General features: G+C 37.1%; 3 protein-coding genes and 1 long non-coding RNA gene across 6 annotated transcripts; 1 reads left to right on the plus strand and 3 right to left on the minus strand.

Annotated features, from left to right (window-relative positions):
* Positions 1-13,257: 13,257 nt before the first annotated feature.
* Rga (Regena) lies at positions 13,258-82,192 on the plus strand. Of its 3 annotated transcripts, none has more exons than XM_065238736.1 (8): positions 13,258-13,378; positions 23,077-23,680; positions 61,247-61,777; positions 77,049-77,271; positions 81,008-81,307; positions 81,383-81,587; positions 81,657-81,821; positions 81,883-82,192. In XM_065238736.1, exons 3-8 carry the CDS (start codon positions 61,250-61,252, stop codon positions 82,106-82,108), a joined length of 1,647 nt encoding a protein of 548 aa, XP_065094808.1. In that variant the 5' UTR covers positions 13,258-13,378; positions 23,077-23,680; positions 61,247-61,249; the 3' UTR covers positions 82,109-82,192. The 3 variants fall into 3 exon arrangements, with proteins under 3 accessions (XP_065094808.1, XP_065094810.1, XP_065094807.1); XM_065238735.1 differs by having other exon boundaries at positions 13,274-13,408; XM_065238738.1 differs by lacking the exon at positions 81,008-81,307 and having other exon boundaries at positions 13,272-13,408.
* On the minus strand, positions 53,088-60,278 carry LOC135715470 (uncharacterized). Its single transcript, XM_065238741.1, has 2 exons — positions 60,185-60,278; positions 53,088-60,129 (listed from the first exon to the last, which is right to left on the minus strand). Exon 2 carries the CDS (start codon positions 59,763-59,765, stop codon positions 53,088-53,090), a length of 6,678 nt encoding a protein of 2,225 aa, XP_065094813.1. The 5' UTR covers positions 59,766-60,129; positions 60,185-60,278.
* On the minus strand, positions 82,071-82,684 carry LOC135715467 (uncharacterized). Its single transcript, XR_010519077.1, has 2 exons — positions 82,442-82,684; positions 82,071-82,378 (listed from the first exon to the last, which is right to left on the minus strand). It is a non-coding gene; the product is annotated as an uncharacterized LOC135715467 (long non-coding RNA).
* Positions 82,685-88,474: 5,790 nt separating this feature from the next.
* On the minus strand, positions 88,475-106,896 carry asl (asterless). Its single transcript, XM_065238742.1, has 6 exons — positions 106,886-106,896; positions 96,466-96,982; positions 95,591-96,397; positions 94,553-95,522; positions 89,141-90,052; positions 88,475-89,082 (listed from the first exon to the last, which is right to left on the minus strand). The coding sequence occupies exons 2-6, from the start codon at positions 96,729-96,731 to the stop codon at positions 88,885-88,887; spliced, it is 3,153 nt and encodes a 1,050-aa protein (XP_065094814.1). The 5' UTR covers positions 96,732-96,982; positions 106,886-106,896; the 3' UTR covers positions 88,475-88,884.
* Positions 106,897-108,922: the final 2,026 nt, after the last annotated feature.

Raw genomic sequence — 108,922 nt, forward strand, 5'->3', positions numbered from 1 at the left:
ATACCCTAATAAAAATTGTATGGTTAATTTGTTTAACGACGTGTTCTGGGTATCATCCAAACCATTTGTGGAATAGTTCAATGATTTGGGTTATCGTTCGTTTATGGTTATTTTTTATTAGGGTATGCATATGGTACGCAGGTGTGGAAGCTGCCTTCCTGCACATTCGACTGCCGTCAATGGATGGCAATCGATGTCCGTCGCTGATTGGCACTAGATTGCGGAACAGAGACCGACGTTAAATCTAGACCAACAATTGAAATAGGCGGAACAACCAAACGTAAACAATGGCTTTAAACACAAAATTCTCGAGAATCAAAACACTCCCACGTACTAACAAGACCATTCGATAAAGGAAGTTTGCTCTATCAGATGATGGCTAGGGGCAAGACAGCTTTCAATCATGAGCAATTTTTTAGCAAATATTGAGTAACTCTGAGTTACTCGCGGTGCTCAATAATGAATACCATTGTCAAAATGAAAATTTGTATCGCAGCAACTCAGTTGAACAGGTTTCTCTCCGTATTTACATATTTGTGGTTCTGCTAAAGCAAAAATAATCAACAGAATAGTTCTGGATGATCTAGGAAGAAAAATACGGGTTTTAATGCGGGTTCAACTTATTGAAGATATAAGTTATAACACTCTTATCACAAACGAAGTGACAGACGGAGCGGCTCGAAATTTGATTTGACGCACTTACATTTGAAATTTTCGAGTGTACCTCACGGCAACACTATCTACTCATACGTACTAGCTTAAAGTAGTTGATGATATTGATTGTACCCACCTGTTATCTCTTTTTCTCTAACGAAAATTGAAAGGGAGAGTCTGTTGTCAGACAGCATGACATTATGTTGCTTTCGTTGTTATCTGGGCCAACATTATCAGGGGTGAATACTTCGGGTTAACATTTGCTTATAAGTAAACGCAACATCGTAAACTTATAAGTAAACGCAACATCGTAAACTTATAAGTAAACGCAACGCAGTCAATGACTCGCGCTTGTTGGCGGCAATTGTTGCTACAGATTTCATCAGTCCGTGCTTCTAACCAAAGCCACAGTCATCCGCGACCGAGAAGACATCGACGATTATTTCAAAAGAAAAATAGGGGAATTTACGTATTCTCGTCAATCTAAGCAGCTTCTGCACTTCTACTAGCATTTTCTCCGCGTCACGCACATATATGATGTGTCTGTTTGCTTACATTCATCTGCTGCTTGCTTTTCTATCCATTCCAATCGACAGAATTTTTCAAAACGTTTTGAAAGCGTTTTTACAACGCTCCAAACTTCTCAGGTGAGTGTGACTATTGTCGGCAGCCTCTTTTTCTTCGGCAACCTTCCCATTAGAACTGCGTGTTAACCAGCTGTTCTATTATCGGCAACTCGAAATCAACCCCATTTTGTAGTGCGTATGCTTTATTTGAAGAAAAATGTAGCATTACTGGATTGCTCGATCGTTCAAATATAATCAGATTGAAGCTGAAAGGCTAAACAATCGTTTGGACACATTCAGGGAAGTGCGTTGATGGGAAAACATAGTGAAATTAACGTTTAAATTTTGGTTGCCGAAAACAGACAATGGGTGCCGAAGCCAACATTTACCCTAGTTAGCTTGCTATTAATTTTTGAAATTTAAATTTCTTTTGTTTTATTTATTTTATTCGACACACTGTTCTTTCCGTCGCGTAGTTCTATTTTAATGCTACTGTAATGTAATCCATCAGGGCTATCGAGCAGCTAAATGTGTTCCAACATGTCGCTCCAGTTGATGATACTGAAGTCATCCAGAGGACGGCGCGTGGTGGCGTGACACTTTAGCAACTCCGTATAATCGCATTTGGAAACGCCTTTTCCGGATCCCGTAAAATAGGCCTATCCAAGCGACAATTCTTGGCATCGATGCGAATTATGTATTTTAGGTAAACCACACAGCTTCTTCTTCATCGCTTCCCTTCTGGCATAAAGGGAGGATCTCATGGATCAGCATTGGGTCATAAGCAGGTCTTTGTGGGGAATGGTATTTGATGCCTTATGGGGAAATTTATTCGATCGCTTCGAAAGTTATTCATGGCACCTGGGAAACCTTGAGTCAATAAAGCGCTTGGTACGGTATTTTATTTAAAAAGATATTGAAACAAGTAAATAAGTATGTGTGATATGAATGTTTATACCCGCTATTCTCAAAAACAAAAGCGCTCTGGTGGAATCCATTTTTTTCTTTATTCGATAGGCCAAAGTGCAGCGCCATTGAATATAAATGCGTTCAGAAGCAGTGTTAGATTTTAAAAATATCTCAACAATTTGCTAATCTTTTGCCAATCTACCATTACTAAATTTAAAAGTGATCTTCGATACAAACATTCTATTATTTGTTAAAACACGTTCGTAAAAGAGAGGTTAAGAGTGGGTTGCGCTTAGTATAACGGAAATGTGATATTTAACACTTGAATAAATTATATTTTAATATTTGCTGGGAAATCCATTCCAAAAAATGTGAAAATATGATCATCTACATAGAAATGTCCAGACTTCCCGCATATGTCGAACATTTTCAAAATGGCTGAAAGTTATATGTTTAACTCTCCGAGCCCCACACCTATATCATACTTTTCACTATTTGTGTAATATCTTCGGTAAATTTTATTGTATTTTTTATGTTGTTATCTTGTTGGAAAGGGTATATTTATGTTACGTTTTGATAGTTTGATTGAGCATAGCACAATTTTTTTGGTTTTTCAGTTTTTGTCGAGTCGGTAGACATGTCGTTTCAGCAAGTTGAAGTTGATCGGTTTCTCAATGTGATTGGTGAGGCGGGAGGAAACAAGTCATCTCTTTAACTATCACGACGTTCTTATGTATAATCTATTGTGACGTAACGTTGGACCATGCGTAACAACACCGTGAGAACGAAAGAGTCGACTACATTCCTTCTGCCGCACCTAAAGTAACGCACACGGTTCCCGCGCTGACTGTTCCTTACTTTCTCACTCTAATCAAAATTTCCTTCAATGAGTGAGAAAACAGCACTCCGTCAACACGGGCAAGAACTCGAGTTGCCAGATCATTGCACACAAAAGCAACTTGAATTAATTCAAAACGAAAATACTAGCGAACCTGGCGGTGAGGGGTGGAAGGTGGACTAAAATTCTATTACAGATAACCACATTATTTTAATTCATTTCTTCGGAGTAAGTCGTCTGTCACTTCGTTTGTGGTGAAAGAAGACACTAAAATAAAAAGTTTTTCTTCCGACAGTTTCATCTTAGTATTCATCTTTGCAAATACCTTCACGAAACGAAAATCAATTATTTTTTTCATGTGTTTCACTTATACATTTTTGCCAAAACATCAGCCTTATACATTCCATAAGACAAACTACATAGGTCCTATAAGAATGCATAAAAGGTATGTGTGACCGCTTATACATTTCATTTGACACATGATCTTCATTAAATTTTTGCAAGACGTCTGTTTATTAGTTGACTTATACATTATAAGCAATGTATAATCAGCAATAGAAATTTGCCAAAAGGTATAAGGAAATTTCTATCCTTGTATGTATACGGCGGTGGATGAAAGGGACTGTGAAGACACTAAAATAGAAAGTTTTTTTCTCCCGACTGTTTCATCTTAGCATTCTTTTTTGGAATAAGTGCACTGAAGACTTGATCCACACGAAACGAAAATCAATTATTTTATTCATGTGCCTTATACATTCCATAATATTATTACATCAGCCTTATACATTCCATAATACAAACCACATAGGTCATATAAGAATGCATAAAAGGTATGTGTGAACGATTATACATTTCATTTGACACATGATCTTCATTAGCTTTTTGCACGGCGTCTGCTTATTAGTTGACTTATACATTTGATGAATAATCAGCAATAGAAATTTGCCAAAAGGTATAAGGAGATTTCTATCCGTGCAGGCTATTGGCGTCTTGCAGTGAAACTTTTACAAGCTTTCGCCACCTACATTTCGAAGTGAGAACTACTAGAAGGAGGATAGTTTCCAAATTCTCCAAGTAAAATAGACAATTTTTGGGGCAAATCGGTACATAAAGAAATGCTAATAATTTCCGGTGGAAACTTTTGCTTGAACCGTGTAAGAAAACGTGTTTGCAAACTAACTGTTATTATTTCGGTATGGATCGGAGATGTTTTCATGGAAAATTATGCATAACAAGTTTGCACCCACAGGTAGAGGTTACCTCCTGGGCAGCTGCATTTTTCGGAAAATGGTGAATATGGATGAAAGTGGAAATTAAGTGAATTTACTTAGGAAAGATTGGGCTGTATGAATAAAAAGAGTTTACTTTACTTTCCCGTGCTTTTCTTACGGAAAAAGTAAAGTAAACGCTTTTATTCATACGACCTATTGTATCATGCTGGAGATAATGGAGAAATGGTTGTATAGGAAGCCAATATTCAATAAATGTTCATTTTAGCCTTTCTTACACACAAAAAATAATCGTTGCTAAAATTAAAAAATCCGTTGGTAGAATTAAAAGTTTGCGTTGGTTCTTTTTGGTAGAAAGCGGTTAGCTTTCAAACCAAAAGTCAGCAAGCTGTCAAATCAAAAGTAGTCACCTCACTACTTTTAAAAGTTTAAACTTTCAAAATGAATTGTACTACTGTCAAATGAAAAGCATGACAGTGTTGAAATAAAATTGGATTATTGTTGTTTCGAAACAAGCTTTTGTCAAGAAACTTTAGTATAGTTAAAATGAAATGAGCTATTATTATCGATCCAAATAAAATCATTTTCAACATAACAATATTATTTTTATTTTTATTGGAACATAGCGAAAGGTTTCCGTTCGGCTTCCACATTACGTTTAGCTATAGGCAAATCCGGTCTGTTCGTTTGTTAAAACAGCTCCTTCCTTTGATCCGGACACTGAAGACGCGATCGCGGATGGGATTTTCATCTCGTCTATAGGGATAATTTCACCTGGAGGAAAAACATCGTTTAGCTATTTGGTACCGGATTTGCTAGTCATAAATACTAACCTTTCATAGCTGATTTAATACTCGATTCGCCTTCGCGGTTTTACATTCTCTCTGTCATGCAAATGGCTTGTTTAACTCCGATGGTGGCTAGAAGTAGCATAGGGAGAAAACAAACTCCGTTGCGGTGTAGTCATCCAAACCACCAAATAGCAACTATGCGGACTATGTAGATCGCGATCCTGGCCGGAGGAGAACTCCCTTCAACCTGACGACCGACTCGACATTTAGATAGGAGATCCGGATTAACGTTTGGCGAATGGAATTTATGGAAGAGGTATAATCATAACCTGAAATCGGGCAGAACAAGAATATAATAAAATTTATTCATTTGGATAACAAACATCTCACTAAAATTTTACTTACCTGCCTTAAGGTAAACAGGAACAATAACAATCTGTAGTTATTGTATTGAAACATTACCAACATTGGAAATGGTAACAAAAATGCGAGATTTTTGGGGTTTATTATTTAATTTCCACTAGCGGTCAGATTGGCATAAAGACTGTAAATGAGTCGGCTCAGTTCAGTGCTGCCAGTAAGTCGCTACGAAGAGGTATTTTTGACAGTTTAACAAATTTTCTTTTAAAAAGTGTACTTTTAACATTAACAAGTTGAAGGCGAAAGAAACACTTTTAAATCAAAAGCATTACTTTGGTTTTTAATGTTTTCGTAGTTGAAATTACGAATTTTGGGAAACTTTCAATTTAAGAATGCATTATTTTTATTAAAACTATATTTGTTCTTTGTGTGAAACATATTGATACTGACAATTTTCGACGGAAAACGCAACGAAACTTGATTTACTCAACACTCACCATACTATAAAATTGTGCTCGATGGTTTATAAAGTGATAACAAGATGACAAATCATCTTTATTTTGAGTAATTGAGCAATTTACTTTTGTTTACATCATATTTACGATGCAGCATTGATGGAGCTGTGAAATGAAATGAATATTATCTTATAAAAGTTCATCTGGAAAAGTCAAAGATGCACATCAGTCTGATCGTGAAAACATTTTCTTCTTCAATTCGATTGCTATATTGGAACGATTTTACGCAGGCTTGATGATTTAATGCTAATTTTCATGAATTTTATATGGGATGGTCCATTAATTATGTCACGCAAATTTGGCCCATTTTCAACCCCCCTCCCCCCTTCACGCAGAAAAAAACATAGTTCAACCAAACAAAATTCGTATCATTTTTAACAAAATTTTGAATAGAATATGGATCAATAAAATTGATGGAGTAATTCAACAAAAACATTGAGTTGAAATAATACTTCTATGTTTATTGAATGGAACATCGGTTTTTATTGATTCGAAAAAATGTTTGCTTACATCAACTTGAAGCATTATTTAAAGTAATTAAAGTTTTAAGTTGTCTTGAAACGTATTTTTTATTGTTTCAGAATCAATTTTTTTTTACATCCCCAGGTTAGTTTAGCTTGTTTTTAATGAAAAACCAACCAAAATTTTTAATTCTGGTTACAAACAAGTTGCTTACTGAGCCACTGTTTATTTATTTATTTATTCACCAATTTGACTATTGCGTTGCACCATTTGCTGCGTGAATGAGTGGTAGAACGTGTTGTCCTTGAGTGCCTTGATGTGCACCATGATATCGATTTGTTATTGTTGGTGATAATTTTGAAGCGATTTTGCTGCTACCTCGACTTCCACTGAGCTGCTGATGGTGACTATGCTGCTTCAACAAGGGTTTGTTCTGTTGAATCCCGGAACCAGAAGTAGGTTGAAGTTGGTTAGATTTTGTCCCTCGAAGTTCGGTGAGACACAGGGGTACTGCATATGCAGTTCCAAAGAACGAATTCGTCGATGATCAATAGTGTAGCCTTATTTCGCCCTATCGCAAGTCAGCACTGAAATTTCAAATGCAAGTTAATAGATTGCTTGCCGAGAAACTATATTAATCGACATAATTTTTAAAACTAAAACTTACTTTTGAACATCAAAGTTTAAAGGCAGCTTTTCCATAAGGAGGCACTTTTTAATTATAAATAGCAACGATGTCTATACAAGCTGACAGTTGGAAACGTGCACTTAAAAATTATTTAGTTAAAACAATTAAAACAGTTTTAAACAATTTTATTTATTTGATTTAAATGAACTTCTGCATTCATTTGAATCTTTTTAGTGAACTGAAACAAATAGAAATTTCGTATTAAATGATAACAAAATATTTTGTTAATTTACGCCTCAGTGTTTTTTCTGCGTGTTTGTCACATTTTTTGTATGAACCTTAATTTTTTTGTATGGCTCGTCACAGTTCGCAAACACCCCCCCCCCTCCACACTAAATGTGTGACATAATTAATGGACGACCCCTATGCAGTCTGTCAACATTATCATCATCATGCAGTGGCGACATCTGCGTCGAGCTTTTACGGCAATCTCCCAATAGACGTTAAACATCACTAATCCAAGGTGACATACAAATAGGTGTTCTAATGTATCAAATTCATGATTCAGCCATGTTTGATTTTTGTATGGGACAGCGACCGAGTTTGTTTACAATTTGCTCTAAAACCGTACTCCCCCCCCCCCGCGACCTCCTCGCCTATATAGTGACAAAGCTGTATCACCATGTATATAGACGAGTGCACGGATGGATTTGAGTTCACTCACTCGACAAAAAGTGACACAACAGCGGGGCCCTGTTTACTAAAAATGAACACATGAATAATACTCACGTAACATTTGAAATTTTTAGTAAACAGGGCCCCGCTGTTGTTTCAAAAAAAATTCAGTAGATGAGCTAAAGTTCACCCGTGCAGGTCCACACAGAAAAAAAAAGTTGTTGAATATTACATCCAAACTGCTGCAACCAGGTCAATCCATCGGTTGTGTAATATAACGTTGTACGATGTACATCGATTTTGCGAACAATATTACATCCATTGATGTAATATTGTATCTGCTTTTTGCTATTACATCATTATTTCATACATCAGCTTGAATTACATTGATCGATATTACTTTTTTTTTGCTGTGTATGCACTAATCTCTTTCGGACCGTTCTGAAACCTCCAGTTCACTGAATTTATTTTCACTGGGGTTCTGTAGTGCATTTTCTCTCCGAGCTCAACTGCTCTCACTGCTCTCCCTTTTGCTGGCGGTGCTTTTGATTTTGACAGCTCTCGAGCTTCGCCGGTTTCCCCGCCTGACGGCTTCGGACGGCGATATACTTTCACAGGTAACGGACAGAACAGACAAAGGATCAAATATTGAAAATTTCAATTATATTTATCAATTATATTTCCATTTTTATTATATTAAATAACATCTTTATTCATGAAGAGCTTTGAGTGTGTTGGTTTATTTCCTTTAAATTCCGTTATAATTGCTTATCTTTTGACAGATACGCGTATTTCGTCCACTACTTGCAGACACCACCAGTGGTGTTGAGTACTTGGCAATCAAAAAAAAATTTTTCGACTTCCCTGGGCATAGAAGTATGATTGGACTTGCCACACAATTATACCAATGCAAAAATGGTACAGGCATCGAAAGCTCTCAATTAATAACTGTGGAAGTGCATTTAGAACACTAACTTGAGAGTACGCAATAAGCTAATATGCAGGGGGAACAACACTTCAGGATTATCCCATTTTTACCAAAACCTTTCATAAAATTTTTACGTTAAATTTCAATCCATCCTATCTATTCTTTCTATTTCCAACTTATCCCTTCTGCATGCACACAAATTGTCAAGCAAGCCGTGCAGTTTCTCGAAGTTTTCAGGTCGACCACGAAGCACTCTGCCATACTCACTGTAGGATGCCAGTGGACTGTATGCTCATAAACTTTCCTCGGGTGGTGATTTTTCGGATAGGTGCCCGCTCCCCCTGTGGGATTGGGCCACGGATGGACAACGCCGATGGTTGCCTTCTCGGTGGAGGCAGGTCTGGTGACTGGCTGCCTCGGAAGCTTCACGCTTCCTCTCTGGGATGCCTCGCAAGGCGGAACGATGGATCTCCAAGATGGCCACGGTTGGCCGGAAAATTCAAAACATAAACTCTTATTGGCTCTGAAAAGAGCCGGTTGGTTGTGGTCGTGGTAAATGGAAAGGGAGCAAGTATCGGAGCAGAACACATAGGCACACACACTTCTTTACTTGTTCATGTTGTTGTTATTTCACTTTTTCTTCTACATTGATTTCTCTTCGTTTCTACACACTAACACTAGTACGCCGTCCGGGAATCGGGCCCTGCCGATTGGAACCGAACGACGATGACTGCTGCTGCTATTGTTGCTATTTGCTGCGCCGCGCCAAGCTGTCGCCGACCGACTGCTACTGCTTGGGTCAGGTCGATCTCGCGGCCGACTGCTGCTGCTGCTGCTGGCGATTCGTTTTCTTCTTCGGGTTGTCTCTTCGGCTCGATGTTTACTCTTTCGTGACTTGCGTAAAACTGTGTCCTGAGCGCACAGCAGCGCGTGTTTTTATATCTGCGTTGGTTCGGCTGCTGCGCTCTGATTGGTGGTCTTCGTGGCTGTCGCAAATTCCTCCTCTTCTTCAAATTTCAGCCCGCTGCCGGTGCACGGACTGAACACTCACTGTCAGTTTTCAACAATCTCCACAACAAACACCATGTATGTCATAGCCAGCGGGTTAAAAATCGGTGCGAAAGCTTAAAAAAAGATGACGAACCACTCGTCTGAAATCGGTCGCGGGACAACATCAAGTGCATCACGGAGAAGACGACAACGCACATCCATTTCCCGGACTCAAACCGCCCGAAAAAAATAACAAAAATACATTAAAAAACAATGTAACAATAAGACGAAAATTATTGTCTTAACAATGATTTATATTGTTACGTCTACAATAAATTTACCTTGATTTATGTTGTACTAAACAGTAAATTTCATGGTAAATGGAAAATTTACAATAAAAAAGGGGGGTTGTTAAGTATCTTAACAATGAATTTTTCGAGATATCCCCATATAATTTTTTTTCAATAACAGTATATATTATTGTTATTTTACTGTTGGTTGGCGGATTTATTGATTAAAAAATAACAGTGTACTTTAGAGTGTATGTGTTGGCTGGACATATCTACTTTATCGACTTTATCAAAAAATCGAAAAAAATAAAACATCGCCCCGGGAAGGGAAGGGAGTAGTATCATAGAGGTAACTCTAAGACCACTGGGTCCCGAAGAAAATCATTATTATTTTTGGCTCACTCAGTACCAGAACAACGGTCCCAAGCAGACCCAAGCTATTTCACTCACCCCTGCATGTTCTGCATGAATCCACACACCCCTGATGTTATCTGTCAAACTTTCATAGCGAATCAAAACAAACATAGTGTAGTAATAGAATTTCAACTAGAATAGGGTACGTTAATCGTTTGCTTGGGACCAATAGGCTACTAAAGTGGTGAGCCAATTTAAAATCGTTAGTTTCGTATTGATTGTTGGTAGTATGTCTGTTACGGGTGAGTCATTTTTTTACTGGTTTTGGATTGAGATTCGATCCGGAACTTGTGAGAAATTCAGGCCAACTCCCCTGCACTCGATCTCCCTAGGTCACGCCTCCTTGGTGGTTGAGCGTCGTTGATAAGTTAATACATTCGACTAGAGAGAATCGCCCATGAAGTATGCTTCCACCTGAGAATTCCTTCCTGACATCTTCAAGTGGTGGATTTTTTTTAATTTTTATTGTATGATTATTGACTGCACGGAAAAGGTCTGCATTAAGCGGGATTTAGATGAGGCAGGTGAGTTGAATTCAACTCAACCCGATCTGGTCGTTGACTTGGTAACGAATAGAGCAAGTCCGATATCGGTCAGCCAAACGAACTGTCAAAGCCAGAACCATACGGGCAGCGCCTATCTTGATTACATTGGCAGTGTTGCTGACCCTCTCATAGTCTGCATGCTTCAATTAGATTTATTTTTATTGTTCGTGACGTAACCTACAATGAAAACACATCGATATTTAATGTAACAACAATTTTTATTGTAATAGAGTTGTTCATTATTGTTCATGATCGAATCATGTTAACAATAAAATAAATGAAAAATACGATAAAAATCATTGTAACAACATTTTATTATGTACCTTCATTGTACATCTAGGTAACACTTTTGCCGTTTTTGGAAGGATGCAACATTATAATAATCATTTCTATTGTCGATTATAAATATTAATGTTAGAGCATTGTTTCCACTGAAAATTTCACTGTAATTTTTTTTTTCGGGCGACCGACTTCGACGGATAAGAGCCCAGTTGTCTGTGTGTTGTAGCATGGAAGTAACGACAAGCAGGTGGAAAAGGAATTCAGGTCATTTTTTCCACTCAGTCCAATTTTTACTCGTTGCTGCTGCTGGTCAAGGATTCGGAGAAGAAATAGCTAATGGCAAAGAAAGACACCCACCGGCTGATGGAGTTTCTGTGCGAGAATATAGTGAATCAAATTCCCGTCCAAATACAGCTGGGAATATTAACCGGAACCTAGTGATCTATCGCCACCACCCGTTTCTCCTACTGTGCAGTTTCGACCTATTTGGTACGGAACCGTTTTCTGCACTTGAGCTGATGTGATCTTTGGTTAACATTATTGGGCGGTGTCCATTAATTACGTTACGCTAAAAATCAATATTTTCGACCCCCCTCCCCTTTAGAACAAAATGTTACACTGAAAATGATCCCCCTCTATTTATTTCGTAACGCTCTAAAATACAATCTTATTTCATTAATTTTTGATCCCGGTATGTCTTTTTTATTTTAGGTAACTGTATTATTAATATTAGAAAAAAAAACAAAAGATCAGCGTACCATCAACAATCAAAACGAAACTAACGATTTTAAATTGGCTCACTACTTGACTAGCCTATTGGTCCCAAGCAAATCGATTAACAATCTAGTATAAATTCCAGTACTACACTATGTTTGTTTTGATTCGCTATGAAAGTTTTACAAATAAAATTAGGGGTTCGTGGATTTTCCTATGTTTCCAGAGGTGCATCGGTTAGCTTGGGACCGAAGATAGTACCAAAGCAAAGCCAAACTTTACATCAAGAAATAAAAAAAAAAAAACAAAATGTTCTCGTTGTTACGTAACCGAAAGCTTTACTCCTCCTCCCCTATGTAATAACTCGTAACGATATAGGTGACCCTCCCTCCCCCTATAAGCGTCACCTATCCTCTTCGCGTTCGGACTTGTATTCCTCTGAAACTTTTTAACACCCCTCACATCACATTCATTCCCTGATCTATCCGAGGGGGGCGACTCTATCTACGATGCAGGAAAAATTGTGTTTTGCTGTGGTTAGCTGCATGCACACTGAGTAGATAGAAAAAAGATTGATGACGATTCTGAAGATTTCCTGCAAAAAGATGATGTGCGATGCAAGTAGATGGAAGAAATGATTGAAGATTTTTCGAAGATTGATTCGCTAGTGTGAGATTTGTTGAGCATCTAGAATTGAGATTTAGATGTGTCGCCCCCCTCGAATCTATCCCATCTATTTTTTCTATCCGTGCTCTATTTTCGTCAACACGACATACTCCAAAAAAATCCCTATGTTTTTCCCCGAAAACTCCAAGTAATTACTAGAATGAAAAAATACATCCAAACGAGTGACGTTCCCCCTGCTAATATGCGATATGCAATAAGCTTGAAATGCGAAGAAGAAGAAGAAGTGTATTGATCTGTTGGCAATGATATTCAGTACATATATAGCATCGTGAATTATCCAAACCATTTGTGGAATAGTTCTATCATTTGGTTTATCGTTCGGGTAGGGTATTTTTTATTAGGGAAAGTGAACTGCCAAAATTTCCCGGTAAACACAAAATTCAGCTGAAAAAAATCATTAGGCATCCATAAGACAGCTGCGTTTTCTGGATACCCTAATAAAAAAATAACCATAAACGAATGATAACCCAAATCATTGAACTATTCCACAAATGGTTTGGATGATACCCAGAACACGTCGTTAAGCAAATTAACCATACAATTTTTATTATGGTAGCCGTATCCAACTTTTTTTTGCTGTGTGTTTTTATTTTATTGTGATAAGATTTGATCTGATATCAAATTTTGTCTTTCTTTTTACTTATCTGTGCCGTTTTCGTCGTGCTGCCATTTTGATCTGGCGAATTCGCTCGCTCGTGACGCGCTCCGCAAGCGTTCCCCGCTCGACATTCGCCCGCTCTCGTTCACGCAACAAAAAAAATTGCCTCTCACGGTTCCGTATCTCGCACATATTCCAATATGTCAGCCATTGTTTGAAATTGAACTCCCTTTTGCAAGAGCAATTGTTCGCAATTTTCGATCAGTTTTTCGCGTTTTTCTTGTGAAAAGTTGAACCATTTCGGTGCGGCAGTGGTACAGTGTGGAATCTACGGTAAAAACGGGTTGATTCCGGTTCGGAATCGGTTCAAACGGGGTGCATCATTTTTGTTCCTCTATTTTTCGTGTGTGTGTGTTGCTGCGCTGCTTGCCCCTGTCGTGTGTGGTGAGGGATTCCCTTTCCCATCGAGTAAGACTGGCACGGTTCTCGAAAAGTGGTCCCAAAAGTTCACGTTTCGCTATTTGGCAGGACAGGACAATCCCAAAAGCAGAAGAAGCAATAGTGGTAGTGGCAGAAGCAAGGAAAAGTAAAAAGTGGATTGAGGTTTTTTTTTTCTCGCTTTTATGCTGGAGGAAAACCCAGCGAAGAGGAGCTAATCGATTGACGGACGGAGCAGCGCGAAGAAAAAAGGAAAAACGGTTCCAGCACAGAGACGTGGAACTGGCTGAAGTGTGTGTGGCAAGTGCCTGTGTGCGCGGAAAATCACAGTCAGGACGATTGGTGATTGCAGATTTGGTGGGATTTTGGTTTCCGGAACGGCCGATGATTTCTTGTACGCTGGTTGAGACGCTTAGGAAGAAGCTGCTCCTGTATTGCAAAGAGAAATGAAAAAGTGGTGCTGTTGGATGGGAGGAAGCGTAGCCTCATAGCCTAAACATATTAGGTGTAGGGGGATTATTTATGTGAGAATCTTTCGGAGGACGTCAATGTTTTTGGGAGAATCCGTGAGAAGAACGAGAGGAGGAACATGGGCTACTAACTTGTTCGTAGTTACCAATGTGTCAGTGACGATACGGGGAAGTGATAGTTTTTGACGTTTACGGGTGACGTTTGAGTGCGTCTCTATACGGTGTCTACAAGAGACAGAGAGTGAAGCAGGGAAGCGCAGTGTACTTATAGGGTAAGATTCTGTGTAGTGGATACGATTTGGGTTTGCATAAGATGAAAATAGGGTGCCTTAATTGCAGAATCTTGAAATACGTTTGTGATGGCCAAACAGGACGCGATGGTTACAGTTAATGAAATAAACTGGATTACCCGAACATTTAGGCGGCGGTCAGGATATCTGTGTTTTGATCGCCGGATTCCTATAATTTGTTGAAGGATTAAAGTTTTGTTCGAAATCTGCAGTTGTGCATTACATATTTTATTTTAGATTCATGGGGTGTACCTCGAACAAATTTTGTCAACACTAAGTCGAAAAAAAAATCATACCAGTTTTAGGTCGCGCGTCGCGTTACGAACTGTTTTACTTCTAGTTTAAATTGCATATTGTAATTGATATATTCAGAACTATTAATTGACAAAATTAATTAATGGAATTATGTCTACTTTCTATTGGTACACATAACATTGTATTATTTTTAAGTTTGCTATAAGTTTCAAACGAAAATAGTAAACAAAAGTTGACAATCTCCATGACCTGAGTACAAGGAATGGTCAAAATCTGATTTTTTAAATAAACCTACTACCATGCTTGGCATGCACACTGCTCATTTATTAATAACTTTTCACTCAGCTATTGAAAAATTGATTTTCTTTAAAGTAATTGATAGATCAGGATCATAGCTTACTATAGATATGCAATCCCCGTTACGTGAGTAGATCACCTTTTCGTGGTACGTTACAGGATGTAAGATCTACCACCGATTCCTAGTCCTGACTACTTCATACTAGGGGAACAGGATTTTTCAGTAATCCAAGGAACACATCTTAGTCCTTGTTACTTTTTATGCCTTTTTGATAGTGACAAGAATCGGCTTTGTCTACCGAGGACGATCTTGAAACAAGAAAAAAAAATGAGTAGTTGTCTTCATCTATGTGATTCCTAATCTTCTATTCGTTGTTCCCTAGTTTGAAGTAGTTAAGACTAGGGTTCTGATGCATGGTCATTATCGGTGTCATACCTTAATTTTGTTGCTAAGGAATCCAATTTTGACTGACAAAGGGGCGCGTCTTTGGAGGATGTTTCAACACTCCGAAGGGTATAAATAGCGGGACTTTTCAATTAGTCGCATCCTTGCGATAAATGGCAACTGTAAAAAAATCGAATACTACATCATTTCTCAATAGTGATGGAGTAATACGACATGCACTAAACTAAGGACACGGGATATACTACAATAGATCAATTTACTGGTCGCAATAGTGTTTGGTCCCGAACAGAGGAAAAAAATAGATATGCAAAGTATAGGCACAGACAAACAGACATAAAACTCACAATCACATTCATCGTAATTAATGTTTTAGTTGGGAATGTGCTTGCATTTGTCATGGTGGCGCCACTGAAGCATTGAGCAAGCCACCACATTTCGAACCAGTGGCGTCGCCCTAACCTCAATCTACCTGTTCAACAACTCACAAAACGTAAACAAATAAAACAATATTGATTCCAATGGATACAAATCAGTGAAACTAGAAGATCTTGTGCCTTTTGAAACTGATTTGAATGTAAGCATGCCCCTAAATAACGTTTTCAAAGTTGTTGAACAGGTAAAAAGTGAGGTTACGCGACGCCACTGTTTCGAACTTATCAGTGATGCCAGTTCTTTTTCACGTCTAGTTAGTAGATGTCAGCTCTTGAAAATGATAAGTGGTCACTGGAGGCACATACCACATCTGACGAATACAAAAAAAAGTAGTTGAATATTACATCAAATCTGCTGCACATTAGTCATTCCGTTCCTAATATTACGTTTTACGATATAGACAGAATTCGAGAACAAATCATGTTGATGACTGTAATATTCTATGAACTTTTACCAGTTATTGATGTTCAATACTTCACCATGAATATCATTGATTGATACATATTACAATGATACATCTTTATTTAGAAAGGGCACTAATAAGTGATACATTACCTCGTTTAAAAACTTATTTCTAGCAAAAGAAAAAGCACAATAAACAAACAAAACAAATCCCTAAAAAAGAAGTCTCAGCTTCTGTGAATTTTTCCTACGGATCCGTATTTCTGCAGAATTAAATCAGTTCTATAGATCTACGGACAATTTCGTAGAACCGACATCACTGACTTCCATCTGTTTTGTTTTTATTCAACACGGCTGACGCGTTGACAGAACGTGGGAAAAGCAACTAGTGAAAAAATTGCATGAACGAGGGATGCTCCGGTTGCAAAACAATGCTTGGGAATGTGGATGGATAGATGGCTAGTGCGCATGCAAAATACGCTTGACGATATTTTTCGAAGAATTTTCTTCTAAGAGTTATGTTTGTTTGTCTGTGGTATAGGTAAACCTTAAAATTTGAATCAACACCAATGAATTTTTACAATTGAAGTCCGAGATGTGCAGCGAGCATTTCTCTCTTGATTTTTACAACGCAAAAACAAATACAGTTTATTACTAGAATTAAAATCTACTTTTTCTTACGTACCTATTACAAGCTTAAACTTTATTCTATCTACTGCTTCAAACAGAACTATGTTTTGTCAACTGTGTGCCAAGTTATTAGCAAATGAGCAGTTCGTGACCAAAACTGTGTATGCCAAGCATGCCTACTACATCTCGGAAAATTTTCTTATTTATAAGAAATCAGTAACGCTGGTAGATACCCTTTTCGTGGTGCGTTAATGACATAAGATCTAGCGCCTAACCATAGTCCTGGCAAATTTAAAATTAATATGAAAATTTATTGAAAGAAGTGATACATTTGGATAAGCTTCACTGGGCAAATTTCTCAGCGCTTATCTACTATAGTGCAAGGTAAAAGTGGTTGTTGCCGATATTTCTGAATGAACTCAGCGGCAAGTTGCGTATCAAATGGATTTGTGCCTAATCGTATTTTTTAAAATGCTATGTACGCGACCGGGAATAAAAAGAAAAGTTGCTTCATAAATTAAATGCTTATAGAAAATTTCGCTGTTTATAATGTTGTAATGATGGAGTTTTCATGGTGATGGGTTTTGCTTTAGGGAGAGTGTCCGGAGAACTTCGAGATTAGGGCGTAATTGCTTTTGTAAACAAACACGTCATTTCAGTGCCAACATTTCAAAGGGGCGTAATTGCTTTTGTAAACAATGGCTTTAGACGTCGATTTCTCGCAAATGAAAACCCACCCCTCCAAATTACAAATGCTAGCTGATACAGGAAACATACCTCTGCATGCTGGTGTCATTCATTTTCATGAGTGAGCTTTCGCAGCACGACTAAAGCCATTGTTTACAAATGCAATTACGCCCCTTTGAAATGTTGGCACTGATTTGACGATTTCTTGCGAATTAATGCTCAATCTAAAAAACTAACAACGCAAACAGGTAGATGAATGGTTTCTCCATCATTTTATGTAGTTTGTTCGCGAGATTGTTCTTTTATTCGCGTGAAAAGCAATTACGCCCAAATCTCATAGTTCTCCAGGTGTCATGTTGACTGTTAATGTGTTTTCATGTGGTTGTGTATATTTTCCATTTCGAAATTTTCCAAAATTTGTTTAAGGTTGTGTTGGTCCTGCCATGGCTATTGTATTCGACATGCTCCAGTTAAAAAGAATCCTTTTGTTTCCTGCCGGGATAACCTCGATCGTGATATAAAAAAGCGATACTTTCGATAAGGTGTGCACCCGAGTGCAAGAAAATAGTTGAGTCAATGACGGATTCGTGAAGCCGTCATTTTCCAGGATGCTTTCAAAGTATTGGCTGCGTTAGTGTGAGATTAGATTAGATTAGATTAAATAAGTAATCAATATGTTATTATAACTATGGAAGGAAAACAAAAAAAAAATTAAAATAAACTAAATTGATATCATGATATCAAATTTAATAATCTGAATGTTTTGAAATCTATTGGTTGATATCAAAACCGATTTGTACCTTCCTTAAAAGTTGTCCTAGCTCGCTATTCTAATATCTATATGCAATCTTTACACTGCGTACTCTAACGGAACTATCAACTCTATGCTTTCATCTACTCCATCTATCGTATAAAAATTACCACTACAGTCTGTTATTTGAAATTAGCATCTTCAACTATGTTAATAATGAGTTTTTATTTATTCAAAATAAAAACAAACCTTTTTTCGATATCTATTATATATCGATGTAAATTAAATTCGCAGGTAGATTAATATCAATAAATGTGGTAAACTATAACTGTAAAAATCATAATTGTCTTTGTGATGTTCATAAAGAAAACTGCAAGCATGCTGATTGACTCTTAAGAGATTTCTAACGATAAATGTGGATGCTCTTTTCATAAAATATCAAATTTAGTTTTTTTTTCAGAAATATCAAAATATGAATTCAACTAAAATTAAAAGGTAGTATATCAAAATATGTGATCAATATGATTTCAAAAACATAATTTGATATTATTTTGATATCCAACTTTGCTCGGGCATCGCCTCCGCGTGAAATATCCATGTCCCCAAATCGCTCATGCAGAATGTAGTTTGTTTCGCTAGCTGTGTGGCACGTTGCCTTGTCCCAAATTCGACAATTGTACTTGTCCACATACCCGTTCATCCAGAAAAGGGCGAAGATTTATCGGGCAAAATCGAGGTCTATTTCCAATTGCTCCCCCAATCAGCGAACACACGGCGCTATCTATGATCGTTAAGCTTAGCTCCTGGGTCAATTGGATCTTATATGGGTGCAGACCCAAGTCTCGACGCAGAATTCGCCAAGTTGAAGCCTGCGAGAGGCCCAATTCTTGTGCGTGGCGCGGAATCGACTGCCGCGGGTTCTCCTGCACACTTTTGCGTACAGGGGCGATATTCTCGGCAGACCTTTGCGTTCCGTTGACGTACGGGTGGTGGTTGAGCGTTCACCGAACCAGTTTCCTCGAATTTTTTCACTACATTGCGAATAGTCCTCTCGGTAGGACGATTATTGCGACTGTAAAGTAGGCGAAGCGCTCGGAACGTTGCTCGCAAAGAACACTTACTTTGATAAAAACAATTTTATCATTTGCACGTGCTGTTGGACGCTATAACTCTCCATGGTTATTTGGCAAGACACACTGAATAAAAAAACTAATTTGACACTTGGAGCTTTAACAATATGGCCACAATGAACTGTTAAAGTTAGGAAATCCCTTTTGGAAAACCCTTTAGTTAAAACAATTTCTTAGGATATTTTTTGTTAAGCGCCATCACACTGACATGGAAGCCTTCGCAAAACTTCATGACTTTTTGGGAACGATTAAAGATGTTTTCCTAATCCCTCCCCATGGACATAGAGGTTGACGGTACTGAAGCAAAGGGTTATGTTTAATTTCTTTATATTTGCAACGATGATGATTTCCTATAGTTTTTTTTTTTTTTTTTGTAGAAAATTGTTTATTTAGGTCTTGCAATAAATAACATATTCAAGATATTTAAAAAATATATCAATCTTCTAGAGTCAAAATGAAATCTAGTTCGTCTACATCGATTCTATTATTAATATTCACATTGACAAAGTTGATGTACTTAATGAACGTTTTTAAAATATAATTTCTTCTCGCTGTTGTCATGTTACCCAAGATTGGCCGTACAAGATCGTCGAAGCTCACCCTCTGCCAGCCGCCGAGCGTCGTCGTCAATTTTCGCTGGATGTGTACCCAAGCTGCACATATCACCTTCATAATGCTTCAGTATGCCTCAAACGATTAATTCTTGGTTGTTAATAGAACTTCCTTGATGAAATCGGCTGCTTCATGCAGACTGAGCAATTCTATATATCTATAGTATCAGCTTTGTTCTGTATACAGAGGAACTGGGAGGGCTTATTAGAAACTTCTCACCAACAAAGTAATGATCTTATAGTAAATTTTGCATATAATTTTATTAATATTTTATTTTATTTAGTCAATTAGCATTAGCATACGATACAAGAGATTTAATATTACTTGCTCGTTTTTGCGTAAAATAATCAATATTTATTTTACTTGTAATTACCTTTGAAAGCTTTTTTCAATTTTTTTTTGTGATCTGAAAATTTTCCCAGTTTGGTTAGAAGTTTCGAAGCTAACGCATGTCCACAGGCCTAATAGAAAGATAGGCAGGAAAAGTGTATCATGAAGAATGGTTGCATGCAGTGCTGCTTCCACTCACTTGTTATAGATGAGTGATTTTCTGAGTTTTATTCGTTAAATGTCTTCTTCTTACCCAATGTAAATGTAGGTAAATGTAGTGGAGGTTTGTATTGTTGGATGCGGGAGGAGATTTGAAGGCGGGTGTTTGACGCAAAGAGCCTGTCAATTTCGCTTTCAGAGTGTCGCAGTCAGCGGTTTTATGATTCGTGAGCGCTCGCGATTCGTAGAATCGTTGATTGTGACTGCAAGTGGATTTGGCGGGTTTTGTGTGTCGGACGCTTGCTTTTTGGCCTCTTCTTGTGTCTAACATGTGCAGAGTATCATTATAGCGTCTAATGGTTTTGAGATTCCTGGTTGTGGATTATGAGATGCTCGATGACCCTGGAGGGATCGATTTTGCTTACTGAGCAGAAAATCATGGATTTAACCCCAAGCTCTTCCACAGCACAATAAATCGAAACCATCATTTGTATATTTGATATTGAACATTAACCTCGGAAACTATTTGCATATCAAGCGAAAACGTAGTCCTGTATTGTCGCGAAGCGTTATGGTTATCGTTTTTGCTTACTGAGCAGAAAATCATGGGTTTAATCCCAAGATCTCCAGAAAAAAAAACTCTTAAAATTTATGATCACTAAACAAAATGAATATGTTCTTTCGATAGCCGGCTATCGAGAGATTAAATAAACAATACATACTTTTGGTTGCATCGCCAACTTGAGGTGAATCCTAACCGAATACCCTACCGAACCCTCCAACTCCGTAGCACTTATGAGGGTGTCGCTAAGTCGGTGGCCTCTCATTAAGAAAGTACTACATCAACATTTCCTTCCCTATCCCTAGTTATGGTAAAGATGGGCGTGACCGGGAATAGCGACAGTCATGCTTCTGTTACTCTTGTTTAGATTGGAACCAATGTTTACTCCCCAGCATTATTCTTGAAAGTAGTCTAACTGAGAATTTCAGAAGAGACGTGAGTGTCGCTAGTATCCAATCTACGAAGTATATCATAACAACGCTAACGCTAACGATTAAAGATGTTTTCCTAATAAGATCACGCAATCGAAAAGTATGCCCAGATACCTCAGAACATCTAACGTTTCAAAAATATCCCTGTAGGTCATTTATGGTGCATGCAAACTTCTGGAACTCACTGGAAAACTCCGATGCTCTTTGAATTTCTCTGATGTTTTCTGAACAACTCTGAACTTCGCAGATCCTCATTTCCGATGTCCTCTGAACCTAACATGTCTGTAGTTCACCGCAGTTGATATTAACAAAACAGCTTTCGTCACTATCGTGAAATGAATAGAGCTTTTTGAGGTTTAATCTCAAAAAGTTAGCAATATCGCTGAATTTTGAAAAATTGTTCTACCCCAAGATCAAAATTTCGTAAATGATTCTAACCTTAAAAATCCTAAGTATCAGACACTTTGTATTTGTCAAGTCCGGATTTTCAAATATTTATGTTAGTCTTAGAACCTTATAAACTTTGTATGTCACAGAATCCAGGAAATGTCTGCATTAACGAGCTATTTGAATTTTGTTTTATTTATTTTTTCGAGTAGGTATCAAAATTTCTAGAAGAAAAAAAAATCCATAGAATCTTAAAAAAACAAATAATTTTAGAAATTTTGTTGTGAGCATGAGATCTCTTTTGGAAGTCTCAGAATATTTTTTTTCTTTCTGTATCTTGAATCCGGGATCTTAAAACATTTTAATGCCTAAATAAAGTAGATAATTATTTACAGATCTTCTAGGTCTGTACTGCCTAGCTTATCATTTCCATATGAATTTTATTCAATTTTGAGATAACAACGCTATGCACTATCAATTGGCATATACTTTTATATGATGTAATAAAACTGCGGACTTTGATCGTGAAAAATGTGAAAAGAACACGAAGTCAGTTTTTCCCATCAAGCAAAGTAAGCACATATCAGTCGCATATTTTGCTTTTTTAATTTCCATATTTTTCTTTGATATAATAAAACATGCAATCTTCATTGCAACTGATTATAACTCGAAAAAAATATCAATAAGTTTGCTATCATCTTTTAAGCATGTACTTGGAAATTGAACTTCATGCCTTCTTTGCGGCTATCTTTTTTTTGCGTAGTCAAATTTTATATTTCGTACACGTAAAATTCGACGTATATGTTTGTAGTTCTGTCGCGAAAATGTCAGCTCAATGTCAATATCAACCATAACCCATGACCCTAACCGGTCAAAACAAAGTTGGTCAGTAAGGATCGATCACCGAAATGCAATAAAGTTGTAAGTAACCATACTTCGACGAACCCATCATATTCACTAAACAAGTCAAACCCTTGTACCTACTGCTGTAACCTGCAGCACTACCTTACTCATGTGGGAAAACGTTTTACCGTAAAGCAGCAGAACCTTGCACAGCTTGCAAGAATGCTCTTCATCAGCTATTGTTTCGCTTAATCGTCATTTTTTAATTCAAAACCGCTTCCACACTGACAGATAAGTAGCACTGTGCTGTGCTCGTTATTGATGTTGTTTGTGTTCTAAAGTGGAACCTCGCTGGGAAACCGTCAAGCTTTTCCGTGATCTTCTGCCACACCACGAGCTGCAGCTGGTTGTGTTTTTTCGTCGACGATTGGTGTCTTGTATCTTTACGTACGATTTTCATTTCTGACATGCTCTCTGTGTTCCATTCAGGTCTCCGTTTTTTGGTGTGTTTCTGAGAAGTGCAGTGCAGGCGAAGCAAGGGGAAAAACAAGAAGAAGAGAAGCTGGAAGTAACCCGAAGAAAGTAGTGCACAAGTGAGTGGCTATCACCAACACGAGCGCGCGCGCCTCCGGAGTGCAAGTTAAACCTGAATATTTGATCAGAGCAACATAAAAAAAAAGAAGTAGTAAGAAGAAATTGTGTGATCTTCTGACCGAGCTGGTTGAGTTTGAGTGAGGAGCAAAAAAGCGTGAGCGAAAACAAAGAAAAGCAAGAGTGCCAGTGTGTGAGTCCGACGAAGAAAATAAAAGGAAGAGAGTGTCCGGATTATGATTGTTTGGTCGTGATATCGGATTTCTTCAACCAGGCATAGCGAGGAAATCAGTTATTGCAGGAAACGACGCGCTCTGGATTAATCCAGTTTACTTCCTAAGTCCCGCACATCAATAAGCAACTGTCATCAGCAAACAACACCGTCGTCACCGCTGCCAGCAAATCACCAGCGAACCGGCACCCGGTTTGAGTTGGTTGCTTTTCGTCGATTATAGAGGATCCTAAGGATACAGTTTTTATGAATCATTTCCCATTAAGTTAGGTGAGTAAGATTTTGTTTTCTATGTTGGATGTACAAAAGTCATAAGATTGGTGCTATTGCAGCGCAAAAAATGTGAGACTAGTAAAAAATACATTTGCGAACATAGAAGTATGTATGGTCGTCATTCGCATAGTGCCCCATAGTCGCATAGATTTTAGTTTTGCTTGATTTCTTATTCATATAGGATAGCTATGCGATTATGGGTAGCGTAGCAGTCCCAGTAGTACAAGAAACTGCTAAGCGAATAGCAGTTTTTATGACCTTTCAGGCAATTGGGTACTTCGCATTGTCTCTGACAGCGCGCATCATCGGCGTACCGCCTTCGAATGTACACTTCCAATGAGAGTCACTCAATAACTGAGTCGAATTCGACTCAAAATTAGCTGAAAGTGTCGTAAAAACTGCTTGAATGTTAGGAAAACCGACGAAATTTTTTCTCAGCCTAGACTACTAATAGATCCTAATAGACTTAGCGATTTATCCTTCAATTTTCCTCATTTCTAGCACACGGCCAATCATAACGACTCAGCGATTGAATTCAATTAACTCAGAGCATTTTCTTTCCATACGAAATTTACTCATATTTGGGAAAACTTGCAGGAACTCATAGCTAATGAGTAACTGCAGGTTTCCCCAAATATGAGTAAATTTCGTATGGAAAGAAAATGCTCTGAGTCAATTGAATCGCTGAGTCGTTCTGATTGGCCACGCAGTTTTTCTGGAAAATCGAGAAAAAATTCACTCACTCACTCAAGTTTAGGCTGCTCGCATTGGCCGTGTATGGGCTGGTGGGAAGTCGTAAAATCGAGTTGGAAATGTTACATACTTAGAGGATGGCTATAAACTTCGTAAACACTTTTTTTTTCTTTTTTTTTTTAGATTTTGTCCTGTGTAGACATTTGCTCATGCACATACGAACCGAAGACACTCGCCCCTACCCTTAACTGTCACATAGCTTAAGTACAAACTCTTAAACCCTGAACCTTCGTAGTCTTTGTTTTGCTACAGAGGAAACAGCCATATTGCTGCGGTACGTTAGAAGCGTTAGAAAACTATTGTTTTGTATGTACACGGAGAAAAAATACTACCCAACATTTGAGTTCTTTTTACTTTATTTTGAGTTGAGCCTCTCACTTGCACTCGTTATTGTTGGCAAAAAAAGAACGAGAGATTCGCCCAACGATATAGTTCAGCCCAATAAGTTACTTTTGAGTAAATTGCATATTCTCAAATTTACGTGAATTAAACGTAGTTTTGGGTAGAATATACTTAAGAGTAAGTATTTTTTGCTGGTGTTAAATGGAAACTACTATATGCGATTTACTCAAATTTCGGTTATTGGGTTGAACCCGGGAATTGAGGGAAAAGTATTTAATTGTGGGTAGTTTTTCATCTCCGTGTAGTTTGGAAAGTTTTGCCATCTACGTGTTAGCAATAACAACAGAAGATTTGTTACGCTATACTGGCTATACTAGACGCTATTCATAACCAAACGTGTCCCAGACAAATATATGTAGATTTTGCAATGTCTCACCGCATGAAAAGATTCTGTAATGTGGTCCTTCCGACGATTTTTATATAATTTTTATATTTTCATGTAAGTTAATTTTTCGAACAAAGTTTGGTTACCCAAATACACTGCGGCTAGAAAATCATCGCGTGAACGTTTTAAAGTTAAACGAAAATATTTATTTTGGAAAAGCTTGCTTGTACGCTACAGTCCATTGTACGAACTGCGATTGCATTTATTTGTTACTAGCTGAGTGTGCCCGGTCTTGCTCGGAATTCAATATTAGCTTGAGTTTATGCGCCGATTTAAAAAAAGCATGCTATATTGTACGTAGCTCCCCCCACCTATTATCTAAGGGGCTACCCCCTATGATTATCTCCTTATACCCCCACACTCGCCCCCACATGCCTAATTTGGTTCCATTTGCTTGATTAGTTCTCGAGTTAAGCAGAAATTTCTGTTTCATTTGTATGGGAGCCCCCCCTTACAGAAGGGGGAGGCGTCTCGAACCATCATAAGAACCTTCCACGGCCCCAAAAACCCCTGTATACAAATTTTCACGCCAATCGGTTCAGAAGTTTCCGAGTCTATAAGGGTCAGACAGACAGACAGAAATTCATTTTTATATATATAGAAGATAGAAGATTAGAGGATGTTAGAAATCCATCCATACATTTAATGTTTATACTATTTTGCGCGTGGGAAGGCTTCCAGTCCTTTCAGTTTCTGTGGCCAAAGTTCGTGCCCGCTAGCTGAAACACAAGTTACCAAGAAGCATTAAAATCAAGACATTAGCAGCAGTAAATGGTACTTAAAAACCACTGTTGACAAAATATACGGTTGCTTTACTGCTAGGGGATCGTCCATTAATTATGTCACACTTTTAGGGAGGAGGGGGGTTTTGGAAACTGTGACGAGCCTTACAAAAAACAATTAAGGTCCATATAAAAAATGTGACAAAGGGGGGAGGGGGTTGAATATGGGCCAAATTTGCGTGACATGACTCTCAAAACATAAGCAATTATCAAAATATTGCTTGCAATAGTTAGATATTGAGTAAACTAGAAGATTAAGTGTATTTTTCAACCGATTCGAGATGGCATTAACTCTGGTTTTGAAAGTTGGTGAACAGGTAAAAAGTGAGGTTACAGAACTGGTAGCAGTTAATGCTGACAATACGGCATTTTGAGTGCTGGTTTAATTAATTTTCAATAAAGCATCTTGAGTTTATTTTATTATCTCGTTATTATAAAAGCATTGGCAATGCTGATTTGTGACTATTGTGCATTTTAATGGCTGCATTTAAAATCCTCTGAAATTCAAATATGAAATATAAAATGTCTGCTGAGTTATTTTCAGGATTTCCGGATCGCTTCAGAAAAGTCATGTTAATTCCCTCCAAATCTTTAGAAATCAGGGTGGCTACTCAATCGGGAAAACCGGGAGAACCGGGAATCTAAACCAACAGGAGAAAACCAAGAAATTACCGGGAATTTAATTGGATTCTCAAAATATATAGGGGAAACTGCTCTTATGTTGGCCTATGGATCTAAGATTGGACCCATCGCTAAAAATCTGCTATTTATCAATTTTATCTAGATGAACGCGTCATTGGAACGGTACTAATGGATATTTTTGGTCGCTATTGAAAATTTATGTATGGGCCCAAATTTGGGGCATTTAGGCCGACATTACATCCATTTCCCCTATGTATACATTTTGATCGAATTCTTGTTAACTATTTGTAGTTTTTTCCTCTGTTTTATGTACTTTGCTCTAGCTGTCTATGAAAACTGACTTGTATTTTTCAGATACTTCATTTTCTTTAGGATAGAAAAAAAAGTCCTTAGTCTCAGCCATTTCAGCGTCTCATAACACATAACCAATCATACTTACGATAGGTGTACCAGTCATTACGTTTCTGTTATCTTCCCTTTTGAAGAGTTTTCTTAGACGGGGATCTTAAATCTTTGGAGTTGGTTGGAAATGCTAACATGAAGCTTTAGTGTGATAATTTAGAGAATGATCTTTTAGAAGAGAGTAGGTGGATAGTTCCGTTAGAGTACGGCAGTATGAAAATTGAATAGATGTTGAAACTGAGCGAAGGGCCATTAATGCGACAGTTTTCAAAGATAGACGCACATCTTTTGCCTAACCCGTACGATGTACGCGGAGACTTGAAGTATGTCTCCAAGTCTACAGGCAAAAAATGTGCGTCCCTCTTTTGCTCATAAACTGACTGCGGCTGTGGAATAATTCTAGCGACGTTTTTATCACTATCTAAAGCCCCACGTCTAAATCTTTGCAACTGTTCGAGGTCTCAGAATTTTAAGTAAATTATCAAATGTTTCAATGTTTGATTTACCCTGATACGCTCAAGATTTATATATGATGTAATTCTTCATTTGATGTCTATTTAATTTTCTCAAGAATTTCATTATAATCATCCCAAGATGTCTTCAGAGTTGCTTTCAGGATTCCCCAGAATCATCTTATAATTTCTTCTGGCATTCCCTTGAAATTTTCGTCCATAACAACATTAGAAAATCTCTACATACCTCTTTAGGAATCCCCTTTAGGAAATTCTTAGAATTTACTCTACAATCATCTCGGTATTCTAAATAATTAATAATTAAAATGCTCTCCATAGTTACCTCCCTCCCCTTGCCTAGTTTTTGCACCTTTTTGCTGGTGGGCGGGCTTAATTTCATGCTTTATAGTGTTGGAGACGGTAGGTTTATGGCCGGCGTTGCTGGCTCATGCCGCGATAGAATGGCGCCATGGGCAGGCAATGGGGATTACTAAGCTTCCCCTCTCTGATGAACCACTACATGAGAGAGCCAAAGATCTAGTCTAGCAGTTAGAGTATCACCTTTGTTTGAAAGCCGCGTTGTAGTACGCTTACGTATAGGCATTGGGTGCGATACTGGTGGGTTTTTTCCGCAAATCACTCTTATTTTATTTATTTTTACGCAGATAGATTTATGTGGGTTTGCAAGGGAATTACAAATTATATTATTGAAATATTTCAGAAAGTGCCCAACAGTGCTCCTTCTAGCTTCTATTTGCGTGACAAGCTTTCATTGTTGTTTTCATTGAAGTATTACTCAGGGAACAATGTTAAACACAATTTTTGTACATGGTTTTTCATTTTGATTTGGGATAAGTGTTTGAACTATGACTCGGGATTTCCACTGTGGCGTGCTTCTATAGCAACATACCCGATCAAAGTTCAGCATCAAAATGACAGCAAATTGAAATCAAGTTTTGATATCAACATCAAACTGAAATCATAATTTAATTTAAGTTTACGCAGTTGACAAATTTGATACCTAATTTTGTTTTCATTTTGCTGTAAATTTGTTCTTCAAAAATATGTTGTTGCGGGTTTGTTTTCATTGCCTTAGCATAACATCAAATTGAATACTTGTTTTGTTATCAACAGGAAAATGGATATCAAATTTAGTTTTCAGTTTACTCTCACTGATAGCAGAAATAGTTTTCAATGTGATGTCACAGAAATATTTGTTTGCTCTCAATTTTGATATTTTAACCGTTAAAACGACCAAAACGACAGCAACCTGAGTAATCATTATCAGCGAAATCACAAAATCAAATTTAGATTACAATTTGATCTCAGACTTTGCTCGGGTACCCATACGTATTTTTGTGGTGCGACATAGTGGAAGCGTGTGTGCATAGTTGGAGCATATACCCTATATAATTTAAAAATCAGCTAGGACACTAACTTCAAAGTGAAGAATTTTAGTCGTTGAAGGTATCACCTGGGATATAATAATAATAGGTCTAAGTCAAAAGTACTTGAAACACGTTTAATTTTAGATTACAAACAAGTGCAGGTACTTAATAAAGCATGTGTTATGATTGATTAGGTGAATTGAGGTTTCAATTATTTATTAAATTAGACTAATGAGATCATCAAACGAACTTAAATAAGAAAATTCAGAAAGTCTAATAACATTCAATAGATTGACAAAAGAATTAGGATGCGGAGGTCCGCATAAGGAGGCAACTAACCTTTAAGTTGTAGAATAAATCTTCCTATTTAGTTTTGAATCGGAACATTAAGAAGAAAGTGGATCTGATTGGGATAGCAATGATAGCTCGCTAATATCTTCGGTCTTCCTGGGATTCAACGATGAGGAGGATACGTTTGCAGAAGCCGACAGTAATTAAACTTCAATAAGAAAATGCAAGTAGACCAATAGCATTTAGCAGATTAACAAGGAGAGGAATAGTTAAGGAAATAAGTAAAATTAGAGGTATGTGACAATTAATAACTTTTAATATTGTGTAGGCTTTGTTTTCCCCTGAGTTTATTGTACTCGATTACTATATTATTCTCTCAATACGCTGAATCTCTGATATATGCGGTTAAAGCATTTGAGTTAACTTATTTCTTTGTGTTCAAGTACTTACATTTGTAAATAGCAGTTAATGTATTTGAACTAAACCCTACGTGACTGTAAAATCGATCTTTCCTTATGTAGTATTTATGCATGTTTAACTTTCGCGGCTGTCGGAATCAACGCGCCTACGTCCACGAAGCTTAGGCTGAAGTGATTCGCAATTCGGTAGAGCTTGCCAAAAGTTTTTTCAGCTTATGTAGTTCAGAATTTGTTCGGTACGGTCGCGAAATTTTGAAATGATTGATACGTGCGGTAAAATAACTAATTTGAAACAAAGCTCAACAGTAAAATAAGTAGAATATATAGGGAGGAAACCAAAATTAATCAACTTGTCAACATAGGCTATCACATTTATGTTGGTGGCACTCTTTAAATGATAATAAGCCTTTTTTCTCGCTTCGATTGTTTCGCACGGCTTTCGGAATTCGCGCGGTTTTCGCAACTTACATAATTTAGATATTTCGTTCGAAAGGGATTTACTTATTCAATCGGTTTCCTACGAGGATGTATTTACGCGCACACGTCACAGCATTTTTTCCATAACTATCTTGAAACAATGCACACGGAATCCAGTGTTCAAGCTGCCAACATAGGCTAGTCCTTCTGCTGTATTGTCAAAGATAGAAGCAACATTTATTCAAAAGGGTCAAGTCTTGAAAACAAAGCTGTCACTCGTTGGTTTTTACCCATATTTGACATTCTCTATATCGAAATTCTTTAGTAAAATAGCCCCATATGAGGTCTATCGGAAATTGGCGTTGACGCGTCACAACTCCGGACCAGAGTGATTGGTGTTTTGGGCGTGATTGCGTAATTGTAAACAAACCCGTTGATCGTCGATTTCGCACGAATAAAAGCTCAAATAAAAAAGGACAAGCAACTGGAGATGTCCGTTGAAATAAAGTTGACGATTAGGTCCAGCTTCGAACATGGCTTGGCGAGACCATCTATGGATGAAATTGCAAATTTCGTGAATGCGCTGGACGCGGATCCCGTGCAGATGATCGCTACATGTCGCATTGCGGAGGAATTCATCATCAAGTTCAAGTTCAAGTTCAAATTAGAAGATTCCATGCTTCATTGCTCGTTCAACAACCGTGAACAATTAACTTTTCATTATGCCGAGGGGAAGTCAGTCGAGGTACGCATGTCACCTGCATGTGGCACCGTGCAATACGTGAGAGTGTACGATCCGATGTCCCGGATAGCGATCTAGTATTGGTGCTAGGGAAATACGGTGATGTGAAGCGTGTAGTACGGGTGAAATTTACAGTTGCCTTGGGCCTAGATATGCTGACAGATGTACGGTGAATTTAAAAGGACGTGAAAAAGGAGATTCCCAACTCGCTGTATTTCCTCAATCGGAAAGCGAACGTATTCTACCAAGGATGGAGGGGAATCGAATGAATTCCTGCTCCAAGCGGAAGGATCGGAAGCAGCCAAAAGAGAAAGCGGTTGAGGTCCTGGAAGAAGAAGTGGCGGTTATGAATGTGACGTCCCCGAACGCCGAGAAGAATAGTGGAGAGGAAGCAAGCGCTGCTGAGAAACAGCAACCGCCTGTCTTCAAGTGCAAAAATGGTGTGTACTACTACTACAACTTCGGGATAATGGATTATACCGAGAAGGAGCGGATAAAGCACGAAGAGGAGGCCAAGTGGCGGGAGCTGCTGAAGGAAAATCAATTGGAAGAAGCAAGGGAGTTGAGGGCACGGATGAAAGCGATAGCTAAACTCAAGTAGCCTCCAAGGAAGAGTAAGAAGAACTATGTCCTAACTTACTATTTACATGTTCTTATTAAATGATTTAATGGTTCTTGGCTCGGTGGAGTCCTTTTGAAAAAATGAGCCTAACAAATAAAATATTGAAAAAAGTGGTTGTATCGTGAAAATAGCGTTGACGTGTTTGTTTAAAAAAGCAATTACGCCTAAATCTCAAAGTTCTCCGGAAATGTAAGGGTAGATTTCTTGCATACTCTGTATAAAAAAATATAATGGCAACAATGGACTGTAACGTATAAAATCTTTAATACGAAATAATGTTTTACCCGCAGTGCATTTGCTGAAACAAACTATGTTCGCAAATTTAGCTACCATAAAAATTAGAAATTATTTAAAAAAAAAACATCCGACGACAACATTACAGGATCTAGAACAGCTGCAAAACATTACAAATTCGGTATAATTTTTATGCATATCTGTTATACAATCTTACATTTCCCGGTCCGAATGCATTAAAAAAAGAGTTTTTTTTTTCAGTATTTATATTGGAGTTCAATAGTTGAACTATTAGCGTTAGCGTTAGCGTTGTTATGATATACTTCGTAGATTGGATACTAGCGACACTCACGTCTCTTCTGAAATTCTCAGTTAGACTTCTTTCAGGAATAATGCTGAGGAGTAAACATTGGTTCCAATCTAAACAAGAGTAACAGAAGCATGACTGTCGTTATTCCCGGTCACGCCCATCTTTACCATAACTAGGGATAGGGAAGGAAATGTTGATGTAGTACTTACTTAACGAGAGGCCACCGACTTAACGACACCCTCATAAGTGCTACGGAGTTGGAGGGTTGGGTAGGGTATTCGGTTAGGATTCACCTCAAGTTGGCGATGCAACCAAAAGTATGTATTGTTTATTTAATCTCTCGATAGCCGGCTATCGAAAGAACATATTAATTTTGTTTAGTGATAATGAATTTTAAGAGTAATGACGGAGAGCTTGGGATTAAACCCATGATTTTCTGCTCAGTAAGCAAAAACGATTCCTCCAGGGTCATCGAGCATCTCAGAACCATAACGCTTCGCGACAATACAGGACTACGTTTTCGCTTGATATGCAAATAGCTTCCGAGGTTAGTGTTCAATATCAAATATATAAATGATGGTGGCGATTTATTGTGCTGTGGAAGAGCTTGGGGTTAAATCCATGATTTTCTGCTCAGTAAGCAAAATCGATCCCTCGAGGGTCATCGAGCATCTTATAATCCACAGCGCTTCGCGTCAAAGTACGAATATATGGATGAACTATCTATTATTGAATAACTATTATTTACGATAATTACATGAAATAAATAAAATATAAACTACAAACAAAACGTGACTACTAAAATCTCAAAGAGATATTCTCACAAATATATTTCACGCAACCAGGAATTTCAAAACCATTAGACGCTATAATGATAATCTGCACATGTTAGACACAAGAAGAGGCCAAAAAGCAAGCGTCCGGCACACAAAACCCGTTAGATCCACTTGCAGTCACAATCAACGATTCTACGAATCGCGAGCGCTCACGAATCATAAAACCGCTGACTGCGACACTCTGAAAGCAAAATTGACAGGCTCTATGCGTCAAACACCCGCCCTCCAATCTCCCCCCGCATCCAACAACACAAATCTCCATTACAATATCTAACAAATTCAAAACTTCGAAAATCACTCATCTATAGCAAGTGAGTGGAAGCAACCCTGCATGCAACCATTCTTCATGATACACTTTTTCTGTCTATCTTTCTATTAGGCCTGTGGACATGCGTTAGCTTCGAAACTTCTAACCAAACTGGGTAAACTTGAAAAAAAAAACTTTCAAAGGTAATTACAAGTAAAATAAATACGCAAAACCGAGCAAGTAATATTAAATCTCTTGTATCGTATGCTGATGCTAATCGACTGTAACAAAAATAATATGCTTAAATAAAATAAAATATTAATAAAATGATATGCAATATTTACTAGAAGATCATTACTTTATTGGTGAGAAGTTTCTAATAAGCCCTCCCAGTTCCTCTGTATACAGAACAAATCTGATACTACAATCAGAATTGCTCAGTCTGCATGAAGCAGCCGATTTCATCAAGAAAGTTCTATTAACAACCAAGAATTAATCGTTTGAGGCATACTGAAGCATTAAGAAGGTGATATGTGTCACTATAGGAAATCATCATCGTTGCAAATATAAAGAAATTAAACATAACCCTTTGCTTCAGTACCGTCAACCTCCATGTCCATGGGGAGAGAGAGTTCAATAGTTGAACTATTGAAACAAAAATAAGGGAAATGGAGGAGTATAATAAGCACACATACAAGCTTAAATAAATGCTGACAATTTTATGCTGCAATCACAAACTTAAAACGAACCGAAAAGTTGTGGATCATCATGGGAAGAAAAAAGTTAAACTTCAGAAACTGGAAGTTACTCTAACACACATGGGGTATTTTTGCCACGTCTATCCGAGCTTCCTGTATCATCAAGCATTAAAGTTCATGTAAGGTGACAAATCGGGATTCCACATCTAGATTGATCTGGACAATTACTTTCCCGAGCGATGATAGGTTCCATTCTCGATTTTTTCGTCTTGGAAATTCCCTCCTTTCCCCAGGATCATACAACCATGGGCACTTTTGAATCCAAGCAAAAGTTTTGAAGCAGTAAACGAGATCATTGCTCAAAACAATTTTTTTTTTTTTTTCTTTATTTTTTTGTGATTTTTAGCCATAGGCTAGTTCATCACATAAGTAAATAAAATAAAACAAATCTCACCTTATGGTAGGCCCATTTGCCTTAAATAGCAGCATTACGGTACAAGTTGCCGATTGAGTTTTATTGTTGTGTTAGGTGGATGAAAAATACGAAACTAAAGACTGGAGCAGTGGAACGGTTTGATGCGTTGTGCGGGTGCGCACAGGAGAAGACTTCAAAAAGTGGAAGGAAAATCCTTCTCGGTATGATGTAAGAGAGCATGAAGCTGTAAAACAATAGCCGAGAATGTGTGTACGTAAAGAAATATGCAAGAGCACGTAGATTGTATTCTTTTCATTGGTAGGCAATCTGCTAAAGACTAAGCTAAGAAGGAGAAACTTCCCACTCCTCGTTGTAGTATCAGGTTATGCTTTAGAATGTGCAATGATTGCTGCACTGTTGTTAGAGGGTGGCTTGCAAGATTAGCAAATGTGGGTTATTCTATTTGAGTTAGTACCTAGGGTAACGCATTTTGGTTTGAACTCTGGGATTTTAAATCACGGTTTAATTGTTCCAAAAATGTTCCATATTAGTCAAATATATTATTTTGTAAGTTACTAAATAATATTTTTTGTGATTAATCTGTGCAGTATTTAATAAATTATTTTATATAGGTGCTCATATCAAAAATTAATTTCTATCAAGAGAACCAATGTAATATAAAGACATTAATCAAGTACAGCAGTAAGAAAAATATATGTTGGGTAAAAATGGTGTTACCTGAGTACAGCCAAACAATACCTTGAAATATAAGCTTTTTGAATAGGTCGTATGCAGTGGCGTTTCCTTAACCTTAATATACCTGTGCACCAACTCTCAAAACATAAGCAATTATCAAAATTGTGCTTGCAATGGATAGATATCGATTAAACTAGAAAATTAAGTGTATTTTTCAACCGAGTATGAATATGGCATTAATTCTGGTTTTGAAAGTTGGTGCACAGGTAAAAAGTGAGGTTATGGAACGCCACTGGTCGTATGTAACAAACGTAAACAAATTGACATTTTGATGCTACCAGACACTACTCTGCTTCAAGGTTGCAAATACTCATTTCAGCTAAAATAATGTTTTTCGGAATAATAAAACCAAAAGATGGTATGATGGCATGTTTTACTTGTAACTTACAAGAAGAGGTTACAAAGTATGCGTTAGAAGCATAAAACCTGTAAATTTTGCTTTCTATGAGTCACAATCAGCGATTTTCTGATCGCTGAGTGAGTGAGTGAGTGAGTGAGTGAGTTTGTGAAAAATCGCTGATTGTGACTCTCATGAAGTGAAATAAACAGGTTTAATATGTCAAACACATTCTTTGCAACCTCTTCTTGTATCCTACCAATTCAAAATTTGATCATGGCATCTAATTATTTCATAATTTAGAAAAACATTGTTTTAGCTGAAATGAGTATTTGCAACCTTGCTCTGCTTACTCTTCCTTTGGGAACACTACCACATTTCTGTTTTATTTTCTCATAAAATAACTATTTGTCATAGGTGCCAACCGATCAAAACAAAGCTCAATGTTACATACGACACCTAACTTATACGGGAATGTCAATCGTCGTATGTAACTGTTGTTTTTTTAAATCTTTAATGTAAAACAGTTGTGGGTGGTCCATAAAATGGTAACTACGCTTTACGTGAGATATTACTCATAATATTAAATTTTTAAGCCAGCAACATGCACACGGTCGAATGTAACATGCAAAAGGTCGTATAAAGGGTGATACGGTCAAAATTTGGTCAATATCAACTTGACGTATTTCTTTCAATTTTGCATTTAAAAAACCTGAACACCCCTCATTTTGAAGGTGTGTGTGTGTAGAATGTTGCTCCTATTTTGATTTTGGAATTCACTCTTCAGTTGTCAAAATGCCGTCCAAGCAAGAAGAGCAGCGTATCAAAATTTTGCTCGCGCATCGCGAAAATCCGAGCTACTCGCACGCAAAGTTGGCAAAATCGCTAAAAGTTGCCAAACCAACCGTTACAAATGTAATTAAAGTGTTTGGGGAACGTTTGTCGACAGCCAGGAAGTCTGGATCGGGGGGAAATCGAAAACCGGAAGCCGCTGAGACGACAAAGAGAGTTGCCGGTAGTTTCAAGCGAAACCCTAACCTCTCTCTCCGAGATGCCGCAAATAAGCCGGACTATCGACTTACAAGAAGGTAGTGACTCCAAATCGCGATGATAAACAAAATACGACGGTCAAAGCGCGATCCCGGAGGCTGTACACGACGATGCTGACGAAGTTTGACTGCGTGGTAATGGACGACGAAACCTACGTCAAAGCCGACTACAAGCAGCTTCCGGGACAGGAGTTTTATACGGCAAAGGGAAGGGGAAAGGTAGCAGATGTTTTCAAGCACATGAAACTGTCAAAGTTCGCAAAGAAATATCTGGTTTGGCAAGCCATCTGTACCTGTGGCTTGAAAAGCAGCATTTTCATAGCTTCCGGGACTGTCAACCAAGAAATTTACGTGAAAGAGTGTTTGAATAAACGTCTGCTGCCTTTCCTGAAGAAACACGGTTGTTCCGTACTGTTTTGGCCGGATTTGGCATCTTGCCATTACGGTAAAAAGGCCATGGAGTGGTACGCCGCCAACAACGTGCAGGTGGTTCCCAAGGACAAGAACCCTCCCAACACGCCAGAGCTCCGCCCAATTGAGAAATACTGGGCTATTGTCAAGCGGAACCTAAAGAAGAACAAAAAAAATGCTAAGGGCGAGCAGCAGTTCAAGGCAAACTGGCTTTCTGCGGCGAAGAAGGTGGACAAGGTGGCTGTACAAAATCTGATGGCAGGGGTCAAGCGTAAGGCCCGGCAATTTGGATTTGGAAAAGCGGAAGCCTAACTGAATATTTTTCCTGAATTTTATACTAATTGAACTTGAAAAAGAAATTTAATTTGATTTTTTAAATAAACGATTTCACCGATTTACACGCGTTTTCCCTTGACCAAATTTTTAATATTGATTGGTTAAAAAACATTTCTTTTTTAACAAGAACACTATCAATACTTTACTCAGTCGATAGCAGGACTTCTAAGATGTTAGTTTATGGGAATTTTTGAAAGAATTATCTATCTAGTTGAAATAGAACAATCTTTTGTTCACCAGGACAAAACACTGCGTTTCTCTAATTGACAAAAATACATACATACAACCCAATCATTAAGGACTCCAGCTGCGATAGGTGTTGTTATTTTGATTACAAAGTGAAAATTGCTCTACCCAGCACATATCTATAAACTCCTTTATACACGCTGCAATTTGCAGAAGTTTTCTACTGCTGTATTTAGCAAAAACACATTTTTACAAGTTAAAAGGTTTGCAACATAAGTTTGGCTAACACTGAGTTTGATATTTATCCGAGTTACGTTTTCTCGACGTTTTTCAGAGTCAGTAATACATTTCAAAATAACACCATATTTTTTTTTAATTGAATAGAATAGCAACTCCAGTTATCCCGATAGAAAATATGGGCCTAAAATTCGAACTCAATTGTATTGGTTGGGTTGGTTGTCTTCTTAATTAAATTTTCAGCTAGACGCTGGTTCATCTCCGGGCATTGACCAATGAGGAGGATGGTTGGTTAAAAACCTATCAAAGCTTGCTTTTGATTTTGATGTATTTGGTTTGGACGATCCATTATAATGTGGTATACCTATCGTGCACTGTTTTGTCAAAACCTCACCATCTTCATTGATATTTTTGTTTCCTTGATTTGTGTTCCGTCGATCTTGATTTCCGTGCTGAACACCAATGCTACCGACGCCAGGGAGGCAACTCCCACACCAGGACCCTACCTATCGACCCATCAACTCATGAACCGGGGTCCAACGACTTTACTACTGATTAGAGATGTTATGCCTCAGAACATCCCGGCGGCGGGATTGAACCCAGGCCTGCTGGGGTGAGAGGTAATCACGCTTACCACTACACCACCGGCGCCGCTCTTCATTGATCCATTACGTCAACCTAGCTTAGGTTGGCCTCATAAGGAACACGATGGGCAAGAACGGGAGCGTAATCGTACTTAATACAGTGTGACAACCCTAATAAACAAATTCCATACATGAACGATAACTCAAATGGTTGAACTATCCCATAAATGGTTTCAATGATTCCCCGAACACGTCGTTAAGCAAAATAACCATACAAATGTTCAGTGTCGTTTCCTTAACCTCAATCTACCTGTGCACCAACTCTCAAAACATAAACAATTCTCAAAATATTGCTTGCAATGGATCGAGTAAACTAGAAGATTAAGTGTATTTTTCAACAGATTCGAGTATTGCATTAAATCTGGTTTTGAAAGTTGATGCACAGGTAAAAAGTGAGGTTATGGGACGCCACTGAAAATGTTACTTGGGAAGTCATCCACGATCTGGAGAACCTGGAAAAAGTCTGGATTTTATTTTCATCATGATAAACCGGGAAAGAGTAAAAATTTGAATAACCCACCAGGGAAATAATTTTGTTTAAATGATTTCAACAGTTTCTGAATTTTCCTCCCCTTGGCTAGTTTTTGCACCTTGTTGCTGGTTGGCGGGCTTAATTTCATGTTTTTTAGTGGAGTGTTGGAGACGGTAGGTTTATGGCCGGCGTTGCTGGCTCATGCCGCGATAGAATGGCGCCATGGGCAGGCAATGGGGATTACTAAGCTTCCCCTCTCTGATAAACCACTCTTATTTTATTTATTTTTACGCAGATAGATTTATTTGGGTTTGCCAGGGAATTGTACTATTGAAGTATTTCACTAAGTGCCCAACAGTGCTCCTGTTTTATTTACTCAGTTTCAGATATTTATTCACCATTAAATACATCCAATCATCTCTGTTAATGAGTCAAACTTCGCAATTGCTTGTTTTAATAAAATTAAATTCATTGCTAGAGGTAATACATCTGGCAACGCTTTTTCAATGATAGTTTTACGATTGCTGGCAAAGCAGTAAAGTTGAAGTGGTTTTCTTGGTGTTCAATTATGTTCACCAAGAGTTTTGAGAAGCAGTTGTTTTAGGTTTTGTGTATTCAATAGTGTGTTATTGTGCTATGCTTCGAAGAACACAAGTAAGTAAATACAGTGAATATGTTAAGTGTTAAATTTTTGTATTAATATTATGCGAATGTATGTGCAAACCAATGATGATGATTGAAGAATATTTCAAAAGAAGACGAACACAAATTTACTTACCCATTGTAGAACCTTAATTCACAAGACAAAATGAAAAAAATAAGTGACAACAGAAAACAAAACTGGGACAAAAATTAACCTTTAAAAAAACAAGGCTGCGCAATTATATTATCAAAACTATTTGGATCAACACAAAAACAACAGTGACCAAACGGGTACCATAGCCTAGGAACGTCTGTGTGTTGATTTAAAATAGAGGCTCATAGAAGCAAAATTTATCAATAACAGGGGTCCAGTGCAGAGTACCCTCCCCTTGGCTAGTTTTTTAACCTGGACGTTGGTGGGCGGGCCTAATCTTATGCTTCATAGTGGAGCGTTGGAGACGGTTGGTTTAGGTCCGGCATCGTTGGCTCATGCCGTGACAGAATAGCGTCATGAGCATGCGATGACGATTACTGAGCTTCCCCTCTCTGATGAACCAATGCATGAGAGAACCAAAGTTCTAGCCTGAAGTGATAGTATCACACTTGTTACTCCTTTATTTGAAAGCCGCGTTGTAGTACGCTTACGTATAGGCTCTGACGTTGGGTGCGATACTTGCGGGTTTTGCCGCAAATCACTCTTATTTTATTTATTTTTACGCAGATAGATTTATTTGGGTTTGCAAGGGAATTACAAATTATATTATTGAAATATTTCAGAAAGTGCCCAACAGTGCTCCTTCTACTTGCGTGACAAGCTTTCGTTGTTGTTTTCATTGAGGTATTACTCAGGGAACAATGTTAAACACCATTTTTGTACATGGTATTGCAACTAATCTTATATGTGCTTCATTTTGAACTTTTCCCTTGGTGAACTTCATGAAATATCGCGAACTTTTCCAACACTGGGGATAAGTGTTTGAACTATGGCTCGGGATTTTCACTATGGCGTGCTTCTATTGTGACATAACCATACGTATTTTTGTGGTGCGACATAGTGGAATCGTGTGAGCGTAGTTGAATCATATATGCTATGTAATTTAAAAATCAGCTACACAGCAAAAAAATAATTTTGATATCACGTCAAAGTGGATGCACTACAATCATGTCGAAAATATGGTGTAATATTACTTGCTAAAAAGGACAAAATTATCATTAATACAATGCATGAACTAGCATTACGCTGCTTTTACTGCATTTGTTTATTTATGTGGTCATAAAAATTACATGAAATTTTCGACATGATTGTAGTGCATCCACTTTTATGTGATATCAAAATTATTTTTTTGCTGTGTAGTAAACTAACTTCAAAGTGAAGCATTTTAGTCACTTGAAGGTGTCACCTGGGACGAACTAATATATATTAAATATGGGTCAAATTCAAAAACGTGTTTCAAGTTAAATTTTAGATTACATTCACAAGTGCAGGTACTTAATAAAGCATGGTAGGTAGATTAGAGATTTCAATTATTTATTAAATTAGACTAGAGATATTATAATCATCAAACGAACTTAAATAAGAAAATTAAGACAGCCTAGTAGCATTAAGTGGATTAACAGAAGAGTTAGGATGCGGGGGGTCCGCTTAGGGAGTCAACTAGCCTCTTCATGCATTGTCTGTTTATTTTGCCTTGTGCTCCCATTGCCCCACCAAACGCTGCAAAATAAAAAATGAAATAACAGGTGTCCAGTGCAGAGTTTATGCAAGTGTATGCTGCCACTGTGATCACTACAAAAAAAATGATTTCAACAGTTTATGAGTTTGACTTAACTGATATTGGCACAGGGTTTAAAATTAAATATATTATTCCTTTCGCACACGGAGCGCTTGGTGGACCAGCGACTTTGGACGTGAGCCTCGTCCCAGATCACTATGGCAATTCAATAACATATAGTGGACATGAAACCGACCTAAAAAAGGTGGAATCATATTAGAACCAACCAACCAAGGACGATCTACGGAAGGAAACTGCCGGTGAAGCACGGAATGAAATACAAAGCGTTAGAGAAAAACTCCAAGGGATTCCAAAAAAAGCAATTATCGACGGCGGAAGAGCAGATTATGGTGTGAGCTTTCCATTTATTAAAAAAAAAATATCAAAATTAAACCAAATAGGGGAAATGTGTCTGTTGGCCTATGGATCTAAGATTGGGCCCATCGCTAAAAATCTGCTATTTATCAATTTTATCTAGATGAAAGCGTTATTGGGACGTTACTAATGGATATTTTTGTTGCTATTGAAAACTTAGTCGATTGCTGAATTTATGTATGGGCCCAAATTAGGGACACTTAGGCCGACATTACCTGCATTTCCCCTACATGCCAGGTTTGAAAAAAATATTTTCGAACCTGGAAGTTTGTATATATAACCAATATCCATTTGATAACAGTAATGCATACATGCGGAGCTTATTGTGAGTGAAAGTAACCTCGGAATGGGCGTGACTCTCCAGACATTCTGAAATGGGTTACTGGATCTGCAATAGAGCTATCACCTTCTAACTCCCGGACTAAAGCTGTCTACAATGACCATAAATACGGCATTGTAAAGAGAGTTCTTCCATAATAACACTGCCGGCCAGTGGGGGTTAGAGGGAAAACACACACACACACACACACACACACACACACACACACACACACACACACACACACACACACACACACACACACACACACACACACAGGGTTTAAAATTAAATATATTCATAACTTTTTTTTTTTTTTTTTTTTTTTTTTAACTCTTTATTTGTTCCAAATTCAAAATAAATTACATTTCATTTTTAACCTAGGTGCTCCAGTTACTACAGTAACTTACCAGCCTTAATTGTTATGATATATATCTAATTGTTTTTACATTGTTCCTGCCTTAGCAATTCAGTATTTTAAACAGGTTTTTCAAACCTGCATGTCAGTATAACAATTGAAATCTTAAAACTAAAAACTAAAACTAAATCTTATCTAAGTATAAAGGGAATTAATCGTTGCAATTGAGGATTGCAACGATTTTTGCCGGAAATTATTAATTATTTTGTTGGACATTTGTGCTAAAGTCTCAACATTCGAAATTCTATGTACTTCGGTAGTACTGTACCAGGGAGGCAACTTCAAAATCATTTTCAGAACTTTGTTCTGAATCCTTTGAAGTGCTTTTTTCCTGGTAGTGCAACAACAAGACCATATTGGCACAGCGTAAAGCATGGCCGGTCTAAAAACTTGTTTAAATATTAGAAGTTTATTCGTCAGGCAAAGTTTGGATTTCCTGTTTATAAGAGGATACAAACATTTTATATATTTGTTACATTTGGCTTGAATGCCTTCAATGTGATCTTTAAAAGTTAATTTTTGGTCAAGTAGTAATCCAAGATATTTCACTTGGTTTGACCAGGAAATTGGAACTCCGTTCATAGTGACTATGTGACTACTACTAGGTTTCAAAAACGAAGCTCTAGGCTTATGTGGAAATATTATAAGTTGAGTTTTGGAAGCGTTGGGAGAAATCTTCCATTTTTGTAAATAAGAAGAGAAAATATCTAAACTTTTCTGCAGTCTGCTGCAAATAACACGAAGACTTCTTCCTTTAGCGGAAATGCCTGTGTCATCAGCGAACAAAGATTTGTGGCAACCCTGAGGCAAATCAGGGAGGTCCGAAGTGAAAATGTTATACAATATAGGCCCAAGAATGCTACCCTGAGGAACTCCTGCTCTAACAGGTAATCTATTAGATTTGGAATTTTGATAATTTACCTGCAGAGTTCTGTCAGTTAAATAATTTTGAACTAATTTCATAATGTAAAGTGGAAAATTAAACTTTTTCAATTTAGCAATCAAACCTTCATGCCAAACACTGTCGAATGCTTTTTCTATGTCTAGAAGAGCAACTCCAGTTGAGTGGCCTTCAGATTTGTTTGAACGAATTAAATTGGTAACTCTCAAGAGTTGATGAGTAGTTGAATGCCCATGGCGAAATCCAAACTGCTCATCTGCAAAAATTGAGTTCGTATTGATGTGAAGCATCATTCTATTTAAAATTATCTTTTCAAAAAGTTTACTTATTGAAGAAAGCAAACTTATTGGACGGTAGCTAGAAGCTTCAGCTGGATTTTTATCCGGCTTCAAAATTGGAACAACTTTTGCATTTTTCCATTTATCAGGAAAGTATGCCAAATGGAAACATCTGTTAAATAATTTTACCAAGAAGGACAAGGTACTCTCTGGGAGTTTTTTTATGAGGATATATAAAATTCCATCATCACCTGGAGCTTTCATATTTTGAAACTTTTTAGTTAAAGACCTTATTTCGTCCAAATCAGTCCCCCAGGAATCATCAAAAATATTTTCCCGAGAGAAAATATTCAGATAATCCCGAGCAACCTGATTCTCAATAGGACTAGTAAGACCCAAACTGAAATTATGGGAACTCTCGAATTGCTTAGCAAGTTTCTGAGCTTTTTCCAAATTTGTGATCAAAATTTTACCACCTTCTTTAAGCGCTGGAATTGGCTTTTGAGGTTTTTTCAAAATTTTTGTGAGTTTCCAAAAGGGTTTGGAACTCGGGTCTAATTTAGAAACATTATTTTCAAAAGTTTTGTTCCTCAAGGCAGAGAATCGCTTTTTAATTTGTTTTTGCAAATCCCGCCAGATAACTTTCATGGCAGGATCGCGTGTTCTTTGAAATTGTCTCCTACGGACATTTTTAAGACGGATCAAGAGCTGAAGATCATCGTCTATTATAATTGAATCGAATTTAACCTCGCATTTTGGTACTGAGGCAGCTCTTGCTTCAACTATAGAAGTAGTCAGAGATTCAAGAGCATAATTAATTTCATCTTTGGTTTGCAAAGGAATGTTTGGATCGAAGTTATATTCCATAAATGTTCGATATTGCTCCCAATCAGCCCTATGGTAATTGAAAGTAAAGCTGTTGGGATTAGAAATTATTTCTTGGGATATTTCAAAAGTTACTGGAAGGTGATCAGAACCGAAGTCAGCATGGGTAACCAATTGGCTACAAAGATGACATGAATCAGTTAAGATCAAATCAATAGTTGAGGGATTTCTCGCAGAAGAAAAGCATGTTGGGCTGTTTGGATATTGAATAGTGTAATAACCTGCAGAACAATCATCAAACAGAATATTACCATTGGAATTGCTTTGAGCATTATTCCATGAGCGGTGTTTTGCATTAAAATCACCAATAATGAAGAATTTAGACCTATGACGGGTAAGTTTCTGGAGGTCACCCTTGAGAAAATTCTTTTGCTGGCCTACGCATTGGAATGGCAAATAGGCAGCTAAAAACGAAAGTTGTCCAAATTTTGTTTCAACAGAAACTCCCAAAGTTTCAAAACTTTGGTTTCAAATGAAGAAAGAATTTTATGTTTGATTCGTCTATGAATAATGATGGCAACGCCACCACAGGGTCCATCAAGACGATCATTTCTATAAATCAAGTAATTTGCGTCCTTCTTAACCTTATGGTCAGGTTTAAGGAACGTTTCAGTTATAACGGCAATATGCACGTTATGAACTCTCAAAAAATTAAATAGCTCGTCTTCATTATCTTTAAGAGATCGAGCATTCCAATTTAAAATGTTTAATGCTTTAAAATCCATTACTGAATTTTAAAGTCATGACAATATTATTAGCAAATTTTACTCCAGTTTGAATAGCATCAAACATGGAGTTAGATTTAAGCATATCAGAAATCATGTCAATTAATGAATTCTGTAAAAATTCCATTTTAGGGGCAGTAATGCTTCCTAAGTCAAAATTGTCAAAATTTCCGTTAGAACGTTGGTTAATATTTTGATTTCTACCCGCTGCAATAGCAGCATAGGTAGCTCCATTAACTCGCTGAACATTCTTAGCAGCGAGGGGAGTAGGTACAGATGAAACATTTGAAGCAGGGGTGATATTTGTACCTACGGGTACGAATGTAGAATTTGTTCCTCGCTGACCGTTGTTAACAGCAGAGGAATTTGTACCTGGTCGGAAACGTGGAGCGTTTCCTACCTGTCGGTTAGAACGAGATTGTAGGATCGCTTTGCGAGTCTTACATTCCCAAAAATTGGATTTGTGGTTTTCACCACAATTTGAACATTTAAATTTCTTAGGATCTTCCTTCACAGGACAGTCGTCCTTTGCGTGAGAGGAATCACCACAATTCATGCATTTAGCTGGCATGTAGCAATTTTTAGTTCCGTGACCCCATCCCTGGCACTTACGGCACTGAGTGAGGTTTTGGAAATTTCCTCCAGTCTTCCTGAAGTGTTCCCACTTCACTCGGACATGGAGCATAAGGCTAGCTTTTTCTAAGGCCTTAAGGTTGTTTAGTTCACTAGACTTGAAGTGAACTAAATAAAAATCATTAGAAATCCCGTTGCGCGAATCGCCAGGACGGGATTTCATTTTCATTTTGATTACTTGGAGTGGCACAACTCCAAGTAATTTTGCCAGTTCATCTTTGATCTGATCCAGGGATTCACCACTGGGCAGTCCTTTCATGACAACCTTGAACACACGTTCAGTTTTGGTGTCGTAAGTAAAAAATTTGTGCTTCTTCTCAGTAAGATACTTGAGAAGACATTTAAATCCGTCCAAGGTTTCAGCCAATACACGGCATTCACCCCGACGTCCAATTTGTAGTGAAAACTTAACTTTCACGAAATTCAAAAGTTCCATGCGAAGAGCATGGAAATCGGTAGTGGTTATCACAATAGGGGGAATCTTTTCCTTCTTGGCATTAAGCCGGGAAAGTTTACTAGAATTTTTCTTGGATGATGGATCATTCTCATCATCCGTGAGCAAATCAAATTGATTACTCAAATTAATTTCTTCAGAAGGGGGGTTAAGAGTTTGCCCCTTTCTTTTGCGTTTAGGCGCCATGGCGGCAGTAAAATTTTTATCCAAATCGACTTCCAAGCAGATTACTATAAGAATCTGAAGGATCGAAGAGGAATTTTCCAAATCGATATCCAAGAAGGATTACCTCGGGTAGGGTCCAAACAAGGATCGAAGAGGAATAAGAGGAGTTGAACAAGGTAGAAAATTTTTACAGGTTGAGCACTGAAAAGTGCTGTTTAAATTTGTTGTAGCTTTAGGTAGTAGTAACACTTCCTTAAGCAAAAAGCAAATAGATCCGCACGGCAAGAGAGCACGATGCGGACTCGATATATATATTCATAACTAATCATTTCGTTAACCCTGTCCAAGGATGAGGGGCTTGATGATGATTTGTCAAGTGTCGCTATGATTTTTTTTTTACAATTTGTTAAAATTGTAGTTTTTCTCCAGTTCATTGATTTGAATGGTTCAAGCGAGTTAATTTCACGGAGCCGTAAATTGTAGTTTTAACATAATTTTAATATGAGCATAAAATAAAATTGTAATTTTAAATTCGCTTTTGTAATGCTAAGGTAAATAGTTTGCTTTGAGTGTAAAGTTAATTTATAAGAAAGTTCTAACAGTTTTTTTTGCACTTCGAAACTTGACGGGTCATACCTCTAACATAGTAGCAGTGACAGTGTCGCATGTCCTAACAACAACTGCCTGCGACTAGTGCTCGAGGGGCCGACAGGGCTGAATACGGGTCAATACTAACAAAACTATAACACTAACATGACCCCGAAACTAACGTTCATCCATTGCACTAATAGTTATAACGTAGTTGTACTTTCCTAACAACCCATCTATCACAGACAAACAGACATAACACTCGCAGGTTGTTCATCGAACACGCATTTGACGGTCAATTTGAGTGTTTTTGGTTGGTGGTGCCGCCACCTATGGCGCGCACGATCAGTTCCCTTGCGTTTGACGTCTGCACACTAGCGCCATCTGTTCAGCGTACTATCCATCACATGATACTCAACAGATGGCGGTAGTGTTTTAGTGACTATGTTTTGTGGATAAAAATATTAAATGTGTTATTTCTGTTTGTCTGTGCATCTATGTTTCTTTTTCGTTGTGTGTGTGTGTGTGTGAAGGGGGGGGGGAGGGGGTTTAAGGTAACCAATACTAATATCTTTCTCTCTGTTCTTTTATTCGTTTTCTATATCCCTTCACCATCACCCCATATCCCATCATCTTGACGAGAGATGAGTTACTTGTATGGTGCACGCCCAAGTCGTACTACAGAGTAATATGCCGAGCGTGGTTATATCACAAAAACCACGCAGGAACGGAAATCGATGGAGCTGAGGAATAATGAGGTAAATTCTACACAGTATTTTAAAGGAGCCAACTCTAAGCAGGTAATAATAGCAATTAATAATCAAACAACCATGAAAAGGTACGAATGAATTTATTTATTTTAAATACAGTAATGACCCGATTTTGTCAGGCCCTCCGCGCTTCAGACTTTTTTCTTTCAATAATTTCACATACCCATAAATCTAAATTTTTCTCATTCATCGTTAAGAGGGATATTTGAAGTATACTTTGGTGCAATAGGTTCAAGAAGATTACTGAAAAAGGACATGGGTGTTGTAGAACATTGGAAAACATTTTCAAAAAAGGGGACTGACAAAATCGAGACATTACTGTATTCCATTAACATTTACATGATTTATCACATATTTCCGGAGAGCTTCGAGGTTGACGCGTAGTTGCTTTTGTAGATAGGCACGTCATTTGCGTGGCGTCATTTGTTTAGGTTTGTAACGGAATTATGCTACTGAAATATTTCAGAAAGTGCCCAACGGTGTTCCTTCTATTTGCGTGACAAGCTTTCATTGTTGTTTTCATTGAAGTATTACTCAGGGAACGATGTATTTGTTGTACATGGTATTGTAACTAATCTTATATGTGCTTCATTTTGATTTGGGATAAGTGGTTGAACTATGGCTCGGGATTTCCATTGTGGCGTCCTTCTATTGTGACATACCCGTTCGTATTTTTGTGATGCGACATAGTGGAAACGTGTGAGCGTAGTTGGAGCATATACCCTATGTAATTTAAAAACCAGCTAGGAAACTAACTTCAAAGTGAAGCATTTTAGTCACTTGAAGGTATCACCTGGGTCGAACTAAGATATGTATAGTAAATATTGGTCAAAGTCAATAGTAATTGAAACACGTTTAATTTTAGATCACAAGCACAAGTGCAGGTATTTAATTAAGCAAGGGTTATAATTGAGTAGGTGGGTTAGAGATCTCAATTATTTATTAAATTAGACTAATGAGATATCATAATCATCAAATGAACTTAAGTGGATTAACAAAAGAGTTAGGATGCGGGGGTCCGCTTAGGGAGGCAACTAGCCTTTTCATGTGTTGTCTGTTTATTTTGATAGTTGCTTTAAAATATCAATTTGGTATATATGTGAAAGGATGAATCAGAGGGATATGGATTTTCAGTTTCTTTACATTTTGCAGCACAAATCTAGTACTATGTGTCATTTCCTAAAAAAAAACCAATAACCGACATCTCCAATCCCTTCCAATGGCGTCCAAGTGGTCCGCATATACTATTCAGCCATTACCCTTCCTTTATCCTTGGCTTTGGATTGACTTGCTATCCCATTACCCCACCAAACGCTGCAAAATGGAAATGAAAATGAATTAGATTTGATTTAAGATATGTTTGGTAATAAAATTATAATTGTTTATCAATAGCACACTATTGAACAAATATTAAATTCTTGCCTTGACTATCGTGTGTGGATGATAGCGAATCCCTTCTTGCAGAAGCTTCTCTCTGAAAGATTCTTTGTAGAAGATTATCTTCTTCCTAGATTCATTCTGGAAGCTTAATCTAGAAGCTATTTTTCTTGTTTGTAGAATAAGTTATAGAATTGTTTGCTTTTATAAAAAAATACTGCTGTAACAGCTTCTTTCATCGCTCAGAAGCCTCGTTCAGAAGCTTCTGTTCCATTCTTCGAGTATTTTTTTTTTAGAAGCTTGAAAGTATCTAAGTAAAAAATATCTCACTTGAATCGATCTACTTTTTAAAGAAATAATCGATTCACTGATTAAATCGATTTTTTAAATGTCGGAAAAATGTTTCAAATAGAGTAACTTGGTTGTTTGGTGTTCTGCAGTTGTTGCAAACCATGGCAATGACGCTCCATTATTAATTTTTAGTTAGATTATTACCAAGTTCCAGTAGTGTCTCCCTAACCTCAATTAAGCTGTACGCAAAGAGTTTACAAACCTAATAATACTACTTGCAATGGCTAAATATCTGGTTAAGTTAGGTTTCCTTTATTAGGGAGGCTTTCAGCCTGGGGCTGGTTCGCCTCCGAACTAAATATAAGTACAAATAGAAGATTTTGTACATTTTGCAATCAATTTGAATGCAATTATTGTTGGTAAAAAGTGATGTTACGTACGTCACTTCCAAGTTCAGACCATACAGCTAATTTTACGAATCGTTATTGTTTACGTAACAAAAATCTAAGCTTTTGTAAACGAAACAAATAACGTTGCCAAATCACCTGATAATATTACGGCGAATCTCTGTATAAAGGACTACTAGGCGTAACAACAAACAAAAATAATCCTGATGGTGTATTTCCACAGCGTATCACCAGTGTTCAGAGGATGGAAAATCAGGTAGTAACAACATGTAAGAAATTATCAGGGTGTGTGATGTTCTCAATTTCACGTCAAATTTTTTTTTCACGTTTCTAGGGGTGAATGCTCATAGATAACACTATTAACTAAGGGAAATTGATGTAATGTTGGCCTAAGTGCCCCTAATTTGGGCCCATACATAAATTCAGCAATCGACTAAATTTTCAATAGCGACCAAAATTATCCATTAGTACCGTCCCAATGACGCGTTCATCTAGATAAAATTAATAAATAGCAGATTTTTAGCGATGGGTCCAATATTAGATCCATAGGCCAACATTGGAGCCATTTCCCCTATATTTTAAACTTATTAAATTAACCAAAAAATTATAATTCTATAAATGGGGTTTATTTTTTGGTTTTCACTTCGGTGACTTTGGATATCCGCCCTTTTCAAATGTTAGTCTTGAATTATACAGCTGTTGACGTTTAATCGTCTTTCTCTGAATAACACATGGGGATCGATGGATTCATTGTGTTTCATTTCATGGACTTTACAACAATAAGGGTGCGATTACCGTTTATTATTATAAAATATCGCTAATTCGCCTCAATTATTTACATATTACAAGCAATTACTGAGATTATGCCTAGTTGAAGAACAGTGTTGCAACGCCTTCCTTTCGAAAACACCAAGGGTGCGTTGGTCCTCCACTAGCATAGTCCAGGTCTCGTGGCCATAGAGGACCACCGGTTGAATCAGCGTCTTGTAGATAGTCAACTTGTGCAGTGGCGAATTTTATTCGACCGGAGCGTCCTCCGGAGTTCAAAGTAAGCACGATTTTCTTCCATAATGCGTCAATAAATTTCTCTGCTGGTATCATTTTCGGCGGTCACCAGTGAGCCCTAATACACGAACTCGTCGATCACCTCGATTTCGTCACCTTCAATCTGAACACGGGGTGGGAGGCTGACATTGTCTTCCCTAGAACCTCTTCCTCTCATATACTTAGTCTTCGATGCGTTGATGGCAAGTCCAATCCGCTTAGCTTCAGCCTTCAGTCTGATGTACGTTTCTGCCATCGTCTCTAAGTTCCTTGCCATAAACTGTACATCGGGTTTGTCTTCGTCAAAAGTTAGTTTGGGACCTCACATTCCTAAATCGGTTCATTTTAAAATATTCTGTCGGGGAAAATTTGTCATAATTTTCCATACAAATAATAAGTTATGGCTCTGAAGAGCCAAAATCTCCCCAAGCAAAAATGCTCCAAGAATTTCCCCCGACAGAATATTTTAAAACCAACCAATTTAGGGATGCTAGCATCCAAACTAACATTTGGTGAAACAAAATCGGATGTAGGCGTCACGCACACATATGACCTATTTGTTTGTTCACACTTATCTGCTGCTACCTATTTAATCCATTCTAACCGACAGAATTGTCAAAAACGGGTTGAAAACGTTTTTACAACGCTTCAAACTTCTCAGGTGAGTATGATTATTGTCGGCAGCCTCTTTTTCCACGGCAACCTTTCCATTTGAACCAGCTGTTTTATTATCGGCAAGTCGAAATCACTCGTTTGCTCAGTCGTAAAAATGTAATCAGATTGAAATTGAAAGACTAATGAATCGTTTAATTACATTCAGTGAGAAAATACAGCGAAATTAAAGTTTAAATTTTTATTACCGAAAACAGTCAATGTGTGCCGAAGTCATCATTTACCCTACATGAAAGTTAGTTAATTCGCCTCTTCGGACACGGCTTGCAACATTGAATGCCATTATTTTTTCTTCAACCCTCCAGTGCCCATAAAGAAATTGTAAAAGCAAACTCATTTCTATTTATACCTTGCTAGCTGGGGGATTGTTAGGACCACTAAAATGCGTCTTAAGCATAAATAAAAAGAAAATACTTTTGTTTTTTGAACTGGTTTAAATTGGTTACTCAGGTCCAATCCGGTCCACACAAAAATGAAAGTAAATAAATACAATTAATCCATGCCAGATGCATTTTAAATTTGCCCTCATACACCTAAGAAAATGAACAAATATCATCCAGATATTTAAAGCATTAATAAAAAACCTTTTTTCCCTCGAAGTTATAGAAAAGAAAAACAAGCTCAAAATATTGCTTCATAATAGGAAACGTAATTTAAAACTTTTCGAACGATGTGATAAATATTGAAGGTTTATATTTAAATGTGTTGTTGGAAACACAATCATATCGTTCATTTTTTCAACATTTTAGGGGCCTCGATTTTAGTCTTAACAACAGTATCCCTATACCAAAAATAGCTCGTTAATGTGCAGCATAATAACCATAGTGAAGTGTTTCGTTCAGATCACTAACATGGGTCGTTTTCTCAGAGCGAAGAAAAACTCACCTACCCACAGAAATAAGCTTAGTATTAGCAACAGTTTAAACTTTCGAACGGTCTCTAGCAACAATAATTGCATTTGCAGAAAAGGTCACACAATGGATGGTAAAATGTAAACAGCTATTGACAAATCCCTATCCCTGGCCTGGTTGATGGCTTCGGATCGCTGAAGCAGACACCAGCGAGTAAGGTAGATAAATAGACAAACAGACAGACAGCGTGTGAATATACGACTGTGTGCAGAGAATGCTTATAGGGTATGTTGTGCGGTAGCAAGCGAATCGAGATTTTGTCAATTCAATGTATTCAGTTTTATTGAATTACAAAATTCCTAATATAAATGTCATATTTGAAATTATTTGTAATTAGATTGAGTATGAGATCGTTCCTTACTTGTAGTGATTCTATACCGCTCAACGTTTTAGTCTAAATGTTCTGTCCAAGTTGTAGCTGTATTTCCTGTGTCTAATTAGATCATAACTGTAGTTCATAAGCTTAAACCAACATTTTTAGTTTAATTTTCACCTTCACTTGTCGATTTAACGTAGTTTAAGCACCTTTCTCGGTCTTTTCTTAGGCCGTATCGCAATATTCCTAGGTAATTTTATAATTAGTTTAAGATTTAGTTATACCGCTTTACGTTATTAACCTGCAGTAGCAAAAAATATTTTCTGCCCGAACTCAATCGATAATTCACTAGTATAAGATTGTGTATTTTACTTAATTTAAGAATTCACTAGGTATTCAGCACTAGGTAATTTAGTAATAATTATTCGTAAGCCGGTTGAAGTGCACAGAAAAACTTCGAACAATAGCTTCTGTTCTTTTTCTTCTGGTCTTCCCACTGTCCCATAGACAAAACAATCCTCCGTACGTACGATGGGTGTGGATGGATTCGACCATCTACGTCGACTGTGTGGGGCGTGTGGGGCTTAACGGGCTCGTCAACGTAGCGCAACCAACACTCCCCCCGGAATGGGCTTCTGGTCATCCTGATGCGCATTGCTTCCAGCGCCTACGTCGAGCACGGCAAGCTTCACAGTTGGTCGCTCGTAGATGCCACCGAAAGTCTGCACAGTAGCACTTCGCACCTGTCCGTCCGATCCCTGCTTTATCCCAATAACTCGGCCTTTAGGCCAAGTGTTCCGAGGAAGTTTCGGGTCCACGATGACAACGATATCGTTGACTCTGATGGGTTTCACCTCCGTGAGCCATTTCGTCCTTCGAGTGATTGAGGGAAGATAATCCCGAAGCCACTGCTTCCAAAATTGGTTGGCTAAAGTTTGCGAAAGCTTCCAGCAGTTCTTGAGCACTTCAGAGCTGTCGTCAAACGGAACCCAAGGCCTTAGTCCATTGCTTGATCCCAGCAAAAAATGATTGGGAGTTAGCACCGGTGACTGGTCATCGTCGATTGGAATGCTAGTTAGCGGACGAGAGTTGACGATATTCTCTATCTCCGTTAGCATGTTTTCGAGGACTTCATGGGACAGCGTTCTGTTGAGTTTCAGTTTACCAAGGTTCTGTTTGACAGTTCGTACGAGACGTTCCCATGCTCCACCCATATGCGGTGAAGTGGGAGGAATGAAATACCAGGACGTATGGGAGGTGGTGAACTCCGCCGCTAGACGATCTCGATCCAAGTTCTCCATAGCCTCTTGGAGTTCTTTACTGGCTCCCTGGAAATTTGTACCTCTGTCACTATACACGACTGCAGGTACCCCCCTCCTAGCCATGACGTTTCTCAGTGCCATAATACAAGAGTCGGTAGTCATTGTGTGAACGATTTGCAAGTGGATGGCACGAGTGGTAAGGCAAGTGGCGAGAAGTACCCAACGTTTCTCGAGACGTCGTCCAAGGATAATCACAAACGGTCCAAAGTAGTCCACCCCCATGTAAGTGAACGGACGAGCGTAGGCGGCCAAGCGAGGTAAAGGCAAGTCGCTCATAGCCGGTGGTTGCGGTCGTGCACGGTCGTTCTTGCATTGCTGACAGCATTGACGGATCCTGTTGTAGGCAGCCTTCAGACGAGGGATGCTGTATCGCTGCCGCAGCTCGTTGATAACTGTGTTATGGTTTTGATGATGATATTTGCTGTGGTAGTGGGATATGACGAGACGGGTGATGTGGTGGTCTCGTGGAAGAATAACAGGATTCACCGCATCCTGATTAACAAACGGACAACTGATGGTTCTACCACGAACGCGGAGTACATCATGTTCGTCTAGAAACGGACAAAGATGATAGATTGAACTGTTCTTCGGTATCGTTAATGTGAAGTTTTCCGACGCTCGTATGCCCGATAGTACTGCTACCTCATCTGGGTAAGAACTTCCCTGAGCAAGCCGGTACAAATAGTTTTCAGCCGTAGCTAGCTCTGAACTCGTCAACACTCCAATAGTTCTTTCTTCGGGTCTGGATGTCCTCAAGTTCCCGATGAATCGAAACACGTATGCAGTTCGATGGACAAGTGGAGTCCATTTAGAGCAGTTTTGGAGGTCGATGATTGGCTCCGGTAATTTGACGTGAACGAGCAAATGTGGGCGCAGTTCCTCCGTAGTAGGTCCTTCGATGTGTAGTTCCACAGGCCATTCTCCTTCAATGTTCTTGAGAAATTCCGGTCCGTTAAACCATCGGCTAGTTCTAGTCATGTCAGGCACCCGTTTCCACTTCGTGCCATCATCAGCAACGTTCTTTTTAGTTTGGATCCATTGCCACTCGTAAACTTCCGAAGCTTCTAGTATCTCACTCACTCGGAAAGCAACAAATTGGCTATACCGACGATGATCGGATTTGAGCCAGCTGATGACGTCACTGGAATCCGTCCAGAAGTAGCGTCTATTCACCTTGATAGACAGTGACTGTGCTATGCTGTTCGCAAACCTGACTCCGATAACGCAAGCTTGAAGCTCCGAGCGCGGAATCGACAGAAATTTGATTGGTGCAACACGAGTCTTCGATCCAACCAGCGCAGTTTCGATGATGGGCCCCTCCTTGAATCGCAGATACACCACCGCCGCGAAACCCTTCTCGCTAGCATCGACGAAGATGTGCATTTGTACTTCGTTGGAACCTCCAACAGATGTAGCCGTCCTGTAGCACCGCGGGATTTCTACCTTTGCCACTTCAGGAAGGACCTTCAGCCATTGCATCCACATCTCAAACTGTTTTTCTTCGATCGGGTCATCCCATCCGACGGATGTTCTCCAAATTTCCTGCAGTACCACCTTCAGGAACATCAAGAAGTGGCCAATGAGTCCTAAAGGATCGAAGATCATCATCAAGGTTCTGAGCACTTCGCGCTTCGTTGGTGTCCGCTGCCCCGACATTAGCTCAGGATCGTACCGTGGAGAAACCTTGAAGGTGAAACAATCAGTGGACGTATTCCACCACATTCCGAGCACTTTCTCGGTTATCACTCCTTCTGCCATATTAAGGTCCTTCTCTTCCGTATTTCGTTCATGTAACGCCTCCAAAACATCCGGGCTATTTGAGATCCAGTTCCTCATTTCAAAGCCGGCTTCATGGTGAATTTTCTTTACATCCCGTGCGAGGTCCACTGCTTCTTGCTCGCTTTCCACGCTTACAAGCATGTCATCTACGTAATGCTGGTCGACGATAGCTTGAACAGCGGTGGGATGGTCCTTCTCAAACCGTTGGGCGTTGGTGTTTTTGACGTACTGCGCAATGCTTGGAGCACACGACACTCCGAACGGTAACACCAACATGATGTACACCTTAGGATCCGCGTTGCCTTCATCGCCCTTCCAGAAGAAGCACAGTCGAATATCTTGCCTCAGTAGAACCTGCAGATACATCTCCCGGATATCCCCGCAAATTGCGATCCGGAATTCACGAAACTGGACGAGAACTGCAAGTAGCGACGTCAAAAGGTCAGGGCCTTTGAGTAACAGCGAATTGAGTGAAACGCCATAAGCAGGAGCAGCTGCGTCCCAGACTAGCCGTACCTTACCCGGTTTGTTGGGGTTCACAACAGGGAACACGGGTAAGTACCATTCCTTAGACTGATGCATATTGAGTTCATCATCCGACAACTTCCGAACGTAGCGTTTATCCACGTATTCATCCATCTTCGTCGTCACGGTTTTTGCAAACTCCTCATCCCGCTTCATGCGCCGGTCTAAACACTGCCATCTTCTGTAAGCCATTCCTTTGCTACTTGGAAAGCGAACATCATCGTACTTCCAGAGGAGTCCCGTTTCGTACCGCCCTTCTTTTGGGATTGTCAGCTTTTCGAGCATTTCCAAGGCACGTTGTTCTTCCGTTGACCGCAAAATCTTTTCTGGTTTTGCCACTCCAAGGCTATCTAGAGTGAAGTAGTTCTTCATTGCGGTGTGCAGGTTATCGTCGGAATCAAGATTGCACTCACATACTTTAATCGTATGGACATTCACGTAGTTTTGGTTTCGCTGTGTTCGTGAACAACTCCCGTAGATTATCCATCCCAAGCGTGTTTTGACGGCGATAGGTTCGTATGGCTTTCCTTCTCGACTTTTCATAGCATGCCCAAGCGACGCATGGTCAAGCCCAATCAGGATTCGAGGACATACGTTACTGTAGGATTCGACAGGTAGTCCACCGAGGTGTTGATACCGTTGCAGTAACTCAGAATACACTAACGTTTGCGGCCGAAGTTGTAGGTTCTGAATCGTATGTACGTTGGACATCCTGTGCGACTTCGAGGTATTTCCGATGGCTGATATTTCCACATCCACCTTCTGGGATTCATTCTCCACTCTCTTGGTACCACCCGTCCATTTTAAGCACAGCGGTGTTCGAGGCCCCTTTACGCCAAGCTCCTCTGCAAGGCTATCTTCCGTCAGTGTCAGCTCTGAACCGTCGTCTATGAACGCGTATGTCTGGATGGATTTTGATGGACCGTGGATTAGCACGGGAACAATCCTGAACAGGACTTCGCTAGTTTGAAGTTGGTGAATATTGCAACTTCCGGTAGCAAAGGTTTGGCCAGAACGTTCCTTTTCAACCTCCTGGTGGTCATTGTGCAACAACGGATGATGCAAAAAGATGCATCCTTTGATCCCACACGGTTTTTGCTGCCTGCATGATCCATTGTGCTTACGCAGACATTTGCGACACAGCTTTCTCTCTCGTACAACAGCCCACTTTGCAACTAGGCTTAACTCAGCAAATCTTTTGCACTTTGCAACTGACGGACAATGACCTCGGCATGTGATGCATTCTGTCATTGGCGCTGATGATGATCCGTGGATACCCCGAGTCTTTGCAGCTGCTGATCGGGACAGTTCTGATTCTGCTTCAGAGTGGACATTGATAAATCCATCATTCTTTGCTCCACGACTTCTTTGCGTGCTGAACGAAGTTTGCATAACTGAACTAGCATCTTCCGCGATCGAGTACAGCCAATAACTGAAATCAAGCAGATTTGGTGCTGCATTATTTCTGGAATACTTCGCCCAATCCAGCTTCAGCCCAGGAGGAAGACGATCCACTAGCTCACATTTCAAAGACGCATTGTATACGAAATCTTCGACGCCGCATGCCTCTATCGTAGCTACCAAGTTTTCGACCGTCAATGCAAAATTGACAAGAGTGTCGAGTTTTTCCACTTGTGGCGATGGTAATGACCGAATCTTCCTAACTGATGCCTGAACGATTGCTTCTGGTCTTCCATATAGCATTTTCAACGTAGAAATTACACCGATAACGTTGGATGGGTGGAGTAGCCGGCATCGTACAGCATCTAGAGCCTTGCCCTTCAAGCATTTTCGAAGCCGAAGCATGTTTTCTTCGTTGGAGAAGCCACACATCTTCGTTGAAGAGTTGTACATGGAGAAGAACAGCGGCCAATCTTCAGGATTTCCGTAAAACTCCGGTAACTCCTTGGATACAGCCTGACGTGCTGCTAACTGGCTTCGGTTGAGGATGCACACGTTCTCTTCGACATTGCGAGCAGCTGGTTCCGGATTTCCGAAACCTCGGGATGTTGAATCTCCTTGAAGCATTTCATTCCTTGACCCTGAAGGTTGACGATACTGGCTTTCCGGGACGATTGTTGGTTCTGGCCAGAAGTGTTCATTTGGTGCAGCAGGTGGCGGCCGAATGCCCTGAACTCCTGGAGCTGGAGCCACTCGAGGGACTTGCGAATGATGGAACTGGATTCCTGGAGCTGGAGCAGGCCGAAGATCCTGTGGCAGGTAGTTATGTGTTTCTAAAGCTGCAGCTGACCGAAGTACTTGTGGTCGGTAGAACTGGTCTTCTGGAAGCGTGTGCGAAGGCGACCTTCGGAGCAGGCCTTCTGGAACAGGTGCCGGTGGTCGACGGAACTGGACTTCTGGAACTATGGCTGATGGTTGACGGAACTGGACTCCTGGAGCTGTGGCTGGTGGTTGACGGAACTGGACTCCTGGAGCTGTGGCTGGTGGTTGACGGAACTGGGTATCTGGAACAACAGGCTGACGAAATGGCTCCTCTGGAACTGGTGCCGGTGGTCGGCGGAACAGGCTTTCAGGGATCGGTGCTGGAACGGAAGGTTGCATTACACGGCTCCTCAACCTCGGATCCATACGAACGGTCTCTTGAGGCGTTGAACGTTGGTTAGGAACGAAACCATGTAGAGATGATTGCGGTTCCGTCTGCCCCATAGTCGGTGCCTGCTGAATGACAGCTTGCACTTGATCATCGTTCGACTCTTCTTCCACCAGACCGGAATCATAATCTTCACCACACTTTTCCGTATCTCTCAGCCATCCTCTCACTTTGGACATCTCCTCGGATCCTACATCATCATCACTGGCGACAGTTTCATCGTCAGCGTCCTCTTCATCCAAAATGCGGTATTTTTCATCCAAAAACTTTTGTTCCAACTGCTTCTGCTCTTCCAGCTTCTGCAATAGTCGATCGACCTTCCGTTGATTGCTCCGGTTACTGCTTGCCTTTCCGGTGGACTTCTTTGAACTTACAGAGTTGGGGGGTGGATCTACCGGTTGAATCTGCTGGAGCATTGGTGTCTGCTGCTCTTGATGACTTGCGCCGAAATGCATGTATGGACACTTTGGACAAATCCAGCTGTAGTCCGCTATGCCACTAGTCACTTCTACACAAGAGAAATGATACCACTTATCGCAACCATCACACTGCACCATTCTACTAGTATCACGTTCACTACACAACTCGCAATGACTGTACCGAGTTATATGAACGCGTTGGTTCAGATCAAGTCGAGCGTTGGGTCTCGCGTTAACGACAATATTTGACGACCGGACGGGATTGACTTTAGTAGTAGCACTAACCTTTATTTTGGGTATGGCTCCCTTTACATGGGCCTGTCTGGTATTGGCAACGTCAAGATTTACCTGAGGACTAGGAGGGGGAGGAACTACTTTTACCACAGCTGCATCGCTCTTTGCGCCTGTTGCCGATTTCATCGAGTCCTTCGCTCCGCGTTTCGCGTTGGTCACGATAGTGAGACTGTTGATCCCGGCAACTACATCTGCATCGGTTATTGGAGTTCCCGTGTCCTTGTCTGCTGCGCTACCCACATCGCCTGTACCGAAAAGTTGGCTTACCGCACCCATGACAGAACTCAATTCCGACCTGGATCTGGTTGACGATTTGCGAGACATCCTCGACGTGCTTACAAGAATTTTGTAAGATGTTGTGCGGTAGCAAGCGAATCGAGATTTTGTCAATTCAATGTATTCAGTTTTATTGAATTACAAAATTCCTAATATAAATGTCATATTTGAAATTATTTGTAATTAGATTGAGTATGAGATCGTTCCTTACTTGTAGTGATTCTATACCGCTCAACGTTTTAGTCTAAATGTTCTGTCCAAGTTGTAGCTGTATTTCCTGTGTCTAATTAGATCATAACTGTAGTTCATAAGCTTAAACCAACATTTTTAGTTTAATTTTCACCTTCACTTGTCGATTTAACGTAGTTTAAGCACCTTTCTCGGTCTTTTCTTAGGCCGTATCGCAATATTCCTAGGTAATTTTATAATTAGTTTAAGATTTAGTTATACCGCTTTACGTTATTAACCTGCAGTAGCAAAAAATATTTTCTGCCCGAACTCAATCGATAATTCACTAGTATAAGATTGTGTATTTTACTTAATTTAAGAATTCACTAGGTATTCAGCACTAGGTAATTTAGTAATAATTATTCGTAAGCCGGTTGAAGTGCACAGAAAAACTTCGAACAATAGCTTCTGTTGTTTTTCTTCTGGTCTTCCCACTGTCCCATAGACAAAACAATCCTCCGTACGTACGATGGGTGTGGATGGATTCGACCATCTACGTCGACTGTGTGGGGCGTGTGGGGCTTAACGGGCTCGTCAACGTAGCGCAACCAACAGGGTAGAAACAAGAGAAGTCGAAAAAAGCTGCACTTCTTTTTGAGAGGACCCTTTGCGCTCTATCATTCGCCATGTCACCACAATGTCACCGAAATGTCTTCCTCTGTTTTAACGAGTGAAGCAAAACTCTCGTCTAATGTGAGCAATGCGCGGGTTGGCTTTGGCATAGTTGTTATTACGAGAGCGGATAAATCGCTTTCGTGCATTTAGTTTGCACAATTTATTCCGTTCGAATTTCTTGCCACCCCACGTCGAATGAAAGAAACAAGAGAATCAGTTCGAAGTCGAAGAAAGAAATTGTAACACAATGGCCTTCGAAGTGATGTTGAGATCCCATTGTCCGATAGAAGAAATTCTTTCCGTTCTCTCCGACTCTGCGCTTTGATGCTCCCATCCGTATTTTTTTTTTGTAGGCCATAAAAAAGCTATGGCAGCCGGCGTCGCTTGGGAACTCGCGGGCGTCGAGCAAAGGGATTGTGTGTGGAATTGGGGAACGGCCCTCTGTGTATGTGTGCATCATGTTGTAGTCCCAGCGATGAAACAAACGAATCTTGAGAAGAAGTGCATTAATTCAAGTTTTTTTTTCTTTCTTCCTTCTCTCTTTTCATACGCGTTCTACTTCGATTCATGCCATGACGACGACATCGAAAATGCCAAACGAAACACCACCAACAACGACGCTGATATCGATGGAACCTAACGCGAACCCTCTGTCTGGTTGATGATGGTTGAATTGAAACCTGCAGGTTATGGCAAACTTGAATTTCCAACAGCCTCCGAGAAGTATACCAAGTAGTGCATCGTTGAGTGGGAGAGGAGGTACTGCGGGTGGTTTCGGTAATAGCTCATTATCGGGCCATGTCACACCAACGTCTGGTATGTTTCCAACGGCAGCAACGGGAGCAGGGAGTTTCGGAGCAAGTCAACCACCTCACTCGCAACAGCAGCAGCAGCAGCAGCAGGGGCAGCAACCGGTGGGTCAAGGCGGCCAGAATCAACCCCCGCAACTGTCACCAGGTACCGTTGGGACGCGGAACGGTGGAAGCGGTGGAGCTTCGAGTGGTGGCTCCAGCAGTGGTGGAAGCGGCGTGGTTGGCGGAAGCAGTGCGAACCCTGCGACCTCTAGTGCTAGTACCAACGGTTCCCAGCAGCAGTCCCAGCAGCTTTCCTCCTCGAACTCGTCCGCGTCCAGTGGGGCGAACGCGAGGAGCAACCTCTTTGGTGGACAACGAGGCTTTGCGGACCGAAGGACAATGCCGGGACTTGGATCGACGATGGTGAGTAGTTTTGTTTTGGTTCAGTTTTTTTTCGTGCAAATTTTGAGATCAAATTTTGTCTGGTAGGAATTTTGACCATAACAATTGTGTGAACATATCCACCGTTTATTCGATTAAATTATATGATTTTTTTCTTTGTATTTCGAGCAAAATTATTAGATGGTGATTATGGTGCTTATGGAAAGCTGATTTCTTCGAAAAAAATCCAATATGACGAATTTCCGTTAAAAAAAATAAATATGCCAAATGAAAGCCCTGACGATTCCCTTTCAATTGGAATGCAAAAATTAGCATGCTAAGGGTTCTAGGGTAAGTTGCCAATTGTTGCACACCACCCAATTCTTGCACACTTCACATTATTTACCGATCAAGGTGACATGTTAATCATTGAACGACAAAAAAGGTACTTTTGATATTCAGTATAATATTGTGATTAAACTTGTTTTAACTATATATTAAAACGCGCTTGAGAGGGTAAAGTCTCGACCAACAATTGAAAAGGGACTATCAGGGTTTGTAAACAAAACGTTGTAAGCCCATTCCTCGTAAAGCGTAGGCCACCCACGCAAACCAAAAGTTTTGTTTACAAAAACTGATAGAACTTTTTCAATTGTTGATCGAGAAGTATGAAATTCGTATTTGATCAACTACTTTAAACCGATGTTCTCTGAGAGCCTAAATTTTTCGGAGAAAATTAGGAACTCACTCATTCACTCAAGTATTCTACACACCTACACTAGGGGCAACGCGATAGACTTCCATCCTGGGCGGGTGCTTACTTTTGTCAGATTTCTGTCAACTTTCTTGATTTATTTTCAAAGTGTTTTTATGTTACTTCATACGCGAAGTTTGCGATTTTCAAAGTTGCTTGGAAATGCTATCTAACATGAAGCTTTAGTGTGATGATTCATTAGCTAGATAATAGTCTTAGAAGAATATAGGTATATAGTTCCGTTAGAGTACGGCAGTATAAAAATTGAAAATGAGCGAAGGGCTATTAATGCAAAGTCAAACGCACACTCTTTGCCTAACCCGTACGATGTATGCGGTGATTTGAAGTATGTCTATGTTAGATAGCATTTCCAACCAACCCTTGATTTATTTGTTGAGGCTCCTTTGCCTGGGTATGCCTCTGCTGCGATTTCATGCTGTGTTCTAATCCAGCGCTTGCTTGTAGATTACATTTCTGCCCCCTTCGTAGGGTGTGGTCGACACACCTTAACTTTCGTTCTCGATTTTTCGTTGATATCGGCTTTTGATGACACTGAGCTCGGCGTTCGAGTTCCAGGTGTGAGGCAACGAGGCATCTATTTTACTCTTGGTTTGGTTATACGGTCTCTGGTGCCAAGGTATTGGAAATCTACAACTTTCCCTATGGCTTGCATAGCTAATGTATAGTTGGAAGGGTTGTTCGTGGCATCCAACGATTTAGACTTGTTGAATTGATAGTGAGACACACCGTAGAACAGCTCTCGGATAGGTCATCGAGATTACTCCGCGTATCAGTGTGCTGGTGTGCTAATAGAGCAACATTATCAATCACGTTGTATTCTTTATAGATTTCGTAAGGTATACCAGGGTAGCCAGCGAACCGGGAAAACCGGAAAATAACCGGGAATTTGAAAAGTATCCGGGGAAAAGCAGGGAATTCCACGAGAGAAAACGGACAAATCAATAAATCTTAACACTCGGTGATTTTCTAACGCCAGAGTTTTAGAATCAACTTGTGAAACAGAGCGAGTTATTACCTAAAGTAAAACATGCATATTTTCCATTGGTTATTCTTATGTTTTTGGGATTTAATTCCTCAGTATTATTTGTATCTGATTTTTCGTGTCTATTCATTTTTTTCAATTTCTTACATGGAAAATATTCATGATGCTGGGTATTAGAAACAAACATTTGCTAACTCAACCTTAACTTAATATTATCCGCATTTTTTGAAAGGCTCAATATCAAAATTATCACCAAATTCTTTTCAGAATTCATTTATCCCTGAATTACCTTGGATTTCTGCTCAGAATTATCATGCATTGTTTCCTAAACTTACCAGAAAACTCTCATCGTTACTACCTTGGAATTATCCTTGGAATTCCTTTGAAAATTCCTAATAATTTAATTTGAATTATTTTTAGAAACCTTTGAAACTATCCTGAGAAATCGATCCCTTTTCAAATATTTTCAATAGTTTATCTGAACTCTAGTCAAATCTCTCCTCAGCAATCGTTCGTAGTTCTCCTTAGAAACCTTTGAAATTTTCTTTGAAAATCCTTGGTATTCTCTTCTGAGTCAATCTAATCATTAGATAGTCTATTTAAATCAATTAGTACTTACTAACCTCGCCTGACTTCTACTTCTAGGGAACAATCATGAAATTTACAACCTTATCCGTAACACTCCGTGGGATGTTTAGCGTGCCGTCGAACGGGTCTTCTTTGGACACTTTTTTGGTATAAGCGAAATTTAACATGTTCTTATGAAATAAATAAAGTAAATAATAAAATGATGTGGTGTACATCCACAAGGGACACCTTTGTGATGTGTAATGAGAAGCATATGAGCGATTGTAGAAAATGTTTGCCATATAGTCATCACAACTGCAGTGAAACGGAAACAGAGAAGCTACTTTGGACACGTGGTAAATTTTCATTAGTTTTGCGAAACAATCGAAATCATAAACTCCATACAAAAATAAACAACCTGTGCAAAATTATCAAAAATCAGATCAGGGAAATAACTGGTTTAACAGAACATTAAAAAAATCATGAATTTTTGGGGTGATTATTGTGCAAAATTATCAAAAATCAGATCAGGGAAATAACTGGTTTAACAGAACATTAAAAAAAAATCATGAATTTTTGGGGTGATCAACTCTCTTTTTGTTATGTGGCCATAAATCATGTAACCTGGCCAAATTTATGAGAAGGTACACTTTTTATAAAACTCGTTGGTAAGTTTTTCCGCTTGATTCTGAGAAGCGCTTAATAATATTTTCTGAGGGTTTCATATGATCGAGAATACTGCAGTCCCAGTAGCAAGTTGTGGATAAACATTCAATCGATTCTTTAATCTATTTCATTTGGTTCAACAAATTCGAATGTGTCCAAAGTAGCCCCGCGCGACGGTATTTACTTGTGAGCGAGCATAATACTTTTTTTATATTCTACATTAATTATCAGCTGCCGAAGCGCCCGAAATCAGCATCATGTCATGTTGATGCGAAACTGAACATGTGGTGTGTCAACATTTCAAAGGGGCGTAATTGCATTTATAAACAATGACTTTAGCCGTCGATTTCTCGTGAATTAAAACTTACTCATGAAGATTAATGACACCAGCAGGTAGAGGAATGTTTCCTTTACCAGCTAGCATTGTTAATTTGGAGGGATGGACTTTTATTTGCGAGAAATTGATAGCTAAAGCCATTGTTTACAAAAGCAATTACGCCCCTTTGAAATGTTGGCACTGATATATATTTAATACGCACACCAGAATTGCATTCGATTTCCTTCACACTCTTGCATGTGCCTTTTCCGGGTAACTTTTTGAATAACAAGCCCCCCAATCTAAACGCTCACTTTTCCAGGCTTGACTTTTCTCTCGTACACACTGCCCGGTAGTATTAGTAGCAGTAGTGTGGTAGTAGCGCTTGTTCGAAAAATGACGATGACGACGATAAACGATGTGAACGTGTGTAGAACACGCTGAATGACGTCGCTGGTGGATTCACGGCCAGTCATTGAGCTGCCATTATTTGTGCATAATAGTGCTGAGTGGACCTGCAATATAATGTAGATGATACAACCAAGAGAGCCATTCGCGGGCTGCTGAGCACGACGCACAATGGCAGCAACTGTTTTGCATATCACGATCAGCAGCAGCGGGGGCCAGTCCGTAAACGACGACGATATCGTTGTTATGTGGTTCAGATTGGGAAGTGTTGGGATAATGCAAAAAAAAAAAAAAAATGAGACGAAATAATTAAATACTTTTGTTTAATGAGGTGTCCACCATTGATGCTCAAAAAAATAAAGCAAACTAGAAACTTACGACAAAGAGAAGCCAGTTGGTTGAATCTTTATCAGTATTGATTATCATGTTTGTTTCAGTTGTTTTTCAAATGGTGCTTTCCTAAGCTGTTAAATTTACATTGATCGGAAATACGGCTTTAGGTGTAAAAATCAAATGCTTATCAATGAGCTAGTTCGCAGATAGAGTAGCATCTCTAGAAAAGTGTGGTGCAATACCGTGTAGGTATCACACTTGACGTTAGTTAGGAAAGTTTTCATTTGAAACTTGAGTTTGGCTCCGTTATTTTGAGTAGCAAATAAAGAAAAAGTGTGAAAGTGCATACATATGAAAAAAACTACTGCCTATTGAGTATGTAGTGTTGGAATAAGATAATACTTTTTTCAGTGCAGGTTCAGATCCAAGGTCCACGCACATTATACGTTGTGGCTCGTTGCAGAAAGTTTAACTGTTGGATAACAAAGGTCACACACTCAAAAAAAAAAACTCTTGTAAATTTCGGTGTGGGTGTAAGGGGTGGCAAGCAACTGCCAAACTGGCACCGTCAGTCATTTAGAACGCCCTAATTGGATTCGCTGAACTTTTATTAGTCTAAATGTAATCTATACACGGCCATTGAGAATAACCCACATAGAGAGACACTTATACTGAGTTGTGTGAGAAGTTTCTAAAAACTGCAGTTATACAGCGCTAAGTTCCTGCAGTTTTTAGTAATTTCTCCACACGTACCTATGAGTATAAGTGACTCTCTCTGCATTATTCTCAATGGCCATGTAGCGAATTTGCCACCCCTGCCGCCTGTATGGTTTTCCATATTTATTAAAACGAATGATTCTTCGTCATCGACATATTTAGGACGTGTTTCTTGCTATTTTGCCGACCACAAAAACATCACTGAAATATCAAAGAAAAAATGTACATGTGGCTTACACATAGATTTGAACCGTGATTCGAGAGCAAGCTATCTCTGACTTACCGTATGCGTGATAATGTTTGCACCATTGAGCAAAGTCAAAATTAAAAAAAATCTCAAAAATTTTGTTTTTGAGTTTTTTTTTATTTATTCAAAGGGGGGATGTTTCTCAGAGTTTTAAACTATGTTTATCATCGATCGAGTTTCCACTTGCTGCAATTAAGGCCTCCACACGCTTCTGGAATGCACGGCAGGTTCTAATAATGTAGTCTGGATCCATTTCTCTCCAGGTACGGGTCAATGTTTGTCTGAGGCTTGCTGTACTCGGGTGGCGTTTAGAACAGGCCTTGACCTTCATGACGCGCCATATTGAGTAATCCATCGGATTAAGATCGGGGCTGGATGGCGGCCGCATATCCTTCACCCAGAACGGAAGATGTTCCTGCAACCACTTCTGAGTGCGGTTCGAGGTGTGGCACGGAGCCCCATCTTTTTGAAATACAACATTTGGCTTCGGACCGTACTGTTCTTTGATCCACGGAAGAACATACTTACTTAAAATCCCGATGTAGACCTCCGTGTTGACCTTGTCGCCTTCTGGAATTAACACCGGATCCATTTTTTGCCATCAGAAGCCACCAATCCAAACACCATAACGATAGCAGGATGCTTGGTCAGATACACGTTCTTGTGCTCGTCGGCCACGTCTTTTACCGGAAGAGAACTAATATACCGGTCGGTTCTGGAATTTGATACGGGATCGACGGTAAACATGCTCTCGTCGGTGAACAGGATTACCGGATTTTTTCACTTAAGGGAAGTTCAAGATTTTCTTGCATCGTTCGACTCGTAGCTCCCGGATGCGGTTGGTAATCATGTGAGTTTTTTTTCCGTGCCCTCGACTTCGCCCCGCGCCTTCCTTTACGATCTTCCGTGCCGTAAAGTCACTGATCCCGTGTTCCTTTGCCATTTTCCTTGTTGAACGCACTGGATTTACCCGAATCTTCCTTTTGATAGCAGCGACAACCCTCGGAACCCGAGCTGACTTCGGACGACCTGTGGGCACCTTCGTGGATAATTGTCCTTTCTTTTCTAAAACCCTTTTGACGGTCCACCGGGACACTCCCACGGCGATTGAAATGTCTTTTTGCGACATTTGCGCGTGGGACAAATCACGAATACGCTGCCACTTTGTCGTGGTGCAACTGTCAAACTAAGTAAATCATTTTCTTTTATACACAGCCTACTACGGTATTAGCTATAGGTTACGTGCATGCAAAGAAAACCAAGGCATTGTATGCACAGGTGAAACACCCTTCACCATCCCTCTCCAAAGGGGGAGTTTGGTAAAGAGAGGTGATAAAACTGATTTGTACCTTCCTAAAAAGTTGTTCTAGCTCGCTACCTACTCTCTATATGCAATTTTCACACTGCCGTTCTCTAAGCGGAACTATCAATTCTATACTTTCTCCTCCTCATCTATCGTATAAAAATTACCACTTAGTCTATCATTTGAAATTAGCATCTTCAACTATGGTATTTCAAGTTTCTAAAAACTAACTAAACATCTCGGTAACTCTTTAACTTGCTCTGCAAATTGCTAGAGTTGTTTGTCAGCAATATTCAAAAGTCTGCACTTGGATATCTTGAAGTAAGAGCTCTAAATAGTGTGTATTTAAGATTCATCTATGTTACTACGTCCTGCGGTTCTCTAGGCTTGGTGCCAATATGTTTCCTTTCGATAACTCAAAACTCCTGGGTACGGTGGCTCAAAATAATACTTTATTAAGAAACCTGGGGGCTCACCCTCCAAGTGATAGCCAATGATGTTACAAAAAAACCTTTGTATGGCGGTAACTCTGAAAAGCTTTATTAGAGGTAGCTCCGTTGAGTTTCTTGAAAAAATAAGTAGATTTTTCATAGTCATAGCAGGGTTGATAGCTGATCACTTTTTAGTGACCACTAAATAGTCCCTTTTTTCGACAGAAAGTCACTAAAGTCACTTTTTTTTGACATTCTTGGTTGAATTGCAATGACAAATTCGTTCAAAAAATAAATAAAATTTGTTAAAGTTCTACAGCATGGTAGGTTCCTAGTTGGAAGTTCATTAAACTAACGAACGGAAAAGTACGCTGATGAAAATAAGACGATACATTATCACAGCACTTTTTTATTTGCTACTAGCTGAGTGTGCGCGGTCTTGCTCGGGATTCAATATTAGCTTGAGTTTATGCGCCGATTTAAAATAAAAAGCATGCTATTTTGTACGTAGCCCCCCCCCCCCCCTATTATCTAAGGGGCTACCCCCTATGATTATCTCCTTATACCCCCACACTCGCCCCCACATGCCTAATTTGGTTCCATTTGCTTGATTAGCTCTCGAGTTATGCAGAACTTTCTGTTTCATTTGTATGGGAGCCCCCCCTTACAGAAGGGGGAGGGGTCTCGAACCATCATAAGAACCTTCCACGGCCCCAAAAACCACTGTATACAAATTTTCACGCCAATCGGTTCAGTAGTTTCCGAGTCTATAAGGGTCAGACAGACAGACAGAAATTCATTTTTATATATATAGATTCCGCACCTTTGAGGACTTTCAACTGCATACTACACTAATCAAGGTGGCCAGTTAACCGAGAAATCGGGAAAACCGCAGAAAACTGGCATACATCCGTGAATTCGATGCCAAATTGGAAGAAAAATGTACCTCCATCCTCTCTTCAAAAAATGTCAAGACACTTGGACTGGACTAGATTTTTAGGATACAGTCACTTTGAAGAACTATTAAGAAAATGCTTGATTTTTTTTTCCAAACAAAAATTAATTAGAACATATTTTAGAATGGATTCTAGAGACATGAAAATGTTTTTGTTCATATCCTCAAATGAATTCAGTCAATTCCAAGAGGATTCTGAATAATTTTGAGGAGATATTAAAGGAATTTGTTAGGTGAAGTTATTTCGTAGGAGAAGTAATTTCTTATGTGAGAATTTCATAGTTGTGAGTTGAATTCCGAGGGAAGCAGCAAGATTCAGAAATATATTCAATTAAAATACCATGAAAATATCAATGGATTTCTAAGGAATGTTTCTAAAAAATCTGAGGAAAATTTCAAGGGGATTTAGAGGAGTTTTCCAAGGATATCCCGTTGTTAACTTTTTTAGATCATTAAAAGTAGAGTTCCATAGAAGCAGTAATTCATAGAAATTTTGGGATTTCCTAGCGGAACTAAAAAAATATTCCTAAGATAATTCCATGGGAATTTCAGGAGAATATTAAGTGAATGTTGAGGTGAACTCGAAGTGCATTTTTAAGACATTTTTTCGGTGAATTCATAGGAATAACAGCAAGAATTATTAATAATTTGATAAGCATTGCAGAGTGAATTTAAATAGTGGTGTAAATAAGATTTTCATGAGTATTATGGAGAAAAGAATAAGAATACCCTCGGGAATACCATGAGATGAAGATATTCTGGGATTATTCATAACATTTTTTTCAGAATATGTTACAGAAATCCTGCAGAGTTCCAAGGGTAAGATGATTCAAACATTGATATTTTTTCGAGTTCCTGTATACTGAGAAATAAATTAAGAATTTTTATTTTAAATCCAATATTCAGGATATGGAGACATTCTAAAGATTCTGCAACAAGAGAGGGTTTCGAGAGCCAAAACTATTTAACCACTACACAGGGGTCGCCCCCACACAACGAAATGTTTTTAAGATTGCGAAGATTAAATTAATCGAATGTTTGAGACTTCCTTTTTTAAATTCTGGAAATTCTATAATAATTATCAAACATGAACAATCATCTGGAATACTTTTCCATCGTTTTTTTTTTAATTTCCCACCGTTGCCTTCCCAAGGTAGAACAGGGGATCTATAGGTTTTTGGTCCGTCTTACGATTATCATTACAGTTTAAATTTATCAGAATTGATTTAAGTTTCTCTTGTGTTGCTATTTAAAAAAAAAAGTTCACCCCAGAACTTCTATTTAAATTAAACTTGATAACCTCAAATAGTAAGTTTTTTTTTTGGAAAATTATTTTCTTGTTGTTCTTGTTCTTGTAATGTCTTGTTGATAGAGATATCGCAGATTAATCGGAGACCCTACCCAATATAGTATTTTTAAATATAATTAACCATTTCATTCTAGCAGTTAAAATGACGTTTACTACCACTCGAACTTTGAAATAAAACATGATTTTGAGATTTTTTTCTTCTAGAACCCCAAGAGAAAACTAGCCTACATTTGTGCGTTTCATAAAAAAATAGAAATTAGTTGGTTCAGATTTGTGACATCACTGGTAGAAAGTCACGCCAAAACTGCTTGACAAAGTGGTCAATTGAGAACAGAATCCAAAAAAAAAAAATTGGTGATAAATAATCTGGAATTTACTTAAACTAAATCCAAACTCTATAAAATTTTCACAAAATAATCGAAGTTCCAGAACCTTTTTTTTTAAATTTTATCTAGTTCGTTTATTTGTAAGGCTCAATCACGTTAGCTTTACGGAGCCGATAATTCATTGTTCGTTGTTTGTAACAAAATTCTCTTATTTCTATGTGTAGAGTTGGGCCGAATACTCGTGGCTTACCAGGGGTACAATTTCGAAAGATAGGATGAGGGGAGGAGCTGGGGTGGGGTTTCGTTGTCTCATCAGAGCGTTATCGCCAGTATGAACGGTAGTGCGGTTCAAGATTAGTCGGGTGTTCGACTGGCTATGGTGACCAGTGGAGGAGTCCCAAAATCTTAACAAACTTCCAAAGCCAATACAGGATCTAGCGAGAGGTCGTTTTACAAATTGTTCATTTATTCTAGACTTTAATTCAGGAGACCATAAGAATTTCAAATATGGTAAAATATCTCTGTTCTTGAAAGTCATGTTACACAGTGTTGATAGTTGTTAATCTAGTTGTGCAGGATCTTACAAAACTAACTTTTGACGAATGCGTGCAGCAGTGCGCAAAACAGTCAGGTTCATTGAGTCATTTTGATATAAATATGAACTGCCATCTGCCTCATCATTCACTGCCTCGTGAGAGTCTGAATGATTGAGAGGTAAACGAGTCACTGACAGCCGAGCACTCAGTCAGTAGCTCAGTCAACACGTTTATTCTACCGTGATGGTACCCAATATTTGTTTTGAATGACTGAGCGTACATTTTCTATGGAAAAATGACTCAATTACATGCTGTGTGAGCCGAAGGCAAGCGGTGTGCGCCGCCTACTTGTGAGTGACTGAATGTTTTTGTTGGCTCTTTCATTGCCTCGTCCTTTACCGTTTGGTACAAACGGTCTGCACAGAGCAATGGATTGAATAGTGAAGTGCTTTCACACTAAGCCTAGGTAGTCAATAATTTTACGCTCTGGCGTACAGATAGGAAAAAAATGCTTGACTTTTTTGGATGATTGACAAATCAACTTTCATGATTCTATTTCCATGAGTTTTATGATAATTTTTAAGTTACATTTTGGCCACTTTTTAGTCACTTTTTAAAATGATTTTGTTCACTAATTCACTTTTTTATTGCTTAACACTACTATCAGCCCTGTTATAGGAATGCATCCAAATTTTAGTGCAAATCAACCCTTTTATATGTTTTATACATTCCTTAGAATCTATACTATAAAAGAAAAAAATGTCACGGCCAACTAGATGCTCCATTTTTTCATGACATTTTTTTTCAAAAGGTAAAGGGTTCATGAAATTCCTCCACTTCGTGTTTTCACTGACACTGATCTCACCACCCAGAAAGTCATACAGAAGTGAAAAGTGAGATGCTTTGCTTCTCTGCAGCAGACATGTAGATTCATTTTGAACTTTGTCCATTAAGTAGATCGCTGGATGTGTGCCCGTGAAGTTGTGAAGTGGTAAAACAGTTTGTATGATAAATGGATTCCGTCAATAGTGTCCTTAATCACGATTTTTGAGGTACATAATGATATTCAATTATCAACGGTGGATACCTATTAAAATAATGTTCCGCAATCGAGTGCCAATCTCCGACGGACATCGATTGCCATCCATTGACTACAATTGAATAGCCACGGAGGCAGCTTCCACACTAGAGGAGATATCGCATCCATCAACCACATGGGTCACACAAATCAAGGAAATTGTTACTATAGTCGATTAAATGCAGCTAAAAGATAGGATATTTTATGACAAACAACTTTGCTGAAGAAAGCATAAGTTTATTGTTGATAGATTTTATGTTATTCTTGATTTTATGGAGAAAGAATAGTACTATTTTTTCTATATTTTCTTTAAAAATGTTATATATTTGCAATGCCAGACAGTCAATAAATAAGATTATTTATTTGGAATATGTAGTAATAAAACATATAAACCAAAATAGAACTTTTCAGAGATATAGTCAGATTTTTGGTGCTCATAAATATCAGTTTTCAGCGGCGCTGGTGGTGTAGTGGTAAGCGTGATTACCTCTCACGCCAGCAGGCCTGGCTTCAATCCCAGTCGGCGTCGCCGGGATGTTCTGAGGCATCTCTGATCACACCTTCCTTCGCAAGGGGAGTAAAGCCGTTGGTCCCTGGTTCATGAGTTGATGGCTCGATAGGTAGGATCCAGGTATAGGAGCTGCCTCCCTGGCGTCGGTAGCATTGGTGCTCAGCACGGAAAACAAGATCGTGGAAAACAAATCAAGGAAAAAAAAACATCTACTTTCGGAATAACCTCCATTTACTTCTTTTTTGTACTAAACTTGATTTTTTTTCGAAGGAATTTTGAAATGTTTTTTTTTTTAGAAACAACAATGTTTTTTTGTAGGGAAAATCAAAGACAGTTTAGGAAAGAACTTTTAATGATTAATAGCTCTTTTGAAAATTCCAAATCAATTGTGAAGAGGATTCCAGGATCCGTGAAAAGTATGAAGTAAATCGAATTTTGAGCGCACAAATACAAAGAAATTCTGATGATAATTTAAAGAAAATTCCAAGGGCATCACGAAACGAATTTCTTAAGAATTTTAAAGAAACTTCTAAGCAAAATTGCAGAAGAATTTAGAGGAGAATACCAAGATAATTTGATCAAAATTTCAAGACAATTTTAAAACGAATTATAGAGAATTTTGAATAGAATTATAGCAGGAATTTTCAGAAAATTCCTAGAGCTTTACAATTCGACGAAAATTTAAGGATGAATTTCATGTTTTTTATGGATCTGCAGAGAATTTCTAGGCTTAAAAATATATTTTATGGAATATCAGAGAGAATCTCAATCTTATTTTTGAAGAAATCTCAAATAAACACTGGGAAAAGATTCAAAAGAAAATGTTGGAGATTTTTCTAATAAAACTCTGTAAAGATTTTTGATTGAATTTTCATGGAAGTTAAAATAAAGACAATTTTTGAAGAATTCGAACACAGGTCTGAATAACTCGACCCAGGAAAAATGCTGCTGTTTTAGTAATGACCCAATAAACCTAGTGATCCTTTCGCATTTCGGTTTTATGCTTAACATCGGGAAAAAACCGGAAAATTGCTAATCGGAATTCACTGGTCACCATGAGATCTAGAACTTTTCAAAGTTCCAAAATCCCAAAATTAGAAAAATGAAGTCTCAGCCATTTGCTTAATTTCAAGCTCGCAACCTTAAATTTCAAAGTTCGGCGTTTGAAATATTTTTGGAAGTTTTAGACCTTGAAAACTTGAAATCTTGTCTCTAATGCCTCCCTTCATCTCCGGAATATTTAATTTTGAATAAAGTACCCTGAACCATGTCATTTTTCTAAATCCAGGATCATATAATTTTCTAAGCATGCAATCTTTAAAAATCTAAGCCTCAGGATTTCCATTTTTCCCAAACCTTGAATCTTGACCCTTTTCTGTGTCCAATTGTGGAAAAATTGATTTCTTTTATAATTTCCTCTACAATACGCTTGAAAATCTTCTGCAAAACACTCTCTGGATTCACTCTGCAATGCTCCTCATATTATCAATAATTCTAGCAATTCCATGAAAAATACTCCTGAAAAAATCACTTGAAGTTCTCCTCAGTATACACTTATTATTTTCCTGAAATTACCATAGGAATTGGAACGGGAATGTGGAATTCCCGTAGCACAACGGACGTGAAAATCACGTAAATTTTTATCAAAATTTCATTTGGCCTTTACGTGATATCTCGTAGCTTGTACGTGCGAGCCGATAGAAATGATTGAAGGGGAATGTTTAAGGGATTACGTGATGTTTCACGTAGCATTAACTTGAAGATTTTTCAGTGTGTAAATTTGCATGGCCGTCAGAGTTTTAAAACACACATAAGGCTGATGTCTCTAATGCCGGCCAAGGTGGATAACATATTAAATAAAGCATTTTTGATTAGTTTTTCGTTAGCAACCAATATAACAGTACAGATGACGCTTTGTTCTAAGAAAATTTGAAAACAGGATACTTTTATCCATATCCATCCGTAATTTTTAGATCCATAGGCCAACATTAGAGTTATTACCCCTATTTTATTTGGCGTTGATTGTGCATTAAACCCATTTCGTGATGTTGAATTTCAAGCAATTTTGCCCTTTGATTTCGATTTTATAAATAGGATGCAGCAATTTTTCTTCACAAGTGTCTCTCTCTCTCTATATATCCAGGGGAAATGGCTCTGGTGTTGTAAAAATCTGCTATTTATCAATTTTATCTAGTTGAACGCGTCATTGGGACGGTGCTAATGGATATTTTTGGTCGTTATTGAAAATTTAGTCGATTGCTGAATTTATGTATGGGCCCAAATTAAGGGCATTAAGGCCGACAAAAGTGGTGATCAATCTTTACCCACCTTATATTGGCGCAATATGTGCTAGCGTGTTAGTGAAAGTCCGAGGAAAATAAATAACAAATCGCTGCCAAACTCATTTTGACCGATGTCATGTCATATCATTTTTAGGCTAGTCAAAAGAAAATAATAAACAACCGCTAATGTGCATGCAATAAACGTCACTAATCTCTATTGACAACAAATAAATATAAATATAGAATAAAATTTTCAAATTTTGAAAATTTAGGGGTTTATAAAAAAAATCTGGACCCTTGAATAAACTGCAACTTGAACGAAATTGCATGATTTTGGAACTTCAAGGTTTGGAACTTATGGTATGTTTCTTGTCGATAATTATTATAACATGACATAATTAGACTGCACATAACATTAGAAAGAAAAATCAAGTTTTGGGAACTTAGCCAAAGTTTTTTTTTTACTCTCGAAAACTGCCGGTGGGCGTGTAACGTTCTTATGTTTAATGGAACTTCCAGTTATGCGTCCATCTACAGTAGAAATTAGGAACAAATAAAAAAATCTGGAAGACTTGAGGAAAAATAAGACTTGGAATGGTTCAGCAATAGCATCTACTTCTAATCAGTTGTAGATCACAACATTTAAGCATTCCCACATTCTCATCTGGCATATAATCTCTTGTACGCAATGAAGGCATTATTCCAACTAAATACCTTTCCAATATATCAAGAGTGATTCCAATAAATCCAGACCTTTATTTGAGAGATGATACACGATCATCGCCACTGAGAGTGAACCCTTCGAATAAAGTGAGGCAAGATCGTCTTCCTTCTCCTGTTTTGCTTCTAGAAAGAAGTTGAAACCAGTTTTAGTTGGTCGGTCTTTACAGCTCGCACTGTTCTGTTGTTGTCGTCGTCGTAGCGTAAATACCAACTTAGGTGTGCACAACAGTGTATGTTGCTTCGGTTGTTTGTTTGTATGCGTTGGCCGGAAGATAAGCCACAGTGACCGAGGTATAAGCACAACAAGCGCAGGCGAGGAGAGCGAAAGATTGGATTCTATCGGTAGAAGCACGTATGACGAGGAACCGTGATGTTGTGCTACGACGAGCGGAGAAGGAAGAAACTGGACGGGTGTAAACAACGCACCGAAGTGTTATCGCATCTTCTTCTTTTAACAATTCAAGTTCTGCAGAAAGAAAGCGCAGTAGTGCCACAAAATGAGAACACTGGCCGTAAATAAAATACCGATGGTACGCTTCAAACGTGGTCATCTTTTAATAATAGATGACATTTTTTCGGACCATTCGTAAATCCTTCCGCGTGTAAAGTGCATGCATGAGGACGGGTGTGGAAGTGAAATAGATATTTCACTTCGGTTATCGCGGAAGGTAACACCGTATGCTACGCAAAAGAGCGTAGCTTGGTTAAGTGCGCAATTTATACTTCTTCTTTTAATCCTATCAGAATGCACGTGCTTGGTATTGTTTTGTTTTGTTTTTATAATTGACAATCAAGGAAAGGAAGTTTCCCATTTTTAACACCGAACTTTCCTGCTCTTTTCATTGCAGTCTAATATGGTCTCGTTCATGCAGTCACGAGGATATGGATCTCAGAGCGGGAATAGCATCAACAATTTCCATAGCGTGTTCGACAACGGTACGTCGGAGACGGGAACGCCTCCACTGCTCGACCTGTCCGAGTTTCCATCGCTCACGAACGCGCGGGGTGGCCAGAACGATCAATCGTTACCGCAGTCGAACGCACTGCAGCCTCCCGGGAGTAAACCGTATGGTAAGTTTACAGCTCACGCAGGAATGTGAAAGTTATAGAAGTAGTAATATATTGGCGCTTGTTAGGGTTATCGATTATAGAGTCGGTACAGCGTGCTGTTGCAGAGTTGTACTCTCTTGTTCCAAGTTCAAATGGCAAATGGCTACGGAACAAGAGAGTACAAATGCGACACTGTGATACACATTGGGTAGTGAAAATTTGATTAGAATTAGAACTTTAGAAAACTAGGGTTTTTGATCTAATTTCCGTCCTACTAAGCACATCCCGCGCTTTACCTCTCTTTTCTGAACGAGTTTAATCGAAAAATGGAATATTTCTATCAAAGATGACTTGCAAATTTATTCACCTTTCCATATGTACCGTTGGATTTGATAAAGAGTCACAAATTGTTGAGATATTGTTTAAAATCTAATACTGCTTCTTGATTCTTAATTCGTCATACGAGTTCCAATTCCTTCCTTATGCATTGAAACGCCATTAGAATTTCTTCGTCCTACGGATAAACGTAGAAAAAGGGGATGCGCTAGGAGCGCTTGTTTTGTTTTGAGAACAATGAGCGTAAATATTCATACAATGCGCTCTAACAGGATTTATGTTGTAGCTAATGAACTAACGCATCGGAACAAACCTATTATTGATTTTTGCATGGTGAAATCATTGATATTATTGATCTTTTCTGATCGATAGAACGGAAATGGGCGATTACGACGAAGTAGCGCTCTACCCTACTGTATCAGATAGGGACAAGGAATTCAAAATTATGGAGTATTTTTCAACAAAATCTCTCTATTTATCAGCTTTTCAGGCAAATAGAAAAAAACGTTCTAATGTTGACCTATAGAGCTAAGATTGGGCCCATCGCCAAAAAGCTGCTATTTATCAATTTTATCTAGACGAACGCGTCATTGGGACGGTATATTTTTGGTCGCTATTGAAAATTTAGTCGTTTGCTGAATTTATGTATGGGCCCAAATTAGGGACACTTAGGCCGACATAACCTGCATTTCCCCTATATTATTTGTTTTCACCGACCATGTATTAGGTATAACCGAATACGCTACGATAGGGAAGAGGGGGTCTAATATTGATTAAAAATATGCTAGGGCTAAGTCATTTATAAATGATCCGTAACTGTCGCCATATGGAATGAAATTTCTGTAAAACATTTAACATTTATGCATCTACCGTTCTACTTCTTCTGTGTTAACCGTTTAAGGTTTTCAAAAACTTTGTTTTTTTTTAGGGCCGCCACTAGATGGCTACGCTACAATCCTCTAAACAATGGTGCTCAACCTATGTTAATCTTTTGTAATAATGATACGAGCCGCAACAACTGTGATGTCAGATTTCTCTGATATGTGAATTCCGGCAATTCCACTTTTGAAAGTTTGGCGTCCATTAGCCCTATTAAAAAAATACAGTTGTCATTCTTGCCTTTATCGCAATTATCCGACTTTAATTGTAAGGGTAAGTCTTTATACCCTTCGGAGAGTTGGAACACGCTCCAAAGGCGGACCCCCCCTTGTCAATCAAAGAAGTTCCTTCGCAACAAAATCAAGCAATAACACCTATAATGACCAATGCATCAGAACCCTTTTTTCAGTTCTTTATTAAGGAGATTTTTAGACTATGACTAGTTCATCTCCGGGATCAGAACCCTAGTCTTAACCACTTCAAACTAGAGAACAGCGAATAAAAGATGAGAAATCACGTAGATGAAAAATAACTACCTAGCTCATTTTTTTTCCTTATTTCAAGACCATCCTCGGTGCACAAAACCGAGTTTTGTCACTATCAACTATCAGCAAGGCATAAAAAAGTAAAAAGGTGTTCCTTTGATTACAAAAACAATCCTATTCCCCTAGTTTGAACTAGTTTGGACTAGGCTTCGGTGATAGATTTTAATGCCAGTAATGCCAGTAAGGCGTTGCTGGAAAAAAATCTACTAATTCCATAATCCTGCAAAGACAAGCAAGAAATAAACACGTTGTAACTGTTATAAATGTTTTCGATTTATTCTATCGCGGAATAGACCTACCGCACAAGGGCAATTCTGAGGGAATTCTGAAAACACGAATCCCTGAGATAAATCCATTGCAAGGAGGAGAGTTCCTTGGAAATTCTGAGAACAATGTCTAGTGAATCGATTTCTGAAGGAATTCTGAGGAGAATTCCATATCAATGCCGAGGAAAGCTTTAAGGGCATTTTAATGATAATTTCAAGAGTGTTATTAGGAGAATTTTAAGAAATTTCTTGGTGCATTGCAAGGGAATTCTTAAGGCCTTTTAGAGATAATTCCGTGCATAATTCTAAGACAATTCTGTAATGCAGTGCAATTCTTTCTGATAAAAATTCTAGGGAAGTTTCAATCCCAATACTAAATTTTTAGATAATTCATGGGGTATTATGCAAGGAGTTGCTACAGTGTTGCGGATACAATTTTAAGAGAATATCAGAAAGAATCCTGAACTTGTGTTAGCGAAATTCTGATAGGAAGTTTGAGGAAATTCTTAAATAAAACTTTTTTTTTTTGAGAAAATTCAAAAGAAATCTGGTGAAGAGCTCAAATTAAAGTAATTCTTGCATATAACATTTGTAATAATAGGAAACATAGAAAAAAAAATCAAACTAATTGAAGACCAAGACAAATTCTTAATATTCCAGGAAAATGTTTGCTGAGAAAGTTCTGGAATCAAAAAAAAAAAGTGAGATCTTATACTAGGAACTGGGATTGTGATCTTCAAAATAAAACAAATCTCTACGACATATAAATTCTTAAGATTCTGGTGCTTTGCAACATTTTCAATATCTTGGACTTGAAACTTTTTTCTTTACCGAGATTTGCACAACCGAGTACTCGGTTATCAATTTTACTTAGATCTCAGCAAACATGACGTTGTTTATTGAAATTCAGCAAAGCATTTTCCGAGACTCCACAACTAAACGTCATTGTTGCTGAGATCTTTAAAAAAAAACAGTAAACGGCTGTGCAAATCTCGACAAAAAATTTGAAAATATTAAGTAGGAATGGGTACAAAAAATCGCACGTTGCCAAGAATGGGACCGTAATATAAATATATATATGTATATTTTTTTTTTTAAATTATAGTCACTTTAACGCTCTTGGGTCATTCGTGACTTGTCCGGGGGTGAGATTTGAACTCGTGACTTTGGCGTGGCGCCCCCTATATATATAAATAAATGAGCTCGTAGCTGATTTTTGAGAAAGAAAAAAAAATGAGAATTTGACGAAATTTCATCCGATGACAGTGACAGAATCATCCCTGAAAAAAAAAATCACCTGCAATATTCATTAAAAATGACATTTGCCAGTCCTGATTAAGATACAACATCTCATTTAGATCTTTTCCAAAGATGTGTTGAGCTTTCTGTTCTTGACTATGACCTCTGTATCATTCAGCACCGCACCCATATTAGTACATAAATGCCAAAAAAGCACCTTGCCTTGCCAAAAGCGCCTTGTTCAGCCGAACGACCAGTCGTGACAATTTGCCTTACGTTGAAATTATTTGCTAGGCTTAGGCCTCTACCGACACCAGTTTTGTTCCCTGCAAGATCTGTGAAAGCGGAACGTAAAAATTTAAGTAATTCAAATTCTAATCATTTTTTTACCCGAGTAGAACGTGTTCAAAATTAAGGATTAAACAACTTCATTTCGTAGAATGAAGATGCCTTGTCCTAATCACTTTAACTTTTTGACTAACCTTCCCACAGTTGGTATGGTAAAGCAGCCAACGGCCGAGCAAACGGAGTTTACGATGTCGAGCGAAGACTTCCCGGCCCTGCCCGGTACGCAGAACGCGGAGAGTGGCCAGCTGGCGGCGAGTCAAGGGCTGCAGGGCGTTCATCATCATCATCATTCAGATCATCATGGTGCCGATAGTCTAAGTAAGACGGGTGGTCCGATCGGTGGTGCTGTTGGTATGGGGATGGACTTGCAGAACGACGCTGGCAATTCCAATGTGAACATGGACAAGGGAGCTATGAAACGAGGCGTACAAACATCACCCAATGGTACACCGTTCGCTCGCAGCATGAGTTTACCTCGCTTCTTTTGACACTGATTTTCTATTTTCTTTCCCGTTCTAGGAATGGTAACGAATATTCCTGCTAGTATGGTCAATAACCAATTCGGTATGGTTGGTCTCTTAACGTTCATCCGCGCCGCCGAATCCGATCCAAACCTGGTAACGTTGGCGATGGGCCAGGACCTGACGGCTCTCGGACTGAACCTGACCTCGATCGAGAACCTGTATCCTAGTTTCGGCGGCCCTTTTGCCGATTCTCCGGCGAGGTAAATTCCAAAGCTCACCGTTGCATTATTTCTTGCAGTAGCTTACCAAATTCCCTTCATTTCTTCCAGACCCCAAGATATCGACTACAACGTACCACCAGAGTATTTGATCAACGTGTCAATAAGGGATAAGCTGTCGAAGCTAACGTTGCAAAAATATAAGGATGATCTATTATTTTATTTATTTTACACGAATGTTGGTGATGTGATGCAGTTAGCTGCCGCTGCGGAGCTGTAAGTATCTGGGCATTCCACTCTAAGGAAGAGCTTCCTAACCTGAGCAAACACTTTACAGACATAGTAGAGATTGGCGATATCATACGGAGGAAAAGGTGTGGATCACTCGTGTGCCGGGCATGACACCGTACGAGAAGAATGGCACAACCGAACGTGGCACGTATTACTACTTCGATGCGCAAAATTGGCGACGGGTGCCAAAAGAATTTCAAGTGGATACAGTGAAGTTAGATAAATGTCCAAATCTAAGTGCTTACGTTACGATGAGCGGACAGCCTGTATAATATTTATTAATTTGTAATTAAAAGAAAAATTGCAGAAAACAAAAGCAGATGAAAGGAAAAAAATTAAATTTTTCTGATTCAGTAGTTCGCTGGTCGTGTTCTTTATTCCCTGGCTTTTTTTCGCTCAGTTTATTGTTTTCGGTTTTGGCGTGTCGATTAGTCTCGGGCTGGTTTCGGTGAAGCGTTGCGATTGGCGAAAGTGATGGATCTCCTCAAGGTACTCGACGTTGTTGGCGAGGATTACGCGTGCTGTCAACCGGCTGGTATCCACTGTTCACCAAATCGGAGATCAGATTATCAGGAAATGGGATTCACAGAAAAGCATTTACTTACCACGCACTTCTAACGCACGGTTGGTCATCTTCTGTATTTGATCCATTGTTTTTCGAAGATTTTTCTCTGATTTATGCATGGTGTTTTCCTGTTGAGAGGTTTAAAAGTCACCGGCAAGTAGCACGTGGTCAATGTAATCTAACCTCAATTGACGAGGTGTTGATTTTTCTGACGTTTCTAATATCGAATTGGTTTTTGCTTCAGTGCTAACCTGCGTCGGGTATCAAGGAAGGGTTTGCATGTTTTCTGATAAACGTCAGTTTGATCGTATGTTTTTGTAAACTGGCTCGGGTCGAGGGCCGCACTGAACAACTGGGTCCAACCTGAACAATAAACACGCTATAGAGCCGTTTCACGCCAAACTCAACCTTCTCCGATTTGTATAAAACTTTACATAATTGTTTGTTATGGGCAATCATTCACATTTTTATAAAAATTCGGCCATTTTCAATGTTGTATTTTTTTTCCAAAATGGCATCTGTCATTTTTCAATAAATTGTAGCGTCACTTCGGATATATACGACGTCTGAGACAAAATTGCAGAGAAAAATAAAGTCTTTCTTGGAAAAAATATACATAATATATAGTGTTGAAAATTACAATATTCAAAAAGTATATCTAAAGCACATAAAAAAGAAACTTTTGGAAATCACGAAAAGTGACAAAAATCGTTAAACAAGAACTTTTCGTGAAATATTTGAACTTTTTGCTAGTACGCTTTTTTATGTAATTTTTACACAGGAAACAAAATTTGAGACATTCTAAATCATTATCTATGCAAAAATTACATAAAAATGCTAGTTAACAAGAAAAACTTCTAAAAAAATATGACCAATAGTTGATGTTCTACGATTTTTGTCAATTTTCAAGTGTCCATGGTTTTAAATAATCCTAAGGTATGCAATTTTTAATGAGCTTGATTTAAAACATAAATTATAAATTGAAGATATACTTATTGAGATATTTCGGTTCTTAACACTCTTGAGTTTTTACTTAAAATTATAATAATAATAAAAAAAATATATATAATAAATAATATTTTTTCCAGAATTAACTTTTCTAAACAACTTTGATTCAGAGACGTAATTTCGACCAGAAGTGAAGTTTTAGTGCTACAGTTTATTGAAAAATGGTCGAATTTTTGAAAAAAAAAAATGTGAATGATTGCCAATCATTATGCAAAGTGTGATGCCAATCGGAGAAGGTCGAGTCTTAAATGTTTATATTTTCATCACCGACAAACCGACATGAATCATCAAGAAATTTCTGATCAAAGCACAAAACTGACATCTGCCGCCGTGTTCGCGGAAAATATTTATCCTAGCCACAAACACGCGAGCAAAATGTATGAGTTGGTTCGTGTCTAATCTATTTAATCACATTTGAATCGACCGTTATGGATTCTCGATCAAGAGTTAAGTTTCAGTTTCATGCAAGGTTGCAAATACTCATTTTAGCTAAAATAATGTTTTTCGGAATAATAAAACCAAAAGATGGCATGATGACATGTTTTACTTGTAACTTACAGGAAGAGGTTACACAGTATGCGTTTGAAACATAAAACCTGTAAATTTTGCTTTCTATGAGTCACAATCAGCGATTTGCTGATCGCTGAGTGAGTGAGTGAGTGAGTGTGTAAAAAATCGCTGATTGTGACTCTCATGAAGTGAAATAAACAGGTTTAATATGTCAAACACATTCTTTGCAACCTCTTCTTGTATCTTACCAATTCAAAATATGATCATAGCATCTAATTATTTCGTAATTAAAAAAAAAACATTGTTTTAGCTGATATGAGTATTTGCAACCTTTGTTTCATGTCGGTTTGTCGGTGTTTTCATCCCATTTTGCCTGAAACTGCACACTTGCATAGTTTCATTTTCAAGTGTGAAGCTGTTAAGGCCCAAGCGCAATGACAGCGGAAGCGGAACGGCAGCGGCAGCCTCGGCGGCAGCGGAAAAGCCCGATCTGAGTAAGCCTACTTGTCGGATTGAAAACTAGTTAGAATCAAATCGACTTCGGTTAGGCATCTTGATGCCATTTGTGACAACTGTCAAAGTTTCCGTTTCCGTTCCGCTTCCGCCCACATTGCGCTTGGCCCTTTATCCTCCATTAACCAAAACAAAATCGTTTAGCGATAAACGTAGTTCATATTGCAACATAAACGAATATCTAGCTAAGCTCGCAGCACAATTCGACAGAAGATGATGTTTGCTTGTGCCTGAAACAACACACTCAATGGGAAACTCATTTGCAGTCGCGTTATTCACGAAAGAGAAAATCGATGAAGAGAATCGATCAACAGCGATAAGCCCTTTTATCGTGTTACGCGAGGTTTGTTCAAGAAAAATGAAAAACAATGAATTCGACAGTGAGCATGCATAAGGGCGCCTATACGCGATGATCGATTCTCTTCGTCGATTTTCTTTTTTGTTAATAACTCGCTAGATTTAACGTTTCTCGGTGCGTTTGCTGTTGGTTTTGATAACCAATACAACCTGTTACTACTCTGCATTGAACAAATTCTAGAAAATTGTTTCCCTTAGCTGTAGCAATGCAAAGAGAAAATCGATGAAGAGCATTAGCCCTTATGCATGCTCACTGTCGAATTGTCAAATTATCCCACAGCGAAAACTAACTTCAAGTCAGTCCCATCAAGAAAAAAACATAATTCCATTAAGGTGATTTCTCGTAGAGTCCATAAATGGCCGCCATGGAGGCTATACATGTACTTCCACATCGAATTTTCAATTACGCAAATCTCTGAAATTAATGCCCCATTTCACCTGAAATTGCTACTTCATGTATGCTGCAGTACAACAAACGTGAAGTAGCAGTTTTATTGTGGTACGTGTCGTGGAAGCTGATATTTGTGCACTTAATGATTCGAAGTAGTTACGAGAATATGGATCTCACAGTGAACCTTAAATAAACTATAAAACAACGTCATAGCTATGTTTTTGCTTCTATAGAATTAACAATATTAGACAACATATCGCATCATGAGCTTTGACTCAAGACAGATTCTGTCCACTTCCCCTAGAGTATGTCCGGATGTGGCCAATATAGTTCTCACGACCTTCAATATGACCGCCAATGTGTCATGGCTTTGAATTCTAATGTTATTTGATGTGTCGCGTGATGGATTTTGATTTAAAATGATTCATTGATGATTACCACTTCCCCGGGGATATCCGGAACATGTCCGGATGTGGCCAACATGGTGCTGGTTACTCATCATGACTTTTATTGATATTATTTCCGAATTCTCATGTGAATTGATTTATCGTATGGTGGGTTTGGCACGTTTCTCCAATTTTTAAAATGCATTCAATAACGTTCTATGGGACCATGATATCTTTCTACAGTGGACTAAACTAATGCAGCATCGTCATGGCATTGTGACTGACTTGTGGCTATTTCACTTATTGACGTTAAATGAAATCGCAAGTTAGTCCCACTCAGATTTTGGTCCTAAAATAAAAATTTCACGATATTCTATCCAATATATTGTACCCTGGTTTTACTAAACATAGATGCACTCTATCACATAGCACGTTTATTTTCAAAATTATCCCTTCAAAATAAGTGTAAAAAGAGAAAAGTTGTCAAATCTTCGAACGCCATTTTCTCATATCCAGTTTTTTACAGATGGGACTGACTTGCGGTTATGATCAGCATATGTTAGCAAAGAATCAAAGAACGTTCCACCATTTATATATTATATGTTTTATTGGCATTGATGACAGTTTTCAATTTGTTGTTAAAATTGTTCAGGAGGTAAGTGTACCATTTAAGATAAGTGCCCCAGTTGTAGCATAGCACTATTATAGTATAGCATGGTATAACACCGTATTATAGAATTCATTCTGATAGGTTCTAATAATAATAAATCGCGTGTTACGCTTAATTAGTATAGGGTATGGTGGGGCAAGATGGGTCAGCTAGTACATTTATTAACTTCTAGCGTTCAATAGGGCCTAACTGCAATGATCGATTATCTTAATCGATTTTCTCTTTTTCTAATAACTCGTGTGAATTAAGGGGTTACGCCTTCCTAGGATTTTCAAAAAATCGATTTTCTTTTACATAAAAAGGTACTCTGAAGTGTCAAGAATAAGGGACAATTGGTTCCATGTCGAACAAATTAAAATTCCGAAAGTTATAAGCAAAATTACAAAACTTTGCATCACGCACCTGAACGGTTCGGGTTCGGGCTTCAACCGCGTTTTTTTCGATACAACATTTCTCTCCACGGCCCACACGATAGCATCTGCAATTTTGACTCAATTTGATCTAGACTTTGACGATTGCATTCTCTGATTAATTATCTAGAGAAGTACATACGAACTTTTCAATTGATCAAAAAATGCAATTGTGGTAAACAATTTTAGAAACAAATTTCAGGCGAAAAAACTGATTTTTTGCAAAAACAAGTCCCATTTGCGTAAAATTCAAAAAATTTTCATCTCCGTATGTACTTCTCTAGGTATTCTTATATAAAATAAGAAAAACCACTCGTTTTTGTTCTAGGTTCATAATTACGATGAAGAAAGTGTGGGCCGCGTAACACTACACGGGAAGCAGTGCCACGAACTCGCAGTGCTGCCAACTGCCACACATGGTTTCCCCTTATGAAAAAAATACTGTAAGCACCCCTAATTATGTGTACTATAAGCCCATATAAGTTAATTTAGTATGTGACTTTATTAAATAACAAAAAAAAAATTAATGAAGTTGGTGCATTTTTCTGTATTCTAGGGTGGCGTAACCCCTTAACATTCCTCGGTGCGTTATAAAACCTTTTACCATAGAGATTGCTAAAGTGTGATTGTGTCAGTGATTTGTTTTCATCTGGAAAAAAATTCGCTATAAAGTTTTTTTTCCCGATGAAAACATTTTGCGTATACGTATTATACGTGACGTATGGTTTTTCAAAATTTATATATTGGTTCGATTAAAATTTGCGTCAAAATTATACTTAGTCCGAATAACGGAGTGCAATTCGATCAGTGTTTACTAAAATAATAGAAACTGACAAAATCAAATGTAATGGCGCTCGTAGTCGTTTTTCAGTTCGTAGGTATTCATTTAGTTGTTGATATTATTTTGCGTCGCTGTCGTGCGTTTGGTGTTATAAATGCAATTAAAAATACACGTGTTTTCCAATTTCTTATCCTGCTGGTTTGGAAAGTTTGGTTTGTGTGCCAGGAGAGATAAGCCGCTTGACCGACAGTCACAATCCATCCGGGAAGAAATCCATCACCTCACAAATCGTGCACAGCTCTGGTACTCTTTTCGGTCCTAAGCTAATCGATGCACCCCTCGAAACATAGGAAAATCCACGAACCCCTCATTTTATCTGTCAAACTTTCATAGCGAATCAAAACAAAGATATTGTAGTACTAGAAATTTGACTAGAATGGGGTACGTTAATCGATTTGCTTGGGAGCAATAGGCAAGTCAAGTAGTGAGCCAATTTTAAATCGTTAGTTTTCACCGCTGAGCGCTGTTCTAAGAAAATTATGAGGATAGTTCGAAAGGAATCCAGAGAAGAGTTTAAACTAAATGCTGAAGAGAACTTTCTGAAAGAGTTCCAAAAGCTTTCGAAGAGAATTTTAAGGAAAATATTTGATCGAACTTGTGAGAATGCTTTAGTGCATATCTGAAGAACTTTCACTTATGTACATATGGTATCTTTCTCATAAGAATAGAAACCAAAATTATACAAAAATCTTTATCTGTAGCAAATTTTTCCATGAGCATTTGAAACTTTCTTTCTTTTCACATTCGAATATAGCTGCTGAATATTGATAATTTTAGGTTTGAACCGGGAAAAAATCGGGAATTTCAAGACAATCTCAGGCTTCGATATGAAAGCAGATTCCTACAGCGATACAGAATTGAGTGTATTCAAATTAGTTCAGAAAAGAAGGCTTATTTTGATAAATATTTATGGAGGGAATTCTTTCACAGCATTATGCTTTGGTAGCAAATTGTTACCAATTATTTTTTTGTAACGTAGACATTTATTATGCGAACATATACCTTTCCTACTCGCTATTCGTTAATACTTATTCGAGAGGTAAAACTGATTCTGTTTTAAAACATTCACCTACAATAGAAGAGCCTTTATTACTATAGTTGGCCAATAAAACCTTTTGTGATTAAAATAAAATGATTGATCAGATATGGCAGAATGAGTTGGGGGCAGTTTTCAACATTGATGAGTACGGCTTCAGATCCGTACTCAGTGCATAACAAGAAGGCAGCCATTTCACGTGGTTCCACTATTCAGCTTACAACCCGCGCTACTTTTTGTTTTTAACTAGAAGCGTTTCTAAGTACATGTACATTAATATCTAAAGCAACAATAGTACAAATACAATTGATAGAGAGAACAGTTGAAGTTCCTGATGCAGAACACATTGTACTTTGAGTTTCTAGGTACTGGCTTTCAGCATGTTAAGCTTGGATTGGCATTCCGATTCGACTTTTGAGATCTGTTCCTTCATGCTACGATCTTTGCTATCGAGTGCTTCCTTCATGCGATTTTGTACCTTGAGTAGGGCGGCGTTATAGCCTTCCTTTATGCGGTCGTATTCCTTCAGCATGTGCTGTTCCTTGTCTTCAGCATATTTCTGTAAAAAGTTTGTTAAAATTTGGAATATTTTAAAAGGTATCGTATTAAAAACTTACCTTGTAATTGAGAGCCGTCTTTTTGACTGAGTTGTACTTTTCCATTACCATTTCTAGGCTTTTGTTATACTCGATTTCAATTTCTTTAAACTTTTCAATAACTTCGATCTCACGTTCATGGAACATTTTCCGTTCCTCGTTGACCTGTTTGATTAGTTTCTCCATCGATTCACGTTCAGCTTGTATCAGCTCTCGCTTCTCTTGGAGTTCTCCCTCCAAAAATTGCACCTTCCGCTGCGTGTTGTTCAGTTCGGCCTTGTACTTCTTCATCACTTCTGCCTGTTTATCGAAAAGCGCCCTCGCATCCTCGTCCTTCTTGGCCAACATTTCCGTCATTTTTTCTCTTTCGGTTACGATTGCATACTTCAGCACTTCAACCTCCTTGTTACGCAACAGCAAATCATTCACCCTGTCATGTAGCTGTTTCTTCAGTTCTGTAATATTCTGCTCAAACTTGCCAAACTGTTCCTTAAACTTTTCCTCTATCACTTTGATTTCCGCAGCGAAAGCACGCGCCATTTCCTCCCGTATCCTGTGCTCTTGCTCACGAGTCACTTTCCTATTTTCCATCTCATTTAGCTCGTGATACTCCGAGGACGTATTAACGCTTTGATCACGTGACGATCGCATTCGTTTCTCCGGCTGGGGATGCGGGGAGGTAGCACTGTCCTTGGTCGAACTGTTGCCACTGCTGCTGCTGTTGCTGGTATTTTGAGCCCGCATAAACTGTTCAAATTGGACCGCCTTCTCCTTCAGCTCATCGATCAAGTGATCTCGTTCCGCTTTTAGGTCGAGTTTTTCATGCATCGTGTTTATGGTCGAACGGGCCTCTTTCAGGGCATTTTTAAACTCGTTGATGTTTTTCAGGTGCGATGCGCAGGTATTCTGCAGCTGCAGGTTTTGGATCTCCATCTGGAAGGGAATCAAATTTGGGATCGTATGAAAAACTATGGTATAGGGTGTCCCAGAAAGTATAAGCATATTTTCAACTCGCCGCCATTTCTATCCCGATGAAGTTTATCAGCTGTTCATCGAAGTGTGGTTGTTGTTTACTTAATGCTCAACAAATTTGTGTGCGCAAGGTGCATTTTTTTTACAAAATCATGGAGAACTCTATTTTGTCTTAGAATCATCTCAATCATATGTAAGACAGGCCTGCCCAACAGCATTACCAGATTGTTTTCAAGCTTATCGGCATCAAAGGTTTTAAAAAATCGGTATTTGTCGGTATTTACTATTTTAATTAATTTCATATTAATTAATATAATTATAGATATTTCTGGGGGATATACCAAGAAATTTCCGGTGGAAATCGGTAGAATCTTCTACGGATACTCGGAAAAACACAATATTCAGTGGGAGTATGGAAAAACTGGCGCGGGAAGATGGAAGAACCTTTCAAGCGAAGCCAGAAGAAACGAGGGATGTCAATATAACTTTCTGGTGGAATCGGAAAATAGCATATGGGGTAAGGTGGAAGAAAATTCCAGGGGAAAGATAGAAGAAACTTCCAAAGGAAGATTAAATAAACTTTAGAGTTGGTTGGAAACGCTATCTAATATCAACATGAAGCTTTAGTGTGATAATTTATTAGCTAGAAAAAGTTCTACTAGAGTACGGCAGTGTGAAAATTGAATAGAAGTTGAAAATCAGCTAAGGGCCATTAATGCGACAGTACTAGTCAAACGCACACTCATTTACCTAACTCATACAAGAGTATATGAGCAAGTCATATACACTGGAGTCGCTTTTTACGCGGGTGATACGTCCCGCGTAAAAAAAAAACCGCGTAAATTCCGGAATCCGCGTAAAAAAAAACCGCGTAAATTCCGAAATCCGCGTAAAAAAAAACCGAGTAAAAAAAGACCGTGTAAGAAAAAACCGCGTAAAAAGTGATATACCGCGTAAATTCTAAAATCCGCGTAAAAAAAAAACCAAAATCCGCGTAAAAAAAAACCGCGTAAATTCCGGAATCCGCGTAAAAAAAACCGCGTAAATTCCAAAATCCGCGTAAAAAAAAACCGCGTAAAAAAAAACCGCGTAAAAAAAAACCGTGTAAAAAAAAACCGCGTAAAAAGCGACTCCAGTGTACTCACTCTTTTGCCTGTAGATATGAAGAAATACGTCAAGTCTCCTCATCCATTCATGTATGAGTTAGAGAAAGAAGTGTTTTTATGCAATTTAGAAAAAAATCGCGGATCTCTAGGTCTACTTTCAGGAATTACCTATTTTGCCGGTGATTCCGGATATCCAGATGACCGTTTTCTTGCCACCCGGTAGGATAATCTGTATGATTATTGCATATTTCCACTATGCTCATGATTGTATGTAATTTAGAAAACATTGTGGATCTCTAGGCTTCTTTCAAGAACTGACCATTTTCCCGGTGAATCTGAATTTCCCCAGAGACACCTCTCACGGGTATTCCCGTTCCGACTGGTCAACTGCAGGTTCAATATCGATTCCTTGTCTGTTCCGTTACCTTTCAAATAGAGGCTCAATTTTAACATTTGGTAACCAAATTGCTGAGAACCAGTCATGTTAACATGAAATGACACCGGGTTTTTCCATTTCAGCTGCCCAACCACATGTCCAATCGGGTTTCTACATACCTGTTTCCAATAAAAGTAAATAGAAATACCTTTCGAATGGTGGCTGAATCATAACGATTGACCATTGCATTATCGAGAACCAGCTATGTCAACATGCTTCGACACGCAGTTTGCAGCCTTGGGGTTTTGTCAGTTAATGCTTTCAATAGGTGTCAAATGCAATTGAAGGATACAAACACCACGACAACCGCTTCAAGCAGACCTGTCCAACCTCGCTAAACTAAAGACTAAAGAAGTTACTATGTTTGATGAATATGTTTCAAGCTCCATTTGAATAATTTCTTAGGCTCTGAACCATTTGGTGGATTTTTTTTAACTTTTGGTTAAAATTTGACAGATGGAAAATTATCGATTAACCCTGCTATCCGAACGTGGTTATTTCTGACAGACAAGAAGTTAAATTTTGACAATCGTGGTTGAGTTCTTCTCGAAAACCGGTCGATCGACAGCACAGGGATTTTCGAACATTGAGAATAACTTTCGAAATGTCACTTTTAACCACGAGTTAAATTTAACTCGGCAAATGGTTCACAGCCTTAATCATTCTGGCCAAAATGCATATTAATGGTGGAATTGGGCTAGAAATGCCTCATTGTAGATATCGAGTGACCATGACCAGCCCGTGGGTCGTACGTTGGGTATGCTTGCGTTAGAGGAATTTAAGAAAAATCGTTTGTCCTTGTTTCAACTGTTTGTATTATTATTATTATTATTATAACATTATTAGAAACTTTCAGCCTGTGTGGTAGCTGTTTCACATAACTGACCCTAGCCGCGATTCGACGAGATAAGAAAACGACTTTATGTCAAATGGGCTTCCTCCGTTTTGATATTTATTGAAATTGTTAAGGGGGGAAATACAAGTAAAAATTTTTTTTATCAATTTTTTATATTTTACTTTAATTTTTTTTAAATACTACGAGCACGAGGAAGGAGTGATCTATGGCCCCGGTATCGCCGATTAACCGTAAGTTCCAGAAATCGTGTTTTTACACAACCCAAAACTTTAAACGCGTTTTTCTCGAAACGGTGTTTTTCCAAATTGGCGGGAAAGATAACTCAAAAAGTTCTCATCCAAATGACTTGAAACCTGGCGCATCTTAAAGGAAATAGATTTTTACTCTATGTGAACCGCTGATATTATTTAAAATAGACAATAAATAATTTTCAGTACTGCCTAAAGTGGAAAAAACAGTGATTTTTTAGATATTTTTTTTCTAAATTTTGAAATTGTTTGTTTTTTGTTTGTGAAAAAAAATCTCAAATGTAAAGGAAGATTTAAGCAATTTAATGCAAAAAACCGGAGGAGGAAACAATGAGGAAACTAGAATTACGATTTTCATAATATGTTTCGTATGAACAAATCGTAATTCTAGTTTCCTCAGTGTAGATGGCTTACAAAACTTGGAATGAGCTCCGTTTATCCGTGGTTCCGTAAATACACTCAATTCTGTTTTTACGCGATTTTTTATTTTATTTTTTATGTTGCCCTTATGCAGGCTGGTTACAGCATTTTGAATACTACCACCTAATACCTAATACCTCTTAAAATTTGGTTGAAAATTGAGATCACATGTGTGAGCTCTGGAAATAGTTTCATACGACACGTATGTTATTCATAGCATGCGTATGAAAATTATATGACACAAAAATGATTTCCATACGAAATTAGTCAAAATTTCGTACGAGGCTGTAATGAATTTTATGAGTTTTATATTTTTTTTAAAGAGATTTTTAGCCTTAGGCTAGTTCATCTCTAAATTTTATGAGTTGATCTTGTGTGAAAAAAAAATCATACGTCGTTCGTATGAAAAGCTGTTCAAAACAAAACAATATGGCGTATACGAGCCAAAATTACTAGCGTATATTAAAGTTCCGGCGGAAACTTGGCCTGTATTGAGAGATAAAAACGCTGAATTCTAAATAATTTTCCGGATCCTACCTACATATTTAAAATTATAGAGTGTATGGCTTTAAAAACAACCATTTTCGCGTTCTGGTAGATCCAGAAGAGCGATTTGATTTGGACGTGAAATGCATAATGGCTAGAACAAAACGTAAGAAGGTAATGTAAAGATTATTTCAAATATTTACTATCAATTTGTCCACAGAATCTGCCTAATATCAAAATACAGCGGTTACTGCAATCCTGTTGCGATAACGGACGTAACTGAGTTAAAGTTGGGACCAGTGGCGTCAATAGCCAGACAGATTGTAGTCCCGGCACTTAAAATTTAAAAGTTAATTTTTGAGTGAAGTTGTTTATAATACAAAAACTCAAATGCAACGCTTCAACGTTTAATTTTTCTTTGTTTATAAAATAAATATGAACTTATGATTACATGTATATAATTAATTTGCAAGAAAAAAAAACTACAAATAGCTACAATGAATTTCATAGTTGATTCGATTGCTTTTCGTATTCCTCTCGTTCCTAATTCATACGATTGAAACGTAAATTTCATACTCATAACGTATCATTTTCATACGACACATTTATGAAATCCATATGTGTCTACTGCAAAAAACATAAATGATAACAGAGGTGCGCGTTCATATTTCTATCGCATGAAATTCAAAATAAATTCTTTTGGTTAAATTCCATAAACATTTCGTATGAAATTCCAACGAATTATATCCTCAGTGTAGTTATGCGCTTGGGCTTCAATAATCTTTAAACCCTCGGGAACCTTCTGGAAAGGCGCTCACGAACGAATAATTTAGGTTAATTAAATGGGTACTCATCCCTTTCTGACATCTCTGTTCAGGTTATCTGAAATATCCTAACATACAAATTTACCTTCGATATTTCCGTCAGATTGTCAATACATCTAGCGCAGCTATTGGACGACTGTTTCTTGTCTTTGGGCTCTTGACTGCTATCGTGTCTCTCCTGCAATTCCCTCAGCAGCGATTCGTGTGTGATCTTCTCCTTATCGAGCAACTTTGTCAACTCTGAAGATTTCAATTCTGCTAGCTGGAGAGCTCGTTCCAACGAGGCTACCTTCTCCCTTAGCATGGAGATCTCTTTTGCCATATCCTGAGTTTTCAGCGTGGCCAGCTCTCTATTCAGAGCATCCTTACAGCCGGACATCTTAATGTACAAGTTTTTCAACCGCTCACACTCACCCTGCGAGTCTTTGAGAAGGAACTTTTGTTTCTCCAATTCAAGTTTGATTGTGTCAAGCGATTGAGAATTTATTTCCATTTTTTTCGTTCGCTCTTCCAGTTGCTGATTATCTTTTTCCAATTTTTCGACCCTGTCCTCTAGTTTTGCTTTTTCCTGTTTTAGTGCAAAAATCTTATCCTCCAGTGCTTCCTGCTTATCGTAGCTAGATCTTCGTCCCTGTTTGGATCCGTTCTGTTCTTTTTTGTACAACTTTTCCAGCTCTCCTTCCAGAATTTTACACTTGGAATTCACTCGAAATGCCTCCTCCTTGTACTGATTCATTTGCACCAGTGCCAGGCTTTCGTCCTTTTTCAGCTGTTGAATCTCCCGTTCCCGGGTGGCGAGGTCCGTTTCGAGTCGTTTGATCGTTTCCCTTTTCTCCTTTTGTCCATTCATGCTAAGTAGTAGTTCTTGCTTCAATTTCGCAACACGATCTTCAGTATTTCTGTTGGCACTCGGATTGATCGGGGTGCTACCGATTAGATTCTTACGCGAAACCGCAAAAGTACAGGTGCCATCTCGACCTGGACTGCCACCGTGTTCATCACCAGAGCTAATAACACTGTCCATCATTTCCAGCTCAGCATTAGTGGTCTCGAGTCTGTAAGAACGTAAAAATGGATAAATTAATTCCCTTCGAAAATTACTTCAAGCGTTTTTATCCCTCACTTGTGCGTTAGTGTACTGATCGTCTTCTGCATATCTTGAGTTTGCTGCTCCAGCGCGTTCACCTTAGTTTTAAGTCGCAGATTGTCCTGACTAAAACTGGTAATGTTCATGGTTTTCGCCATCAAATTCTCGCACTGCCTCTGCGAGTCTTCCAGACTATCCTGCAACCTTTGGATAGTTTCAGTTTTTTCAACCAACAATGCATCCCTCAGCGATTGTAGTTCTTTGTAACGCACTTCCAAGCGTCGAACTTCCTGCACTCGATCGTCCAATTCCGAGCGAAGATTATCAACTTGCTGTTGCATCATTGCCATCTTCGCATTGTGTTTCTCTTCGGCTTGCTTCAGTAAATGATCGGTATGACGGTCGGCCTTCATACCCACCGACTGTTCCACCATGTGATACTTGTGAAGTGTATCCTGGAGCATCGTCTTCTTATGCTCCAGATCTACTTCTAGCTTAAGATTCGTGTCCTCCATAGATTTGATTTTGGCTTTCAATTTAGAGATTGTATCTTCCTGTTCAGAGATCTTAGTTTTACTTTCCACTAAGATGTCGTGAGTCTGCTTTCGGGTCATGTTTGCTCGGTCCCGCTCGCCTTCGGCCAACATGAGTCGCTTTTTGTGTTCATTAGCCTGCTGTTCGAATTCCTTGCTTTTGTCATGCATCATCCTGGTGACGTGCTCAAATTCACGACATTTTGATTCGTACATCTGCTTCCAATGGGACACTTCTAGCATATGGTGACCATCACCTCCACCACCGATGCCAATTCCACCATTCTTCATCCCAATTCCTTCCAAAACTCTAAAAATATAAAAATTATACAATTCTACCTGCCAGATGCTATCATAAACCTAAACATTTTAACATACCTTTCCCCCTTGGGACGCGGCGTAGGTGGTGGTGGTGAATGTTCGGAATGATGCGATGAATAGTTTAGCGAATTCAGCGTATCGTTTTGATCTTCGTCATCAATCAAATCATCAAACGCGTTTACTATCTCCTTGGCCAGCTCTTTCTCCCGTCTTTGTTGATCTTCCAGTGCTTCCTCCTCTTCGGCTCGATGTAGAGCACTGGTATTATTAACCTGAATGCTTCCACCATCGTTGAATAAGGTCACTCCCGGATTGCCGTTCATTTTCAACTGGCGGCCACAATATTTTCACCCCGGAAAAAGAAATCACCAAACCGATCCACAGACTTGTGATCTGAGACGCGCTCTAATAATAATTCAAAATCGGGCCTACACTGTCTCAGTTACAATCACGCACGAGCAAGCGTTCTGCCTCCTCGCTTCACGGTCGATGATTTCATTCTGTCGATTTTCAAGGATTTTTCCACTCGCGTCAGGGCAATAATCACTTTGAGAAAAATAATATGCGCGAATACCTGTGACTTGTGAAACCGGGAGCAGGCGGAAAATGCGAAAGGAATGCTGCGACTGCAACGATGGCAGGGGACAATAGTAAACAAAACGGCTTTTCGTGACCTTGACGCTTGCCTCATGTGGCGTTTCGCTTGAAGTTTGACAGTTTCCAGGCGCGTGCGGCGATCAGGCCCACACGAATTGCCGGCGAAAAAGTGACGTCATTTGACATTGAGCGACTTGAAGACTGATCGTTCGCCCTTTGTTCGGAATGCGGACGAAGGGCGACTCGCCCCGCTAGAGTAATTTCATCCGCCGGGCGATCAAATGGCGCTCCGGGATCCGGACGAAAGGCGACTCGCCCCGCTAGTGTAATTTCATCCGCCGGGCGACCAAATGGCGCTCCGGGATCCGGACAAAAGGCGACTCGCCCCGCTAGAGTAATTTCATGCGCCGGGCTACCAAATAGCGAATGGAACTTAGCCATTTTTTTGTGATTTTTTTTCGCGGTGGCTGTCAGTCATCTTTTCATATCGTGCGAGTGGAGAAGTGTTTTTTTTTATCCGCGCCACGAAAATGGCCAATTCAATTTTGATGTAATTGTTTTTCAAAATTGATCCGCTGGAGGAATCCGGCTGAGTTGAGCATCCTTATTGATGCGTTGCATCAGTTAGGATACATAACTCAACCGGATTCATCCAACGGATCAATATTGGAAAGTAATTACAAATACTAACAGACAGATAAAAAATTTGATGATTTTTTAAAATACTTTTTTTCAGCCGGCTGCTTCCACTGATCCGCTGGAGGAATCCGGCTGAGTTAAGCATCTTTACAGATGCAACGCATGCCGATGCCGGATCCCGATGTTTATGTTTAAGGTAAAGTTAAGTTAAATTTTTATTAAAATTAAGTAAAAGTTAAAGTTATTTCAATGTTAAGTTAAATTAAGTATGTAACAACTAAATTAAAGTTAAAATTATGTTGAAGTTAAGTTAAAGTTCGGCTAATTAAGTTAGAGTTATGTTAATTTCATGCTATAATTATGTTAAAGTAAAGTAAAAGTTAAGTTAATGTTATGTTAAATTTAAAGTTCTGTTAATAGTAAGATAAACATTTGTTAAAACAAAAGTTAAAATTTAGTTAATGTTACGTTAAAGTTAAGCTAGAGTTAAGTTAAGGTTATGTTTAAGTTAAGTTAAAGGTAAGTTACAGTTATGTTTATGTTAAGATAAAGTTAAGTTACTTTATGTTTAAGATAAAGTTAAGTTAAAGGTAAGTTAAAGTTATGTTGAAGTTAAGTTAACGTTAAGTTAAAGTTAAGTTAAATTTAAGTTAACGTTAAGTTAATGGTAAGTTAAAATTATGTTAAGGTGAAGTTTATTCAAATTTATGTATGAGTTATGTTAAAGTTAACTTTAAATTAAATTTATGTTAAAGTTAAAGTTACGTTAAAGTTATGGTAATGTTAAGTTATAATTAATTTAAATTTAAAGTTATGTTAAAGTTAAAGTTATGCTAAAAATAAATTAAATTTATGTTGAATTTGTTTCAATTTAAGGTGAAGTTTTGCTACAATTATGTTCCAGTAAATTTAAGTTAAAGTTATGCTATAGGTAAGTTAAAGTTAAGTTAAATTTAAGTTAAGTTTAGTCAACGTTATGTTAAAGTTAAAGTTGATGCTTAAAGTTAAGTTAAAGTTCAGTAAATTTTAGGATAAAGTTATGTTAAATTTAAGTTAAAATTACGTTTAGTTAAAGTTAAGTTAAAGTTATGTTAAGTTAATGTTCGGTTTGAGTTAAAGTTATGTTAATGTTAAAGTTATGTTAAATTTAAGTTAAAATTTAAGGTTAAGTTAATGTTAGGTTAAAGTTATGTTAAAATTTAAGTTATGTTAAATTTAAGTCAAAATAAAGTTAAGGTTATGTTAAAGTTTATTTAAAGTTAAGTTAAAGTTTAGTTAAAGTTAAGTTAAGTTTAAGTTAAGTTTAAGTTAAATTTAAGTTAAGTTAAGTTTAAGTTAAGTTTAAGTTAAGTTTAGGTTATCTTAACGTTATGTTAAAGTTAAAGTTAATGCTTAAGTTAATGTTAGGATAAAGTTATGTTAAATGTAAGTTAAAATTACAATAAGGTTTTGTTTAAGTTAAAGATATGTTAAGTTAATGATCGGTTAAAGATAAAGTTATGCTAATGTTAAATTTAAGTTAAAATTTAAAGTTAATTTTAGTTTAAAGTTATGTAAAAAATTAAGTAATGTTAGAATTTAAGTTAAAGTTAAGTTAAAGTTAAGTTAAAGTTAAGTTAAAGTTAAGTTAAAGTTAAGTTAAAGTTGAGTTAAAGTTGAGTTAAAGATGAGTTAAGTTAAGTTAAAGTTAAGTTAAAATTAAGTTAAAATTAAGTTAAAGTTAAGTTAAAGTTAAGTTTGCGTTAAGTTAAATTTAAGTTAAAGTTAAATTAAAGTTAAGTTAAAGTTGAGTTAAAGTTGAATTAAATTAAGTTAAAATTAAGTTAAAGTTAAGTTAAAGTTAAGTTAAAGTTCAGTTAAAGTTAAGTTAAAGTTAAGTTAAAGTTAAGTTAAAGTTGAGTTAAAACTGAGTTAAGTTAAAGTTAAGTTCAAGTTAAGTTAAAAATAAGTTAAAGTTCAGTTAAAGTTAAGTTAAAATGAAGTTAAAGTTAAGTTAAAGTTAAGTTTAAGTTAAGTTAAAGTTAAGTTAAAGTTGAGTTAAAGTTGAATTAAATTAAGTTAAAATTAAGTTAAAGTTAAGTTAAAGTTCAGTTAAAGTTAAGTTAAAGTTAAGTTAAAGTTCAGTTAAAGTTAAGTTAAAGTTAAGTTAAAATGAAGTTAAACCTGAGTTAAAGTTGAATTAAATTAAGTTAAAATTAAGTTAAAGTTAAGTTAAAGTTCAGTTAAAGTTAAGTTAAAGTTAAGTTAAAGTTAAGTAAAAGTTGAGTTAAAGTTGAGTTAAGTTAAGTTAAAGTTAAGTTAAAGTTAAGTTAAAGTTAAGTTAAAGTTAAGTTAAAGTTAAGTTAAAATTAAGTTAAAGTTAAGTTAAAGTTAAGTTAAAGTTAAGTTAAAATTAAGCTAAAGTTAAGTTAAAGTTAAGTTTAAGTTAAGTTAAATTTAAGTTAAAGTTAAATTAAAGTTAAGTTAAAGTTGAGTTATAGTTGATTTAAATTAAGTTAAAATTAAGTTAAAGTTAAGTTAAAGTTCAGTTAAAGTTAAGTTAAAGTTAAGTTAAAGTTGTGTTAAGTTAAAGTTAAGTTAAAATTAAGTTAAAGTTAAGTTAAAGTTAAGTTAAAGTTAAGTTAAAGTTAAGTTAAAGTTAAGTTAAAGTTAAGTTAAAGTTAAGTTAAAGTTAAGTTAAAGTTAAGTTAAAGTTAAGTTAAAATGAAGTTAAAGTTAAGTTAAAGTTAAGTTTAAGTTAAGTTAAAGTTAAGTTAAAGTTGAGTTAAAGTTGAATTAAATTAAGTTAAAATTAAGTTAAAGTTAAGTTAAAGTTCAGTTAAAGTTAAGTTAAAGTTAAGTTAAAGTTCAGTTAAAGTTAAGTTAAAGTTAAGTTAAAGTTAAGTTTAAGTTAAGTTTAAGTTAAGTTAAAGTTAAGTTAAATTTGAGTTAAAGTTGAATTAAATTAAGTTAAAATTAAGTTAAAGTTAAGTTAAAGTTCAGTTAAAGTTAAGTTAAAGTTAAGTTAAAGTTGAGTTAAAGTTGAGTTAAGTTAAGTTAAAGTTAAGTTAAAGTTAAGTTAAAGTTATGTTAAAGTTAAGTTAAAGTTAAGTTAAAGTTATGTTTAAGTTAAGTTAAAGTTAAGTAAAAGTTGAGTTAAAGTTGAATTAAATTAAGTTAAAGTTAAATTAAAGTTAAGTTAAAGTTAAGTTAAAGTTAAGTTAAAGTTCAGTTAAAGTTAAGTTAAAGTTAAGTTAAAGTTGTGTTAAGTTAAAGTTAAGTTAAAATTAAGTTAAAGTTAAGTTAAAGTTAAGTTAAAGTTAAGTTAAAGTTAAGTTAAAGTTAAGTTAAAATTAAGTTAAAGTTAAGTTAAAGTTAAGTTAAAGTTAAGTTAAAATGAAGTTAAAGTTAAGTTAAAGTTAAGTTTAAGTTAAGTAAAAGTTAAGTTAAAATTGAGTTAAAGTTGAATTAAATTAAGTTAAAATTAAGTTAAAGTTAAGTTAAAGTTCAGTTAAAGTTAAGTTAAAGTTAAGTTAAAGTTCAGTTAAAGTTAAGTTAAAGTTAAGTTAAAGTTAAGTTTAAGTTAAGTTTAAGTTAAGTTAAATTAAATTAAGTTAAAGTTAAGTTAAAGTTAAGTTAAAGTTAAGTTAAAGTTAAGTTAAAGTTCAGTTAAGGTTAAGTTAAAGTTAAGTTAAAGTTGTGTTAAGTTAAAGTTAAGTTAAAATTAAGTTAAAGTTAAGTTAAAGTTAAGTTAAAGTTAAGTTAAAGTTAAGTTAAAGTTAAGTTAAAATTAAGTTAAAGTTAAGTTAAAGTTAAGTTAAAGTTAAGTTAAAATGAAGTTAAAGTTAAGTTAAAGTTAAGTTTAAGTTAAGTAAAAGTTAAGTTAAAATTGAGTTAAAGTTGAATTAAATTAAGTTAAAATTAAGTTAAAGTTAAGTTAAAGTTCAGTTAAAGTTAAGTTAAAGTTAAGTTAAAGTTCAGTTAAAGTTAAGTTAAAGTTAAGTTAAAGTTAAGTTTAAGTTAAGTTTAAGTTAAGTTAAATTAAATTAAGTTAAAGTTAAGTTAAAGTTAAGTTAAAGTTAAGTTAAAGTTAAGTTAAAGTTAAGTTAAAGTTAAGTTAAAGTTAAGTTAAAGTTGAGTTAAAGTTGAGTTAAAGATGAGTTAAGTTAAGTTAAAGTTAAGTTAAAATTAAGTTAAAATTAAGTTAAAGTTAAGTTAAAGTTAAGTTTGCGTTAAGTTAAATTTAAGTTAAAGTTAAATTAAAGTTAAGTTAAAGTTGAGTTAAAGTTGAATTAAATTAAGTTAAAATTAAGTTAAAGTTAAGTTAAAGTTAAGTTAAAGTTCAGTTAAAGTTAAGTTAAAGTTAAGTTAAAGTTAAGTTAAAGTTGAGTTAAAACTGAGTTAAGTTAAAGTTAAGTTCAAGTTAAGTTAAAAATAAGTTAAAGTTCAGTTAAAGTTAAGTTAAAATGAAGTTAAAGTTAAGTTAAAGTTAAGTTTAAGTTAAGTTAAAGTTAAGTTAAAGTTGAGTTAAAGTTGAATTAAATTAAGTTAAAATTAAGTTAAAGTTAAGTTAAAGTTCAGTTAAAGTTAAGTTAAAGTTAAGTTAAAGTTCAGTTAAAGTTAAGTTAAAGTTAAGTTAAAATGAAGTTAAACCTGAGTTAAAGTTGAATTAAATTAAGTTAAAATTAAGTTAAAGTTAAGTTAAAGTTCAGTTAAAGTTAAGTTAAAGTTAAGTTAAAGTTAAGTAAAAGTTGAGTTAAAGTTGAGTTAAGTTAAGTTAAAGTTAAGTTAAAGTTAAGTTAAAGTTAAGTTAAAGTTAAGTTAAAGTTAAGTTAAAATTAAGTTAAAGTTAAGTTAAAGTTAAGTTAAAGTTAAGTTAAAATTAAGCTAAAGTTAAGTTAAAGTTAAGTTTAAGTTAAGTTAAATTTAAGTTAAAGTTAAATTAAAGTTAAGTTAAAGTTGAGTTATAGTTGATTTAAATTAAGTTAAAATTAAGTTAAAGTTAAGTTAAAGTTCAGTTAAAGTTAAGTTAAAGTTAAGTTAAAGTTGTGTTAAGTTAAAGTTAAGTTAAAATTAAGTTAAAGTTAAGTTAAAGTTAAGTTAAAGTTAAGTTAAAGTTAAGTTAAAGTTAAGTTAAAGTTAAGTTAAAGTTAAGTTAAAGTTAAGTTAAAGTTAAGTTAAAGTTAAGTTAAAGTTAAGTTAAAATGAAGTTAAAGTTAAGTTAAAGTTAAGTTTAAGTTAAGTTAAAGTTAAGTTAAAGTTGAGTTAAAGTTAAGTTAAAGTTATGTTAAAGTTAAGTTAAAGTTAAGTTAAAGTTATGTTTAAGTTAAGTTAAAGTTAAGTAAAAGTTGAGTTAAAGTTGAATTAAATTAAGTTAAAGTTAAATTAAAGTTAAGTTAAAGTTAAGTTAAAGTTAAGTTAAAGTTCAGTTAAAGTTAAGTTAAAGTTAAGTTAAAGTTGTGTTAAGTTAAAGTTAAGTTAAAATTAAGTTAAAGTTAAGTTAAAGTTAAGTTAAAGTTAAGTTAAAGTTAAGTTAAAGTTAAGTTAAAATTAAGTTAAAGTTAAGTTAAAGTTAAGTTAAAGTTAAGTTAAAATGAAGTTAAAGTTAAGTTAAAGTTAAGTTTAAGTTAAGTAAAAGTTAAGTTAAAATTGAGTAAAAGTTGAATTAAAGTAAGTTAAAATTAAGTTAAAGTTAAGTTAAAGTTCAGTTAAAGTTAAGTTAAAGTTAAGTTAAAGTTCAGTTAAAGTTAAGTTAAAGTTAAGTTAAAGTTAAGTTAAAGTTAAGTTTAAGTTAAGTTAAATTAAATTAAGTTAAAGTTAAGTTAAAGTTAAGTTAAAGTTAAGTTAAAGTTAAGTTAAAGTTAAGTTAAAGTTCAGTTAAAGTTAAGTTAAAGTTAAGTTAAAGTTGTGTTAAGTTAAAGTTAAGTTAAAATTAAGTTAAAGTTAAGTTAAAGTTAAGTTAAAGTTAAGTTAAAGTTAAGTTAAAGTTAAGTTAAAATTAAGTTAAAGTTAAGTTAAAGTTAAGTTAAAGTTAAGTTAAAATGAAGTTAAAGTTAAGTTAAAGTTAAGTTTAAGTTAAGTAAAAGTTAAGTTAAAATTGAGTTAAAGTTGAATTAAATTAAGTTAAAATTAAGTTAAAGTTAAGTTAAAGTTCAGTTAAAGTTAAGTTAAAGTTAAGTTAAAGTTCAGTTAAAGTTAAGTTAAAGTTAAGTTAAAGTTAAGTTAAAGTTAAGTTTAAGTTAAGTTTAAGTTAAGTTAAAGTTAAGTTAAAGTTAAGTTAAAATGAAGTTAAAGTTAAGTTAAAGTTAAGTAAAAGTTGAGTTAAAGTTGAATTAAATTAAGTTAAAGTTAAGTTAAAGTTAAGTTGAAGTTAAGTTAAAGTTAAGTTAAAGTAAAGTTAAAGTAAATTTAAAGTTAAGTTAAAGTTAAAGTTAAGTTAAAGTTAAGTTAAAGTTAAGTTAAAGTTGAGTCAAAGTTAAGTTAAAGTTAAGTTAAAGTTAAGTTAAATTTAAGTTAAAGTTAAATTAAAATGAAGTTAAGTTAAGTTAAAGTTCAGTTAAAGTTAAGTTAAAGTTAAGTTAAAGTTCAGTTAAAGTTAAGTTAAAGTTAAGTTAAAGTTAAGTTAAAGTTAAGTTAAAGTTAAGTTAAAGTTGAGTTAAATTAAGTTAAAATTAAGTTAAAGATAAGTTAAAGTTAAGTTAAAGTTAAGTTAAAGTTAAGTTAAAATGAAGTTAAAGTTAAGTTAAAGTTAAGTTAATGTTGAGTTAAAGTTGAATTAAATTAAGTTAAAATTAAGTTAAAGTTAAGTTAAAGTTAAGTTAAAGTTAAGTTAAAGTTAAGTTAAAGTTAAGTTAAAGTTAAGTTAAAGTTAAGTTAAAGTTAAGTTAAAGTTAAGTTAAAGTTAATTTAAAGTTAAGTTAAAGTTAAGTTAAAGTTAAGTTAAAGTTAAGTTTAAGTTAAAGTTAAGTTAAAGTTAAGTTAAAGTTAAGTTAAAGTTGAGTTTAAGTTAAGTTAAAGTTAAGTTAAAGTTAAGTTAAAATGTAGTTAAAATGAAGTTAAAGTTAAGTTAAAGTTAAGTAAAAGTTGAGTTGAAGTTGAATTAAATTAAGTTAAAGTTAAGTTAAAGTTCAGTTAAAGTTAAGTTAAAGTTAAGTTAAAGTTCAGTTAAAGTTAAGTTAAAGTTAAGTTAAAGTTCAGTTAAAGTTAAGTTAAAGTTAAGTTAAAGTTAAGTTAAAGTTAAGTTAAAGTTAAGTTAAAGTTGAGTTAAATTAAGTTAAAATTAAGTTAAAGATAAGTTAAAGTTAAGTTAAAGTTAAGTTAAAGTAAAGTTAAAATGAAGTTAAAGTTAAGTTAAAGTTAAGTTAAAGTTGAGTTAAAGTTGAATTAAATTAAGTTAAAATTAAGTTAAAGTTAAGTTAAAGTTAAGTTAAAGTTAAGTTAAAGTTAAGTTAAAGTTAAGTTAAAGTTAAGTTAAAGTTAAGTTAAAGTTAAGTTAAAGTTAAGTTAAAGTTAAGTTAAAGTTAAGTTTAAGTTAAGTTAAAATTAAGTTAAAATTAAGTTAAAGTTAAGTTAAAGTTCAGTTAAAGTTAAGTTAAAGTTAAGTTAAAGTTAAGTTAAAGTTAAGTTAAAGTTGAGTTAAAGTTAAGTTAAAGTTAAGTTAAAATTGAGTTAAAGTTAAGTTAAAGTTGAGTTAAAGTTGAGTTAAAGTTGAGTTAAGTTAAGTTAAAGTTATGTTAAAGTTAAGTTAAAGTTATGTTAAAGTTAAGTTAAAGTTAAGTTAAAGTTAAAGTTATGTTAAAGTTAAAGTTAATGCATAAGTTAAGTTAAAGTTCAGTTAATTTTAAGATAAAGTTATGTTAAATTTAAGTTCAAATTACGTTAAGTTAAAGTTAAGTTAAAGATATGTTAAGTTAATGTTCGGTTTAAGTTAAAGTTATGTTAAAGTTTAAAGTTATGTTTAATTTAAGCTAAAATTTAAAGTTAAGTTAAAGTTAAGTTAAAGTTATGTTAAAATTTAAGTTATGTTAAAATTAAGTCAAAGTTAAGTAAAGGTTATGTTAAAGTTTATTTAAAGTTAAGTTAAAATTTAGTTGAAGTTAAGTTAAGTTTAACTTAAGTTTAAGTTAAATTATCCCGTAATTTAATAATCGTTTAATAAATGTAGAATAGTGTCTAATGAAACATTATTTCACATAATAATCAAGCGTCTATATACACCTTTATATCATCGCTGTTTAAGGAAGTAATGATGTCTAATTAACGCTGAATAATCAAAAATTTGATCGAATAAGCTCTGTTACAATTTTTGTAAGTCGAAGAGAAGCTTCTCGACATACCTTATTCAACACCAAATACTTCGATGTTGTAGTTGAATAAATTCTCCAGATTTGTGTGAACAAAGCCTGAACAGAGGTTAATATTTAAAATAGTACAAGTATTATTAAGCATGAAGTGATATAAAATAGTCAAGAAGTCGTTTCTTCAATAGGCAATTGTTTGTTGGGAAGTAAATGTTAGGTTAAAGTTATGTTAAAATTGATTTTTGGCCTCTATTCGTGACCCAAATTCCAAAAATACCCATATTTATGGACTTTTGAAATTATTTTTCACTTTTTAGAAACTGGAAGCCGCCACATTTGATTTCAAAATGGCATCGGATATCGATTTTCTCTAGACGACAACCTCCAAAAACCTTCAAAAAAATCCCATATTGATTGATATTTGATAGTAATTCCCAATCTCTTCTTGGATCTCGGAATTCAAAATGGCGTCGTATGCCTATTTCCAATCTCTAGACGTCACCCGATCCCAAAAATACCCATTTTATAGATAATTGACAGCATTCCCAATTTTTCTTAAACCAGAAGCCGCCATCTTTAATTTCAAAAACTTATCGGATATTGATTAGTGGCCTTTAGTCATTAGCCCGATTCTAAAAATACCCATATTTATGGATATTTGACACTTTTTCTGCAACAGGAATCCTCCACCTTGGATTTCAAAGTAGCGTCGGATATCGATTTCCTATATCTACACGTCACCCCGATTCCAAAAATACCCATATCGATGTCAATGGTATCAACGGTATATGACAATATATCCCATATTTGATTTAAAAATGGCGTCAGATATCGATTTCCAGTTGATTGTAGATTGTAGATTGTAGTAGAGTTGGAAACTTGATCATGTAAACACTACGCATCATTGTCTGGTAGTACGTTAAAAAATGATACAACAATCGTCAAGTTCGCTGTAACGTCACCTAGTGCCTCGTCATCCACGTATTGGCGCCTATGTCAGTAGTCTAATAACTCTTAGCGCGCTGATGGCATGGTTCCAATGCCGCATAGAGAGTTGCTACAATGATATTAGGTTAGCTAAGGTCAGTTAACTGACTGGTGGGGAACGGGAGCTTTAGCTATGACTATTATGTATGCATTTCTATAACGTTATCTAACAACAATGGTGTGTACTGTTTACAAAATCATGTTTGTAATTCTAATGTGTTGTATGGTTGAAAGCATTTGAAAAAGTTAGATTTTAATGTTTTGCACATTTGAAAACATCCGAAAACAATAAGTTCTTAGTACAATTGAAAACACCCGAAAATCATTTTGTTTTAATGTCTTGTACATTTGACAACATCAGGAAGCATATACATTTGAAAACACCCGAAGAACGTTAAATTTTAACGTTTTGTACGTCTAAAATCATCTAAAAAATAAAAATTCGATTAAAATTCTCGACGTCAGAACAACATTTGAATAGCAAAATTTTATTTCACGTTACATCTAAATAGGGTTACGGTATGTAATGTGGGTCTAGTCCTTTCATTCGGCCTATCACGCAAATAAATAATTAATTAAGGAATATTACACAAAAAATAAGGAAAATATTGATCACTGATGGTTGATAAATGTGTACCACACACAAATCAATTTATATCACAACATTTCAATACATTTTCAGCTCTCGTAAGTAATAAAACTGGTTGAGAATATCACAATGTTCGGAGTTTTTAGCCGCCATGACTTATAAGGTTAAGATGGGAAGGTTGACTGACGATCATCAAATGGCCTGATTATGGCATTTATTGATTGGAATTACCTGATAATACACACTAGACGTAAAACTTACAGTTGCTGTTTGAATATTTTATGTTTATTTTAATTGTTTAACAACGTTTTCACAAGTAAAACATGGACCCAACTTTAGGGACACATTTCTTTTCTATGTTCCTAACTATGGCCCATGAAATTCATTTGACAGCATATAGCAATAAGAGTAACGTCAACAATGTTGTTTTGCATTTGGATGATAAGGAACGAACAGGAAGGGAGATTTTTTCTGCCAAACCTGTATAATGAACATCACAATGTTCTGATTTAGATATTCTGCGGTCAAAAGACGATAAGCGAAATTTTTAATTTTTAATTTTTAAATTGAGTGATTTAATGTAGTTTTCGTAAAATTTTCTCTAAGAAATGTTTTGAGGAATGAAGAGCATTAAGTTAACAGTGATAGTGATAAAAAAAAATACATCAGAAAACGTTACCAAGAGCGTTTTTTTGAGGATCAAACAAGATAGGACGAAGTTGCATCCATAAATAGACCCAATTTGGGGACAATAGACCCATATTACATACATTTCCCTCGTGAGTTATTGTCTTAAAAAAAGTAAGTTTTTCAACTTTTCGTGGTTTCTGATAGCAAACGACATGATAAGCATATCTAAGCATACCATTTAGCAGTAGAATATCGTTTGCAGGTAAATTCATTGATGAGTTATGATTAAAAACGTAATCGATGGCTGCATATTAGACCGAGGTTAGGGACGTATACCCTAGCAATGTTTTCTAATGTTTTATGCCAGGAATATATTTTATTTCGATGCTGATGTAGACATCAAACGTTAGGCAAACGTAAATTTTTATTCGGGTTCCCCCGGGACACCCGGAATATGTCCGCATGTGGCCAAAGTGGTTCTTGTTCTGGTTCTTGTAGTGGTTTGAGTTCTATTGAACCAGAAATTGAATTCTGATGTATTTTGATGAGTCGCATGATGGGTTTGACCCTAATCAGATGTTGGCCTCTTCCCCCGGGACACCCGGAATGTGTCCGGATGTGGCCAAAGTGGTTCTAGGAACTAGATTTGAGTTCCATTAAACCAGTCGTTGAATTCTCATGTAATTTGATGTGTCGCATGATGGGTTTGGCCCTAATCAGATGTTGGCCTCTTCCCCCGGGACACCCGGAATATGTCCGGATGTGGCCAAAGTGGTTCTTGGAACTAGATTTG

This window comes from Ochlerotatus camptorhynchus, unplaced genomic scaffold, assembly GCF_037179485.1.
Source record: "Ochlerotatus camptorhynchus isolate MF236.1 unplaced genomic scaffold, CSIRO-AGI_Acam_v1.1 ptg000928l, whole genome shotgun sequence".
Taxonomy (NCBI): Eukaryota; Metazoa; Arthropoda; class Insecta; order Diptera; family Culicidae; genus Ochlerotatus; species Ochlerotatus camptorhynchus.

Bases quoted from the DNA above. Each gene is read 5' to 3' on its own strand.
- Rga (XM_065238736.1), top strand. From the start codon at position 61,250: ATGGCAAACTTGAATTTCCAACAGCCTCCGAGAAGTATACCAAGTAGT. The intron at 81,308-81,382 runs GTACACCGTTCG...TTCCCGTTCTAG, and splicing joins CGTACAAACATCACCCAATG to GAATGGTAACGAATATTCCT. The intron at 81,822-81,882 runs GTAAGTATCTGG...AACACTTTACAG, and splicing joins TTAGCTGCCGCTGCGGAGCT to ACATAGTAGAGATTGGCGAT.
- LOC135715470 (XM_065238741.1), bottom strand. From the start codon at position 59,765: ATGTCTCGCAAATCGTCAACCAGATCCAGGTCGGAATTGAGTTCTGTC.
- asl (XM_065238742.1), bottom strand. From the start codon at position 96,731: ATGAACGGCAATCCGGGAGTGACCTTATTCAACGATGGTGGAAGCATT. The intron at 96,398-96,465 runs GTATGTTAAAAT...TTATATTTTTAG, and splicing joins CCGCGTCCCAAGGGGGAAAG to AGTTTTGGAAGGAATTGGGA. The intron at 95,523-95,590 runs GTGAGGGATAAA...ACGTTCTTACAG, and splicing joins ATCAGTACACTAACGCACAA to ACTCGAGACCACTAATGCTG.